Below are 144,179 nucleotides of genomic sequence, written 5' to 3'. Positions count from 1 at the left end.
CCGTGGGGGTAGAACTCAGGACACACAACACTCTAAATGTATTTGGGAAGCTCCCCATCTGTCTGCCGTCCTAATGGGTAACGGGAGCTCTGCTTTCCTGGCTCCCTCCCGGAGCCTGTTGCCTCCTGGGCTTGGAGGAGACCAAGATGAGGCTCCCTAAGTCCGAGCACCCAGCTGCCACAGCACTCAGCCGGCGAAGGCTCATGCCCCTAAGTGCGCCATTCTGTGTCTGGAGTGTCCCTGGAAACTCCCCTCACCCCTCTTCCTCGAGCAAAACAAACCAGTGTCTGAAATGGTAGGTGCCTTTCGATGCTCTAATTTCACTTGTGGATGACTTTTTCTTTTGGAATGAGCTTTTGTTTAGGCAGCTAACTTGAAAGGCTGATGAGGAGAGCCGTTTGTGCTTGACAAAGCACTTAAGGAAAGTAGGTAAGTTGGAGACGACAGCTGTGGCCCCACATCAGTCAGTCACCCAGTCGTTCCTGAGACCAGCAGCCTCAAAACTCCAAACTCCTAACCCTGTAACAAGCAGGCACACACACACACACACACACACACACACACACACACACACACACACACAGCTGGAGCTGCTGTGACAATTGTGCACGCCTGTTTGGCTCGTCACCTCTCCTCAGACCAGAACAAAGCTGACAACAGCAAAAGCTACCAGCTCGAGTGAGGCTGCAGCACTGCAGGGAGCCGAGCTCTGGCCCAGCTCTCCAACTTCCTCAGCTCTGATGAAGGAAGCTGGGGAGTCCTTCTGGGAGAAGAGTGATATGTAAAGGCTCACTGGGAGAATGGGTGGGGAGTGGAAGGGAAATGCTCTCTGGACGGGAGTGGAGAGAAACGGGGGCAGAGTCAGCCCCCAGCTGCAATGTGCAAGGGAATGGACTCAGAAGAATTTATCCTGGGAAGAGCTGTTCTGCTACCAGCTCTGGCTGATGGTCCAACTATTTCACTCAGAGGAACTCAGATCCCCACTTTTAACCTTTTGTTTAAGGCCTAGACTCAGTGCGAGGCTTTCTCTCTTAGACCTAAATAACAGGGCCAAGCTCTGGGTCAGGTGGCCAGGTCACGTAAGAGGGAAAAATTCTCTCTGGCCAAAGGGTGACCCCCCCCCCCCCCAAGCTGATGGGGTTCTGCTTCTTAAAGAACCCGAGGTGGGAGCTGGTCCTTGGATTGCTTCTCACAATGTGATGCACTAAGTGGCATGTTGCCTGGTCGCCCTCAGCCTTTCCCTGGACCAGATCAGGGAGTTTTCACTTCTACCCATCCCCAGCCTGCACCCACTGTGACCTCCTCTAAGCAGGAGCTGAGCTGCCCTTTAGCTTGATGCTGAGCCCTTGGCAACAGTCTCTCCCAGGCTGGCTCCTCCAGTCTCGTCCCTGCCGGGCTGTCAGGGAACCCACTCAAGGGCCACCACCCGTTTGTTTCCCAAGCACGGCAGCTCTGGCTCCTTTGTACATGACCCCTTCTGTCTGCGTGGCCTCCTGCCCCACCTCTGTGCACCTCCTTCACGTTGTTCCTCTCTCTGACCTACAGTGCCAGGCCTGTTTGTCTGTTCAGAGGAGGTGAGTGCAGGATTTGCAGCAAGTCTGGGGTTGGCCCCAGGGTATAGATGAAGAAATGCAATGAGAATGACTTAATAAAGGGGGCATTCAAACTTAACTGAAAACACAAATATAGATAGTTCAGAAGGTCAAAAATAAATATGGTAGCTGGACACTTAATGACTGCTTTAAAAACTGCTCCAGAGGGTTAACCTTATTATAGGACTCTTGCGATGTTATCTGGCACATATAAAAATGAAGGGCTCTATCCAGACACACTTCCAACTCTACCTTCTGGGTTAAGAGATAAGTGCTAACAAGGAATAAAACTGGGCGCCCTCCATCTTATTAATATGTAAAAAGAATAAAGTCACATCTGTGCAAGGATCTATTTTTAGTGGACCTTCCATACTAAAAACCTAGCCTTGATCACTTAAATGATCAAACTTACCATAAATGTTTGATGATGAGCAAGCCCATAAAAAGAAAATGCATAAAATGAAGAGAGAGGCAAGGCGTGCTCTGCCTTTTAATTACCGGTAGCTGCTACTTCTCTTCTGCTCCAGGCTTCACGTACAGAGAAAATAAGAGTCTGTGCAGGGGTGGGAGTGAGGTGGGGTAAGGTGCGTGTTGGAGCTGCAAACAAATGCATCTGACTCTCATTATTTCTGCCTGGGGAGGAAGGAGTAGAACGTGACAACAGAACGGGGGACCGAACTAGGAAAGCCAGATAAATGAAAGCATTCAGGACGCAGAAGAGGATGTAGAACAGTCTGGTTTTATTACTTTTAAGTAATAAAGAGCCTTTTCCTTGCCTTTTTCTTTTTCCCTTGTTTACAATGTACATTAAATCAGATGTTAGGGGGGTGTGGTTGGCAATGGAGGGAAAACTGGTGACATCACAATATTTTTACAACTTTACAACAAATATAAATCTGATTTTTTTGCATCTACCAGTGACTAGCAAGGGTGGAAAGCAAAGGCACACAGGTTTATGGACCCTCCCCCACATACAGTGGGGAAAAAAAGAGGGGACAATACTTAAATGCAGAAGACCAGCTCAATATATGTGGGCCACTTGGAGACTACACAGCAAAGGAAGGTTTGTGGGGTATAATAGGAGGGCAGTTTTGACACCATCTCCTTAGCACGGCAGAGCACTGAGGCCCCACGCATGGCAGGAGACAGGCACCGCACCAGCAACAAAGACTTGGGGCTCCAGCTTGGAGGGGGGAAGGTGGCAGTGGGGTAAAGAGGAAGTGATAAAATCCAGCACCATCCCGTGTGCTGTGTTCTATGAAGACAAAGCCAAGGGAAGAAAGAAAACAAACCAATGATCTCAGTTTCTAGAAAGAAACTCATGGTTTCAGGGTAGAGCTCACAGGATGTAAACATTGATTCCACCAACAAAACAAAAACCAAACAACACAACTACTCCAAACATCTACCCCAAATAGCAAAACTGCAAGGGATGTGAGGAACAGCAGGCATGAGTCCTGACCCTGCCACACATCTGGAGATCCTACGCTTTCTGGACACTTCCCCTCTTTTACTAGCCAACTTAAAATTGCCCTGAATTGTGTCTCTCTCTCTTTTTTTAAGTTTTCTTCTTAAAAGACAAAACGAAACCCAGATTAGACTGAAAATAAAAAGCTTCAGAGAGACACCAAATAACATGGATTAACTATATAAAAGAAGGGGGAGGGGGTCCCGGAGAGATAGCACAGCGGTAGGCCGACCAGGGATGGACCCGGGTTCAATTCCAGCCATCCCATATGGTCCCCCAGCCTGCCAGGAGCAATTTCTGAGTGCAGAGCCAGGAGTAACCCCTGAGTGCCACCGCCACCGCTGGCTGTGGCCCAAAAACAAAACAAAACAAAAAAAGGGGGGGAGGGGGAACAACCAAAGAACAAACACTGAAAATACTGACCTCAATGTTTACGGTTTACAGTATGTGACAATCCTTTTGTTCGTGACAGAATAAACAACAGTTTCTCTCGTGTGTTTGTGCTAATAAAAATCAAGGAGAATATGAGCACATGCCCCAACCCATCCCAACAAACAACATGCAAGAATTAAAAAATAACAAAACAGGGGCCGGAGAAATAGCACTGCGGTAGGGTGTTTGCCTCGCACGAAGCTCACTTGGGTCGGACCCAAGTTCAATTTCCAGCATCCCATATGGTCCCCCGAGACTTGCCAGGAGCGATTTCTGAGCAAAGAGCCAGGAGTAACACCTGAGCGTCGCCGGGTGTGACACCCAAACGAAAAAAAAAAAAAAGATAAAATAAAAGGGAGGGGTAGGATGCTAGACTTACATGCAGCTGACCTGGTTTGATCCCTGGTGTCACATACGGTCTCCTGAGCCTGAGAGTACTTTCTGAGTGTAGTCAGAAGTAACTGTGAGCACTGCTGGGTATGACCCCAAACCAAAAAATAAAACAACAATCGTTTGTTCCATTCAACATTTTTGCCACATCCATTGCAGATGTCTAACAATCAGAGCAATGGGACCTGCTGCCCAACTGTTTCCAGGTCACTTTTTGGTGCACTTGCGTGTGTACTGAGCACCTGGCATAGGGCATCATCTTGGGGACCCCACATACTTTCCAGCAAAAGGTCATAGCAGAAGAGGACTAGAACCTTTGTGCCTTTTTTGCTGGTTAGGCTATCACCATGCTGAAATGATCTGAAAATGTAAGGGAAGCAGGGAGGAAGAAAGAGGGATCTGCCGCTCTCAACACTGGCGTCTGTACCTCGCAGTACAGCCAGAGGGTGGATCGACTTGGCACAACCAGCAAACAGAGCGGAATGCCCAGTTTTCCCAGGCAGCTGCTTATGCCCATCACCCCGGCCTCTTCCTTCCATCTGCTGGACACTTGCCTTCTAGAGAGCTGAAGAGGGTCGGGGCTGGGGAAGAGGAGGATCAAATAAATTATCTGCATTTATTTTAAAAGGGAGGGGTTGAGCAAAACAACATTTTACAAGTGTACACGACTCAGGGCGTAAGGCACAAATTTACATGTGAAAAATAGGCTATTCACAGATGGGACCCCACAGGAAACCTGGGTGGGCAAACCTTTAATGTATGCGAGGGAGCAGCCAGCGTATGAATTAGTTCACACGGTAGGTATATGGCTCGTGTTTGCTGTCTCACATGCAAGGTGAGATGAGATGGCGCTTTCGAAGAAAATGGAGCCACTGACAAAGCCTGGTGGAAGGGGACAGGCAGGGCATGGAAGTGCTACCCCAAAGGTTCCGCTCTTCGGATCTGCATGGACTTTAAAAAACAAACTAAATGACTTTTTGCATGTTGTTCGATAGGCCGGTTTGCCGGGCAAATGAACAGGTAGATCCGAATAGATCCCCTCTTCGTCTTTCTCCTTTAGCTAGCGAGCAGACAGTCCAAACACAAAGCTCAAGATTCCAGCTCCAACTTATTTACTCAGTGAATTTATTGTAAAAATAAAGAAGCTCAATTATTCCAGTTAATGGATTTTACGTTAAATAGCTTAACTTTTCAGGGGGCGCTCTGAAGAGCCAGCCGGTCACAGGATGGCAAGTGGACGCGTGTTTTCCTTAGAGAGAACAGGGGTGAGCAATAAATAAAAGTTACTCGCGTTAACAAGGTCACGTTATTTCATTAAGAGGAGGAGCAGAAAGCTACGACATGGACATCGTGGCCCAACATGGCATCCGTGTGGTGTGCTAGAACAGAAAAGCTGTAACACTGGGCGGGCATTTCACAGTATCTGCGCCTGGTAAACTTCTGCCGTCGTTAAAATCGGAGTTAGCATGAGCAACGGGTCGTGTTTTTGTTCGCTTTCACGACTTGGAAAACGCGTCTGTGTTCCTGCGGCTTGGAGGGCGGGTGAGCCCGGTTGGGTGGGCAGCACCCTGGGGCCACGGGGGAAGAAACGTTCCAGCCGCTGTCCACCTGTGGGGTGTGTGCGCGCGTGTGTGTGTGAGAGAGAGACAGGTGTGTGCGCTCGCACGCACATGCTTTTGGCTCATGTGTGTGGTGATCCCGTGAAGTTTGTGTGTGAGAGTCCGGCCTAGTCTGGTGTCGGGGCGCGAAGGTGGACAGTGGAGGCGAGTCGTTGAAACCTTCATCACGCCCGACGCAGGTGGGATTTCGACTCGGGGGGACCCCGGCTCCCAGAGAGGAGGCCCCTGGCCAGTCCGGGCCTGGCGGTTCTGGCGTCCCCCGGGCCCCCGAGCCCGGCTCCGCTGGGTCCGACCGGCCTGGCGGCTCATGCACAGGCGTCGCCGGGCTTGAGGGGCGCGGCGAGGGGCGCGAAGGAGGGCTTGGGGGGCACGTCGGGCTTGAGCGAGGCGCTGCGCTTGAGCCCCGCGCGCGCCAGGGAGCTGTAGGCGTGCAGGCCGGGCTGCCGGGCCACGGCCAGGGTCACGGCCACGGCCGCCTGGATGGAGTCCACGCGCTGCGGCGCGGGCGGCGGCAGGTCCGCGGCCACCCGGCCGAAGCTGGGGTTGCGCGCCAGGGGCGACGAGTTGGACGAGTTGGCGTTGGCGCGCCGGTGCGCCCTGGACAGCGAGTTCGTGGGGAAGCCGCGCCGCAAGTCCAGCGCGTAGTGGCCGAGGCCGTTGTGCGGCAGGGAGGCCTCGCGCTGGCCCAGCCCGTTGTGCGGCAGGGAGGCCTCGCGCTGGCCCAGCCCGTTGTGCGGCAGGGAGGCCTCGCGCTGGCCCAGCCCGTTGTGCGGCAGGGAGGCCTCGCGCTGCGGCACCTTGGGCGGCGGCGCGTCGGGCCGGTCCGGGGCCGGGGCCTGCGGGAACTCGAGCGCGGCGGCCGGGTCGGCGGCGGCGGCGGCGGCGGGCAGCGCCAGGTCCTGGCCGCGCTCCCACTCGCGGCGCTTGGGCTGCAGCGTGGGCGTCGCCTCGGGCGTGGGCAGCGCCGCCAGCTCGGGCGCCTTCGCGGCCGGCTTGCCCAGGCCGGGCGGCATGAGCGGCGCCAGCACGGCCTCGGGCGGCGGCTCCTTGGCGGGCGCGTCGCCGAACAGGCCGCCCAGCTTGGCCACGCTGCCCGCCGAGCCGCGCCGCGCCGCCGCCAGCTCCTTGTCCTTGTCCTTGTCCCTGCGCGGCGCGGCCGGCCCGTCCTGCCGCCGGTGGTCGCACGCGCAGTACACGGCCAGGCCCGCGCACACGGCGCCCGCCACGAAGGCCAGGCTCACCGCCGCGGCCAGCAGCGCCACGGGCACCAGCCGCTCGCGGCCCTGCAGGTAGCTCTCGCGGATCACGCCTGCAAGACAGGACGGGGGGGGGGGTCAGCCAGGGCCGGGGCCGCGGATTCCGGTGCCGATGCGCCCACCCCGCCTGCCCACCGCACCCGGGCGCCCGTGCCGATGCGCCCACCCCGCCTGCCCACCGCACCCCAGGCGCCCAGCGGACCCGGGCGCCCGTGCCGATGCGCCCACCCCGCCTGCCCACCGCACCCCAGGCGCCCAGCGGACCCGGGCGCCCGTGCCGATGCGCCCACCCCGCCTGCCCACCGCACCCCAGGCGCCAAGCGGATCTGGGTGCCCGGTGCCAATTGACCCACCCCACCTGCCCACCGCACCCCAGGCACCAAGTGGATCTGGGTGCCCGGTGCCGATGCACCCACCCCGCCTGCCCACCGCACCCCAGGTGCCCAGCGGACCCGGGCGCCCGTGCCGACGCACCCATCCCGCCTGCCCACCGCACCCCAGGTGCCCAGCGGATCTGGGTGCCCGGTGCCAATGCGCCCACCCCGCCTGCCCACCGCACCCCAGGTGCCCAGCGGACCCGGGCGCCCGTGCCAATGCGCCCACTACTCCTGCCCACCGCACCCCAGGTGCCAAGCGGATCTGGGCGCCCGTGCCAATTGACCCACACCGCCTGCCCACTGCACCCCAGGCGCCCAGCGGATCCGGGCGCCCGTGCCTATTCGCCCACCCCGCCTGCCCACCGCACCCCAGGTGCCCAGCGGACCCGGGCGCCCGTGCCAATGCGCCCACTACTCCTGCCCACCGCACCCCAGGTGCCCAGCGGATCTGGTGCCCGTTGCCTTCCTTGTGCACAACACAACTGCTTTGCCCAAGCTCCCCAGTACAAGTCGCTCCTGCCTGGCTCAACCCACTCCACCCAACAAGGCCGATTGGAGCTTTCAAAAACGAGCCACCCCATCTTTCTGCTGTTTTGGTTTCTGGGTCACACCCGGCAGCGCTCAGGGTGGCTCCTGGCTCTCTGCTCAGAAATGACCCCTGGCAGGCACAGGGGACTGAACCACATCCTTCTGCACGAAAGGCAAATGCCTTACCTCCATGCTAGCTCTCCGGCCCCCCATCTTTACTTTTGTTCAGTTTGCCCCTCATAAACCTGGGGCCACTGAGTCCACTGAGGCAACGATTGAATGAACCCCGATGGTAGTGAAGAGAACAATGCACAGGGCTCTGGGGGGCTTCTCTGGGTGACTTTTGAGGCACCGTGGCCTCCGGCTGGAGAAAAGCTCTGATTACATGCCGGACAATTGGAGGAAAGACTCTGAGTTGCCTCAAATGGAAATAAAGGAAATGGCCAAGTTTCACAGACCACAAATACTCATACTGATTTTTTTTTTAAACCACCTCTCTACCACCTCCCCCCCCCCCAACAAAAGAACCAGCAACACAACCCCAAACCATAAGCATGCACTTTCAGTAAAGACACCAAATATCTGAATGGAGCCTTGCCATTCCTTGGACAAAAAGGCTATTTCGAATGAGTGTGTGTGTGTGTGTGTGTGTGTGTGTGTGTGTGTGTGTGTGTGTGTGTGTGTGTGTGTGTGTGTGACCATTTGGAGCTCTGTCGTGGGTTGAGAAGTGTCGGGTCTCCTGATTACAGCGCGGGCTTACTGCCATGACTCTTGAGCAGAGCTAATCTCTTTAATTTAATAAAAACTATGTGACTAGACGTGTCAATAATATTACACTACATTAACCAAGATGCTGTGTTTCTGGAGAGAGTGGCTTTTTCAGTTCCTGCTTAATCAGCCACCAAGCTGAGAGACTCTAATCAAATGCAAACACTGGAGCTTTTATTTTTTAATACCAAGGGAGAAGACACATCACCATTGTCAGATCTTAAGTGCTTGAAGTGGGAGCTACAAAACAAAATCTCAAATACCTCAATCCGTGCCTGCCTCTGGAGGGTGCAGGGATATGAATACATTAGAGGCGCCGCCTAAGCTCAGGAAATGTAAACATTGTTCTTGTTATGGAAATGGTAGTAAGACAGAAAGTGGAGCTTCTCTGGTCTCCAGAGACCATTTTTCTTCTACTAAGTCAACTCTTTCTGGAATATGGCTAATGTATTTTACTGGCAGATGTCAGTGGTATAGAATTAGAGTGAAAGGAAAAAAAAATTCCTTCCCCTTCCCAAACTTACAACATGCAACCCACCCACTTCTGCCAAGGCCCTGGTCAAGAGTTTCTGGGCTGTGTTTCCCTCACCATACTAAAATCCAGGGTTTGAAAACTCAGAGACCTTAGCTGGGAAAGAACATTCTCTTTTCTTTTTAAATTGTCTGTGTCTCTCGGTTGAGGTAGAAATAATTGTTCTGTGGCAGAGGAATTGTGATTTCCAATGGATGGGGAACTAATAGAAGCAGCAAAGAAAGATCTCATGAGAAACCAAGATTCTGCAATGATAGGTAAGCTGGCTGGGCAGTTGAATCCAGGGAGAAAAAAAGCATGTTAGATGACAGGACTTTGAGTAATTTCCAAATGCGACACTTTTGCATATTTCTAGATTTATCTTCATGAGTTTATAAGAATGGAGAAGCAAAAAACCAACAGAAGATGCAGCCATAACTCAGACCTTTGATGTTGCGTGTCTTGCATTCAAATATGTTTTAATACTCAGTCACTATGGGACTCTGTGGATAAAAGTTTTTTTCTTAAATCTGCATTTCCTTGTTGCAATGCTAAAGTTACTTTCCATTTTGGTTGTGTATGGAGTTCTATTGAATGATTTTTTTCTCTGGGTAGGGAGGTCTCTTGTTGTGGAGATGATACCCAGTGACGCTCAGGGTCTCAAGGGGGGCAGATTTATGATTCTGGATAATGAATCCAAAATCTCATCATTGAAAGTCTGGACTCTTTGGACTTGTCCAAAATCACACCCCTGATCACTAGCAAGTATCATGACTAACCACCTGCATCTACTGACATCAAAATACACACCTGTGAAAATAGGGCTTTATTTCCTTCATTGTTTTGAGACTTCCGTGCATATGTGTTTGTGTCTGTGTGCAGGCGTGAGAACACGCATGTGAGGGTCACACCCAGTGTGGTGCTAGGTGGTACTGAGGTAAGGGTCTTTCCTCCCATTCTCTCTGGCCCGGCGTGGCTATTTCATTGGTGTCCAATATAATCTAGACACCCTCACTGAGAAGTGGGCATTAGATTAAGTACTTTTGCATTAGTTATTTCATGAATTTCTTAGGAAACCATTATGGGGCTGAATCTCCCCCTGGGTGTACATTTATGGTTGATAGTTATTCACAGTTGACTTTGACATACTACAAGTTAAATTCCTTCTGTGCACCCTCCCTCTCCTCACTTGAAAGCTTAAGACTTTCTTGGAACAGTACGGCTAGAGCAATCTACCAGTCACGCTAATTAACTGGGAGAATTGCAAACACTTCGCATGTATCCATTTTTGATGTCTGAAAGCCCTTGACTGTCTAAGATTTGTGCAAACCACCGATTTTTCATTGAGAAATACTTGAATGAATGACATTTGTGTCCTCCCCCCAACTCGTGGTTAAATCAAATGGGGTCAGACTTTTGAGGAAAATGAAGTCTCAGTTTGTCACCTCCCCACTTTGCTTTGCAAATGGTACCCTTAAAACTGCTCAGAATTTGTTCAATAAAAGAAACTTTCTTTTGGGTTTTGGGCCACACCTAATGCCTGTCATGGATCAAACCCAGGTCAGCTGTATTTTAGGGCAAGTGACTAACCAGATACTGTCTCTCTGGTCCCAAGAAAAGCTATTTTAAAAATGAAAAAAAAATTCTTTGGAGATAATTTCAAGAGAGGATAAGGGTAAATGGGCTCTTTGTAACCCAAGGTATCTCTGAGCATTCAGGTGGCCAGGACACAGTCAAAGATGAGCTACGGGCATCCACTGAGACCCTGGGCTCAATGGGAAGTGAAGGTGTCTTTGCATGGCAGTAACTGGCTCTTCCTGGACTGTACGCCCACACTCCTCCTCACCCCAACGCACTGCAGAGGGAACAGAGTTGCCTTCTTTGCCCTGATATACTGACATTTCTCCTCTGCCCACCTCTGGACCGTCTACTCTCCCCACTTGAAACCAGGGCATTTGTGATGAAAACAGTATCTGAAAAATCCTTTGCATCGATTCATTAACCACCAGCTATTTCTCACCAGTCATGAGGTGCTAAATGGTTCTTTTTTCCACCTGCCTATTGCAGGAAGCAAGGCGCACAATGGCTAAGAGATTTCTCTGAAATCAAGCCTAAATTGGCAGGAGTGAGAAAGAATAGAACACCACTGCTGTTCACCCCCTCGCCTTGAAATGAGCCGTTTTTTCATTGCTGGAAGGTTGCTAGAGGGAGGTCTTCGAGGGGGTAGTTCGGAACTCTTTAAAAAGGGTAAAGCGATGAGAAAATGAAGAAAACACTGCTCTGTAGCTCTGAGATTTGTAATCCTTAAATATGAGCTATTATAAACTGTAATATTAGAAGAACTCCAGCACAGTTCTGATTTTTGTGATAATCTTATCAATGCATTATAAAATTCCAGACAACAGATTCTTTATTTAAAAAGATTATTTCCAGGGGCCAGAACGATAGTACAGGATGTAAGGGGCACTTGCCTTGCTTTGAATCCCCAGGACCACAGCACCCACCAGGGCTCCCAGCTCTCAGTTCAGGATCCCTAAGCACTGCCAGGGGTCATTTCTGAGCTCAGAGCCAGGAATAGCCCTAGAGCACTGCTAGGGTGTGTCCTTCAAACCCCATCAAACAAAAAGAAAACAAAAACAGCTTGGCTAGAGAGACAGTACAGAGGTTAAGGCACTTGCATTGAATGCAATCACCCCTGTTCAATCCCCTGTCACAAGCACTGCCAAGAATAACCCTGGGCTCTGAGTAGTCCCTGAGCTCCAGTGGGTGTGGCCCAAAACCCAAGGAGTGGGGGAAAGGATCTCTGATCTCCTGCCACATGGAGACTTATTTACCAGCACTGGAAGCTCAGCACCAGGTTATGGGACAGTTTGTCTCGGAAAGGATGGTTTTTGAACTCAGGGCTGAAAGAGGATTTTCTTGGTGTCCTTAGATTCATTTCTGTCTCTGCCTTCAGCAAGCCTTTACAGAGAGAGCTTAGGCAAGCACTACGCTGGGCTTGAGGTAGATAATTCTAAAGGAGGCACCAACCATGTGATCTAGTCGAAGGCAGACTCTGGTTCCACTTACTCATGAAAGCACCCAAAAAGTGGAGTCCCATGAAATCATGAAATCTATGACTGCTTCTCCAATAGGGACAAGACCTTGATGGCATTCGAGCTAAACCTGAGGGTGCCTAGGATTTCATCTGAGTGGAGAAAGCAACACAAACAAAGAGAAGGCAAGGGAAAACTGTTCAGGAATGAGCACTGTGCAGTCTTCCTTGGAGCCTCTTCAGCCAAAGGCAGGCACTCTTCTCCTCCCGACACCCCACTCACTGTGTTCTGTTGTCACAGACTTTGGGCTCTCCCAGTCTGTTCCCTCTGTCTGCACCATCCTATCTCTCCTCCTATTCTGCTGGGCCTATGTTCTAGGTCTAGCTGCAATGAGGAAGTCTTTGGCAACTCCCACTGTTGAATGTTTCTTTCTTTAACGCTGCTGGAGCACTGCATGGCGGTGTCCTAAAACCTTTGTTTGCTTTTCCACCTAGAATTCTAGAAGGGCTGGATCTGCTATGGATTCCCCAAGCATGAAAACATCCAGTATCTGTTAAATCAGTAGTAACGAACGCTCGCATGAGTGGGAATATTTGCAGAGGAAAAGAAAAGCAGCTGTTAAGAACCTTTTGGAAACTGAATGTGAAAAGCAGTCTTCAAGGATTAAAAAGGCACGTTCCTGAATAATTTTCCTATAATTTCAAGGGCCTTCTTGCTGGAGAAAGCTGACCTCAGATTCCTCTGCCCCAGGCTGAATCACTTTTTTTTTTTTACAGAAGAGTGACTAAGGAGTCAATACCTTTCCATCAAGAGCTGAATAAATGATTAGTTTTCAAAATTAAAATTAGTCTACAACTGTATTTATCCACATCGAATAGATATAGATGGGTGCTACTGGTGTAAACACACACACACACACACACACACACACACACAACACTAAAACAACATCAATAGCATAAGATCAATAATAGCACCCATTAAGCCAAGATGTTGAAGGGGCTCTACTCAACTGTCCTCTGGTCACTTCACCTAGTCGATGAGACCTCAGCAGTCCGTATCCCACCAGAGTTCAGTGCGCCCTTTCCCATCCCTCAGCCCAGCTCACTGGCCTGCCTGTTTTTTTCAGAGCCACTGTGATATGATGGATGTATCTGTCTCCATAGTGAAGTGATTAATGGGCATCTGTGTGGAGCGGACCCAGCGACCACAAAGACAACAGAGCCCCTCTGTATCCTTTGGAGAAATATGCAAAGGCAGAAAAGAGGATGGTCGTTTCTCCACTGCCTGCCCAGAGGACTCAGAAAGATGGCACCACACCAAGAAGTGCCCCAGAGTGGGGGTCCCCTAAAAATAGATGCCTGATTGGTCTTTATGGAAAGACAAGCCTGCAATTTCCTTGAAATCCTCATAAAACTTTGGGTGAATGGAATCGAACAAACCAATTTTTCTGGCTTGAAAATCTTAGTGCAACAAAATGCCAGGCTCTCAGTCCTGCAAGGCAGAATGTATGAATGAACTAATCACAAGCCAACCACTACGGCCGCGAACCACAGAGGGCCCGCTGTAATCCCTGTCAAGGAGAGAAGCAAACAAATTGAGGGGCAAAAAAACCCCCAAAAAACAAAAAACCCTTACTGGAGAAATTTATCCTCAAAGGCACGCCCCAGCCACCGGAGATGATCACAGTGAAATGCAATGGGAGTGCTTTGTGGTTATCTCTGCAGGAAGCAGGGCTCTTCTGGTCTTACCCTTTAAAGTGAACCAGATGGCGAAGGCATAAACTGCCAGCAACCACCTTGAAAGTGGGCTCAGGGTGTCTAACTCAAACCTTCCTTTTTAAAAAATCATATATACATATATATATATATATAAAACAAATTTTTTTTTTTACCTTGGCCAGGTTGCAGATTAGCTGCTGGAAAGGGTCATGGTTTTTTAAGACGTCCCTAGTCAATGACTGACCTTGTCAAGGTAGATAGAGGTGGCTTCTTGGCAATTTGAAAACCTCAATTCAGAAGCTATTTTAAAATTCATGCTTTGGAATAATGCTTTGTGGTTGTTGTCTGTGGACAGATCTGCGTACTTCCAGTGCTACCACTTTTGGAACGAATGCATTTGGGGGTGGGGTGGGAGCTGTGGTGTACCTGTGATGCCACTGCAGGAGGTAAAGGGAAAATGAATATGGCATTCATTCCATGTCACTTATTTTAGAGGAAGAACATATTAAAGGAGGCCAGTCGGGGTGCTCGGGTGGCCTTCTAAGGCAAAGCAGAATTTGCATGGTTTATTTTTCTTTGCTTTGAGGTTCTTATCCTGCTAAGACTGGAAATCCAACATCTAAGCAATTTCTGAAAGCAGACAAAGCATTTCTATTTTCCTGCTTCCTGGTCTCATCTTCTTCCTTTGTCCTGTGACAAGGCATCAAAGCTACAAAATAGGGAAGTGGGTCTCCTTATGAAACTGAGATCAGGTAGTCTCTGGATTATTTTCAATGCTTTGATTTTTCTTTATAAAGAATATGAGAAAAGAGGTCTGTTGATAACTTCTAAACTTGCTTGAAATGGAACTGAGATCTGGGTTGTTTGAATTTCTCAGGCACTCTGACCTGAGTTTAAGTTTTTAGTTCTATCACTAATTCAGTGACTTAGTTTCTCAGCCTCTCTCTCTCTCTCTCTCTCTCTCTCTCTCTCTCTCTCTCTCTCTCTCTCTCTCTCTCTCTCTCTCTCTCTCTCTCTCTCTCTCTCATTCTCAGTAGTGCTGATATGAGATGAGTGATGTTGGGAGAATTTACAAATGTACAGAAAGTAAAGCATTATGCAGGATACATGTTCATGCTGAGTGCTTTTAGAATTTTTGACAAAGTTACCTGCCCTACGCACCATCCAAGATAGGCTATTATAAGGCAATTCTCTTGTACGGTTCAATGAAGATGTAGCCAAGAGTGGAGAAAAGTAAGGTTGAAAGATACAATAAGGGGGCAGAGAGTACAGGAGTTAAGGGAGTTAAGATTCTTGTCTTCTCTGTGGCCAATCTCAGTTTGATATTCAGCACCACATACAGCTCCCTTGAATACTGATAGAGCAGGGGTCTCAAACTCAATTTACCTAGGGGCCACAGGAGGCAAAGTCGGGGTGAGGCAGGGCCGCATAAGGGATTTCACAAGAAAAAAGTCCTCAAATGTCATTATTAACAGTTTAAATTATTTCTTCTGAACAGGAATAGAACATTGAGTGAAGATCATGAACAGTTCTTCTGAACATGGCATCTATTCCTTGCTGCCAGAGACTTGACAGCGCTTCTTCTCACAAATCTGAACCACATTTGGTTTTAGAGAGGAAGCAGTTGAGACCCTTAATATGGCTTGAAGATGATCATCATTAAGTCTAGACCTGTACTTTGACTTATTAAAATTCAATTTGGAGAATAACTTTTCACACAAATATGTGCTCCCAGAAAGGCACATGGTGCGCTTGAACATTCGGGAAAGCTCAGGGAAGCTGGGGGGCAATTCTCTCAAAAATTGCCCATGCATATCTGCTTTTCCACTAATCTCCCTGAACTTGGCTTTGAGATCAGAGTTGCACTGCAGGTCAATGAGCTCCATTTGAAGCACAGGAGGGGCATCTTGCACATCAAAGGAAAAGGGGTCCACAAAAATTTGGTAAGTGGCTCTGTACTTTTTGAAGTCTGCAAATCTGTGATCCAATTCCTTCTCTATCTTAAAAATAGCATCAACATATTTCTCACCACTGAATGGTATGCCTGCATTCACAAGTTTCTTGCATGCTGGGAAATGGCAAAGGTTTGTCTGAGAGAGCTGGGATTTCCATAACACAAGTTTTGTGGAGAATGCTCTCACATTGCCATAGGCAGCACTAATAAGCTGCCCCGGGCCTTGTAACATCTTGTTTAGTACATTCAGCTTATGTGTGATGCCAACAAGAAAAGCTAAGTCCATGAACCATTTGTGATCACTCAACTCAGAAACAGCATTCCCATCCTTCTCCATGAAGGCTTTCACTTCCCTCAACTCAAAAAATCTTTTCAGGACATTTCCCTGCTGAGCCAATGTACCTCGGTGAAATAGAGCACATCTCCATATTCTGACTCCATTTCCTCTAAAAAAGCACGGAACCTCCTGTGCTTTAAGCCCCTGGATCTGATTTGGTTGATGCATTTCACAACAACAGACATCACATTGCCACATCGCAGGCATTTACTGCAAAGGGCCTGCTGATGGATAATGCAGTGAAGAGCAATGGCCTTCTCTACACCCTCCTCTTCAAGTTTGTTTTGAACAAGTGCCACCAGTCCATTTTTCCTCCCTGTCATCGATGGCACTCCATTGGTTATTATTCCAACAAACCTCTCCCATGGCAAACCTGCATTCTCAATGGCATCACACAGATGCTGAAATATCTCATTAGCGGTGGTCTGGCCATGCATTGGAATTATTGTGAGCAGCTACTCTGTCAATTCAAAATTGCAATCAACACCACGGACATAAATTGTGAGCTGCGCAGTGTCTGTTATATCTGTGCCCTCGTCAAGAGCAACTGAGTATACATCAAAACATTTGGCTTTCCACACAGTTGATGATAAATGTCACTTAACATGTCAGAAATGTGCTCTGCCAGTGTTGGCAGAAAGGCTGATTTTAATAAACTGACCTTTCTTTTCTGAACAGATAATACTTGCAGCCTGTAACATGCATTTTTTTTAAACAAACTCTCCTTCTGTGAATGGTTTCCCTGCCTTAGCAATCATCTCACTAACCATGGAACTAACTTCGACTGATGCAACATTCTCTTTGGTTGCTTTCTTGAAGAAATCTTTTTGCCTCATTAGACATGCTTTAAGACTGGCAACCCGCGTAGCTCTCTCATTTCCTTAATATTTTGCACATTCCTCAGCATGTTTAGTTGAATAATGGTGTTTCAAGTTGTATTCCTTGTGCACTGTAACTTCCTCTGAGCAAATAAGACATGTGGGGATGGCCCTGTGCTCAACAGAGAAATACTGCATCTCCCACTTTTCCTGAAACTGTCTGTGCTCGTCATCAATCCTTCTCTTCACTGCAGGCTTTGATGAAGTCATGATGAAGGTATGACAAAATCTAATTCTGTAATAAACTTCTCTCCCTTCTCTCCCTTAGGCCTCCGATAATGCAAGGGACAGTGGGCAGGAGCAGCAGAAATGACATCTGTGCTAGGTGCAAAGTATTCGTGATTATTCGCTTACCGAATATTCGCAATAAAAAATCGCATTAGTAAGAACAAAAATCGCAAAAAATCGCATTAAACTTTTGCATTCCCCGAATGGAACTGCTCGGGGTATGCAAAATGTTTAATGCGATTTTTATTGTGATTATTCAGTAAGCAAATAAGCGAATAATCGCAAATACTGTGATATTTGAAGGCCGGCCGCCTTGTACGTAGGGCCGCAAACGGCCCGCGGGCCGCGAGTTTGAGACCCCTGTGATAGAGCTTACTCCTGAACACAGAGCCAAGAGTAGCCCTTGAGCAGTGTTGGGGCCTCCCCTCATTTTCTGATTGGCCGTAAGTAAGGCAGTTCATTGCAACAGTGCCATGAGTTGGTGCTGTTGAGTTTCATTCCCCCTGGAACTTGCTCTTGTGACAAATCTTTAAGTTCTAGCCCCCCCCCTGAGAATTAGGGGAAAGGGGCCCAAGAGTTTGCATTTTTACAAGGCCTCCCAATGTTTCTTAGGTGCATGAAGGCATGAGAAGCTGTGCCCTAAATGGCATGAAAATATTCTACAAAATAACTGGGACACCTAGCTTTAAAGCCAGCCAAGTGCAAAGTTAGCAGAGTCAGAATGCTCTGTGAAATGAAGAGGAAATAAGCAGAGTCCTGCTGGGTGCCACAGTCTGAGCTGTGGCAGGATCAGGTATGACAGAATTTCTTTTCTACACTTGCAGTGATTTAACAAATACAGAGTATGATTTTATTGGAAAGACAAACCTCCCTTACAAACATTCCCTTGGTGCTTCACAGAAATCTGATACATGATCTTAAACACTGAATTTTAAACCACTGTATCAGAATCAACCCAGTTTGCCAGAACCAAAGGCTGCTGGGAAAAATGCCTCCAGTGTCTATTGGCTGCAGCACAAAGATAAAGAGTAAAATTACTGACAATCCCCATGACTGTCCGTGACTGTCGCCCTGGTAGTGCTGGTGCTATGGGAATTGAAGAAGTCTCAGGCCAGTGTAGGCAGGATGGGGTCTCTGGGGCAGAGAATACTCATGGCAGCTCACTGTTGGCTTGGCGAGTGACCCTCCTTTAAAGGCCTTCGTCTTTTGTCACCTCAGAATCTATGTCCCCATCAATCCCACTTGCAGCCAAGCCATATGTGCCAGTGACTCAGGAATCTTTCCCCCACACTCTCACCACTACCTGAATGAGAGCTGGTCTTCTTGGGTATTTTGTAAGCTGAAGAAAGAACCTGAGCTCATCTTTCATTCTACAAATTAAGGTCCTGCTTGATAATCATGAAACTGCAGAGCCCAACAGTGTATTCAACAGAGCCTGCTGCTCACAGATCTGCTGATCAAACCAGCACGTGCAAATCCATAGGATTATAGAAGACATTTTAAGTTACATTAAATTTCTGCTGTGTGTTTTTAAATCACAGTGCAGACCATCAGCACTTAGGGTATATTTATTACCTTAACCAATGTCAGGTAATCGGGGGCCAATGTTATCTATTATTTATGTATTACAAGAGGCTGTAAGACTAGAAATGACAAGGTTTAGTATGTTCAAAAGGTTAGACATAATGCAACGTGCAGCCCTATAAATTTCTTGACATCATTTTCCCTCCTAATAAAGTCTTGTAAGTGTTGTCCATCTCCAGTACCACACTTCTTCCCAATTTCTAATGACTGGCTTTCCTTATGCAAAGAAATGTAACTACAGATGCAGAGTTGAAAAAAAAGGGCATCGTTATTTTTTGCAAATAAAACTTAAAAATAATTGGTGTGGGAAACTCTTATTATCCTCATTAAAATCAACTCCCTTCACCAAAATAGTTCTCAGGCTGTAGACATGCAAGAATTTAAGAAATATTAATTAAAAATGACAAAGCTTTGCACTGCCTGTAATTAGCTTTCTTTCTTTGGGGGGGGGGGTTGGGGTGGGATTGGGCCACACCCAGTGACGCTCAGGGGATACTCCTGGCTCTGTGCTCAGAAATCACTCCTGGCTTTGGAATTCGAACCACCATCCGTTCTGGATCGGCTGTGCATAAGTCAAATCCCTACTGCTATGCTATTGCTCCGGACCCTCCCCCCCTTGTAATTAGCTTTCTGGCACAATTAAAGCCTGTCTGATAGGCACACACAGTACTTAAGTAAGCCCAAATGTATTTTGCTATTCATGCCAGGGTTTTTCTGTGATTAAAGTGGTGGGAGATTCAGTCCTATGTGGCAGCGATGGACCTCCTGTGTTCCAGCCCACATTAGACAAGACTCACTCATTCCACAGAGTTCTCCCTAGGACTGTGAATGAATAAAACTTTACTGTCATCTCTCTGTGGTTATGGCATGCATTGTGTATTCTGAGCAGCTTTGCAGCTTGGAGGCCAACATGATGCATAATGTCAAGAAAAGAGAAGCTGGGGCCAGAAAGATAGCACAGGAAGGAAGGGACTTGCCTAGCAGAGGCTATGGTGGCCGTGACCCTGGTTCAAATATTTAGCACCAATGTATGGTTCCCCGAGCACAGCCAAAGGTCATTCTTGGGCAAAGTATGACCTCACCTTCCTCATTTTTATCTCTTGCAAAGGGAAAAGGTAAAAAGAAACTGAATTCAGAGAATATTCTAATTTCCACTGTTTCTTGTGGTAGACTGCCTAAGGATCAGTGGCATTTGCAAAGTAAAATGTATAATAGTTATTTTTTAAAAAGGTAATGAAATGATCAGAAATTGGGTTTTGAGACAATGCTGTTATTTTTCCACTATTACATGTGATCCAACATGAAAATGGATGCTTCACAAATTTACTCTCAAGACAAAACAATTTTAGCTAAATGCAGTTGAGCTAATTAATGAGAAAATTTGTAACTACTCCAGATGTTCAGTTAATAAGATAATGCCTAACCTAGTCCCTATAGACCATGAAAGTTCCATTAAGCTAGCAGAAAACTTTGCGATTATGTATGCTTTTGTGTAAAAGATGGGAAGGGACAGAGAAAAAGGGAACTGAAAGAAGGTGGTGAGGTTAAGTGGATTATGTCAAGGATAGTTTGGATTAAAAAAACTATCTAGGGGCCTGAATGATAGCACAGTGGGTAGGGTGTCTGCCCAGTACGCAGCTGACCCTGGCTCAATCCACAGCATCCCATATGGTCCCGATCCTGCCAGAGTGATTTCTGAGTACCGAGCCAGGAGTGCCGAGCCTGAGTGCCACTGGGTTGTCCCCAAAACAAAACAAAACAAAACAAAAAAAAAAAACAAAGTAAATAAACTATCTATAATGGTAAGAATCACTTCCAGAGATGAATTGAGTTTTTAAATACCCTAAGGTTTAAGGTGCTGATTTAATTACTTAATTTATTGGCCATATCTTGCAATGCTCAGGGTTTACTCCTGGCTCTGTGCTCAGCGATCACAGCTGGGTTGACCATATGCAAGGCAAATACTCTGCCTGCTTTATGATCTCTGGACTGATTATAAAAGAAAAATACTCAAACCTCAATAATCATACATTTAACTCTGAGTTTTTTTTTTTAAGAAAATAAATGTTAGGTAGAGAAAAATGAAGCTTAGGTGTTGTCTCTAGAAAATTCAAATATTGGTGTGCAGATTCAGGGAGACAAAACAGCTTTCTACACGGTTGACATTTAACTTTTCCCTCCTTCTACCCTTTTCCACAATGATCTTGTCAAGACCTTAGATAAATTCAGCAAGTTGTCAAGAGAAAACAAAATTAATTAGATCAAATCTACATCTCTGCCCGCACAAGTGAAAAGACAATTGCAGCCTCCCACATGGGCTTGTGGGCTCATCTTCCTCCCTAGCACGTGCTCCCCAAATGTGCTCCAGCTCTGACATGGCTCACACCACCACCATCTTAGGTTCTTAAAAACAAAAAATCAAAACACCCCCCCCCCCAACTCACAGCCTAAATTGATTCCTTTCCTGGCAGATGACAAAGAAGTATTAATATGGAACAAATAAATGGTATCCCTGGAATATATTATCTTTTCTTTCTCAGTTGTCCCAGATTTCGAAATCTGTTACAGAAGAAAAGCCTGCCAGGTGTCATGCACCCCAGTGTTTTAACTAAAGTGACAGAGAAGCCCCAAGTGGAACTGACTTGGGGATTTACCCAGGACGAAGTTTTAGCTTCAGCAGGGCTCAACTACCAGGAAAACAGAAGTGAGTTTTCAAACAACTTAGATGCAAAACTGCAAAGCTATACTATGGAGCCCTAACCCCAGCCCATCACAGATGCAAAATCTCATTTCCCAGACTGAGTTTGTGTCTATATTACTAAGAACTACCTGATGCAATTGCAGATTCAGTATAATATACGCACATCTACCAATCTTTTGAGTCTTTCTTTCCTTCCTCCCCACCTACTATCTGCCTTCCTATCCCTCATTGTTCATCTCTAAAGTCAAACCCTCAGGGTCACATTTAAGGCTCCGGTGCCATTTCAATCTTCATTCCCTCTCCACCTTCTGGACACTATATTAATTTTGTGACAGCAAATGGCTTGCCTTTTTGTTACCCAGCCCTGTATTTGCATAACTCTGTCATGTCCTGCAACTTACTTAGCTTGAAATGTTCGTTTCCCTCTTCTTCAAAATTTTGAAGTCTTTCCCTAGCTCCCATCTAAGGATGGATGGTCTCCCTTAATGCCTTCAACTTTCTGCCTGCTCCTGCTCCTCCTCCTTTTCCTTTTCTTACTCTCAGAACTTCTTAGCCAACCATAGCCGCAGTTAATCTGTAAGCTCCTTGAGTTTGTGTGCAAATCAACTCAGTGTCTATGGAACGCTATCCTCAATGCAAAGCTAGCATAGAACACATGCCATGAAAATAAGAGATGTGTTTGGTGAGGGAGAAAAGAGCCATGATTAAAAAAGGGAAAAACACATATGGCTAATATTAACAGTTGATAAAAAGCTTTGGGTACAACAAAATGAAAGTGAACCAGTCATTTAAACCATGTCAGTTTGATATGAGTCTCCCTCCTGGAAAGTGACATTGGAAAGCCTGGTTTCTGTGAAAGCTTTTTAAATTGCCATATCACATTTCAGCAGATATTCAGCTTTTAAATGATCATCCTTTCTAATGAACTGTTATTTTTTCATAGTATAAATACTAAAAATATAGTTTTTGAAGGGAGGTTATACCCTGGAGAAGTTCTCAGGGGCTCTTCCTGGCAGTCCTTGGGGGACCATATAAAGTAGTACTGTCTGAACCAGGGTAGGCCTCATGCTCAAGTGCTTTAAACCCCTGTACTATCCTTTCAGCCTCCAATATTTTTCTAGCTTTAATTCCTCATATATGGTTTTCTTGTTATCACTGAACTTTTCTTCATTATAAAATTTCAGTTGTACTGCATTACAAACCAAAATGTATATATGCATACTGTATTATTTTAGATTTTCTAATGGTAAAAAGGCAATTATCTAAAGGCTAGATGTTATGTACCACAGAAAAAGGGATCAGCATTCTTTTTTAGTGAGGCTGCTAGGAAGAGAGAGAGAGAGAGAGAGAGAGAGAGAGAGAGAGAGAGAGAGAGAGAGAGAGAGAGAGAGAGAGAGAGAGAGAGAGAGAGAGAGAGAGAGTCTAATGTCTAGTTAAATCTCACCTTTAGGCTTTAGTTGAATTCTAGCTGTAAATGTGCCCATGGCATCATGTGGGGAAAGCACTAAAAATTGTTTGTGGTTTATTGAAAGTTAAGTTTAACTAAGCATCCTATATTTTATAGAGAAATCCAATTCTTTTGCATCCAAATAATGTACTTCTAATGAACCCCCAAATACTCCCTATACTAACTCTGAACTGTTGAAGATAAACAGAGAGTTAAGCAGAATAATATCAAAACATTATTGGGAGGAGGAAGATGAGAAAGAAAGAGGAGAGGGAGGAGGAAGAGGAGAAGAAAAAACAAAATATATTCCAAAAATAGAATTTTGGGGGGCTTGTTTTTATTTTGGGACTTATTGCTTGGTAGGGCTTGGGGTTCAAAACCAGGTCAGCTGTTTTCAAGGCACATACCTTCCCTGCTGTATGAAAGACCCTTTCCTTTAACATTCAAGTATCAAAGTAAATGAACAGTGGTCAGAATGGTTATTGCAAAGACAATCAGTCCAGGTCTGTTCCTGGCTTTGCAGGTTCCTACCTGGTCCAGTGACTTTCCAGTACATAGGCTGAAGATGGAGAGCCTGTCCTATGCAGTGGAAGACCACTCAGACTTTCTGTGAGTTCCTCCTAAGACAGTCCTAATCTCCCATCACATTTGAAAATGGCTGTGATGCCTGAGGTTTTACTATTGAAAGTCAAGCAAATTATCTTGGGCTTTGCTTTCCCTTTATCTCTTCTTCTTTTTTTCTTTTGCTTTGGACACAATCGCAATGCTCAGGGCTTACTTACTCCTGGCTCTGAACTCAGGGTTTTTTAGGTCTCAGACCCCTCCATCATTTTTTTTTTTACATAAAGTCAGACTATTTTAAAAACGTCAGAGTCAACTTGCATATTCATCAAAAAATTTAAAATATGAATCCTATGCCAGCATTCTCCCCATTCCTGTCATTGGAGGAAGTCATGTTAGTTATGATAATACTGGTGCTAAGGGGAAGAGCTAAAGAAGAGTGTCAGCATGATCTGTCCAAATATCTCTGGTTGTCTGTTTTTTGCTGAAATTCTTTTTTTTTTTTTTTTTTTTTTTTTTTTTTGGTTTTTGGGCCACACCCGTTTGACGCTCAGAGGTTACTCCTGGCTATGTGCTCAGAAATCGCCCCTGGCTTAGGGGGACCATATGGGACGCCGGGGGATCGAACCGCGGTCCGTTCCTTGGCTAGCGCTTGTAAGGCAGACACCTTAGCTCTAGCGCCACCTTCCCAGCCCCATGTTTTTTGCTGAAATTCTTAGGGTATGGGTTCACCTCATTCACAAACATAACAAAAATATAACACAAAAAAATAGCCCTGGTTACTTTCTGATGTAGTTTCATGCTTACATGTGCTTCATCTGTCTGGGTTTTGATATTTCTTGGACAGGAACTGTGTCTGTCTCTAGTATAACCCTCTAACTTCTTACTGGCATCCAAGACAGCACTATGGAACCAGTAATAAATTTTACTTAAGAGGCTGCACTAAACATTTGTTTTGGTAATATTATGGAAGAAACAGCAGAGGAAACTGGGCTCGAGTTTAGGAGTCAGGAAAAGCAGCTTGTTTTTATTTCTAGAGCAGTTTTTCAGTACAGACCTTGAGAGGGCACAAAGAGTCACTGTTCCAGTGGCAGAACCCTTTAAATCCCCCGAACCAGTAGATCTTTCTATTTTGTTTTGTTTTTTTTGTTTGTTTTGGGGCCACACCCGTTTGATGCTCAGGGGTTACTCCTGGCTAAGCGCTCAGAAATTGTCCCTGGTTTTGGGGGACCATATGGGCCACCAGGGGATCGAACCGCGGTCCTTCCTTGGCTGGCGCTTGCAAGGCAGACACCTTACCTCTAGCGCCACCTCACCGGACCCAAAGCAGTAGATCTTAAGCACAAGAGAGTGTTAGAAATGCATTAAGAGTTAATCACTTGGGGCCGGGCGGTGGCGCTGGAGGTAAGGTGCCTGCCTTACCTGCGCTAGCCTAGGAGACGGACCGCGGTTCGATCCCCCGGCGTCCCATATGGTCCCCCAAGCCAGGAGCGACTTCTGAGCGCATAGCCAGGAGTAACCCCTGAGCGTTACCGGGTGTGGCCCAAAAACCAAAAAAAAAAAAAAAAAAAAGAGTTAATCACTTAAGAAGAAATTTTCCGATTGTGTGTTGTAAGCCTACCTCAGGGAGGTTGGAGTTAGGTAAAATCTGAATGAGCAAAGAGGAAAGGGAGAGTCAATTGTAGGTCGCTGCCAGGCCAGGAGGACACACAGGAGTAAGTATTTACAGATATAGGATTCAAAGCACTGCAGGTATACTTTCCTAAGAGTATAATTTGGGTAATAAGTAACTTGAGTGCTCATGGTTTGTGTGCAGAGGAATCTTGCCAGGTGCTTAGTGAGCCTAGAAAGAGCCATTCTTTGCAGTAAAAATCCATTGTACTCTCAGTTCCTACATGGTCAGATTTCCCATCCCCAATCACAAAGCTCAAGCAGTTTGGAGAGATATCGGAAGAGCACTACATCATGCTTTAACGGCAGCGCTTGAGTGATAGATCAAATCACGTGGGTCCAAGACAACAGAAAGTCGGTGGTGATTAAGATCTTCCAAATGCCAAGAACAAAGTTTCCATGATAGATGAATTCTTACTAAACTCTTCATTGCTGTAGCATCACCCAAACTGTAGTCACTCAACTCTGAACTCAAGCTATCATTTTAGTGGCACTCTCGAGCTGCAGCAACCTGACTATTTATTTTACTTAGTAATTTCAGGTGGCCTAAATACCCTGAGTTGCACTTAATATTTTAATCACCTTTCCAATGTGTTCCACATGGAAACTGTATCATTTTCATAAGTGGAAAAGAGGGATCACTCTCAGAGAAAGAAGGTAACTATAAAGCACTAACTGAGCTGCAAGGAAGCATGCTAATCCTAGAGGCAGCAAAATTAGTAGTCTAGAGCCTGCTCTTTGCTGCCAAAGAGATAGTAGCCATCCGCCTGACCAAACACCAACTTGAGCTTTCTGTTGACATAACCAAGAACACTAAAGACACATGTGAAAGAGTGAGGCTTTCTACCAGGAGTAGAACTTTCAAATACCAGGACTGTCCTGAGTCATTTGATCATCCCAGGTTGATTATTATCTTGGAGGCAACGTGATGCATTTGAGTCAGAAAAGACATTCCAGAAGGTTAATAAACTGGATGTATAGGTTTCCTGTGAAATGTAAACAATATATACAGATCTTTCTTTATGGACCTTGTGAATACTAGTTCCCTGGCTAAAAATGATACAATCAGCTTATACTCAGACAAAAACCCTTCAACCTTTACATTTAAAAATTAGACACTTGCTCTGTAATTTAAATTCTTTTTTCAATCTTTTCCTCACCTGCCATGAGCTTATCATCGTAACTAAATGTAATAATGGAATGATATCTCACTTTAAAGCTTTCCCCAAGTACATAATGCATTACAAGGCTGCCACTTTCAACCGACTGAGAGCATCTTCTGCTGCCAGTGGTTTCATGTTTTCTGAGACCTCAGAATGCTACACTCTGAAGGAAGGGATTTACTTCTGATGTGGTCAATTCTTATGCCTACAAGGCAGTGGCCAGCACTTACATTTCTAATTTATACCACATAACTCTCTTAGCAGATCTGTGAATAGTGAATTTCCTCACATTTCTCAAAGTCTTCTTGGAAATCAGATTTAACAGTATTGTTACTTTTGGTTAGAGACAAAGAGACACAAGAGTGGCTATTAATTCTCAGTATTGCTTAACCTAAAAAAAACAAAACCTCATTTTTCTTTTCCTGTGGGAAGGGGATAAGGAGACAAGCCAGAAGCTAAAAATAAACTGGATTTTCTTTCTCATTCATCTGTAATTAGAACCCCTTTGTAACTACTCATTACCACCTCAATAGTTATAGGATGAATAAATAATCTATATTTTTTTCTACTGTGGCAAACCAAGAAAGAAGTAGATGGGCTGCATCTCATTTACCCAGTTGGTGATTAAAGGACAGGCTCTGGGGGCTCCCCACAACAAGGGACCCAGAGATAAAAACAGAACAGTTGGCTGTGTTTATAACTAATGAATCTTGGGCTTGGGAGTTATCAGGCAATTTGAAAAGAAAGCAGTAAGGACAAGAGAGGCAATAGAGCAATAGACAAGACCAGGAGGGTGATGAAGGGCAAGTCCAGTTTCTGAGAGAGAAAATTACTTCATTTCTGTGATAATGCTTCTGAGTTGCTCTGTGTATGCTGTATGTAAGACGTCTATTTTTACACACACGTACACACACACACACACACACACACACACACACACACACACACACACACAGCAGCAGCAGCAGCAGCAGAACGCTGCTCACCGTGGAGAAGGATAGCGCCTTGGAATGTTCCAGAGGAGGGGCAGAGGTCCTAGATCTATTGTTTTAAAAGGGGGAGGCAAAGAGCAATGGCAGCAGAAGGGGCTTAAATTGCAAGATGAGGGACTCCATTTTGACAAGATGGCAGGGACAGGGACGCACGGATTAAGTCCAGACAAAAGACATAGCAGGGAACGCAGAAAAGGCAAGCACATATATACTCTGGAAAGGTAGGGCTGTTGGGCAGAGGCAGTGGACAGGCGACGAGACCCGACCCAGAAGGGTCTGGAGCAGAGTGCTGGGCTCTGTGGCTCAATGAAGCCTTTCAATTGTATTTATTTATTTAAATTTGGGGGTTATTTTTTGAGGGGGGCATGCCTAGCTGTGCTCAGAGGTTACTCCTGACTCTGCATTCAGGATTTACTCCTGGCAGGCTCAGGAAATGCCAAGGATCGAACCAGGTCAGCTGTGTGCAAGGCAAATGCCCTCTTCACTCTTACTATTGCTCTGGTCTAACACATTTATTTATTTTTAAGTAGCCAGAATTAAAAGGGTATGAGACATTTGACTCTCCCTCGGCAAGCTGGTCCCCAGGCCCACTCTCTGCTCTATGGGGAAATGTGCCATATGTCAGTAACAATTCCAGAGTATATTTAGCTCAAGCTGGGGGCACGAACGTCACATTCCCATGAGGCAAGAACCCAAGGCAAAGTGCACTCAGAAGCCCCGCAAAACACCAGCCCCCAGGAAATGAGCAGGAATGAACAGGACAGCCACACCAGGGCATGGAAGGAAGAGAGGGATTCACAGATGGGGCCAAGTCTCGGGCATGCCGGCAGGAACCAGAAAAGATGAGACTTTTCCGATGAGATTGCGCCATCACCACATCATATACCACACAGCATTGGGCAAAACAAAATGGCAAAACAAAAAACCGTGTAGAACAAATCATGAAGGTCCAACAGAAAAATTAATAAACAAAACAGTTCAGAGCAAAATGGAAATCAAAATCATGATTAAAAAAGGAACATTCAGCTACATCCTTTTTTTTGTTTGTTTTTAATTTCTGCACAAAAACTCATTGGCATTGCCCCCATCAAAGCATGCTCCATTGTCCAAAAGCAAATAAACCAACCAACCAAAAACTGAAAGAGACAAAAACCAAAAAACCAAAACCAGAAAACTTGAATTTGATGGGGCAAGGCAAGGAGTTCATAGCACGAGAACAGTGGTCACGTTGAACACCCATGCATTCACCTCTGCCACCATTGTCTGACCATTGGTAGACTGCTTCCAGCTTCATCAATATTTCTAATAAGACCCCAGAGAATGATCTGCCAAAGTCTTCACTGGACTCCGATAACCTCCCTCCCTGGGGCGGGACTGGACTCTAAGCAGTTGACAGTTGGAGGTTTGGTTGACACTGATGTGCTAATGCAAAGGCTGTTTGGTTTTTCAATAGCCAGTGATGTCTGATTCATAGGCAAACACAAGTCATTTGACCATGTGTCTCTTCTCCAGAACTCAGCCAACATGAATACATTTGCAGGGGTCCTAGAGCCACACAAAACAGATAGCACCTCCAGAGCTGGGGGCCTGCAGGGAAAATTCGGATCCCTTCCTGCCCGTTGATTGGCCTTGGACTTTCTGGGAGCAGAGATCATCGTAGCCTAATGAGGTTGGGAATATTATTAAAAGGAAGCTGGATCAGGAAGGGAAGATGACCCCAAACTAGGCAGAAAGAGCCACGCCTTCACTTTCTTTTGGTTTTTGGGCCACACCAGCGGGGCTCAGGGTCACTCCTGGTGGGGTGTGGAGAAACATATTAAACCCGGGTTGGCAATGTACAAGGGAAGGACCTTATCCACCTGCTGTCCCCACTTTATTTTCTGATTTGGCTTTGTTCTTGTTTTGGGCCATACCTGGTGATGCTCAGGGCTTACTCCTGGCTCTGTGCTAGGGATCACTATTGGTGGGGCACCATACAGGGTGTTGGGGATCAAATTAAGGTTATCTGTGTGCAAGGCAAGCACCCTGCCTATTGTACTATCTCCCTGCTCCCCCCACCCCTCGGGACTTGGCTACCAAAGAAACTGCCTTCACGGGAAGTAAGATACAAAGAGAGGAAGCGAGTTCAGCTTGAGGGTCAACTTTAGAACCACAGTGAGAAGAAAGAGGGGTGCTGCAGCCAGACAATTCTCAGGGAGTCCACGAGAGCCTTCTCTTTACAGGGTTACTACTGTAGAGCTGACCCTGGAGAATGAACCCCTCCTCTCCTCTGCTTGCACGAAATCCTTGGAAACAGTTGTGATTGGGGTGGGGAATAATTCACAACGTAACTGGGCTTTTCAGCCACTGTTTTACAAGTCTCTGACTTTTGGACAAGTAAAAGGCCTCTTTTGGTTGCAGCTGTAAATAAAGTTGGATGTGTCACCAGAAGCCACGCATGGTGAAGAAAATTATGACACGATCCTGCCTCTAGCTGAGCAAAGAGAAGCAGCTGGGAAGGCAGGGCAGTTGACAGTGGAGCCCCTTTCACCGACTGCTGCTTCCTTTTCAGTTTAAACAGAGCAGTTCAGCTCGCTCAAATAAGCTCAAACATTTCCCCTCCTCCTTCAAGGGCGATGAGAAACCTCTACTTCAGGGTTCTGGCCCAATTCAAATCGGGAACCAGGGAAGGATGATGCCCTGTGCCTGCAAGGATCGTGCCCAGTTAACCCTGCACCAGCTGATTCAACAGGCCTTCATTCCAACGACCTTCCCTTGCTTGCCACAGCTGGGCTTGCCCTCCGTAGTGGTTGCAAATAAGGATCCCAATCACAAATTCGGCTCTGAGGGCTGGAAAGTGGGGGAGGGGGTCTCAGCAGCCAGCCTCTGCTTTGGGCCAAGCCGCACTCTGTTTGGGGTGCAGGAAGCTGAGGAGAGGATGTGCTATAGATTTTGTGTGGTTTCTCCTTGGCTAGCAAATCATGTCACATTGAGCTGCACATGGGGGATTGGGTTGCAAGCCTTTTGTATTTTTAATTTTTTTCAGAGAAGCTTCTGATTTCTTAGCTTGTGGGAGAGGTCCCTTGGAGGTGACTAGGTGTCAGCTGGAAGCAGTTACCCAAGTCCTCCCCACTTTCCCCCATCCCCCCCAAGGAAGAGGCATTTCCAAGGCCTTACCCTTCTTGTCTTGGTGATTATGGGAAGACACTGCCCCAAAAGAGTCTGTGCTGTCCGGTGAGAGGAGCAGATCCTTCCAGTCCATCATGCCTGCCCTAGACTCAAACCCTTCTCGAGCCGCCGAGTCTGACGTGGTGGTGCTCGGCAAGAGAGAACTGGAGTGCCCTGTTTTCATCACAAATAGAGTTAGGGAAGACATCAGTGGACAGACCCTTATCTCCTCTGACTCAGAAGCCAGGATGTAGGACCCTTCCCTCGCAAACCGTAAGACCAGAAGAAAGATGGCAGAGAAATAGCAAGACTAGTAGAGAGGGAGCTCAGCAAAAGGCCCCTGGAATACAGTGTGCTACAGCATCTCTCTGTACTCTAGAACCTCTTTGGACCTTGGTTACTCTTAGGGCTCAGTGTTGGATGAGGGTTCAGTGAGGGTGGGCAAGGTGAGAGAAGTGTCAAGGACGGACACGATCATGCCTGCTGGTTAGCAGGCATACAAAAGCAAGAGTGGCCCTTTTGGGAATTGTCAGAGCTGCACTAACCAGAAATTGTCAACACTGAAGATGGCGCTTGTGAGAGTGGCCAGGATGGTGGGGCTGGTTTGCTTTGTGTTGCTGTTGTTTGGGACCTGTTCCCATAAGCCCTGTTCCCCAGGGCTTGCTCCCATATGGCAGCGTCTTTGTGGTTTTAGTTCAACAGAGCAGGCTTCAAGAGCCTGTTTTGAGGGATGCCCTAATAAAGAAGGTACAAATGAGAAAGAGGGTGCTATTGGAGTTCTAGATTATCTGCCAGAAAAAGAGCTGTTGGAAAGTCTTCCCTCCCTCACTCCCAGGGTTAAAGGCAGATAGTATCAGGGACCCCAATCTAAATTGTCACGTGATTTAAGGAAACACAACTCCCTGTTCTCTGACAGAAATAAAATATAAGCCATCTGTGATTTATAAGCATAGTCTTTGGCTTTTTAAATCTTCTTCCCTAGAGTAGTCTCTTGAATACTTAGAAAGCAAAGGAATGAATACAGGGCCACAACTGTAAATGTGGCATAGGTGCTTTTGGTAGAAGATAGGACAGGTTTCCAAGTGGCTCCAGTTTCAGGCTGTGGTCATCATGTAAATGAGAGATAAAATACACCACAAGAAGAGATTATAACTGAATTCAGTCTTTAAAAATTATTATTGGAAGTTGGATCCACAGGAGACTTTTACATTGCAAAGTATAAATACCTATCTACCCATCCACGAAAGCTTTAATCTTAAATTTTTGCGTAGTCGGGAAAGGCATGCCAAAGCAAAGCATGCCAGCCCTGTGGGTTTATCTAAGCTAAAAAGGTTTCTATGGAACCACAACTCTTAACTGGTACCACAGAGTTTGGGGAACACTGAAGAGGCCTGGCTACAAAGATCCACTTTGTTGCAAAAAGTCTGGCTTGTATCCAACTTTTAAAAATACATTAATTTAAATCTCTGGCTTCTAAACGTTTTCACATTTCTCTGTGTCACATTTCGACTAGTACAGATAAAAGAACAGAGCTAGGAAAATTAGCTGAGAATGGGGAATGCAGAACTTCCTCTACTTTTTGCTTACATCCAGCTTTAAAATCAAGTCTCTATTTTCCACTGCTGAATTCAACTCTCACTGCCCTGGTGACTACTGTGCTCCATCTCAGAGAACTCAGTATCCAGCATAAGCAAATAATTAGAAATAGCTTTGTAAGGAGTTAGACAGGGGGCCAAGGTAGACAAGGAAAGAGAAAAACAACTACCTCCCGCCCCAGAAAACAACTCCCCTTCAATGAGGAAAAAGTTCTTTGACCTCAATTGATACACATTTTGAGTACTTTCAACTTAACTGTGTTTAAAGGGCAATTTTATGATAAAGCCACAAGTATGGTTTAGGGAGAACATTTCTTAACAGAGTAATCTAGGGGAAATATATGCCTAGGGGATACATTCACTATAGAAAGATTTCTGGGGCCATATGCTGCAAATACATGGAAAACTCATTGGTAATGGAAAACTACGGCTATGAGAGAAAAATTAATGTGGACCAGATGGTAGTTAGGTAGGAAAATGCTTTACACATATGTGAGCAAGCAGTTTCTTGCTAATGGCTGAAGTGTTAGTCTAATATGCGCCTTATCTCTACTTTCTAGGTGTAAATCTAGAGAAACTGTGCATTTGAGCTACTTGAATAAGAGAAAAAAACACCCAACAGAGTGAGGTCTTTAATCTTTTAAACTTCTGTGTGGTGCAAGGGAACACGTGTCTCTGATAAACTGATAGCAGAAAGCAACACCTCTTGTCAAGAAGTTTAGAAGCACTAGAAATAAGCACCACTGAACAGCAGTCATGAAGGTGAGTCAACAGTGTGCATCACTGGGGCATGTAACTGGGGTTGGAGTGATGGTTCAGTGGGCAGAGCACTTGCTCTGCAGGTAGCCGACCCGGAGCCAGGAGTGATTCCTGGTTACTCAGGATAACCCGAGTACTGCTGGGTGCGGTCTCAAAACAAACAAATAAAAAAAAACCCAATGTGCGTTATTACCTCACCAAGCTGAAACATCTTTACAGGAAATCACATATTTCTTCTTATAATCTGCTTTCACAAGTGGCATTATTTTTGTGTATTCTCCGAAGAGGGATTGTAAACCAAAATAGTGCTACAAAAATTAGCAATCACTTGCGAATATGATATAGTTTGTTAATAGATTTGAACCGTACAATTTGTCTTTTTTAATCCATTAAGAGTTGGCTTTTCGGGGCTGGCGAGGTGGCGCTAGCCAAGGAAGGACCGCAGTTCGATCCCCCGGCGTCCCATATGGTCCCCCCAAGCCAGGGACAATTTCTGAGCGCTTAGCCAGGAGGAACCCCTGAGCATCAAATGGGTGTGGTCCCAAAAACCAAAAAAAAAAAATTCTTTTCATCAATGCAAGGTAAAGCATTGTTTTATAAAATACAAATAAAACAAATTAGAAATGTAACTTAAATATGCATCATAGCGTTTCTCTATATCTACAAATTATGCTGTTTTCGTATGTTAGAGATTGTCAAACTATGCTTAATCTATTAAATGTTTGTAATCAATTAGACACAAAAGAGAAACACTACATTAACACAAGAAAGCTAGAGAGAAGGAAAACAGTCAGGGCCCAATCCACTAAAAAAGGGACTCTTGCATAGAAAATATTGTTGCCAAGCAGAGGGATTGAAGATTTATTGAAACATTTTCTTTTCCTGACTCGGGCAATTCTGCTTCTATGGTTCTCCCATATTTTCTGTTAAATAAGCTTGCACTCAGCTACTGAACTCCTATGTGAACATGTAAAGTTATAGCATAGTGTGGTACACTTTGGACTTTGAAGTTGGCTTCTAGTTAACATATCCACTTTCAAAAACAGCAATTTGTTCCTTCCTTGAATGTACAAATCAAGTGTCTAGTCCAACATCTGGCATATAGTAGGACTCAAGAAGTACTTGTTGAATTAATCAAAAGTTATTTTAGGCTTATTTACTCTGGACCAATAATTTCTTGCACTCTTTTATGAAAAAATAAGTCGTCTTTTTTTTTTTTTTTTGTTAAGAGCTGTCTAGACCAGCCCTCATTCTGATAGGCACTTAATCATCAAACTTCACACTGAATAGAATTAGCTTGAGAAGAATTCCTCACAGAAACCATTGTCAAGAACTGAGGGCGAATAAGTATTATCCTTTCAAGTGTCAATAGAGAAGAACTAAATTAGTTCCTTTCCTTTTGTAAAGGAAATAAAAGAGATATAGATTGGACAGTGATTTTGGCTCATAAAGAATACCCCACTGAGAATTAAAGTTGGTCTTAGTACGACTGATAAATGCTGGGAAAATCACTGACTTAAGGTCTGATTTTGTGATATCTTATTAAGATGATTTGATTATAGGAAATGACCCTATGTCTGATATGAGACGCAGAAGAGCAGAGAGACCATAAGTGGGTTTCTTTTTTTTTTTTTTTGGTTTGTTTTTGGTTTTTGGGTCATACTAAGCAGCTCTCAGATGTTATTCCTGGCTCACGCTCCAGGCAGGCGCAGGGGATGATATGGGATGCCGGATTCAAACCAATGACCTTCTGCATGTAAGGCAAACACTTTACCTCCATGCCATCTCTCCGGCCCCCATAAGTGGGTTTTCTTTTTAGCGGGTAATTTAAGTTAATTGACATTTTCCTCCTAAGAATTCTTTTCTTTCTTTTTCTTTGGTTTTTGGGCCACACCTGGCACTGCTCAGGGCTTACTCTTGGCTCTGTGCTCACAGATCACATTCCTCACAGTGCTCAAGGAATCATATGAAGTGTTGGGGATTAAACTCAAGATGGCCACATGAGGGGCCGGAGAGAGAGCATGGAGGTAAGGCATTTGCCTTGCATGCAGAAGGTCATTGGTTCAAATCCCAGCATCCCATATGGTCCCCTGAGCCTGCCAGGAGCGATTTCTGAGCATAGAGCCAGGAGTAACCCCTGAGCGCTGCCAGGTGTGACCCCAAAACAAACAAACAAACAAACAAAACAAAGACAAAAAAAAAGATGGCCATGTAAAAGGCAGATTTTCTTCTAGTTGTTGATGTTTAATGTTCTGGCTTGAATCATAAATTAGAAAATTCTAAAAGCACACTGCTAATTCTGTGGGTTCTTCTACTTCACACTGCCTCACATCCAATCAGGAATAAGAAACCAAGCTTTATTTTCTATCTCCACACAGTCCAGTTTATAAGGTCTTGCACAGGGATTTTATTTATGCTACTGAGACACAGAAGGAGGAAGTCTGTACACCAACAATTATCGAATACATTTGTGGCCATATTAAACTATTTCCTTGTATTCTAAATACACTTTGACTCCTTTCCTCTTTTTATTCCTCCCCCTTCCTTAATTTCACCCACTTCTAGATTGAACTATTATGTCATGTATCTTAAACACATCAATTATAAAATATCTGTATCAATGAAACTTATTTCAACTTTCGTAGAGAGGTTGGCATATTCTGTTGACGAACTTAATGATTTTGTGTCATGTAGTATCTGTGTAGTTTAAAGCGGAGTAATGGGATAAATCCTGCTTTGTGCATCTATCTCTATGGCATTACTCTTCCTTGCAGATATTCTGAAGACATGACCACTAGAAATTTGTTTAAAAACAAACTCACTGAAACCTTGAATTTCAGTGGCTAATTTCATGCTATGCCGGAAAGTTTTGCCTACTTGAACTTAGTACGTGCACTGCCAAGGGTGTAAAAGTCAGAGGAATCAGTGGGTACATTCTAACCTGCACAGAACGGTGGTCAGTGAGGTATAAGGACTGTTTTTTTTTTTTTATCTTCCATGTACTTCTCCTAGTACAAAAGCAACTTCCTTTCCCTTAATGACTCATTAAAAATAGCCACCCAATTTACTGAGGTGGGGAGATCTGTTGTTATATGGATTGAAAATGCAGGCCTTGGTCTCACATGCCAATATCCTCATAGGCAGAGTGACTTTGATCAAATTTTTTAGTGAATTGGGACCCTGAAGTTACAAAGAATCTGGTCCATAGGGTTTAGGGATAAAAACTATAAACTACTACAGGATGAGTGGCTTGAGGTGTTAAAAATAAGTAAAAAATAATAAAAGGAAAAAGAAGAAAAGAAATCCACAAACTGACCATATACTGTGTTGTAAGACACAAAATCTGGTAGAGGAGTTGAAATGTCTATAAGAAATAATTTAAATAAAAAAATTAATTGAAAGGTTTGAAAACACTCAAGGGAATTGAGGAAATAGGATTTCCCACATAGATTTTACCAATATTCAGTATGGGCAACATGTTCCTTACCATTCAGTGCCACGAAGGAATCTGCAAGACAAAAGAGAGGAGAGGAGATGGTGGGTGACTTGTTGCTTAACACTTGGCTCCACTTGACTAGTGCAAATGAGCAAACACAGAGCTCTGCCAGGGCAGATTCAACAAAATACAATTAAGTGCTTCTTATTTTTCATTATTCTATTTTATTTTTGGCTTTGGATCATTCTGGCTGTGCCCAGGGCTTACTCCTGACTCTGCACTCTGGGATCATTACTCTGGGATCTGGTGGGACTAAGGTGACCATATAGGGTACTAGGGATAAAACTGAGTTGGGCCATGTGCCAGGCAAGCACCCTTATCCACTATATTATTTCCCCAGCCCCAGTTAAGGCTTTTAAAAATCTGGTAATACAAGGCACCCGTTTCTCCCCATGACCCCTAAAACTTTGTTGCCAAAAGGCTGAGAAGAAGCAAGAGTTAACAGAAGGAAAGTTGACGGAGACAATATGTGCTCTGCACAAGGAAGGAGGCCCTGCACAGGTGGATAACGCAAGTGACAGTTGGGCTCACATACAAGGCACCGTTCCCTCGTTTCATCCTCAGAGTTCTATGGGGTGAAGCTGTCCTGCATCAACAGTGTGTTCTGAGATTAACAGGGGGTGGTTTTTATTAGAAAATAAAAAATGAAACCGTTGCACAAACAAAGCAACAGAACTTTCTGTGGCTGTGTTAGGTATGTGGGTAGAATAGTGGCTCCTGAGCCCCTGGTGCGGGTCTTTGGGCTTTCCTGGAAATCCCGAAAACATCTGCCCACTCTTGTGCTGACCTTCCATGGTCTGTTATCTAGGTCTGTCTTCTGAAGGTAGGTCTTGCGCTGTAGGGGTCTACAGCGGTCAGCATTACTGCCAGAGTACCTTAGTGGAAAGAGTAGGAGGGCCTTGAACCCCCTCCTAAACACACAGGGCTTAAGGGGAAAGCACTGGCTTGAGGATGCTTTGCATGGAAGAGACACAGACAGATCCTTCCCATTTCTCAGTTACTGTCTATTCAGTATGAATCGATAATCCCGGTGTTCCTTCAGTACCCATCCCACCAGATCACAAACTACTACAGAGCCAAATCACTGAAGTTCTCTCACATACACACAGCACACACCCAGGCTTGTGTGTACACTGAAATGGAGACCAAAGACACAAACACTATTAAGATCTCTTAGCAAATAGTAGTTTGTTTTCCTATACAAAGGCATCCCAGCTTTTGGGGCATGACCTCATGGTCTGTGCTATTGTTTAACTTGTAAACTGTATTAAAGACATAAGCAGATTCTGCCAGTATTTAATAATCTGCAAACCAAAAATAGAGATGGCAAAGAATCTGGAGAGGCAGCAGGCAGCCTTCTTGGCCTGTAACTCATTTCCCAAAGAGCTACGGTAGAAAGCTGAATGGCATCTTACAGTCTGATATTTCAATTCTTGGCTCATAGACATAAATTTATAATCCTCATTATAAAACTGAATGCCCAAAGCAGTTTCGTTCCCTTAGGAGCTATTTTTGGCATAATTTTGCTTGCAAGCTTCTTGAAATTTTTCACATGTAACATTTAAAATGCCACAGAACAACAATTTCGAGAAGCACAGCATTGCTATCTTTATTAGCATCTAAGAGAATATTTTTAGGAGAATAGGGTATTCATCAGATCACAAGATAACTGGTAGAATTCCCACCTCGGGTCAGGGATTGATCTCAGAGCCTCACATGCTCAAGACAAGTGTCTATCTACCACTAAGCCACACTTCCAGATCAGTGGGTAGACTTTGATTACCCTTAATATAAATTTCCAAAATGTTACCATTCAATTAATAACTTTTGAAATGATTTTAAAGCTTAGCATGGTGGGATAATTCCAACCAAAAAATAAAATATAAAGTTTGTTTTGAATCATTGTCAGTGGGCTCTCTCTGAATTTTTCCCTACTGACAATAGCAGTAGATGTAAATCTAATTAAAAAAGTGATTAACTTTCAACAGTTGTTACATTCTAAAAGAATAAGACAGTTCCACTCAATTAAAAACTAGAGTAGATGATCAATCTTTTATTTATTGGGCAGGCACTATGTTGTAATAATACATCTTAAGAAATGATAAAGCGGGGCCGGGCGGTGGCGCTGGAGGTAAGGTGCCTGCCTTGCCTGTGCTAGCCTAGGACGGACCGCGGTTCGATCCCCCGGCATCCCATATGGTCCCCCAAGAAGCCAGGAGCAACTTCTGAGCGCATAGCCAGGAGTAACCCCTGAGCGTCACAGGGTGTGGCCCAAAAACCAAAAAAAAAAAAAAAAAAAAAAAGAAATGATAAAGCGGGTCCGGAGAGATAGCACAGCGGCGTTTGCCTTGCAAGCAGTCGATCCAGGACCTACGGTGGTTGGTTCGAATCTTGGCCTCCCATATGGTTCCCCGTGCCTGCCAGGAGCTATTTCTGAGCAGACAGCCAGGAGTAGTAACCTCTGAGCACCGCCGAATGTGGCCCAAAAACCAAAAAAAAAACAAAAAAAAAAAAAAAACAAAAAAAGAAATGATAAATCTCTGTTTTCTTAATGGGTGTGCTGATATCTCTTACCAAAGTGGAGCTATAGTTAATAGCCTTTTTAGTGAGTTTGTTCCGCAGCTTTATAATAATGAAGTAGTTGCCAGTATTAAAGAAGCCCCTCTGGGAATTCTGACATTAAAGACATGCCTTCCTTTCTTTGATATCCAGAAGATAATTTCAGCTCTCTATGCATGATGCTAGTGGGCACTCAAGCTCTACATTCCTAGAAAAGCTTCCTGCCCAAAGCTGCACATGAATAAAAAGGTCTTACTTACTGTGGCAGTCTCCCAGACCATCTGTATTGCCTCTCTCAATGTCCTGTTCAAAGGCCAGTCTTTTGGGTCCAAGGGGTGGGGATGGGAGGGAGGACAGAGAAAGGAAAACATTTAGTCATTATTCTGGAACAAGTCCCAAATTTCACTCAAGAAAACACAGTTTGATAAATTGAGTAGCAGGTGCAGAAAAATGAACCAAATTTGAAACTGTAAAAGCGTTCCACATTTGAGAGCTTGGAAACCTACTTCTGACGTTACAAAAATGTGTCTTGTATAGATCTCCAATGAGAAGGCCTGAATTCCTATCTCACTCAGAGTTCATTTGTTTACAGATTACTCCGTTTACTCTCATTTCCTGAGCATTTCTTAAATATTTTTGAAGCATAAATGTTCAAATATACTCCTTATATGAGCAAGCTAGAAGTCCATTCATATAAAAAGATTTCTTTTACCCTGATGCCTGCCTTCTGAGCTTTGATTTATGTCTTTGCTTAGTGATAATTTGTACAACAGGTGTTCAAAGGTATAAATAGTCAGTGGGTGAGGGGGACCCTGAAGGAGCACAGCCAGACACTGCTTTTATCTGAAGCCACTGGTTCCATCTCTGCTCACATCCATTCTTCTACTTGACTAAGAACTCCCACACCTCTACATGCTCACTTTTTTTTGATCACAAGGTTCACTGGACTAGATAAGGTCTCAAACTTTTTAAACAGGGGGGCCAGTTCACTGTCCCTCAAACCACTGGTGGGCCGGACTATAATAAAAACGAAAACTATGAAGATATTCCTGTGCAAATTGCATATATTTTATTTTAAAGAGAAGAAACAAAATGGGAACAAATACAACATGTGGTTCATGGGTCGTAGTTTGAGGACCACTGGTCTATGAGGTCATTTCTCAACCAGGGCTCCATTTGGCCCTCCAGGAAATTCCAACGGGTGGGTGGGGACACAGGGAAAAAAAAAAAAAGAATGAATGAAGGACCACTATATAAGACAAGGGAGTCACAGGAAGAAAACAGTCTGGGGGCCGGGCGGTGGCGCTAAAGGTAAGGTGCCTGCCTTGCCTGCACTAGCCTTGGATGGACCGTGGTTCGATTCCCCCGGTGTTCCATATGGTCCCCCTCGCCAGGAGCGACTTCTGAGCGCATAGCCAGGAGTAACCCCTGAGCGTCACCGGGTGTGGCCCAAAAACCAAAAAAAAAAAAAAAAAAAAAAAAAGAAAACAAAGTCTGAAAAGGGCCATCATGGGGACCAGGTCAAGAAACTCTGATCTGTAATTATCAAATGCACCATTCACTCCTCTCCCCTCTTTTTTGCCACACCCAGTGGTACTCAGGGATTTATACCTGGCTCTGCAACTGAGGAATCACTCCTGGTGGACTGTGTGAGATGCCAGGGATTGAACTCAGGCTGGCTGGGTAAGGCAGACACCCCATCTGCAATACTATTTGCCCTGGCTCCTCACAAGCTCAGTGTCTGCTTTGACTTTTAAAAGAAGCACATTGCAGTGATCTCAGGAGGAGTGATCCTCCTGAAGGAAAATTCTGTGCTCTGTCACAAGATAATAGAAGTGTCCGTTCAAGAGCAAAATAGAAAAAACAACTTTGAAATCCTACCTTGATGAAATATTTAATCCATTGTCTGTTTTTTAATATATATAAATATATATATATATTTGCTATGTTAAAAATCAAATGTACCTTCAATGGCTAATGTATCTTCCTTCCTTCCTTCCTTCCTTCCTTCCTTCCTTCCTTCCTTCCTTCCTTCCTTCCTTCCTTCCTTCCTTCCTTCCTTCCTTCCTTCTTTCTTTTCTTTCTTTCTTTTCCTCCCTCCCTCCCTCCCTTCTTTCTTTCTTTCTTTTCCTCCCTCCCTCCCTCCTTTCTTTCTTTCTTTCTTTCTTTCTTTCTTTCTTTCTTTCTTTCTTTCTTTCTTTCTTTCTTTCTTTCTTTCTTTCTTTCTTTCTTTCTTTCCTTTCTTTCTTTCTTTCTTTCTTTCTTTCTTTCTTTCTTTCTTTCTTTCTTTCTTTCTTTCTTTCTTTCTTTCTTTCTTTCTTTCTTTCTCTCTCTCTCTCTCTCTCTCTCTTTCTTTCTTTCTTTCTTCCTTCCTCTCTTCCTCCCTCCCTCCCTCCCTCCCTCCCTCCCTCCCTCCCTCCCTCCCTCCCTCCCTCTCTCTTTCTTTCTTTCTTTCCTTTCTTTTTGGTTTTTGGGTCACACCCGGCAGCGCTCAGGGGTTACTCTGGTTCTACGCTCAGAAGTCACTCCTGGCAGGCTCGGGGGACCATATGGGATGCCAGGATTTGAACCACCGTCCTTTTGCATGCAAGGCAAATACCTAACCTCCATGCTATCTCTCAGGCCCTGGTTAATGATTCTTTAAAAAAAATTTATTTTCATGGTAACAAATGCCACTTTCCAAGGTAAGTGCCATTGAAATATGAATGTATCCCCTTGGCAGGAAAGAGGGTGGTATATGCTGGACTTCTTGGATTGTCTTGAAAATAAGGAAATGGTCTTAAAAATAATTGTCTTAAAAAATCTTTGGTCACATCTTGCATCTAAAGAGGAAAGAGGATATTTCATAGTTTGCTTCACTGTGCTTTGGATGTTTTCTTCTTCAATTCTGAGGTAAGTAAAAAAGATCGAAAGCTCTTGCACTGGGGCCAGAGAGATAGCATGGAGGTAAGGCATTTGCCTTTCATGCAAGAGGTCATCGGTTCGAATCCTAGCGTCCCATATGGTCCCCCATGCCTGACAGGAGCAATTTCTGAGCCTGGAGCCAGGAATAACCCCTGAGCACTGCCAGGTGTGACCCAAAAACCACAAAAGAAAAAAAAAAAAAAGAAAAGAAAAAAAGAAAGCTCTTGCACTGTAGTAGGTTAATGCCATGACTTACAAAACAGATCCAATACTCTCTACCCAGTCAAGCCTTTGTAGGCATCAATTTTCAGAGCAGACTTAACGCTATTGTGAACTACTATGGGAATACTTTCATATCCCCAAGAGCAAAATCCTAAAAGAAATCTTTTCTACCGATGCCACTTAAGCATTTAAAGGCAGGGTAATAATTTTAAGCACCAAAATGGTAGCAGGCATGGTTGCTGGACCCCATCTGGTTGGGCCAGATCTAGCTGATCTGCGAAAGAACTGTCAAGAATTGATTGAGTACCCAATGAGTAATAGGGTCATGAAAGCAACTGATTGAATGTACACATCATGCTGGCCACACAAGCACACACATAACAAATGCTCTGCAATCTCTTCTCAACCCTGCACCATCAATTAAAAGAACCAGTTCTGCTCTGGTTGGACAAACCACATCTAATCTAATTGGTACCCTATGGCTCCTTTGCTCAATTGTCTCACATGGTGATGATCGAGGCATGTGCCTGCTTGTCCCTCTCTCCAGGGAATACTGAGGCGACCACTGCATGTCCTTTCACTATTCTTAATCAGACTGTTCTTAATCGATTGGAACTCTGCCACATGTGGTGTTGGGGTTTTCTGGGAAAATGGCCAGCAGTCCCACGGGTGAGGTTTGGAACTGGAAGTGCTGAGTGGCAGTGGGGGGTGGACGGGACCTCTTCAGCCAGAGGCCACTTTACTCTCTCCAGGACTGGACTGGGGGGCTTCTTACCTGCTGCTGGGTGACAGATGGGCACAGGAACCTCCTTCTTTTACCCACCCACAGTAAGGGTCTCTGGAGGCAATACAGGTTCTGCAGGAAGAGACAGAACATGAGCTACCCAAGACTTCTTTTTGAGTCTGCACTTTCTTATTTGTGGGAGGTGGGCGAGGTGTGGCGGTGGGGGGGGGGTAGTGGTATTCTTCCAAACTGCTTAGGAAATTAGAGGGCTGTTCACCATGATACTTAGCCAACTGCACCAGACAGATTGGTAGTGCTGGGCGGGGTGATCCCAGAGATAGACCTCGGGAATTTAAAGACAGAGCATGTGCTTTCTAAGGCCAGAGAGAACCAATACATACTTTTTACACCTCCCGTGTCTTTCACAGCGGCTAAGGGGAACCTTGATCACGCAGGTGGAGAATGCAACATACAGAGCGCTGCTCACTCTGTCCAGCTGCATGCCCATAATTCTCTTGTCTTCTACTCCATCGTAGCTGCACCTTGTTTTAGAAGGCCGGGCATCATTTATAGGTTCTCTTCTCTTGCTACCACCCTCCTCACAAACCACTTCACAGCCCATGGGGTAATCAATCTCTCCATCTGATCAAACTTAAGGGCAGAGAGATGCTTGTGTGTGAGTATATACATATATTATATACAATAATCTATTATAGGGCCTGGAGAGATAGCACAGCGGCGTTTGCCTTGCAACAGCCGATCCAGGACCAAAGGTGGTTGGTTCGAATCCCGGTGTCCCATATGGTCCCCCGTGCCTGCCAGGAGCTATTTCTGAGCAGACAGCCAGGAGTAACCCCTGAGCACCACCGGGTGTGCCCCAAAAACCAAAAAAAAAAAATCTATTATATATATTTATATGTTTAAATATATATAAGCATACATGCAGTGAATGTCTCTGTAGACACATACAGTACTGGCAAAGAGAAGCTAATCTCTTCTATTTTATTAGAAGATGTTCAGTGTTATAAGACACCCAAGACACATAAAGCCTAAATTTGCCATGCTGTTCTCAGCATGAGAAGGGTCATAATACATCACCAATAATGACTAGGAAAGAGTCCAATGTTTTGCTCACTTTTCAGGGTTGTAAACACTCATCTCTTCCAGGAAAAGGCTGTCATTGAGAAAACCACTGCTTCCTATCCTGGCCAAGAACTTGAGGATGATTCCCTTCTCTGATCCCAGGAAAACCACAGTGTGATTCTGAAAGGGCCCAGCGGCCGTGTCCACTGCAATTTTGGTCAGGCGGTATCTGAAATGACAGGTCACATATTTTATCTCTTTGTGGCTCTGTCATTAAAGTGTCTCCTTTTCCACTTCAAACAATGGTGAAGAGCTTTCTAGTAATAACCCAAAGAAAAATATATGCATATAAATAATTTTCAAGCTGTTCAGTCCTTTATTTCCATATGCAGAGCATTAATCTGGCTCCAAGGGGAGCAAAGAGGTATTTGTGTATAGAGGCCATGTTCCATATTAAACAGAAAGGCTTAACCATCTGAAACTACTCAGCAATTACCCCATCCAGGAGCAGCAAGGAAAGGCTGCGAGGCCTATGAAGAGGGAAGGAAAAAAAATACAGCAATTCATCTATCACTAAATGAAAAGCGATGGCTGCCAAGTCCACCTTTTTTGAAACTTTGCGAAGACTTGTCAGTAAAACTTCAGGAAACCTTCAGGGCAATTGAAGTGGGTTCTGGAGATTTCTGAGAGAAAAAAATTGGGTGGCAGAATGCTGATGAATCAATGGACAAAGATGTACCAAAGGTTGCCCTTTTAGAACCAGGTGTTGGGTATAGTTCCTTTCATAGGTAGAAGACAAATACCATTTGTCATCCTCTGTACTGGCTGGACCACACTCACTCAGTGATGCTCAGGGCTTTTTCCTCACTTTGCTCTCAGGGATCACCTCTGGTTGGGCTGGTGATCATATAAGGTACTGGAGACCAAACATGGGTTAGATTTATGCAAGGCAAGTGCCTACCCATCATACTATTGCTCCAGCCCAGTACCTTCATTCTTTCGATCCCGCAAGTTGCCCTGTGCTCCGTGAGTACCTTCCTGTAGTAATAAGCACCATGATCAAAACCATGAATCTCTCTCTGTCTCTGTCTGTCTCTGTCTCTGTCTGTCTCTCTCTCTCTCTCTCACACACACACAGAACCAAGCCAAGGTACTTCCACACTTTTGGTTGTGAGGCTCATAAATACCCCAAATTACACAATTTTTTGTGGAGGAGTCCATACCAGGTAATGTTCAGGGGTTACTCCTGGCTCTGCACTCAGGAATTACTTCTGCTGGTGCCCGGGATCCTAGCAGCTATACTATCTATCATTCTGGTCCTAGATCACAGACTTTTGTTATGCTGTGAGGAATCCCAAGTAGCAGAGTCAGTGGGCTCAGTGCATGTGGTCAGGAAAGGCGCTTCAACTTCCAGCCTCAATTTTGCCAGGCAGGTGCTCTGCCCTGAATCCAGCTGCAGGCCCAGTGCATCCTGAGTTTCCAGGAAGCTGTAGTGTCAAAATGAAAGCGAAGTTTACACTTACGATGACGGCCATGACTGTACAGTACCTGTTGAACGTGTGTGGAAGGAAGCTCTAAATAAATGCTCAATAAAAGTGGGCAAACGAAAGATCACCCATCTCTAAGCGGTTGTTCCTGTTGGTTACCCCTTTACAAAACAACTGCTGAAGTATCCTATCAGGCTGGTGTGCTTGTGCAAATGTTCCATTCACCACTCCACTTTTGTGCCCAGTGTGCTCCAGCACTAACTTGGAAAATACCTTTATTTCCTCTCTCTTCTGGGCATGTAACCTCTCATCAATGTTTCTTTCTGGAAACCTCTCATCATTTTCCTTTCTAGAAATGTGGGAATGGGCTTTGGGTGGTATCTACCCAAGCCACCAGCATTTTATAGCTGAACAAATGGCGAAGAAAACAGAAGATGCATGTAGAATTTCAAAGTGAATGTTGGCCATCGGAAGGCAGTGGAAATGGGGAAGCTAGTGAGAACATCCTCTTTGGACATTGCCGGAGACTCACCTCACCATGGTCCTCAGGAACCATGGCTTGTTGACGATGGAAGGCACAGCCTCATCCATAAGCGGATGTGTCTTGATGAAGTTTAAGGTGTCATCCGGAAACTCATTGGAAGTCATGTATTTTTCTAAAGAGGATGAGCCCGCACAGCACCCTGGCCTGAGGAGAGAAGCAAAAGGCTGGCAGGGAGCGGGCATGCTTCCTGGCATATAGTCTCTTAATGAACTACTGCATAAGCATCTGGCACAGGCAGAGTGGCTAAGAGGAACTTCAACTGTGCAGAATACCACCAAATAAAACAAGCTTTGCTTTCTCTGGTCACCACTTCACTTCCCAGAGGAGCCACTGCCAGGGAAGTTCAACCTCACTTAGGGGAAAGCATGATGCTTCTCCGACATCCCATCAAGCCCCAGGAACCAATCAGGAGCCTTAAGCCAGGTGTAGGGCCTATAAGAAAGTATTTTACTTGTCCTATTCACTCCTCCACTCCAGGCCTTAGCTAGAAGTTCTTGAAATATTTGCTCCACAAAGGGAGAAAACTGAAGTTAGTCCAATCACAAATTTAAAAGATAAAGACATTCTAAAAGCCCACAGCCAATATTCTTGTCAGCGAGACACTTTAAAACCACCTTCCTGAGGGGTAAAGGAGGGAGATATGGGATGCATGCTGGGAACAAGGGTGGATGGAGGACAGCACTGCTGGTGCAAATGCCCCTCTTTCATTGTCACTATATACCTTAAATATTACTGTGAAAGATTTGTAATTCATTTTGACCACAATAAAAATTAAAACAAACAAACAAAACACACCTCCCTGAGCTGGAGGTCAGAAAACATTTGAGCTATGTTTTTCAGCTGTTGTTGGATTTGAGGTAGAGAGAAGAAACTAAGACTAGGCAGCTCCTGCAAGCTTCCTGAGGCCTCTGAGGGACCAGAGATGAGGCCAGCAGGTGCCAAAAGGAAAAGGAAAACAAACACAGGCCAGCAAGGAAAAAAAGCACTTAGAGTTCTGCCCTGGCAAAGGGGCATTTTACAAAAGTCCTTCTGAAACCTAAGTCTGGCTTCTCTCTCCTTCCTGCTAACGGGAGGAATCTAGCCAGCTACTACCCAACTTCTCTGCACCTCAGTTTCCTCAGCCTTCTAGCAGGAGTTGGCTGGACTAGAAAGGTCCTGTCACCCCAGTATTACAAAGGACAAAGCAGAGAAAGAGGTCAGTCAAAGAGATGGGACCGGAGCATGTGCTCTGTATGCAGGCAGCCCCGATCTGATCCACCAACATCATGTGGTCCTCCAGTATTACCAGGAGTGTGACTCCCAAATAGTGAGCTGGGAGTATCCTCTAAGCACTGTGGGTCTGACCACCAAAATAAAAAACCAAAACACAGATGGCAAGGTAAGGTAAGGTAAGGTAAAGGTAAAGGGTAAGAGTAAGGTAAGGTACCCGACTAGAGAGAAGGGATTTGGAAAACAAGTGCAGGTTAGGGGTTTGGAAGGCGGGTTGATGCCCTGCCAGATCTTTCCAGTGTCTGGCAGCTATAGCCATGGGGGCTGATTGGTAGGATGTGAGCAGTTCCCTGTCAGACACTGTGGCCCCATTTCTACAAGCAGAGAGTGGCCAGATAGCTGAGTGCATACCTGGGTTTAGGCACACGCTCGTCAGGAACCGGGGTCCAGGTAGAATCTGGAGACTTCTGTTCTTTGAACCTCCCGGTGAAAACACTGGCAATATCAAGCATGTCATAGGCACAGACGGCAGAGCCAGGGATGCTGCAACAGAACATTCCATGTGAGAGTCACCAGGCTTTACACCAAAGCATGCATTGCGGACACCCTCATGCCACGTAGCCTCCCTCTGCAGCCATCCTTTGTGCACTGTGCATGGGAGGGATCCTAATGCCAAGAGAATCTGATTCTGTCCCAATAGCCATGACCCTAGAGAAAAGGCAGTGAGCCCAGAGAGAATCAAACCTCGTTATTTCTTGTGCTGGACTCATGCTTTTTCAAGTCAAGCGGGTGACTTAGAATGATCAAGAAATTTCCAACCTCAGCCTTTGGTAACCTAGAGGTGAAGTATTTGAAAACCATTTTGTACCATAAATATTGTGGCCAACTTAAGGTAAAAAGGCCCCAAGGCACACATTCGATTCTTTAAATTTGGGTTTCTCCAGCCAAGAATTCCAGGAGTGAGCATGTGACTATTTCCTGATGGTCTCTGCACATTTCAATTTGAACTTCCTGCTCAGAGAAGTCTGTGAAGCACCAGTAAGTCCCAAATAAAAGGTAGTACTAAGTACTGAAGAGTAATGATGATGGCGAACTCTACTCAGACTTTCATGGCCTGGCCCTTCTGGAAGGACGTGGGGATTTCCTTCCCTAGCCTATCGGCCATGAGCAGGCAAAAACTAGGCATGCACGTGGGTACGTGGTTTGAACCCACGTTTGCTTTTGACTATGGCTGCCCCTTGATTTTGTAAAAATAAATGTCAGTCATCAGGGAGTTTTAACCAAGCTTTTACGGAGAAGACAGTGAAGGCAGGACATTCTACGGTGACATGAGGGATTCCCACTGGCATGAGCCATCACCCCGAGCAGAGACAACCAATGAATACTTGTTTCTTTTTTTTTTTTTTTTTTGTGGTTTTTGGGTCACACCCGGCAGTGCTCAGGGGTTACTCCTGGCTCCATGCTCAGAAATTGCTCCTGGCAGGCACGGGGGACCATATGGGACGCTGGGATTCGAACCGATGACCTCTTGCATGAAAGGCAAACGCCTTGGGGCCGGGAAGGTGGCGCTAGAGATAAGGTGTCTGCCTTGTAAGCGCTACCAAGGAACGGACCGCGGTTCGATCCCCCGGCGTCCCATATGGTCCCCCCAAGCCAGGGGCGATTTCTGAGCACATAGCCAGGAGTAACCCCTGAGCGTCAAACGGGTGTGGCCCAAAAACCAAAAAAAAAAAAAAAAAAAAAAAAAAAAGGCAAACGCCTTACCTCCATGCTATCTCTCCAGCCCCTGAATACTTGTTTCTACAATTATTGATGGGATTTTGGAGTACCTAAAAAGATGATTAGGTGAACCGATACTATTCTTAATGGCATAACGGTCACCCATGTTTATTCTCTAAGAAATAGAAGAGAATAAAATTTATTTTAAATGAGGTTGTAGGATTTATAAAATTTTAATGTTATATATTACAATATATGTATGTTTCATATATAGAGATCTATCATGCACAGAATCCAGCATATAAGAATGATTTCTATTTATTTTTAGAATTTAGTATCCATATTTCATACCTCCCTTTCTTGAAAGTAGATGTACGTATTTACTTTTATATTAAGAAAAATGTATAAGTATGGCTTAATGGACCTCGTGAAGCACTTCATAACTAAAGGCCTTCAAGGGTTTTTCAGTCTTCCCAAGGTTTTGATCTTATTATTCCTTCTTTCGCTCCTTTGCTGTTCCTTCAATTCCTTCTGTTCATATAGACTTAGGGAATCGCGAATCTCAAGCAATAAATATGCAGTAGAGTCCCATTCCCAGTTGCTTCAAGGATCAATGCAGTGGCAAGCAAAGCAACAGTGTTGTATGCCTCGAATTTGATGACAACTTTGATGTTAACGACTACTGCTGCTGCTATTGTACCACTAATGTAGGACAGACCAGCAAGAGCAGCTTTTAAGTATGTGCCCAAGGTGCCTTGGGAGGTGACACAAGCTGAGTCTTGGAGCAGTCCCTGGGTTCACTGGCATAGACAACGGCTGGAGGGGGAGACCTGGCAGAAGAGAGTGTGGCAAACAGGGAACATTCAAACTCAAGGAGGCAGAAGGTGATGGCTCCGATCATGAAGGGGTCTAATGAGGCAAGCCCAGGATTGTGACTTTTATCCCCATGAAAAGTCTGAAGATCTGAAACTGTTTGACATGATCAAGTCTGCATGTGAGAAGGATAGGATGGGGATCAAAATGGGGATAATTTTTTTTGGGGGGGGGGATAATTTTTTAATTACGATTTTCTGATTCTACTGAACAGATATGGCTTTGAGATGCAGAACCATGCAGTAAGTGGTTGTTTTAACACCCTTTGAAGAAAATACTCTCTACAGGAATCTACTCTTATCCTTTCAAAAACGAATAGTAAATGTGCTCAGAAATCCCGATAGCTGCTATTTTCTCAACTACCAAAACACTGATTGTTGTTTTCACTAGTCCAAAGCATAACTCCTATGTATTTTCTACTATTAAGTCTAAAACTCCCTAGAGCGGGCTCAAGCTTACTGAATCTAACCACTACTTGTTGCCTCAGTCTGAGCTCAGATTTTCATGTCTTCAATGGTTATTGACCTTTGCTCTTCAGAAACATCATTGTGTGTGTGTGTGTGTGTGTGTGTGTGTGTGTGTGTGTGTCTGTATGACAACCTGTGGTGCTCAGAGTTTATTCTTGGCTCTGTGCTGAGGGATCACTACTGGGAGTGTTCAGGGAACCAGACTGGGTACTAGGGACCGCATCCTGGTTGGTTATGTGCTAGACAAGTGTCCTACCTGCTGTACTATCTTTCCAGTCCTCGCTGCAGTTTGTTCTGTTCTGGATTCTCCCTAATTTGTATGCATTTCTCACAGAATGAAATGCCATCTACTAATCCTCCCCATGTATGAGACCACATGGCTCTGGGGATCTAACCTGGAGCAGTCTTAGGCACGCAAGGCTGCTCCTTAACCCAAGTACTATCTTTGTGACCCCATTTGCAGGTATTGGGCTGCTTAAGGAGTTGGTGCTCCCACCCACAATGATATACAACTGCCATGTGTTTCCTGAGCTCACGATCAGATCATGATGATTTCCTTACAACAGTGTTCAGACCTGGAAGGTCTGGGACACTGACATCCCAGGAAACCAAGTTCCTTTCTTCTGATCTTTTTCTTTTGGCAGTGCCAGGAACAGGACCTAGCATCTGACACCTACAAAGCAAGTGCTCTCCCGCTGAGCCACCTTCCTCACCCCACCCCTGCTCTTTAGCTTCACACACTTCTACTGCTCTAGGTGTGTAGCTGAGTGAGTTATTCCATTGCTCCATGTCTTAACTTAAATAAGCAAAAAACCAAAGCAACCCAAACCAAAACAAACCAACCAGGAGTAGCACACAGTATTTGCAGCTCTGATGACTTCTCTTCCCTAGAGACCTTGCTGGTCAGATTCTCTGGTCAGGAGCCAAGTTCCTTGATAACAGCAGAGTTCCTTAGGAGAAGTGACAAGACCAACCCACCTCAATCCTAAATTTCACTCTGTTGGTGTTAGAAAAAGCCTCCAGTGATTATGTTTCAGAAATGATCTTGTTGCAGAAATATTTAGAATCAGAAGGTTAGATGACATCACCTCAAAGGAGAGTGCCAGCATGGCCTGAATGCCAGTGTGGCCTCTGACAAGAACCTGAACATGACAGTGCAGTTGAGTTCAGTATAAAGAGAAGACAACAGGAATCCATTCCCAAGATGACTGGAGAGAATCAGAGGGAACACATGAAGAGCATCCATAGTACCAGGCTTATAACTAAAGATACTGTTAAAATCTGTCTAATTCCTCTGCCCCCAATTTTAATCTATCAATACCTCACAGATGACTGCTAATCTGTTGATGAGCACTCAGTATCAAGCACTTCTGCACTACCAACAGAGAGAGGCAATTTTTCCGGGACTGCTAATCTTGTGCAAGCAGCAGGTACCCCCTGGGAGAGGGAAGCCAGGAAGAGATGATGAGCCAACACTGCCAATGAGGTCAACCAACTAGGCCTTGGTTACCTGTTATAGGGTGTGGAAAAGGTTGCCAGGACGACATCACGACCGTGGATACGAATCACATCTGTGACTGCCTGAAGGATGTTGAAATAAAAATGAGAGTCTCCAGGCACAGAGCAGTTGAGCCGAGCCTTCAAGAAAGAGGTCCACTGTTTCTCTAGCACTCGCTGCGACCCTCCCATGTCATTCTTGCACACCTGAGCGACCCTTGGGAAAACTACCTGCAGGAGAAACACAAAAAAATGAGATGCACCTGTGCTTTCATGGTTTGGGACCATTAGAGTAGAATTTGACTTTCTTAGATAACAGAAAGAGAACAACAGGTACTTAATTTAATTGTGTGTTTCTAAAATCAGTAGAAGTTTAAAAAAAAATCACCCCCCAACTCAATCCGGCAACATCATGTTTTAAACGATAAGGCAGTGGCATTTAATTCCGAGCCATAAATCCTTCAAGGCACCAGCTCCCAGACCCAGAAAGTAATTTCCATACAGACTGCTTAGCTTTTTATTTCTTCAAACAAAAGCACATTTTATATGCACCAGCTCTGGCCATCCTTGTTGGCTCTCCCTGAGCCTGAAATCTCTTACTTGGGATCCCTCTAACTGGGCCAGCCACCCTGTCCTTGAATTACTGCCTTCCAACGTAGTGGTCTATTACTTCCTCTTTGATAAAAACAGTTGAAATAAACCTTTCCTAATTGTTCTAAAGCTTTTTGACAGAAACAAACCAACAAACAAAGATAATCCTGCCCCCCCACCCCGACTTTACTTGCTGAAGGATGTAGAACCCTTTGTTTCACTCGGAGGGGCAACTCAATTTGTTGAGTCTAGTTAGAAACTAGTATCTTAAGATACTAAAAACAAGACAAAACAAAACAAACACCTTGATGTAAAAAGAACCCCACATCTGTGAATTAAATTCCCAACAGAGCTATTTTAGGGGCTTCCTGAAGTAATCTATTAGTGCTTTGATAAAAGCATGCAAGAAAGGCCTGGAGGAAGTGCCATTTTCACTTCTACCAGTTTCTTGATAATTCGCCTAAGGATGGTCTTATCATTAGATTCAATGTTTTTCAAACTTCTCAACATTGGCCCCAAATGAGCCCTTACCTTTCCCATTGTGTTGTATTCCACAGCTATTTCCCTGAAGAAGAAGTAGATATAATCTCCATAATCCACTGCTTGGACAAAGTGTGGTTCTGTGGACAAATAGTCACTTTAGTTGGGTACAGACCACTCTGTTAAAAGAGCTTAAATGTCATCACGTGTTACTAATTAAAAGCATAGGGCCATGAGACATTTGGCTAACACTAACCATTCCTACTGACTTCACAACCAGCAAGCACTAGTGATTTGAGAAATTAGAAGCAGTAGCCATCAGCAAGGAAGAGTAAGTGAGTTTTGCATGTTTCTGTCATTTTATTTTCCACAATAGAATGCCTATATCAGAAAGGATCTATAATATATATATGTTATATATTATATTATATCTATATCATCTCCTAGTTAACTGTGGAAAGGGAACAGGTTTTATTTTGCTTTTCCAACCACCTGCACTCCCATTTTCCAGAAATTAACTATTTAATTTCTTCCTTGTAGGGCTCTGAAGCAGAGTGAGAGAGCGAGAGCGAGAGAGACAGACAAGAGAGATAAGCGGAGAGAGAGACAGAAACAAAGAAACACAGAGAGGCTATATCATTGATTTTCATGCTAATACTCAGGAAACTTGGGAGAAGTGCAAAGGGGCAGGAAAATCAGTGGAGACGAAAGAGGCATTTTCCATTTTCTTGGGTGTCAAACTCCACCACTAAAATGAAGCTACAATTGGGTCTGTCTAAATCTCCCTTAAGATCTGTGTACAACCCTCCCACCCCAAACACACAGCTTTTCCTCTTTCACTTGTTTACCTTTCAACCATTTTGAATCATGCTTGACGGTTCGTAGAGTTGGGCTGTCCCCAAGACTCCGATAAATGACTGCATCAATAGCAAGGAAATCAGTCACCGTGGCCGAGTAGAGTTTTCCATCTTAGAAAAGAAAGAACAGAGATGAACTGGTGAGAGCGAGAGAGCACGTATGGGACAGCGGAGTGACATCGCTCAGATTGCTTCCTGCCTTCAGGCAAATGAGATAGGACAACTGGGACACATCCAGGCGTTGCTGGGAAAATAGCTGGCCAGCGTTCCTCACCATTTAGAATTGGGATCATGAGAGATGAAACATATTTCATTTTTTAAATTGCATGGCAATTTCTAGGCTGCTGCTGAAGCAGAAGCAGCTCAGCAGCAGGGCAAATGAAAAACGCCTTGTGCTTCACTTGATTAGATGGACCTTCACGGGTGTCTCAAGGCCAAGACACCTTGTACACTGCTCCTGCCACCTCCCTTGGTAAACTGCAGCCAGTGTGAGCCAGGAAAGGATCAAAGCTGACTGGTGCACCAGAGCATGTGTGAGTGGGTCCTCAGCCACTCACCTCAGCCTGGTGGAAGAACTGAAGAAAGGGAGGACCCCTCAGTGAAAAATTGCTGATTAAATTATTCTGCCATCTGAGAGTCACAAGGATCTCCATGTCCTGCCAATCTATCATAAGTAAGAGATACTTGTTTTGGTATTTCCAAAGCTGCAAAAAATCATTCCCTGGAAGCATGCCAAAGTGAAGAAAGGGGGATGGAGGTGACCTGTGTTCGAATGGGCTTTCTTGAAGAATTTAAGCTTTTGGGGATCTATGCTGTAACACATAGGCAAGGCAAAAGAATGAAGACCAAAGATTTCATCTTTAACATTAAAGAACATAGGTTCTTTTACTGATCTTGCTAACATTCTTCATACAAAACAATGCTTATATTTAAATTTTTCCTTAGTTCATTTTTAATGATTAACTATCTTCACTAATTGTATGCCAAGGTACTCATCGAACTTTTTCACTTGTTGAATAAGTTTAAAAGTATCTTTTTTTTTTGTAAATCTTGGTTTTGTTACACATAGTTGGTACTTTGATTCAGCATATGGATTAAAATAAAGTTTCTGTATTCAAACATATCTATGAAATATTAATATAAAATATGTGAATATATACATTAACATATACTATACACACAATTATACATACAGTTATAATTATACAATTATACATACAGTTAAATCACATCCCTATTTCTTAGTTTTTGTTTGTTTTTGTTTTTTGTTTTTGGGTCACACCCAGCAGCGCTCAGGAGTTACTCCTGGCTTTGGGCTCAGAAATCACTCCTGGCAGGCTCAGGGGACCATATGGCAGGGGTCTCACACTCAATTTACCTGGGGGCCACAGGAGGCAAAGTCGGGGTGATCCTTGAGTGCAAAGTCAGTAGTAAGCCTTGAACATTAGTGGGTGTGACCCAAACAACTAAAACAAAACAAAACAAAAAAATGATTCCTCTAGGGCAGGACCACAAAATGTTGTACGGAGGGCCGCAAACGGCCCGCGGGCTGCGAGTTTGAGACCCCTGCGCATATGGGATGCCGGGATTCGAACCACCGACCTTCTGCATGCAAGGCAAATGCCTTACCTCCATGCTATTTCTCCGCCCCTACATCCCTATTTCTTACTAATGTCTCAATGTGACTTATTTGTCATAAAAGCATTTTTTAAAGTAAGTTTAGGCAAACATATCTAAGTAAAGTCCCTGATACATACTTTTCAGTTTCAAAGAATTAAAATTTACTGTTTCTAATTAGAGTTGTCTGGATATTAGATTAACAGCCTTATATCAAGTATGGATAATTTTGATTATATTTAAAGATGATAAAAACTCTACTAATTAACATCTAAAAAATGACAACTTTTCCTCTTAGAATCATAGTGTCAGGTGAGATAGATATTTTGGAAGTGTATGTGGGAAGTTTTGTGTGTGTGTGTGTGTGTTGTGTGTGTGTTTGTGTGTGTGTGTGTATACTTCTCCTATATACTTTAAATCTGACATTCAACATCAAGTATTTCACCAAAACTTCTATTTATAAAAAAGCATAGCCTCTTGCTAATAAGACAACCCCATTATAAGGATCTTCTACTAATAAGAAATGAGCATTAGTGAGAGTTTAAGCATCCTCTAGAAAATGACTCAGAACACCAGCTGGAGGGTAAATGGGGGAAGGCATAACATCTCAGCATTGTCTTACCTCTACTGCCTCACTCCAAGCTGATGTCCTTGCTCTATCGCTATAAGTCCTTTTTAACTTGACAATGTAATTTAAACTCTCTTCTGCAGACCACATCATCATGTTCCCAACTACAGTAGGTTCAAGGGTCAGAAAGTGCTGCCATGAAAGTTATGCACTTGAGAATGAACTCACTCAGGCTTGTTAGCTCATGCTAACAAACAGGTTTTCAAAACTTCTTGTTTCTTATGAGATTTCCCAGTGCTTACTGTGTTTTTGTTTCTGGAGAAGAATCAAGGATCTTTCTGGCTTAATGGGATTCACTCTTTTCTACAACCATTGGTTGCAAATTCAGGCTCAAAAGTCAGGGTGGGATTCAAGAAGCCCATCTTGTTTCATAATCAAAGCCCTAACTGTCTGCAATAGCTACAGAAGAACACACACCCCACCCCAGCTGTTATGATAAAAATTGTAGCTAGTTGCTTTATTGCATGGTGCAGCAATCATAATTATACAACCACTTTTCCTACACCCCCTGCATATATGCAGCTGGCAGTGAATTCCTAAATAAATTCCTAATTAAAGCCCACACTCACACATACTCTCATATTTAGAAATTTCAATGACCCAGACATCAGTATCTTCTCTTTGGAAAGGGAATTTCTGAGGCAATCATGAAGAAAAATTCAAATGGAAAATAATGACTTATTTGTTGCTCCATTAGAGTCATTGCAGTGGAAAGGTGTGAGTATGGAGGTCCTGTGTTTAACCAAATTAAACAATATTGTCTCCTTAGCCATTAAAGTCCCTCAGTCAGAAACAGGCATGACATGACACCTAATAAGGTCAACAGTATTGGAGGGTATGTAGCCTCACCTCTCAAGAGAGAAAACCTTCCAGAAGCTTCCTTTCTTTCTTCCTTCCTTCTGTATGTAGATAAATACATAGCCCTAATTGGGGTTGAGTCATTTTGTAAAAGAGAGTGCAGTGAGTCTCTCTAAAAGAATGAAATCAGAGGGGCTGACCCAGGATGGATGCAGATTTGATACCTGGCATTCCATATGGTCCCCCAAACCATGGAGCAATTTCTGAGCACAAAACCAGGAGTAACCCCTGAGCACTGTAGAGTGCCCCCGCAAACAATAACAAAAAAAGAATGAAATCAAAGAGAGACTGAAACAAGGGCAGTCATCCTGGGTGATATTATTGAGTTGTTTGATCAAATCAACCCCAAATCTGTCCTAGCTCAAATAATAAATAAATATCTGTGACTTGAGCTGGGATATTCTATTATTCAAGGCCAAACGTGCCTTCATGGATATGTCACAGGGTCAGTGCAAAGCTGTTAACTCATTCTGAAGGTGTCCAAGAATAAGGAAGTCTAAGGAAGTCTGGCACAGACTTCTTTTAAGAAGAAAAAGTACCATTTCCATACTAATTTCAAATGGAAAAGACATTCTTAATTACCATATTCACCAGAGAATCCACATACAACTGTGACTCTGCGAATTCTCCAGAGCAGATTCGCAAACAGGCTTAACATGCAAAAGCAAATGCAATGAAAAGAAATCAGGTCCCTTACCTGCAAAGAGTGCAACGTTGGCATGTTTGGCATCATAAGGGCATCTAGCCATTCCACTAAATTCATCCCCCAAAGGTTCCAAAGTATCCATCTAAATGAAATAGGGATCCATTAGAAACAACCACCACCAACAATAGTCGTAACACCCAATAGCAATAAGGCACTTCAGGCATTGAATAATTCATATGGTTGGAACAAATAATCCTCAAATATTGGGTGAAATGTATTTTTTTGTGTCAAATGAGAAAACTAAAGTTTATAGAGACTAAGTCACTTTGACAAAGGCTCTACAGTTTGGAGTGTCTAAAATTCAACTTCATCTGCTTGGCTCTTAAGCGTTACAATGAATAGATTTTTGTATCCTTCTGGAATGACCCAGACATCAGTATCTTCTTCTTGGAAAAGGAATTTCTGAGGCAATCATGTGGAAAATTTACTCCCCTTCCTCCTCCATTCCCTCCGGAATTATCTATTGAGTCATAAACTCTATAGATAATGACCTCAGTTTTTGGTTTTGTTTTGCCAGAGACCTGTCTTCGTGGGTTAAATCCCAATAGAAGACTCTGGAATTCATCCTCAGGTGAGCTTGCAGAACAGTGAGGGAGCAGCACAGGTACATGAATGCAAACAGGACTTAATCACTTGGGAAGCACATCTTTTTTTTTAATAATAATTTTTATTGTGACCAAAGAGTGAATAACAAATCTTTCACAGTAGTATTTAAGGTATATAGTGACAATGAATGGGGCCATTCTCACCACCAGGGTTGTCCTCCCTCCCTCCACCCCTTCTCCCAGCATGTGTCCTCTATCTCCCCTTTGTTTCCCAGAGTGCTAGTGAAATTGTTCCCCTTTGTGTATAGCTTGTTGTAGATAGATTCTGTTGTTGACTTTAGGTTTGATGTTTAAGTCAGATCATTTTTTTAATTCCACTCAATTTTCATAGGGTTGTTTGGTCCTGGTACCATTCATTTTTATTTTCCCTGCAATTCATGAGGTAGAACAAGATGATTCGCATTGTGTGGCTCTGCTGGAAGGGGACAAAGAAAAAAGAAGAAAAAAGCAGCTACCAAAAAAAAAATAAAGACCACCAAGCAGCAAAGTGTTACCAAATAATAACCACAAGAGTGAAAAAAGGAAAGAAAAGAAAGAAGAAAAAAATAGAGAAAAGAGAAGTAAAAAAGAAAAAGAAGAGAAAAAAATTGAAAAAAGGAGTGCTGATGTGGTATGGTTTTGTGCCCCTCCCTTTTTTTTTTTTGCATAGGATCAGTAAGTATTGGGGCAGTAAGAAAGGGAATTCCCTTGGCCTAAGAGATTCAGGGTTTCTCCGCCCTTGAAGCATTCTGTCATGGGAACAACCACTGGCTTCGTACCTGTTCATTGCCTCTCCCCAAGGTCTTTTTTGTGATGCCAGGAAACTTTCCACTCAGTTGTAGATGATTAAATGTCCTCTGTAGCTAGAGATCTTGGTATTTGCACAGGTCATAGGACAAGGTGTAGGATCGAGCCTTTATGGTTCTAGAAGTTCTGTTCCATCATTGTTGTTGTAATCCATCTTCTGTAATGGGTGGTCTTGGTTTTTGCTCAAATCCTAGGACGAAGCCCAAGATAGAGTCTTCCTTATGGCTCCAAAAGTTCTGTTCAGTATCCATTGTCAAAGTCTAGCCTCTGTGACTAAAGATCTTGATTTTTGTACAAGTCCTAGGCTCCAACCTAGGGTAAGGTTTTTCTTATTGGTCCCAGGATAAGTTCTGCCCAGTCATGGTTGTCAGTCTTCTGTAGTTAGCACTCTTGGTTCTTGCACAGACCAAAGGATGCCGTGTCTTCTGATTTTCTCTTACTGCTCTTAGATCACATTGTTGTTTCCATATTGTCGGGGTGTCACATCAGAACTGGCGCAAGTTGGTTGCCAGAGCTGTGTTAGAAATTTCCCAGCGGAGTTTGGTTCCTGGTGTTGTTGCAGGGAGCTGTATCCATTCTACATCTGGGATCTGGGGTTCAGGGTTGGGCTAGCACTGTCCAATCTCATGGAGACTGAGTTGTATCCACATGACACATGTTCAGGGTGGGAGGAGCCCCTGTATTATAAAAAGTATAAGTTCTTATCCCTAGAAGATAAGATCTTGTTTTTGTGTCTATGTTTCCCCTTTTTTACTGTGCCTATGCAAAAGTGAATGGTGTCGTAGTATATTGCTGGTGCTATTGTGGGTAACAATGACAGGTTACATAGTCTCTGTGCTCTGATTTTGACCTGAGCTTTTATCACAGGCAAGACTTTTTGTTCTTGGTTTTCATACCAAGCAGAACCAAAACTGGTGAGGATAAAGAAAATATGTATGTATATGTGTGTGTATACATATATATAAAAGTAGAACAAGTAAATAAAACTGAATTAAAAAAAAGTAATTGAAGAAAATAAGAGATGGAGGAGGCTACCTTTATATTTGGGAGGAAGCACATCTTAAATCTCGAAGAGCATAGATTGGAAGGAGGACTTGGGTCAAAGATAGTAGCTGCCATTTGGCCCACCCACCATTGAAAGCCCAACACAGGCCTGTCTGTCTGAGAGCTTGTCTGAGGTGACCCTGAGGCTGAGAGGAAGAGGGAGAGGGAGTGGGAGAGGGAGAGGGAGAGAGAGAGGAAGAAGAGAGGAGGGAGAGGTGGGAGAGGAGGGAGGGAGAGAAATTGGAGAGGGAGAAAGGAGGGAAAGGGAGAGAGAGAGGGAAACGAAAAAGGAAAAGAGGAATGAAGGCAAGAAATTAAACTCGATTTGAAAATATGGAGACAAGAGATTGCACATGTAATGTAAAGTCTTGCTTTTCTACAGGTGGCAAAGTCAGGTACTGTGAAGTATTAATTATATTAATAAAAGTTCTGGATCGTGGTGGATGATGGTGGATGGATGGTGAGGCCTTTCTCAGCCTGCCTGGGCACCTACAGCTTCTTTGGCCTGGCGGATCTGAGGGTCCAGGGGAGTGGCGGCGAGGAAATGATCCACAAGCAGTCAGAAGACATGAAGTTTTATTTCCCACTGTCCCTTTCACACAGGTATGATCATGTGATTGTGCTCTAGCCAATGGATTGAGAGTATAAAACTAGGTACCACCTCTGGGTCTAATTCCTGAAACCTTTCCAGGATCCTTCCAGGATTCTAGCTCTCTTTTCACATTCTCTGACAGACAAAAAATTCGGTGGCAAATTCCCTGACTCTGACATATCAGATGGCACAGATATGAGCAGGCACTGAATAACCTCAGAGAACAGAATTCTCACTCACAATGAACTGAGTAGAAAAGGAGCTATTGGTGAGCTATCGGTTGACCTACTTTGGTCAACATAAACCTCAAGTCCTCCAATAAATTGTTTGGTTTGATGTTGTTTCATTATAATACCAACGAGAAAAACAAAATCAAGCCAATGTTCAAAGAAATAGTATTATTCTAAGACCAGAGTTCTGAGTTGAGTGGCAGAAAGCAGCAGTTCTGAGAATATGTCATCAGTGTTAAGTGTGGACTAGGGGCTGGAGCAGTGGCACAAGAGGTAGGGCATCTGACTTGCATGCGCTAACCTAGGACAGACCACAATTCAATCCCCCGGCGTCCCATATGGTCTCCCAAGCCAGGAGCAATTTCGGAGTGCATAGCCTGAGTAACACCTGAGTGTCACTGAGTGTGGCCCAACACCCCCCCCCTCAAAAGAGATGTAAGTCTCTACCTTACATCTCGTCCATTTCCTATCATATAAAATCTCAGCATCTCTACATCCATTCACTAATCTCTACTTTATGCATCTTTTTGTAATCCTCTGTGGCCCAAACTTTACAGTTGTTGGGCATTTTGTTTATCACCGAGTATCTGCAAGGTTTGACTACAGATCTGAAAACTGCAAAACGAAGAACCAATTTGGGTACTTGCACAAAGAGGAAGGATCCGCAGAAAGGCCCTGGACACTGAGATTGAGTCAGCCGAAATCCAGTGTTGGGATTTGCTGCTGGGAGGAAAGTGGTTCTTATAGAGCCTGTTGTGCCCTAGTCAATCATGCCATTCACTCTAAGCCCCCAGAAACAGTTTCAGAGAAATGACATGCCTTTTCCGACTATAATTAATTCCAGGAAGTTTCTTTAAAGCCACCCTGTTTGCTTAAGAGTCTACCAGGGGTCCTCAAACTTTTTAAACAGGGGGCCAGTTCACTGTCCCTCAGACCACTGGAGGGTCTGACTATAGTAAAAACAAAACTTATGAACGAATTCTTATGCACACTGCATATATCTTATTTTGTAATGAAGAAACAAAACATACAAATGCAATATGTGGCCCGCGGGCCATAGTTTGAGGACCACTGCTTGAAAGGGGCCATAGATCACAGCATCTTAGGAGTCAGCTCTCACAGGGGTCCTCAAACTTTTTCAACAGGGGGCCAGTTCACTGTCCCTCAGACCACTGGAGGGTCTGACTATAGTAAAAACAAAACTTAGGAACGAATTCTTATGCACACTGCATAGATCTTATTTTGCAATGAAGAAACAAAACAGATACAAGTACAATATGTGGCCCGTGGGCCATAGTTTGAGGACTACTGGTAGACTGTTGTTTGAGAATTATGGAAAGCAACTGTGTTAGTGTGTGTGAGTGTGCGTGTAGTGTGTGGAGGGGCACACTGGCGGTGCTCAGGGTTCATTCTGGACATTCTAAGGGAATCATATGTAGTGTTGGGGATGGAAGTCAAGTCAGATGTGTGCAGGGTAAGCATCGTACCTCCACTGTACTATTTCTTCAGTCTTAAAAATAGACTTTTCAAGGGGCAGGAGATAGAACACTTGCCAGGACACATGTTAGTATGTGTGTGAGCTGGGTTCAGTTCTCAGCACCACATGGTCCCCTGGGTATATCTGGGTGCGAATGGAGGCCTCCTGAACACTGCTGAGTGGACCAGGTGTCCCTAGCACCACTGGCCCCAGCAACACTGCATCGCCAGTCTCCTAAATCAAAGTGCTGAGCCGGTTGGCTGAGTGTCAAATTGTATGAATCCCCCAGGCCTCCAGAGCACTTCTTGGAAGACTCTAAAAATAATTTTTTTTTGAGGCTAAAGATGTTCAAGTGAGGGGCCGGAGAGATAGCATGGAGGTAAGGCGTTTGCCTTTCATGCAGAAGGTCATCGGTTCGAATCCCGGCGTCCCATATGGACCCCCGTGCCTGCCAGGAGCAATTTCTGAGCATGGAGCCAGGAATAACCCCTGAGCACTGCCGGGTGTGACCCAAAAATCACAAAAAAAAAAAAAAAAAAAAAAAGATGTTCAAGTGAGAGATACTTTCAAGTCAATGTGAACTTCCTTTCAGCACTTTTTCTATGAAAAACTTTTCCTGATATTTTATCCCAGTAAGAAGTTTCCTGCTAACCCTCTAGGCTTCTTGGGTAGGAACAGAGGTGGAAAGCATTTAGAAATGCCACTGAAGATACAGTGAGGTGGTGAAAACAGACCTTTCCTCAAGGCACATGCTCCATAATCTTGCCAGTGGGAAAATCAGAAACACAAAGGATGCATCTTTCCCAAATGTTTCTTCTGGAAAATGAGGCCCCACTAATAGCAGTGAACATATGTGTGTGGGTTTGGAAAAGGTATGAGGATCAAGCAGTGCCAGGGTGAAATCTTGTTTTCACAAAGAAAGAATAATCCTTGAATTAATCTGAGACTTGACCACAGCCCTGGGGAAATTTAATCAGCACAGAGTACAGATAATTATGTTAAGAATCAGCCTGACTTTTGCTGGAGTCCAAGTGGGTTTTAAAAGCAGGAGGAAGAAGGCATGGGGTGTTATTTCAGATAGAGCAGGGAGCTACAAAATTTCTAACTCATTTAGTTTGCATGTGTTAGAAAAATGGTATCAAGCAAGAAGACATGGTGCAGAGCTAGAGTGAAAAGCTGCCGGCCAATCTAATCAGCTTGATGCCTCTTGTGCTCTGAAGAGATGAGATTTCAATGTAAGACAGGTCCTTATTTTCACTCTGAACCCTTGGTCCTGATCAGTTGATAAAAGGGCCCTGGAGAGAGTTGTCGATTGTCCCCGGAGGACGGAGACAATGTTATGTCCATGTTCTTAAACAACTATCTTTTCCCGACTCTCAAGAACACGTTTCTGAGCCATATAGGGGATTCTCACCACCACGTACAGGGCGAACAGTGTAAATAAGGGAACTGAAGGGAAACAGCTTGATTTCCAAGAGGCTGGCACATGGCTCAGCAGAACAGCCTGCACAAGCATGCAGTCAAGATATAGCAGTAGGTGAGGCACCTAGAGGCTGGAACATATATGGAAAAAGTGAGCTATTTGTGTATCGTGGCATCCAGAAAACCGGTCACTCGGGGTTTTTGTTTGCTTTTTGTTTGTTTTGTTTTTTGCAGCTGGGGGATTCCTTGTGAATTGTTAGAAGCATCAATCTTAACGAGTCCTCAAAGTGACAGGCAGGAAGGAATATCCAGTGGCAGAAGTAAAGGTTACTGACGTGAATCCTGAAGGGATGCCATGCCCATCACTTTATTCCCTTTCAGCATCCCATTTTAGTCCCGAGGGATCAGTTCCAACTAACAATGTCCTAGTGGATCTTTCTCTACGCTAACTGCAATCCTGGTTGTTTGCTGCAAGCCTCCTACCTCCTGGTCTGGTCCTCCTGGCCCTCATCTCCACTGTCTCTGGATATTACCAGAATACCTTTTATTTTGCTTATGCCCCAGAAGTGAATGAAATTATTCTGTGTCTCTCCCTCTGACTCATTTCACTTAGCATAATAAATCTCCATATTTTGGGTGTGATCAAAAATCCAAAAAATAAAAAATAAATAAATAAAACAAAACAACAAAAAAAGAATTTGCCTTTACTTTGCAAATTTTAAAAGACGCGGCCAGGTGGGTACACTGGTGGTGTTTGAATGATGTACTACAGGAAACCATAACTCATGGTACTAAGTCATAGCACCTCAGTCAATAAAAGAAGTTGCAATGCTATATAATAAAATAAATAAATAAAAGGCCCTTTGTCCTTTTTTCTGCATTGCCATGGAGAAGCTCACTTATTTTCTACCTGCTGAGAATGAAGGGTAGCAGGCAAATTAGACATTCACTCCAATCTCACATTGGAGGGGGCACTCCAAAGTCCAAACTTCAAGAATACTATGAATGTGGTTCATGCTTAGGGGTTACTGCTAGCTCTGCAGTCAGGAATCATTCCTGGCAGTGCCGGGGGGACCATACAGAATGATGGGGATCAAACCTGGGTTGGCCACATGCAAGAAGAGTGCCCTTCCCACCTTTACCTGCCAAGCTTCACTACATGCTAGTGAAACTCAAATCTCTCCCTTTATCTCCCTCTGAGAAGCCTTAATCCATATCTCCCAGGCATTGCCGTCCAGAGTCAGCCTTCCTCACCACACACCCACCCATGAGCTATCTTTTCAGACCTCACCTGACTCCTCTGCTTTCAGTTGTTCCCTTTTGAAAGGCCCCATCTCTCTGCTCCTCCACCTGCTAGCCAGGCAGTAATCTCATGTCCTCTTGTCTTATCTTCTAGGTGTCACTTAGCAATATGACTCTATCCCACTGTGTGGGGTTACTTGTGTATTTTCTGAACCTCTTCTCTTGCCCTTGCCCACTTCTCTAGTCTTTCATGATCACTCAATTACTGTATAGCCCAGCACTTTAGAATTGAATGGAGTTCCTTAGTCTCCTACTCTGTCTTTGTTTGTGCTGTTTCTGCTACCAGGAGCACTCTACTTGTCCCATTTGGCGAATTCAGCTTGGTTCGGCATCATGTTATCAATGCTGGACCCAGCAAAAATGAACCCAGCAGTGATTCGATCTTTTTCTCTTATTGAGAAAGCCTCTTCCAGGCAGAGGTGATTATTTAGTGAGTCCCGAGAGGTCACCTCCCTCTTTCTGGACACTTTCTCTGACTTTCTATTTCAGGCTGAGGACTTTTCTGTTATGCTTCCATAATGCTCTGCACTTGACCAGGTCTCTCTGGCAGCTACCACATGGGAAAAGGCCTCCCATAAGTCTTTAGAACCTCACAGCTTGGTCATAGGAGATATTCAGTACAAATCTGCTGAATGAAGAACTATGGAAGAAAGGACAAGGAACCCCAACAGGGGGAAAAACATCTCTGCTTCTGCATCTGGCAGGGGCCCACAAGCACTCCCCAGCACCCCAGCATCCGTCTTCCACAACAACCCTTCTATATTACCTTCCACATTAGCACTCTGTCCCCTGACTTCAAGGCGAAAGAAAGGAAGGCTATGGTCAAGTTAAACTGAGCATCATATGGAATTCAGTGCTGTTCTTAAAACCCTTCCCACATTGGAACCATTGACGTTTCCAGTGGCACACTTTTGAGAGGTGTTTTTGTGCTCGGAGAGGAAATGATGGGGGTGGGGTGTAGGAGGGAGAAAGGAAAGGAGCGGGCGGGCATCCACATGGTCTGAGTTACGCACGTTGGTGTGCTGACAATCAAGAATAGGGTCTTACAGAAGGAAATGAATGCTGCTAGGGAAAGCTCTTTAAAGATGAGTCAATCAATCCTGAACAAACAGGAAGCATGGAAGCCTGCTCAGGCTCACATGTGTGGCGTGATACATTAAGGTAAACAAGTGAGAGAAACCCCAGTGGTGTTGAATTACACCTAGGTTGACTGCAGGTACAGTCACAAGGAATTACAAAATATTTCCTGGTAGTATAGTCCCGGACATCAAAATAGCGTTTACCTTATAGTTTCTGCAGGAAGGGTTGAAGGCATTCGTTCCACAGACAAACAACGTCTCATCGTTTTTCTTTAGAAGAACTTTAATAAAATTGTGACATTCGTCCTGAAAGAGAATCGAACTTAAGTTGCCTGTCAATTCATCACAGTAGCCCAGTCTTTTCTCCACATACGTGCACCTGCTGGCAAGAAGATTATGGCTGTGGAGTCTCCCCATTAAAAATTACAAGTCCAGGGCCGGGGAGATAGCTCAGAGAAAGAGAGTGCAGAGGAGTTTTGAGCATGCTTTGAATGCCCGAGGTCTGGTTGGATCCAGTGTTGCACATTCCCCTGAGCACTGCCTGGAACACTGAGTCAGGAATAGCCCCAGAGCCCTCTGGTAAGGGTCTCCAACCAAAAAAGCAAAAAAGGCAAAAAAGAAAAAAAAAAAAGAAAAAAGTTATCAGCTCTTCCTGATGTTAACCAAAAGATTATATTGTCAAGAACAATTTTTTTTGGTAACAATAAATTAAAACATGGCCACAGGATGAAAGGACCATGTTGGTGATACCAAAGGAAGGCAAGCCTAGCAGTGCCAAGCCTCCAACTTATTGAAGCTATACCAGGTGCTCTGAGGGAAGTTCCTTGATGTAAAAAGCTCTCGGCAGAATCATGTCTTTAACCTTGTTCCACAAATGAAGGCACAGACCCTTTAATGGTGGCAGCTCTTCCCAGCTCTTTGGCAGATACCCTGAAGGCTCAGGACTGCCAGCCCAGGGACTGCATTCAGCCCCAGGGCAGCTTGCTTTGTGTCCATAATCCCCTGGGCCCCCAGGTAGTTCCCAGTGCCGCCTTGGCAGCTGTCGTAATGTTTCATCACATTAAAAGCAAACTATGTTGGGGCCAGAGAGATAGTACAGTAAGTAGGGTGCTTGCCTTGCACTCAGCATTCCATAAGGCCCCCTGATCTGTACCAGGAGTGATTCCTGAGCAAAGAGCCAGGAGAAACCTCTGGGCACCACTGGGTGTGGCCCAAAAATAAACAAAGCAAACTATTTTTTGGAAATTAAAGCCTTCAATAAGTTGATGGAAAAAGCAATTGCTGGGGGCGAGGGGATCTAGCATGCATCACTTTTCATAGCTGCAGATAATGGTCAAAAGCTTAACCCAACGTGGCAACTGCTGGAGAAATGAAAATTGCCTACCTTATGTTTTCCCTTCATTCTGCATGTGTCTACATCAGCCTGTCTAGATTTCCATGTCAGTTTCTGTGGGGATCAAGAAAGAAATCAATTAGAACCCAGAGGCCGTTGCATTTGATTGGAGAAGTAAGAATTCTCTTGGGGGAAACTGAAGGCAAACAGATAGATACTGAAGGCATTCCACACCCTTTCTCCATGATTAATTCACCACAAAACAAAAGCCCAGAGATAAAGAAATGTTCATTTAATTTTGAACTCCTATCTATTCATTAAACTAAAAACAATCTATTTCTCTTTAAGATCAAGATAAATGAGAAAGAAAAGAATAAACAAGTGTTGAAATTTCATATAAAATATCTAAATGTGTGGGTAAATTATGCTTATTTAGATCAAACACATGTCCTTGGCTTTTCCTTTTAGTTTAAAAATCAAATTTCATAAAGTAGGCCTTTTTCCTTAAAATATGGAAGTCATTTTCTTAAACATAAAGGGGACATTCATTTTAGGTAGACAAAGATTTAATTCAGGTTACACTCCATGTAAATTCATGGCCTGGAAGGCATTGTCTACTTCTATGGCAGATTTTATTAACTAAAATGCCTCCATGTGGATAATGAGGGAAGTTTAGGCTATATTTTATGTCTGTCTGAAACGGATAATGATCAAATTCTTAACCACAACAGTCAAATCAGATTTAAGACTCTAAAGTCATGGTCCTATGACATGGAAACATTTGTGAGACCAAGTTTTATATATGAAAATATATGGGTTTTTTTTTGCAAAACGCTGGCAATGTTTTTTTTCTACAGGAATTTAAGAATTACTCCAAACTCTAAACTGCATGTTATGACTAAAATAAAAGTATATATTGTTTCTGAGTATGATTACTAAGTCTCAGTGACCCTCAAATCAGAAGTCACAAAATGTTCCCAATTATTATCAGCTACAACACCTCAATCGATGCATTAAAACTATTCTTAAGGTTTCACATTTCAAAAAGATGATATAGAACTACTTACTTTGCTACAATAAATTTCTTCTGTGTGTGATGTGTCTATATCAACAGTATAAATATGGTCCCTGTAAACAAAAGATGAATACAAAGTCAAGCACAAGATTCAAGACCATTTTCTCCTGAAGAGAGAGGCAGTCACACTGGAGGAGGTAGATACATTTGACGTCCATGCCATTCAAACAGTGTCCACGTGCAGAAATATGGACGGCTTCTGCTTTCAGAGCCACTCTTGGTGCCATGCCGCCATGTTTAATACATTGGCTGTGCTGGGAGAATCAAATAAAACTTTCCTGTAAGCTCTCCCATTCTAGAACCTTAACATCTATATCTGTGCAGCTCAGGAGAGGGGATTCTATAGTTGTGTGGATGGATTTATCAGTTTTCCCAGAATCTTAAAATCCATGTCCCATATACTTTGTTACTCCATGTGACATCTATTGATGGGGTGGGTGAATGGTTCTGTCTAAAAGTGAATCGCGGCCCATCTCTATCGCTCCCCACAGCACACACTGGAGATTTTATGTGTAGCGTTCACTTTGGTGATCTGACTGACAAGATGGAAGATGATCAAGGTAAAATTATTTCCAGCAGTCACTGTTTGCCACATGCAATGATGGTCAGTGAAGTGTCTAAAAGGTTCTGGAGCTCAAGTTTACATTTCTTGCTTCTGTTCACCTTTCAGCTTTGCTGCAAAATTGGTTGGCTTTTACAATTGGCTGCCAATCTCCCCTTGGAAAGGGAGAAACAGAATCAGCAGCTCAGGTGTGGAGCTATATTTAAACATCCCTTTCTGTGTGAGCCGAGTACAAGGGCGTTTTTGTCTGGAATTCAGAAGAAAGAAAAGAATTACACTCAACTGGGGAGACAGGAGCTAGAAAGGGAAAGCAAAACAGCTCATTTTCCCTTGAAATAACACCGACTTTTTCTAAAATGCAGGAAGTCCCGGGGCTGGAAAATTACCCATAGCTTTAAACCAGGAATGCGAGGCTCCCATGTGGACTTCAACACCCCCACCCCATTACTTAAAAAGAAGGTGGATGGAGGGAGAAAGAAATCTGTAGAGAAAGAAAAGACTTGTTTGCTGCCAGGATTCATTCCATTTTCCCCCTCCGGTTCTTTATAAACCTGTATGCTGCTACTTTTAAAAATAAAAACAGGTTGTCTTATGTGAAAATGAAAGGAGAGGGCACGGCTTTTCGCTGACTTTTTGCCCAACTTTGGGGGGTGGAGAGAGAGAGAGCAGAAGAGGCAGTAGCGGATTTAGCGAGTTCTTCCAACGTCAGGAGGGCTCCAGACTTGCCCTGTCCTTTAATTTCAAGGCGGTTTTATTGCATTCTTTATTACCTGTTTGACTTTATTGGTGGTGCTGTGGGTCAGGCTCTGGCTCATTATTGGAATAGGACTGCCTATTATTTTGGTATTGGGTAGGACATGACTCCAAGGTTTTCTTTGCACTCGGCATCCTCTCAAAATAACAAGTAGGAGCTGGACTGTCTGTATTGTAAATTAAGAACTGATTAACATGCACTGGCAATTCCAGAGAATGCTCTGGGATTGCCCCGCCCTTCTGGCATGATCTATGTATGTTAATTAGCAGATTGGAGATTAAAGAGCAACATGAGAGGGAGAGGAAGAGGGAGAGGGAGGGAAGGAATGAGTGAGAGAGAGAGAGAGAGAGAGAGAGAGAGAGAGAGAGAGAGAGAGAGAGAGAGAGAGAGAGAGAGAGAGAGAGAGAGAGAGAGAGAGAGAGAGAGAGAGAGAGAGAGAGAGAGAGAGAGAGAGAGAGGAGAATCTATAAAATGGGCAATAAAGCTGAATTGAAAGGGATTCTAGCCTCCCTCAATCCTGGGGTACTGGAAGAGGCTTGGCTTCCGAAAGCTGACACTAATTATCTACAAGAACTGGAAAGCCTTTTGAAAATAAGTTCATGAATAAAAGCTTCTTTTGGACAAGGGCAATCTTTCTCAACAGCCAAAAGGTTGCATTGCCCAGCAAACAGAAACAGATCTTTATGCTAAACCACAGGCCTGGGTTGGGGTAATTCCCACCCACCCATTTGTGTACCCCAGGATTCATATGGTGCTCTTCATGAATTAAGATATTTGGACACAAACTGACCTAATCCCAAGACTTCCTCTCCCTATCTCCCACGAGCACCAATGAATTGTGTTGTCATGGCTTGTGCCTGGGGAAGGATTTTAACTTTAAATCCTGTTATTTGCTGCCAAGGAACTTGGATCTCTCAGGGCAATGTTGGGAAATGTGGAATCAAAAGGAGAGGAAAGACCTAGCTATGGTGTGGCCCCAGAATTCTTTTAGGAGTGTTTCCAAGAGTGTGATGGTAGTAGGAAGTAGCTAGTAGAGACTGAAAAACAGCCCCCTACTTGGGTGTTAGACTAGACCAGCACTGAACTTTGGGAGCTGAGAGATTACAAGAAATGAATGTGCGAATCTCTCGTTTCCTCCTTCTCCTCTTCCTTCAGTAAAGGACTTTAGTTTTAAAATCATCTTGCTTTAAAGACCTGGACTGACGGTCCTTTCTAAGCTTTCAGAGAACTTTGCTCCTAACTCCGGGGCTGCCCTCACCTGTAGCCCTGGCCCAGGCCATGCACATCTTGCTACCACCGAGATATCCTCCCAGGAGCTCTAGTACAAAGCGAGCAATTTTAAGAAGGTGCTTAGACCACCCTATTTCTCAATGAGATGGTGCTCAATCATTTGTTCTAATCACCCTTAGATTATCGAGTAATCTGATACAATCTTCTAGTCTCGCTACATTCAAAATAAATTCACGAATAAAATGAACTTAAAAATCTGGAGACAGGGGCCGGAGAGATAGCATGGAGGTAAGGCGTTTTGCCTTTCATGCATAAGGTCATCAGTTCGAATCCTGGTGTCCCATATGGTTCCCCGTGCCTGCCAGGAACAATTTCTGAGCGTGGAGCCAGGAAAACTCCTGAGTGCTGCCAGGTGAGACCCAAAAACCACACAAAATCTAGAGACAAAATGAAAAAGGAGCTGGTCTACCAGAGGGCTTTGAGTGAGAATCCTATTGAATGCTTCTGCTTTGTTTTGAAGTCACACTCAGTGATGCTCCTCCTGGCTTTCTCCTGGCTCTGTGCTCAGGGATTACTCGTGGCAGGGCTGGGGATGGCGGGTGTGGTTTCAGAGATAGAACCCAGCCTGCCCAGTGCATTGTATTATCTGTCCAGCCCCTATTGGGTGCCTTTTAGTGAGCAGCCACGCTAGCTGTGTTTCTGAGCACTACCTATAGAGGTGATTGATAACAAGGCAAACTATCCCACCTCTTGCTCTGGAGGCTGGAAAAGAGAGGAAATAAAGGCTTGGATTCTCAAGTAAAATCATTCTGGTTCACATCCTGCCTCTTTCGTGTTTACCTGGCATTTCATTTCTCCATACCAAGGTTTCTTCCTATAAAACACAGGATGGGAACTTCTATCTCAAAACCCTTTCTAATAATTTGCTTCCTTCTTGTATGGTTCTACTATTTCAGATTGGATAAATTGAAATTCATAAGGTACTGTAAGTCCACTTGCAATTTTGAGATTAGCACAACTAATATGTGCCATGAAGTATTAGTGAAGTAAAAATGCTGAAATGTTTCGATTGCTTCCTAAGATCAAACATGAAACTTGCAAGACTGGCTAGGCCAATGCTTTTGTTTCTGTTTGTTTTTTATTTTATGTTGTGTAGTCAGTCATTTCAATCCGTCGAAATGCTTTGATGAAATTTAGGACACAGTACTAGAACAAACACATGCCTTACATGTAGGAGGCTCTGGGTTCAATCCTTGGTACCATTAAGAGAAAAAAAAGAAAAGAATTCAAACACCTTTTATTGTCTTTGGGTCACACTGGGAGGCACTCAGGGGTTACTTTTCACTCAGAAATCACTCCTGGCTTGGAGAACCGTATTCCCATGCTGGGATAGAACCCAGATCTGTCCTGAGTCAGCCACATGCAAGGCAAATGCCCTACCACTGTGCTATGGCTCCTGCCCCTCAAACACCATTTTTTTTTTTTTGGTCTTTTCTTTACCTATGCTTGCAGGATTGAACCCAGAGCCTCCTACATGTAAGGCATGTGTTTGTTCTAGTGCTGTGTCCTAAATTTCATCAAAGCATTTCGACGGATTGAAATGACTGACTACACAACATAAAATAAAAAACAAACAGAAACAAAAGCATTGGCCTAGCCAGTCTTGCAAGTTTCATGTTTGATCTTAGGAAGCAATCGAAACATTTCAGCATCTTTACTTCACTAATACTTCATTTCTTCTCAGCATGATCTGGCCCAAGGTCATGAACTAGCCCAAGATCAGACCACAAAGGAACCCTGAAGAATAATGCCCCTTATAGGTGCTCATTTAGAATTATTCTGAATGCACTTGCACCCCTTGGTTGGGAGACCAATACTCTTAGAACCACCAATGACTTCATTAAGATATTCTAATTCAGTCTCTGATTTGACAGAAGCTATTCATGGCAAGTAAAATTGGGGTCCAGGGACATTAGGGCCAAATGAAAATGAGACCTGAAATCCTTGTAGTTCCTTTGTAGGCAGTATTCTTCCTATGCTATTTAGCCCAAAGACACAGCTTCCCTAAGTGACATTTTGCTATTGATGGAGAATTTTCTTACACCTCTGCAGACTGGGCAGATAGCTCAAAAGTGTAGAGAATATGCCGGGTATGCGGGAAGCACTGAGTTCAATTCCAAGCACTGGAGAGTCCAGTATTCTAAAAGCATGCTGGTCCAGTAGTACTCCATGTCTAGGCCCTCTACTGAGCCATCAGGCTGTTCCGAACAGAAAAGTCCTACAAGGAAGGAGTGAGCTCCACTGAGACTGCTATGGAGCCTCCCGAAATTGTCTTTAAGACAGATGCTTTTCTTCTCTATACATTCAGGCACCTTTCAGAAATGGTTAGCAAAGAGTGAAACACTCTCCTGGCTGTTCAGTAAATATTTACATCCATGTTCAAGAGAAACAAGCTTCTGTGAGCTTACACTTCAAATTATGTCATTATTTTGATCTCTATCCAGTCTAAATTAAAAACGCCGGAAAACTAGTGAAAGAATCATCACTTACCACACCAAAGCAAGCTTTAAAGGAAACCTACTTTGTCTGGGGCCATCTTTGCAAAGACCTTTGCCCACTAGGTGTGCGTGCGTGCGTGCATGCGTGTGAGCATGTGTGTGTCTTGGGACCTCCCTTCCCAGGGCAGCTGCAGGAAAAGGCCACTCACCTAGCAGCAACGTAGAGGGTTCTGTTCATGATCAGAATCATCTGGATGTCCAGTCGGTGCCTCTGTGTGGTGTTCCGTCCTGGCTTGTGGCCCACAAACACCGGATACTGTTTTGTATCTATGAAAAGCGGAGATGGGGCAACAGTGGGGGAAAGGAAGCCAAGAATTGACAGGGTAGGGAAAGGAGGGGTAGAAGCACAAAACAAAGCAAATTTAAGTCAGATCAACCATGCCACTGCATGCTGCAGGGGAATGAAATGACAAGCTTGTCATTTCACCAAATGCTAGGGTGGGAGGAACTCCTGCAGGACGACACAGTTATGACTACATTTCCAGAGAAGAATAAGTGGGTCTTAGTTTTCTGAGTGTCCCCCGTTCCGACTTTCCTTCAGGGGTTAAACTTGCAAGGGAACCCTTTCCATGAAGGTGCTCTTTTCTTCCACAGTTCTCTTTTCATCTTTGTCGAGTGCTAAGCCCAAGGGGCAGCCTGCCAAAGATCTTGTCTCGGGACAAAACTATTTCAAAGCAGCCTTTCCATCAATCTCCACAAAGGCAATGTGGTTTGCAGGCGAAGGCCCTCATCCTGGAGCCAGAAGAAAAATACAGTCTCCACAGGCGTCCAGTCGGAATAATCCACTATTGAAGGCAGCCCCGTGAGGGTGGTTGGCATTCTAGGAACTGTGGGAAGTTCACTGTTGAGTTGAACTATTGGCTAATCTTCCACAAGTGGGGGGAGTGACAGGACAGGGTCAAATGGAGTATAGCCAGTCAGTTGATCTGGAATTTTCCCTGACCTTGGGAGTCAATCAGCAGTCTCTCTCCTCTCCACAGTTCTGTTAGGCCGAGATGGGCAATTTGTAATAATATCTGACTATCTGACCTTTCAAGATACCTATATCTCAGGAAAAAAGTCTCTCTGCTTTCCAGCCTCTCCGTTCCAGAGTTCTGGCAATCTTCCAAAGAAGCCAAAGAAGAGAGAGAGAGAGAGAGATGAGTTCCTTAAAAAAAGGCAGTTGTTTTCCGGAGCGGGTGAAGAAGGACTTGAACAATCATTGACAGCTTTAGGCTCCTGGGGATCCCATGAGAACTCCAGTGTTTCACGGTCAGCTTTGGCATGGGCTCTTCCCTCCTCTGTTCTGACATTTCATCGGCCCATTCACCAGGAGTTCGCTAAAAAAATTTCACATCCCTCTGCTAGCAAAAGCTCAAGTGCCTCTTGAAGTATGGTTTTCAGCAGAACATTTGGACTGAATGCCCTTCTCTCCAGGGCACCAAACACAGAACTCCCATCTTCAGCAGAGCAGTCCATGTCCCTGGACATTCCAAGGCTCTTCAAGAAAAAGAGTGGTCCAGTTTGGTCCTTGACTTCCATTCTTTCATAGGTAAATATGTGTCACCTCACCTTCATGAAAAGTAAGATCATTTCCCTAGAACTTTCCCTAGAACTTCTGCTGGGCATTGATGGATTTCATCATTATGACAACAGAACATTAAAACACCTTTCGTATAGCTCAAGCAGTGCTCATTTGAGGACAATTTACTGGGAGAAATAGAGTTGGGACGGTGTGAGTGCTCTCACTATTATTGAAATAAAATATTTTCACTTTTAAAGGGAGTGGTTTTGGAGGAGTAGACATTGGTAGCTCCAGTTAACTTGGCCTGGACTTCACTCTTTTGAAGATTCAACTGATTTCTTAAATTTATTTATTCTTTTATTTCCCGTTTTTGGGTCACACTTAATGATGCTCAGGGATTATCCTTGGCTATGCACTCGGGAATCACTTAGGCAGACCATATGGGATGCCAGGGGTTGAGCCTGGGTTGCCGTGTCAAGGTAAGCACCCTGCCTACCAGTCCCTCAATTCTTAACCTTCTTGTTTTCTACTCCTGCTACTCTTGATGGTGAAGTCGAACACCAAAGAGAGTTAACAAACACAGTTAAGAGAGGAACACTGTGAATTCACAAACATGCTGTCATGCATAACAGTGATAGAATTTGTATGCCTAAATGTCTGTCTAAGCAGTACTTCAGAACAGACTTCTTATTTGACCTTTCTGTCTTGGAAACCTTTCAGATAATAATGGCAACAGGGGCACCATCCAAGGGAGAGTGGTAATGGCTCTGAGGTGAAATCAGACCTAATCATCTCAGAGCTAGATCACCGGGCACAAAGACTCCTGTCGGACCAGAGGCTTTAATGCAGGAATGGAGGGCTATTTCCAGTGCTCAGAACGTGTGTCCACCGGATCCTTTTGAATGAAATGACAGAACACTTCCCAACCATTTGACTGGCCTTGAATTATCCACCCATGACTTCTACACAAGTCAAAGGGACTTAACATTCCTGCTGTATTAACAGTGTAATGCTTTTGACATGCTGGCAAAGGTGGGCCGAAGGGCCACAGAGGGAGAACAGGAGCTGGAGCGTGCGTGTACTCACAGTTGCCATGCGAAATACTGATTGGCTCAGAATCTTCTGGGAAGCCAGCCCCAGCACAGTGTAGCAGTGTGAAATAGAGCAGCAAGGCTTCTGACCTCATAGTAGTTCAGCGGGGAGACTTTATTTCTCTACTTCACCCTGCCAAGCGCAAAGAAAGCTTATTATTATCATATCGTTGTTTTCTTGTTGATATTATTACTATTAGCATCATCATTAATTACTTTCTGCATGCCAACTTCAGTCAATGCTGTGAAATGACCTTGAAAGATAAAGGGACTCTGGGGTGGTGATCTTTTATCTATCTTTCCCAGGGTGGTGATCTCTTGTCCGTATTTCACATAAAGAACCTCTCACTATTTTCCCTGTGTGCTCTCACAGCACACCTGAGCTCCTTCTGCTGGCTGCTCTCAAACACAGACATGAAATCTCAACTCCATTGCTCAGATATCTCTTCAGGCCGCTTCACAATTAAGAAACTCAGTGTTGAGGGCTGGAGCGATAGCACAGCAGTAGGACGTTTGCCTTGTACGCAGCCAACACAAGACAAACGTCGTTTTGATTCCCGGCATCCCATATGGTCCCACGAGCCTGCCAGGAGCAATTTCTGAACGCAGAGCCAGGAGTAACCCGAGAGCAGCCTTTAAGGGAAATACATTTCTTCTAAGCAGATGTAGAGCATGTAGATCAGAGGTTTCCAAACTTATTTGACTTACTTCCCACTTCTCAAGAAAAAAAAAAAAAAAAAAAAACCAACAACAACACTTAGACCCTCTCCTGGAAATCTACCTTTTATAAGAAAAGAAACAAAAAGTTTGTATATCCCAACAGCTGTTATGTCCTCCCCACATTGTTACAACATCCCTCTGTGTCAGAGAGGGCTCGTATTGCACATTTGGGGAAAAGCTAATAGACACCATCCTGCACACCTGCTTGGCCAACCATGATGTATTTGCAATCCCAACATGCCCTCCTAGACCAATCCAGCATCTTTCAAATATCGGGCATAATTATCAACCCTGAAAAATTAGGAGGTCCTAACTTACTGTACTAAGTTTGCGTTTTGTTGTGTACACATACAAGTACGCATGCCCTCTATAAATAGTCTGATTTATGAAATTCCACTGTGCCCTTCATCTCAAACACAGACATACATGCCACATACATAGACAAACACACCCTATTCAGGCCCCATCCAGCTCACTAATTCTCATAATCGGTTTGATCTTGGTTGAGATTTCCCACCTAGCTTATGCATCTTAGACATAAAAAAAGACTGTAATTGAAATCAAAGAATCGAACCCTTTGCGACTTGAGGATCACAAGGGTGGGATGAGGTCCTGAAACCACACTCTGAGACAGGATTGTTGATTTAAATGGAATCACTTCTCAGTTTCGGTCTCAGAGACTATCTAATGGTGAAAACAAAGTGCATGAATAACACCAGATAGATGCTTCTGCCCAAGTGTATATATTTTCAAGATGCTGTTTACATTTAAAAAAAATTTCCCAAATCCTCTAAGTAGGAGCAACCATGTGTGACTACTGAATTCGATGAAAAAGGAATCATAGTATAGTAAATACGTGTAACTCTCAGAAACATTTTAAATGTGTTAATCTTTCAGAGAAATTAATGTGAAATGGGATATCTTTTATCTTTCCAGAGTATTAAGACCTTTGAAGTTGCCTGCCAAAGAGTATTTTTTAACAAAGCTATGTTACAGTAGTCCATCAATCATTTGAGATTTCTGCATAGAAGTCAAACTTAGTAACTTAGATGTCTTTGAAAGTTAATTTGGCAAACAGACTGCTAACTTACACTTTTCTGAATGCCACTTAATATTAGGTACCTAAGTCTCTCTTCTTCATGCCAAAAAAATAAAGCCTTCACAAGTCCCAAGTGTTGCATTGAAACTTATAATTTTGCAGACACAGCTGGGTCTTAATCATTTCTTCAATTGAAAAATGCTTATTAATTAATTTCCCAAACAGGGAAAAAGGCTAAGAGAAAGTCTAACCATTTCTTATCTCCATCTCAGATGTGTAGATTAAAATGAGACTTTCAGTGACTGCCCTTTCATAAGGGCAGATTACCAGATATGTAGACAGAGCACTTACATATAGGTTAAAAGCACAATCTTTTCATTCATTTCCTGAAAATTCTCTCTCTTCTATTTTTTTCTTTAGGAGTGGGGGTTCCTCCAAAATAGTGCAGTGGGAGGGGGGCCCCTGAAGTCACTCCCATTTGGGATACTGATACTCAGTTAAGGCCAAGTATGCTAGATGTTCAGCACTGGGGTCTGGTGATGGGATGCTTTGGGGGCCTGCTAGTGCTGGGAGCCACCCGGACACCCCACTCATGCTCAGAGTCCACCACTGAGCCCACGACAAACCTGGAGAACCAAAGGAGAAGAAGCTAAGGAAAGTCCTATTAGGAGGAGACCTACAGAAGAGGAGAAATCAATGAAAAAAAATGTGGAATGAAGCTTAAGGGAGACCATTTTGAGGGCTCTTGGGGAAGGGAAAAAGTATGGCAGCAGTCTGAAAACCTCAAGGTAGGGTTAGAGTGTCTATACAATGTATAGCCACAGAACTTTTACCTGTGCATCAATGGAGGTTGATTATTCTTCTGATAGGAGTCTTTGGGAATATGCACATATTTTGTAACGATGAGTTTTTCTTAACAAGACAACTGAAGCATTATCTTCCCACTTTATTTCTCTTTGTACAAATACCCTGTAAGCTCACACAACCAAATCCTGTCATTTTTATTCTACCTCCCAGTTTTATGATTTTCTATCTTAAGATTCCCCGGGTGAGAGGTAACATTCCTAAGCCCCAAAACTGGTAGGAATATCCTGAGAAGAAATCTATTACACAATTCAGTAATTTATATTAGTTCTTAGGCAGAGCCAAGAACGTGGCTGAAGTGGGTTATTTAAATGTATCCAGGTTTACAGTAGGGCTCCATGCCAGGAAAAATATTTATTTTGTGTCTTTCTACCATTGCATCATCACGATGTAAACGTGGACATCTCATAGGTGAAAGTATTCTGGTACTACAAATAAATCCTAGCCAGTCCACATTGAGCACTTTACTCTTTAGTTAAGTTTCTGATGAATTATTCCTTCCCACTTAATTTTGGGCTCTAAACCTCGAAAATCTATAGACAACACATTTTCTCACTAAAAAGCTGCCTGGGTAGAGAGATTCCAGTGCCTGCACATGGTCATTCTTTGTCCTGAAAAACCTGGGCCAGGAGTTTTGCAAAGACCTACCGCCAGCTTAGGACAAACAAATACCAAAAAACAAACAAACAAACAAAACGAAACACCTGTCCACTGAGCCTCACGATCTGAAGCTGTCTGGGCTACTGAACTTAAAGAGGTTATTTAGTAATTTTCAAATTTTAATGAGAGCTTCCCACATTGGGGTTGGGGAGATGACCCCATGGGGTAAAATACATGGTTTGCCTAAGAGGTCCCCTGGCTCATCATCGCTTGCCTTCTAAGTGACTTGGTAAGGAGCACTGGCCGGGCTGTGGACACTTGTCCAGTCCCCGCCAGCTGCTCTCCTCCAATGGCAGCAAGGCAGACACAGATGCCCGCCCTCCTCACACTTGGCTGGTTGGATGCTGAGACTAGTTCAGAGTCTGGTTATGAGACAAAGAACCCATCAGGGAAGAGGCCTACGCTGGGCTCTGCACAATTTGGTGGACCCTGGAATAAGAAGTGAAGAGAAGAGGGCAGTAGCCCCCATAATTCCACACACACAGCCCTCGGGAAAAAAACATTCACGACCTTGTTTCAAGAATCCTGAAAAGCAACACATTTTCTGAGGAGTCTGAAAAGTGCTTCAGAAAAGGAAGAAATGAGTGCTGCTATGTGTATGAGGACAGTTCCTGACTCCAGTTAAAAAAAAAGGAGCTCTGGATGGCCCACTCTAGGATTCTGAGGGTGCAGGTCTGGGCACCCCCATGCAGGGGAACAGTGGAGATGTGATGTCAGTGGGAGTCCTGAGCTAACCGCTGGTCGCTGGTCCATCTTCGGGAGATGTGGAGTGAAGAAGAAAGGAATGAGTTGAGACCACATGGGGTCCAGGCCCTTCACACCTTCCTCTGGGATAGAGACTCGGGGGAGATCTGGTTGAGCAACATGGCTGAGCTCTGGGGATGAACCAGGCACTTACTTAGGCGAGGTAGGAATAGCTCTAGGCCCCCAAGGAGCCCAGGGCTGTTCTCCCCAGGAGCCTGAAGCAGCCTGCTCTTTACCTTTTCCCTAGTCATCCTGCACCTGCATCAAGGTATTCATTCCACTGGCTGTGAGGGGGCAAAACCAGGTAATACCATCAATGTGCTGAGCTCTTTTGGGGGCTGGAAGAAGCTCAGTACATTAGACGGATCTTTTCCTCCTATGATTTGACCCCTGCCCATAAATCCTCCTAATCTGACCCAGAGAAGGCTGTCACTATCCCATGATCCTCTGTGGAGTTGTACTGGATGTTATGCAGAGGGAAAATAAGTGAAGACTGCACTCTAAAGTATAAAAGTAGAGACTAGAGAGATAGTAGACACTGGCCTTTCACACAACTCTTTGGGTTTGATCCCCAGCAACCCATAAGATTCCCGAGTACAGAGTGCAGAGCCAGGAGTAAACCCTGAGTTCTGCTGTGGGGTGTAGCCCCCAAATAAAAAAATAAACTAATAAAAATTAAAACAATTAAAGTCATCACTTTAATATGTATCTGGTTTTCTGGTCTTGTCCTTTGACTTTATAAAGTTACCATCTCAAAAATGGGGGAGGATCTGAAAAAAGGCTCAAATTGCTGCAACATGTTTTGTTTTGTTTTTGTGTCACTCTCGGCTGCGCTCAAGGGTTATCCTGGCTCTACACTCTGAAATCACTCCTGGCAGGCTCGGGGAACCATATGGGGTGCCGAAATTCGAACCACTGTCCTTCTGCATGCAAGGCAAATGCCCTACCTCCATGCTATCATTCCAGCTCCAAGCAACATGTTTTGTATGGAGGAGCCCTCAATTTGAGCAGAGCCATCAGGTGCCCTAAGTACTGCCATGAGCACCCCATGCCCCCAAGGAATTAACAAATAAAAATCTGAATTGAATTGGCTCTATATGAAGGCTGAACACAGGTTTATTAATTTATTTTTGATGAAAGTAATTTCTTTATTTAAGCAGCATGGTTACAAACTTACTCATAATTGGGTTTCAGCCATGAAATATCCACCCCTTCATTAGTACAACTTTCCCACCACTGATGTCCCCCATTTCCCTCCTTCCCTATCTCCTGCCTGACTTCAAGACAGACATTATGTATCCCTATCATGGTCATGGTTGTTGTAAGTGGAATTATTTCTCTAACTGTACTTACCACTCTTGTGGTAAGTTTCAAATCACTGACTGAACTTCAGGCCCTCAACTCTATTGTCTCTGGGTATTATTACTATACTGTCTTTTATTTTTCTTAAATCCCACAGATGAGTATTATTTCTCTCCCTCTGACTTATTTCACCCAACATAATAGTTTCCATATCCATCCACGTATAGGCAAATTATGTGACTTCACTTTTCCTAACAGCTGCAGAGTATTCCATTGTGTAGATGTATCACAGTTTCTTTAGCACTCATCTGTTGTCAGACATCTGGGTTGTTTCCAGATTTTGGCTATTGTAAATAGTGGTACTATGAGCACAGGAGTGCAGAGGGCATTATTGTATTGTGTTTTTTGTGATCCTGGATATATCCCTAGGAATGGCATCACTGGATCAATGGAAGCTCAATGTCCAGTTTTTTGTTTTTAAGGAATACCCATATTGTTTTCCAGAAAGGCTGAACTAGACAGCATTCCCACTAGCTGTGAATGAGAGAGTTCCTTTCTTCCCACATTCATGCCAGCAGTGGTTATTCTTATTCTTTATGTGTGCCAGTCTCTGTGGAGTGAAGTAATATCTTGTTATTTTGATTTGCATCTCCCTGATGTAGAGCAACTTTCATGTGCCTTTTGACCATCTGTATTTCTTCTTTGGGAAAACGTCTGTTCATTTCTTCTCCCCATTTTTTGATAGGGTTAAATGTTTTTTTCTTGTTAAGTTCTGTCAGTACCTTGTATAGCTTAGATATTAGCCCCTGGGGCCGAAGCATTAGCATAGCCGTAGGGTCTTTGCGACAGTGGTTCAAATCCTGGTATCCCATATGGTTCACAGAGCCTGCTGGAGCAATGTCTGAGCATAGAACCAGGAGTAGCCCCTGAGTGCTGCCAGGTGTGAACCAAAACACACACACACACACACACACACACACACACACACACACACACACGAAGAAAAAGAAAAGAAAAAGATAGTAGCCCCTTTTCTGATGGGTATTTGGGTATTGAGTGAATAGTTTCTCCCATTCTGTGGGTGACCTTTTTGCCCTAGTCACTATTTCTTTTGAAGTGCAGAAGCTTCTCAGTTTGATGTAATCCCATTTATTTATCTGTTTCCACTTGATTGGACAGTGGCATTTCCTCCTTGAAGGTGCCTTTACTTGCAATGTCATGACGTGTTTTGCCTATGTTTTCTTCTCCATACCCCTTATAGTTTCAGGTCTGATATCTAGGTCTTTGATCCATTTTGATTCGACCTCAAACAAGCACCACTTGTTTAAGCATCAAGTACAAGTGTGGCCCTCACACCTGGCCCTATGGATCGAATGGTGGAAGAAGAGGGTGAGGTTGCTCACAGGACTTTTCCCTACATAAAATCACAAGCAGCAGGGGCCCATAGATCTGGGGTAAAGGCTTTACATAATCTTGAGAAACCATAGTAGCCACCTGTGACTAATATTTGCATTAAGACCTAAGATTCAAATAAACAAATAAATAAATAAAATTAAAAAAAATAAAAATAAATTAAAAAAAAAAGACCAAAGATTTGAGCAAAACTGGAAAAGAGTTTTAGCCTCTTCTTAAAGCATCTGGTCCATTCTCCTCTTAGCCATGAACAGAGACATAAAAGCACCAATTCAGAGAGAAAGGAAACATCATGGATACATTTTGGCGAGGAATGATGGCATGCTGTGGAGTCTGATAATAAATATTGGCTGTGTATGACTGGCATTCCCTTTTAGAACTGAAGCCACCATCACAAAGGAGCAGAAAAAAAGTGGTGAGCCCAAAAGTCCTTTCAAGCATGGAAAAGCGAGAGAGAGAGAAAAGCTTTTTGGAAAAATGAAGGTTGGTGGCAAATCCATGATTCTGGAAGGTCAGGTGGGAGGTTGTGTTTCAAGTGATGATGAATTCTTTTTTTTTTTTTTTTTTGTGGTTTTTGGGTCACACCCGGCAGTGCTCAGGGGTTTTTCCTGGCTCCGTGCTCAGAAATTGCTCCTGGCATGCACGGGGGACCATATGGGACGCCGGGATTTGAACCGATGACCTTCTGCATGAAAGGTCATGCTATCCTCCATGCTATCTCTCCGGCCCCAATGATGAATTCTTGTTTTTGTCTTCTAAGTGGCATGCCACTCTTTGACATATATCTCACCCGCATGTCCTGTCAGATATCCCCCACGTGATTCACTCGGGTTCTGTAAGGAGATTCTTAGCAGGGCCTGAAAATATGGGGGAAGCTCTTGATTTCAAAAAGTTGCCACTGTCCTAGCAAGGGTAAACCTATATTATGCCCCAACTTTCTACTGTCCTTATGTCCTTTCAATCTTCAATAGCATTGCTGACCTCACATGTATAAAATATATAATGTATATGCATATATACATACATGCACACAAATATTCCTTTTTATTGTACTAGTCAGAAGACCCAAGCCCTGGAAAAGAAAGTCACTTGCCAGCGGTGGCAGAACTCAAAAGTGACAACATAAGCAGCAGCTTAGAAAGGAGTCAGGCTTTGTCTCTACCCGACCCCACCCCCACTGCCCAATGTGTATTATGTCTATCTTACCGATTCCCTGTGCTGAGCTGGGAGTCCAAATTGGTGGTCACTACTGATATGAACTGGCATGGAAAAAAACAAAAACAAAACCAACAACCCCAAGTCAAATAGGCTTCTATCCCTAGGTCTCAACAAAAACAATGGCTTTTAAAGAAGAAGTCAACATTCTCCCTGGAAGGATGCTGCCTGAATAGGAGGCATTGCAAAAGGGAGGTTTCGGGCCTCACCCTGGAGAAAGCAGAGAAAGTTGCGTAGAGGTGTGGAAGACTGGGGTGTTAAAATGGACTATTTACAGGGCCTGCGAGCCTGTGGCGCTAGAGGTAAGGTGTCTGCCTTTCAAGCGCTAGCCAAGGAAAGGACCGCGGTTCGATGCCCCGGCGTCCCATATGGTGTCCCCCCCCAAGCCAGGGGCAATTTCTGAGCGCTTAGCCAGGAGTAACCCTTGAGCATCAAACGGGTGTGGCCCGAAAAACAAAAAACAACAACAACAAAAAAGGATTATTTACATCGAGGAAGCTTTCTTTCTCTCACTCAAACTGGAACATCTGCATGCTTTGCTTAAGACATTTCAGATACCAAGTCTGAAACAAGTAATGGATCGTTGTTCACCCAGTTCATCCCATGATGAGCTATGGGTCTGGAAAATAAAAAGCACATCAGGGGGCCGGAGCAATGGCACAACGGTAGGGTGGTTACCTTGCACGTGGCTGACCCAGGACAGAGCTCAGTTTGATCCCCGGCATCCCATACAGTCCCCAGAGCCAGGAGTAATTTCTGAGCACAGAGCCAGGAGTAACCCCTGAGCATCACTGAGTGTGGCCCCCAAAGAAACAAAAATCACATCAGATGACTTTTCCCCTTTCAGAATATGATAAAGGAAGTGGGTGAAAATGGTGGAATGAGGAGGTGGAACGCTGAAGCTCTATCAGAATACTGGCTACTTGATCACAGGTCAGGCTGATGATGAGAGGCATATTTGTGACTTAGTTCAGTACGAAGCACAGGGGCAAAACAATAACGTATCTCAATGAAGGCCCTTTTTCCAGTCCTTAGAAAGGCATCTTGCAGAACAGAGTGAAAGAGGAAAAACTCGAGACGCCGGGACTTGAGATTTCCAGAAGCTGTTGTCCAGATCCTGGGCTGATGTGAGTTTAAGGGAGCTGCCCTGTGGCAGGCCGAGTGTCTGTGATGATTTCTTTTCCATTTGCTCTCAGCGTGCTTAGGAGAAAGCACCATCTCTGAGCCCCAGTTTCACCTCCAGCTCTTCCCTGGGCCCGGGCTCGCTCAAGCTCAGACAGCTGCAGGCATGTGCTCTGGCCTGGGAGCCAACTTTAGACTCGGCTCCAGGCATACCAGCAACTTGCAAGGCCTCTCTACAGCGCTCTCAGGCTCCGACTAACAGTCCTAGCTGATGGCATCACCCATCGCAGCATCACCCACCTACAAAATTTGTATGCTGTCTTATTTTCTGGTAAATAAGACAGTCTCAAGACAGATGGGGAAATATAATTCTTTGAACTTAATTTTGGGACACCAGGTTCTTGATTGTTCCCTGCCAGCTTGCCTTCACTGTGGTCCTGCCTTTTCCCATGCATCCAGAGGTGTTTTTAAAACCCCCAAAAGCCAAAAAGTCAAGCTGTCTTTGACTAGAAGCTCCTAATTACAGACACTTGATAGCATTTTAGGATATGCTCCAAGACTTGATATGAGATTGCTGACCAGTGAGTATCGTCAATGGAATCTCTGTATACACAGCAGATTAGCTGATGTCAGTAAAGTTGGTCTCTGGGCTAGAGCAGTAACGTAACAGTAGGGCGTTTGCCTTGCAGGCAGCTGACCCAGGACAGACCTCGGTTCGATCCTCCAGCATCCCCTATGGTCCCAAGACAGGAGCAATTTCTGAGCGCAGAGCCAGGAGTAACCCGAGTGTCACCAGATAAGGTCCAAAAACCAAACAAAAAGGCTAAAAGGGAAAGAGCAAGACAGATTCCACAAAGTGTACAAGGCTCAGATGAGTCTGTCTGTCTGTCTGTCTGTCTGTCTCTCTCTTACACCCACACCCACACCCACACTTTTACTCACTCACGCAAGAAAATCTTAGTAGAAGGACCATAAAGGTTTTACTAGACACCTACCTAATCCAATGCGATGAACACACAGACACAAACACACACCCCCACCCCCGCCTGGGTGAGCTTCAATTTTTCTCCTATCTGGACTGAACAGTCAACACTGGCATCTGCTCCCCTTCCTCCCACCATCGCTGCGGCCAGACCTCACAGGCTTTTTGCATGCGGCTGATGATGGTTTTTCCAAAGGCAGCTCCATTGTGTCTGCAGCCTGGAATCTTTCACTCCCCCATGGACAGGCCCTGGAAAAAGCTTTTTCCAGTTCCCGAGTTCATTGGGAATGGTTCGGCAGGCACATCTGCCCTCTGCATGGCACTCTGTATGCTCCTCTAATGGGCAGATATCCACAAGTGTCTTTTCAGAGTTCATTGTCACGAAGCCAAAGACTTAGCAGTAGGAAGAATTTGGGTTTCAAAGCAGTGGGGAAAGATGACAGTTGTCCTGTCCGACTCATGGGAGAAGGAGGAAGAAAATGTGGGTCTCCCCTTATTTTCCTTCTCACAAAATGGACAACGGATATTGAACCTAGTAGTAATCAACTCTAACCCTGAGATGAAAAATAGAAGCAAATGGTCAGTAGCCGATAGCCTGGACCTGAGGCTAACCACAGCAGCCCAAATTATCTGGAGGGAAAAATAGTGCATGGAATATCACAGATTAGCTCCTGCCTCTAAAATAAATAAATAAATGACTTACAGTCCTCTTAATTAATCAAAGAGCAGACCAGCCCTGTAATTAAAATTGCAGGGACAGAGACCACAATCAGGAAGAAAAGTGGAAATTATCCAATAAATGTTGATTGTGAAAGGCAGAGGACAAATCCAAATGCTGAAGAGTGGGAATGGAGGGAAGGAATGAAGAGGTAAGGAGGGAAAGAGGTAGAGGGAGGGAGGGAGAGAAAGAGAAAGAGGGTGAGAGAGAGAGAGAGGGAGAGGGAGAGGGAGAGAGAGAGAGAGGGAGAGAGAGACCATGTGCCTGGACAGAGCCAGACACCCTAAGACAGAAGAAACCTGCTTGCCTTTTTTTGGCAGCAAAAGGAGGCCCGGGCAATGGCTCTGAAAGCCACTCATCCTAGTTTACTGGAAAGCACCTGGGACTTGCTGGCTGTCAGTATTCAGGATCCTAAAAGTCTGCACAGTGGGACGGAATAAAATGCTGCTGGGGTACACAAGCCCTCGATACTTTCAAGGGAGATTCTCTATTTTCCTGCAAATAACTAACTGAAAGACTAAGGCAGAATAATTTTCTGCTCAGGGAGCAATCTTCTTCCCGTTCATGTAACAGTCTTAATACTCCCAAGAGTAAGAAAGCCAAGAGTAAGAAAAGTTACTCTGAAGTGGGATGCAGGCAGAGGCATCCTAGCCGATCTATGCACTAGTCAACCCCTGGCAGCGGTTCTGGGAGGGAACAGGAGGCTGGGTCACCTCCAGAAGCATCGCTGCAGAGGAAGCAAGGCGCTGTTGCACTGTTGCTGGGCGGGATCCTGAATGTCTAGGAGTCAGATGCCTCCTCCTCCCTCTCTCAAAGGCAATAAGTTCTGTTCCAAAGGAACTGCAATTTTGTACATCACGATGGCTTGGGATTTGGGGAGCTCCCAGTCAGAACAGGGGACGTGAAAAAAGTTTAAGTGTGTACATGGCCATCAAGATATTGTTTTCACTGCCCAACAAAATAAGAAATTGCAGACAGAGACAGATAGACACACACAGAGAGAGATTTAGAATTTTCTAAAGAGAAATCCTGGAAATCAGTTAAAAGGGAGAGAAGAATTCAGATCAGTGGCCAGGACAGAGGGAGGATGGGGCCGGGACTGGGGCATTTGCCTTGCACCCAGGTCAAGGCCCTGGCTTCAATCCCACCTTCCTAGTCCTAGGGGGTTGGAAAGAGGAAAGAAACAGCGGGCAGAAACTAGGAGATGATTTCTTCCTCTCAGTAAAGGGGAAGTTTCTAGTGATCCTTGTAACAGACACAGGCAGGTATACATACTATACTCAAGGGTGCAGGAGGCCAGATGAATGTCGGGGTGGATGAAGTGGTGCTCTGGGAATTCAGACACAGGATGGGGCTAGACTAGACAGTGAGGAAACCCTGCTTTCTATGGTTCTTGGGCTCACAGAAAGTCCTTCCTCTCACATAGAAGGAAGAACAAACATCTCAGATCAAGAAATCACACAGATGGTACAGCAAGATCCTACTGGATCCATCTACCTGATGTGGGGGAGAACACCCCCCCCCCCCAGTGAGCTAAAGAGATCTCCAGCCAGAGTGTTTATATATTCTGCTTCCCTTCTTGCTAGTTCGGGGCTGGCAAGGAGAGAGATGCACAGAACCTCACAGGCCTTTGGCAGTGGAAGCACGCACCACGGCTATCGCATCTCCTCCACTCAGCCTAGCCAGGCTTAGGCAAGGTCTTCGGCTCTGGTGTGTGGCCTTCCTGGGGGGACCCTGTCATCCGCTGGCTGGCTGCTAAGGCCCAATTGCCAATGACATCCAGACCCAAGAGATGATTTAACTGCACTCCGACCATAAATCCCTTCCCAGTGACTCATAACTTTTTCCTGACACCAGAACAGCTGGGGCAGCCAGCTGGAGAGATGACACACAGATGTCGTTAGAGCGGGAGAGGTTGTGGGGAGGGTGGGTGCAGGGGACCCTCATCCGAAGGCCTCTGTGCTACAGTCTGGCTGCTCCTCAACCCCTGCAGACAAGACATGGTGTCAGCTATGCCATGGACCTCCCCTCAGCTTTCAGCACACAATAAGCAGAAAGCTCCACAGTGCCTCTTTGCCTGCCAACCAGGAAAGTTTTTTCTCTTTGGGGAAGGAACTCGAGGTGCTGGAGCCATTCCATTTGGAGGAGATACGAGACAGAGAATGCTGTGGCCTGCATGGAGCACCCACCAGATGTTTGGTCTCAAGAGGGGCCTAGTTAAAAGTGGTTGAAGGATCTAGTAGGAGCTAAGAGAGAGGGAAATGGGACGGGTGCAGAAAAGAGAGGGACTGAGTCTGAGAAGAGAATTTCAAACAAAGCTATCACTTTAGATTCATAGTTTAAACACCAAGAAAAAGATCTGAGCTATCCAAATGTTAAATCCTCATCACAAATGACTCATGGGGGCTACATCCTTTCCACCAAAGATACCTCTCTGCAAAACATTCATTGATTTAGACTCAAGTCTCTTGACACCTTTTTCTTTTGTCTGTTTATTTTTAAGCCACAGCCAGTGGCACTCAGGAGTTACTCATGTCTCCTCACTCAGAGGTTACTCCTGGCAGGCTCGGGGGGACCATATGGTATGCAGGGAATCGAACCCTGGCTGACAGCATGCAAGGCAAATGCCCTATCTACTGTGCTATCGTTCCAGCCCTTGCACATTCTTTAAGTGTTGATTCCTAAGTGCAGAGCCGGGAGCATCACCTAGTGTGACCCCAAAACCAAAGTAAAAGTCAAAATCAAAAATTTGAAACATCAGTGTACTGAGTTAGAGATCTTTAAAAAAAATGTGGATGGAAAAATGTTACCTGATTGAACTTCCTTTTCAAGTGTGGTGAATATTTTACAATTGGTAACAGTGATTGTCTTTGAGACCATTGAGAGAGGAAGATGGAGTCAGATATGGGAAGAAAAAGGAAACTGTGTGTGTGTGTGTGTGTGTGTGTGTGTGTGTGTGTGCGCGCGCGCGCGCGCGCATCTGCACACATGCGGCACGTGTTCGATTTTTAAAGCAAAACAAAACTTTTATTTAAAAATCTGTTGCTTCCAGAGGCAAACATGGAACTTGCTATGCAGGTAACTGCCAATTCCCATCCTTTCCCTCAGGATCTCCACTTCTACCCTTCACCCTGCAGTCCACCAACAGTGTTGCTCTTGGACACAGGAAGGAGAAGGAAGTTTACTGGCATTGTAGTGGCAGAGACAGCCACTTTGTCATGAATGCGATGAAAAGCAAGCTCAGGATGGTAGTTGGCTAACAGAACCAGCAAGCCACCTGTTTCGGACTCGTCTTCAGTTAAAAAGTTCCAGACTCAGAAAGGCCGGAAAGACCACAATGGAGTCAATTCCAACCCACAGAGGTGCTCAGGCAAATACGCTTCGTAGTTTCGTTCTAGGCTTCCCCTCTTTCTTTCAAATCCCTTTATAACTCCTTCTCGATTGGGGCCAAACTTGGCAAAGCTCAGTGCTTACTCATGTCTATGTGATCAGGGATACTCCTGGCAGGGCTCAAAAGACCCAATGTGTAGATGGAACCAGCTTTGGCCATGTGCAAGGCAAGTACACTTTAATTTCTGTTCCAACTCTCTAGTCCTGAGAAGGTGCTTTTCTTTTTCTTTTTTGTTGTTTTGTTTCTGAGTCATACCCGGCAGCACTCAGGGGTTCCTCCTGGCTCTATGCTCAGGAATTGCTCCTGGCAGGTTCGGGAGATCATATGGGATGCCAGGATTCGAACCACCATCCTTCTGCATGCAAGGCAGATGCCCTATCTCCATGCTATCTCTCCAGCTTCAAAAGATGCTTTCAAGCTGGATGAATTCCATGATGCTTCTCTTCCAGTGACTTAAGGTCTCTGACAGGGTAAGACCTGGCAATTTCCAATTTCAATTTCAACTCCAATTTGAACACCAGAGGCAAGTCCCACACCCAGGAGACATGTGTATTCTCTTTCCTTCTCTTCTTCTCCTACAGAGCTATGCAAGTTCAGGTTACCGCATCTCACTTCCAGAGGTGGCCAACTGGGCATGAGTGTGTGATCAAGGCTCTGGACATTTTAGTGAATGCCAGGTGATCCAAGAGAACACACTTTGGGAACTGCTGATATAAACACAAATGGTATCCAAATGACTTCAGTTCCTTCTACTTCAGTGCCTTTGGTGACAGCCAGGACTAATTAATCATAATTCAAAAACTTGTGCTCATGCCAGCAATGTGGACTGGCTTTTAAAATATCTAAGTGTATTTTGTGTCCACCTACCCTCCTGCCAAACCACTAACAAAATATAATTTAAAAAATTGTAGGGATGGGGCTGGAGCAGTGGCGCAAGAGGTAAGGTGTCTGCCTTGCCTAAGCTAGACTAGGACAGACTGTGCTTCGATCCCCCGGTGTCCCCAATGGTCCCCCAAGCTAGGAGTGATTTGAGTGCATAGCCAGGAGTAATCCCTGATCGTCACTGGGTGTGCCCACCCCCCCCACCAAAAAATTGTAAGGAGACAGGCAGAAACCTCTTTTCCAGCATGGGGCTCACAAATTGCTAATGTAAACACAGACAATAGGTGCACATTCTCTTCTGAAGGACTGAAATAAAGCAGACCCAATTAACCTCCCCAGATGTGAAGGCGCACAGACCATGTGACAGAGCCTCACAACTCCTATCTCGGAGCTTGATCAAAAGGGCCTTTCTCTGCCACAGTGCCCTGGTAACCTGGGAAATATAAATTTTGATTACTAATTGCTGCATTGTTAGTGACTGACTATATATCATCAGCAGCCGGTCACCAGTGTCAGCTTAATTATCTCAGTCGAAGAGAAGGTGGCCCCATGCAAGAACTGTTTTCCAATTAAAGCAACACAGAATACAAAATGGTTTTCTCTCTGGCCATGGCCAGTTCATACTCCTTTTCATGTTATTTTATTTGTATTGTCTTCTTTTCCTCATTACCAGCTTTGAGGAATCATGGGCTCCCTAGCCAGAAATACATAAATATCAAGAGGGCAGCTGACAGACCTTACAAAGTCATGAATAGTCACCACCAAAAACACAGCAGTAATTACAGCGTTTCCACTAGTAAATGCTACAAAGGAGGTTAAAAATGTCTTTCAACATAACCATTTATTTTTACAGGTTCCTCACCACCAACATGAAGTGTGTGATTATATTTACCTATATAATCTCATAATCTCTCTCTCTCTCCCCCTCCCTCCTTCCCTCCACCCCTGAACCCCTACTTCTTCATTTTTAGCAAACATTCTTTGGGATCAGATGTCTGCATCTTTGCTATTATGTCAACGACAAGGAAAACACTCCTGTTCATACAGGAAACAATATTTTGGGTCATAGTTAACCAAGGTAACATTAACTGTCTACCCTCGGTGGCGAATCTGTGGCATGTGTGCCAGCGGTGGCACGCAAAGGCCTTGCAGCTGACACTCGGGAAGGGGTCCGCAATTAAGATATGCGGCACAGTGGGAGGCGACTGTGCCGGTATCTGCTTAGCAGCTCACCTGGCAACAGGGCCAACTGGCCATTGGGAGGACCGGGCATTGTGCAGTGGTTTGGGTACTCGGGCTCAAAAAGGTTAGCCATCACTGGAACTCTTCAGGCTTCTTATCTTGCTTATCTTATACTGTTGTTAGTTTGCTAGCAATTCGAACTGAATGCCAGTGCTCTGGCCAGTTGGAACCACAATCTCAAGAACGATTACAGAAGTTTTATCTTTTCTGGAGTTTAACTGACCACGTCGTAAGGGGGGCTTTGAAGTCTGGGTTGCTTCAGAAAATAATGTTGTGATTTCTGTGGTGGACCATGTCTGTCCTAGGCTCTGAGGATTTCTCAAAAGAAGTCTCAGTTCAGTTTTCACAGTGTTTATATTCCACCAATTGTCCCATACCTCTTCTTCCTTGAAGGCCAAGTGGCCTTGGGTTAGAGATTGAGCCTCTGTAAAGCAGTGCAAAGAAGCTTTCTCTCAATACTGTTTTAAGTAGCATGGAAGCCCAGGAAGGAGTGTTCTGAGCATTGGCCTCTTGTTACCCTCTCACTGTTCTTGGAGCTTGGGGATGGCAATTCAAAGCTTCAAGTTTCAGCATTTATAACTTTAGTCAAAAGTCAATTTGTACATCACTTGTTCCCTTGAAGGAACTTGCTAATTGGGGTGACAAGGGTCTCCATTTCCACCACTCTTCTTGTCTCTTAGCTTTTGTGTCCTGCGTGAGTTTTCCACTTTCATTGTACTTATACAGAGGTGCCATTCTAGAAGATGGAAGTTTGCTGCCCACCCAAGGATTTGTGGACATATAAGTTACTTTTGGGGGGAGAAAAGGGCACACAGAGGGTGATGCATTTACTAAGGTGTCAGAAATATACTCCTTCCCTTTTCAAACATCACTTCCACTGCCTCTCTACTTCCTTTCACACAACAGGGCTCTCTTCCAGCCATCAAATCGATGTGATCTGTGGACTCATCAGCATGCACAATTAGACAGTGGACCTGGCAAGTACTAATAAATGTTGGATAGGTAAATAAAAGGATCAATACTGAATAATCCAATACACAGTCTCTCTCCTCAGATAATTCACAATTTACGGGGAAACAGGTATGTCAATAACCATTTGAAAAATAAAGTACAAATGCAAATGTACTTGGAGAAAGACGCAAGAGTGGACACTGAAATTTTTTCAGAAAGGCTCAGATACAGTTATTTAGCTCATCTCACAATGGATTATAGCTCTTGTAACAGCTTTGAAGCAACTGTTAAAGATTTTTTTACCAGTAGACTTTCTTTCCCCTTCTCCACCCACACTCAAACAAGTCTTCATGCTGCCTAGTGTTAGAAACACTACATGTGTACTCTGCTGTGGGACTATCCACCAGACAGGCAATCTTTGCCCATCTCTTTGCAGATACAAGTTCTTAAAATATACGTAAAGCATAAGATGCTGGGCCCGGAGAGACAGCACAGTGGCATTTGTCTTGCAAGCAGCCGATCCAGGACCAAAGGTGGTTGGTTCGAATCCCAGTGTCCCATATGGTCCCCTGTGCCTGCCAGGAACTATTTCTGAGCAGAGAGCCAGGAGTAACCCCTGAGCAAGGCCAGGTGTGACCCAAAAACAAACAAACAAAAAAAGAGCATAAGATGCTGCTATCCTTACAGTAATGCAGCACCCCTGGCATCTATGACATCCTACGGCTGAAAGCTCCAGCCTCAGTGTCTAGAACGTGGAAGAAAAGGCTATCTTGAGAAAAGTAAATTTTGCGTCCCCAACTTCTGGCTTACTAGATCTGTAACCTTAATATTGAATTAGAGGAGATATTTTACTCAATTATATGGACAATGAAATAAGAACTGAGAAAGATGGAGCTGGCTCAGAATCCCCTGGGTGTGAAGAGATGATGGTATTTATTTAATCTCCTCCTGACAATGAAGTTTAAATTGTTCCTTACAGCTCCTCCCAGCAAAAGAGCAATTCAAACAGAGTCCAGTTCTCACAGTTGAACTTAGTATTAAACATTGTGTCACCCGAATGAAGCAGAGTTGAACATTTCTACCCCCAAAGAATGGGTGAAGTTGGCTCCCCCACAATGCTGGCTAAGGAAAATCAAGCATGGCCAGAAAATGATCATTGCTAAATTAAACAAATGGAGAATCGGTGCTTGTTAAATAAAATAACTTATTGCTAATGCTTCCAAACAGGAAACTATATGGGTCTTTGTGTAGCCACATGCACCAGCCCCAACCACACCCTTATATAGGGAAGTTCGTTTCACTACAGTACTTTCAGTAAGTGATTTTTAATCTCCAATAGGCCAAGAAAAGGTGAAAGTATAAATGAGGTTGGAGAATAAATTCTTACCTATAATGCCTCCACCAGGCGATGTTTTAGCTAGCTGCTATGAAAAAAAGGTAGAGAGCACAATGTTTAGATTCTCTTTGTCAAGCCAATGATTCTAAAATACCGAATTATTTGACTCAGACAGTCAGTCAACAGCAGGAAAATCAGGAACAACTCTGAGTTAAAAGTCAACCCCGGACCACAAAACATTAGATAAGATTAAAGTTTAACATCCAGACAGCTCTTAACTAATCTAACAGGCCCAAAGTCTATCCAAGTGTTATTATACTTAATGATACTTCAGACTAAATGCCATAAAGAAAAAAAAAAACTTTATTAAAGAAAGATGAGAGGGGCCAGCGCGGTGGCGCTAGAGGTAAGGTGCCTGCCTTGCCAGCACTAGTCTAGGACGGACCATGGTTCGATTACCTGGCGTCCCATATGGTCCCCCAAGCGAGGAGTAACCCCTGAGCGTCACCCGGTGTGGCCCAAAAACCAAAAGAAAAAGAAAGATAGATGAGAAATGCTAGAGGGGGGGGGAGGGAAGAAGGGAGGAAGGAAGGAAAAGAGGAAGAAGAGGAGGAAGGAAGGAAGGAAGGAAACACACCCAATCCACAACTGTACCTGTTGTTCTTTCTACCACTTCCTTTCCCTTCCCCATTTCATTGCTTAACAACTGGATCCTAGTCTTAAACACAGGATCACTTTCTCATTTTCCAGCTTTAAAGCTCTGAAGCCCTTAGTGGCTAACAAGCTTAGCCACTTCCCGCAGATTTCTCCCAGAAGATTGTGGACTTCTGAAAAGGCCCCAGGAAAAGAGCAGGCCACATCTTCCAGGCTTAGGTGCCCCTCAGAGGCAGCTCTGGCTCAGGACCCATTTGTCTTTACAGGGGCAGCAACCACAGAAGCAGCAGACTATCAGGAAAGCCAGCTCAGGTGAAGGAGCCTCATGTGACAGACGCTTCTGTGTGTCAGTGTATCTCGGCACTGATTAGGCTCCAATATCCACTCAGCTAATGAGCTGGTGCTAGGGCCCTGGCAGGACTGCTGGCATTCTGTCTGAAAACACAAGGCAGAAGCGTATCAAGCATCTCAGATGCAAAGAGCAGCAACTGCCTCTCTTAAATTGCAATGGTTGATACGCAAAAAAAATTGGAGGCTCATTTGCAGAGGTTCCAGCAGCCCACAAAGGAAGGAGGAAAGGTTCCTGCTGTGCAGGTAACCAGGGGAGGAGCCTTGGGAGGCACTGCTGGGACTCATTAATTACATTTGGGCTGACAGCGGTCCTTTCTGCCTCTGAGGGGCTGCCACCACGTGGCTTTAATTTTGCCAGCCCCTGCTCCTCCAGATAAGGCCTGACCCTGTGTCACTCTTAACTGCGGAACACACTGAGGAAGACAAACGACTTCGCCCACTCTGTTATATTAACTAATGATTGTAGTTGTGAAACGAGCATAATGATAAGCCAAGGTTCTGAGCGGCTCTGCAGACTGTCTCGAAGGACACTATTAATTGCAGGCCTTATAATAAGACAGCAGAAAAACGCAAAAAGAAATCTGGCAGGGTGAATAAAGCGTCTAGGTAATGTGAAGCCTGGTGAAGTAGATCCATGATAGTCCTTTGACTATCATGAGGGGTGAGGGTGAAGTGAGGGCCTGGTGCTCAGGGATCACTCCTGGTAGGGCTTGGCAAACCAACTGTGGTGCTGGGGAATGAACCCCAAAGCTGGCAATATTTAAGCGAGTCCCTTCTAAAGGAGGACCCCTTTCTCTGAGGGCTGCACTTGGTTTTCTTAATTGAAAGTTGGCTAACAGTCAGTGGGGCTGTTTGAAACAAATGCTCTATATGTCTTAAGCACCTTAGAATGAGAATCACCACTCTTTACGTTCCATAGAAATGATACTATTGCTCCTGAAAATCGTCAAGAACATCATTAGGATTGGTCCAGAAGGGGGCTGGCGCAGATTCCAAAGTCATAGACAGAGTGACCTTCGCCCGTTACACTTGGTCTTAATGTGAAATCGATCTAGTCCTTGTAGTTCACAGAAATATTATGGGTTTTATGTTCACACCGCTGGAAAGATAAAAATGTCCTTCCCATGTTCACATCACAAGCCTGTGTTTTCTGGGAGGTTTTAAAATTATAACTCAGCTGTTCCACAATGTAGCAACACTGAAATTTGGCATCTCACTTGTGAGGTTGTTTCCAAAAAGAAGCAGAATCTGGTAAGCTATTTTCCTTTTCTCCTCTCCCCCTCTTTTTTTAAAGAAAGGAAGCAACATTTCAGAAGCTCAATTAAAAATACTCATGCTGTTTAAAAAAATGTGTGCAATTTCATTTACAACCATTTGTACTCTTAAGGGGTAGAAACTTGTATTTCTTAACACTTTTGCCTGTAAAATCGGGCTCTTGAGGGCCAAAGAGCATTCCAGAGGCTGACATAAGCTCTTTATGCAAGAGACCTGGGTTCCATCCTCAGCACCACATGACAGCCCCAATCTCTGCTAGAAGCAACCGCTGAGAAGAGACAGAGCAGCCACCAAGCACCATTCAGTGTGGCCCAGATGGAAGCAGGCTACTTAAACTTCTTTTTGAGTTCTACCCAGACACTGCTTGCCTCTATTTGACAAGGGGTGTCTTTGGAAAAGCTCCTGATGCCCCAGAGGAATTAGGTATTTTTCTAAACAATAATCAAGGGGCCGGCGTGATAGCACAATGATAGTGTTTGCCTTGCGCACGGCTGACCGGGATGGACCTGCATCCCCGAGCCTGCCAGGAGCGATTTCTGAGTGCAGAGCTAGGAGTAACCCGAGCGCCTCAGGATGTGGCCCCAAAACAAACAAACAAAAAACCCCCAAAACAATAATTAAATTTTTATGGCATGTTTATTATTTTCGCTACCTCTTCATATGTAATGATTCATTTGGTCTCCATGACACTTGACAGATGTGCTGTTATTATCCCTATTTTATAGAGAGTCTCCCCTAAGGCATCACATCACACCAGTGTGCTGGAAATGGATTAGAACCCTGGACCAGTTGGTTCCAAAGTCCCCCAATTTTTTAATAGAAATTATGTTTATTTTGTACAAAGTATATTTTTAATTCTTTTTATGTGTGATCTCATTTTTTCCATAGTTAAAAGGTTGTTCATGACTGAATTCCTTTCACTCGTGTGTATTTTTCACCAAAGTCCCCAGTTTACCTCCTACCCTCTTCCCTACCTGCCTCTGTGGCATTTTTTTCTCTCTCACCATCTCTCTCTCTTTCCTTTAGACACTGTGGTTTGCAATATTGTTACTGACAGTACCATATATATCACTTTATCTCCTTTTAGTACCCAGTTCTTCTCCAGAGTCATCATTTCCAACTTTCTTGTCTCTGCCCTAACTGCACTTCCTGCTCTTTGTGGTAAGCTTCCTGGCCCTCCAGGAAGCCAATATCTCTGGATATTATAATATATGGAATATAATTATAATCATAATATATAATAGAATATAATCTCTGGATATTATAACCATACCATCTTTTTTTATCTCACAAATGAGAGTGACCATTCTATGCTTGTCTCTCTCCCCCTGACTCATTCGCTGAGCATAATCCTCTCCATGTCCAGCAAATTTCATTACTTCATTTTTCCTAATGGTTGTGTAGTTCTCCATTATGTAGATTCATCAGTTTCTTTATCCACTCAGCGGATCTTGGACACTAGGGTTGTTTCCAGATCCTGGCTATTGTGAATAGTGCTGCAGGTCATCTGGAGTGCAAAGGGTTTTTCTGCATTGTGTTTTTGGGCCCCAAGGTATATTCCTAAGAGTGTTATTGCTGGATCATATAGGTCAATTTCTAGTTTTTTGAGGAATATCGATATTGTTCTCCAAAAGGGCTGGATCAGTCTCTTCTCTTCTCTTCTCTTCTCTTCTCTTCTCTTCTCTCATGTGCAGATATCTTACTGCTGTTCTGATTTGCATTTCCCTGATGATTAATGAGGTGGAACATTTTTTTATTTCATGTGCCTTTGGCCATCTGTTTTTCTTCTTTGAGGAAATGTCTGTTCATCTCTTCTTCCCAGTTTTGAATTGGGCTAGATTTTTTTCTGGTTTAGCTCTACCAGTGCCTTACATATCTTAGAGATTAACCCTTTATCAGATGAGTATTGGGTGAATAGTTTCTCCCATTCTGCCAAAGCCCACATTATTAATTACAACGTAGACTGCCCGCTAATCATAGTGATTTCCTGAATCTCAGATTTACAAGCACTGAGTAAGTGTCTATGAGTCAGCATATGGACCTGGTACTAGACATTGGGGAGGCGAGGGTCTGTGAGAGAAAGCGAGATCCACAGAATTGTGACCAGAAGGCCATGGTGCTGAAGCTCAAAATAATGCCACCTGCAATCTCTTCCAACTGGGGGGATGAAGACCAGAGGCAAGTGGTCTTAAAGGCCATTGGAGATCATGAAAACATGCATGAGACCCATGTGTGCAAAGGCACTTCGTTACATGGAAGATGGATCCCCTTTCTCACACTCACTGGCTTGCTCAGGCTGCTGGGTTATTCCGTCTCCAACTCCAGCACACGCCAGTGGCAACACCTCCAGAGTCAGTGGCTCTGAGCACACTCACACACACAAGCCAATTGTTAGCATGTCATTAGCGGAGACCCAGACAGCGATGACAAGTGTAAACAGTTTGTAATTTACAAAGCACAGGATCAGGTTTCCTCATGGCCTCTGCCAACAGCTCCTGCGCATACCTTGTCTTGGAACTGTGCGTTCACATTCTTAGGAGGCAATTTCTTTCTTTTCTTTTTCTTTTTTTCCTGTTTTAAAGTCTCCCAAGCAGTGTTCAGGGGGCCTGGGTGCCCTCCTGGAGATTCTTAACCCACCAGGTGGGAAGTGAAGTGTTCAAAGAGGTGCTGCCTCTTTGTTGGCCCTTGCCATGCCAGCTTTACCTGGGCTATCGTGAAGGCACTGCGGGGCATCTTGGGCTATACCAAGCAACGCTTGGGGAACCATGGGGTGATGAACTGTGCATTGAGCTGGAATCATCCTGTAAGACGTGGACCTTAGTCCTATATTATCTCTCTGTGCCTATTGTCAGTGTTTTGACCACTGGTGTTCCTTTCATTGTTTATTCAAACTGCAGCACTAGTACTTTATGTTTAACTGGGACTTGCTGAACTGCACAACTGAAGATATGTGTATCTGGAACTCCCTGGCTCCCCCTAAAACCACCACCAAATCCTCACGTTCCACTCCATTCCACCAATGCCTGGGGCTCCTCTCCCTTCGAGCTTTACACAGGTGGTTCTGCACACCTGCATTTGCTTTGAAGAGCTCCAGCTGTCACCTTTCTGGGCTTGGATGTGGAACGGGGTCTTTGGGGCCTTCTCCAGGCCTGACTCCTCAGCTGCCTTCTGCTCTTTTCACCCTGACATGTTTCAGTGCTACACGGACTAACTGAAGGACTGTGGGGACGGGATTCTGGCTAAATGATTTCCTGGTTAAAGTGAAAGTTCTTTAGAAAGCCCTTGTTATTGAAAATCTTTCCAATTTTCAGCACGCAGGGTCTCCTGAGGGAGCCAAACGGAGCCCTGTGGAAGCGTTCAAGGAGCACTGAGCAAAGCTGCTAATGGCTTTCTTCGGTCTTTATGTTTGCTCTGCTAGCAATCACTCTCACTCTCTCTTCTTCCCCACCTTTTCCCTTCCTCCGCTACTGTGCGATTGTGGCCTTCACAAATTCTCTCTTCTAGGCAGACCTCAACTCCTATAAGGAGAATAAGATGGGCACAGAACACCACCAGCCCGAACCTCTCCTTCCTCACACCTCCTGTCCTGTCTGCTGCACTTGTGTCCTAAGTGGGCACCGCTTCTCCTATGGCCTGGCTTCTCTCTCACCTCCTCAGACTTATTAAATCTGGGCTCATTATTACCACCCTAGCCACATGCCTGTCTTCCAAAGACTATCTCTCACCAGCTCACCGGCCCCTGCAGGCAGAGCCCCTTCCATACTGCCACATACCATGCCAATGCTGGATCATGGGCTTGCTGGCCGTTGTCCACTTTGCAGCTCAAGGTCCCTCTTCCAGCCACTCCCCGAGCAATTCCTGGATCTGTCAGACTGTGCAGATTCCTCCCATCTGAGCCTGGAAATCCTCCCTTTCTGTCCTTCTCTGCTGCCACAGTCATGGTGTTGAGCTTCACCTGCCTGCGCTCTCCTTGTACACTGAACAAATGTGCTCTGTACCCCTTTATGGAGCAGCCAAGTTCCTCAGATCTTCATATATTCTCAAGTACTCCTTACTGTCCCTCCCCAGAGCAGCACTCTTCTGCCTTTGCAGATTGGAACCTGTCCTGCATATGGGCCCTGGGACCAACAGAGTTAGCTCAGGAGAGAGACCAGTTGTTTCCAATCTTCAGCCACTTGAGCAACCCTGGGTGGTGACTGAAGATCTCTGATCCGGAGGGCCTTTCCTCCTTTCCTAGCTACCCTGGCTGCCTCCTCTTGCTGCTACTGCTCTTAGGTCACACCTCAGCACTTTTTCTTCAACAAGACCCACCCCTCCCGAGAAAGCAAACCACGTCCAATATCCGACCTCACTTCAAGGCTCTCCTGCAATGCACCCTCCATGTAGGTGACTGTAAGCTGTGCCAGGGATGTGCCCCTGTGCTTTCTGACTGAAACTCTGTCTGATTTGTCAGACCCATGCCTTATAGTGCTACACGTTCTTTTCATTCCCTACTAGAAACCCTAGTGTAGTGTCCCACTCCAGCACATGGCCACAGGATATAAGTCCAAACAGATCTCACCATAGTGAGTCTTTGTAGAAGGCCCATCCAAAGCTGACCTGACTTCCTTCATGAAGCGAAACAGAAAACATTTACGGCTGTCCCTATCTCACATTTGAAGCGCCCGAGTCATCCTCCTGGCGTCACTTGGCCTGGAGGAGAAATGCTTTTACTACAGTGCATCCCAGTCTAAGACGAGGTGGAAACGAAAAGCACAGAAGTTGTGTGATGTCAGTGAGGTGCAGAAGCAGCGGGGTGGCACAGAAACTTGGTCAGCTTTGCCAACGTGGTGGTTGAGCACAGGGCAGGAGGACCCTGTGTACAAAAGAGAGAGCAAGGACCAAGAGGCACTTGGGTACTTTGGATAAGGAGCGTTCATATGCCATGGTCAAGGTCAGTAACATGGATCTTCAGACCTGGTCATCAGAAAATCAGGGTAACTTAAGTCACAAGATTCCAGTCTTCCACGGAATACAGTCTGCAAGTAAGAAGGCTGCTAGCCCTGAAATACAGAATAAAATGAAGCGGGTACTGCTCAGCTTCCCCTGTTTAGACCTGGTTTCCTGCACCCTGGTTAAGCAGGTGGGCACCGAGTGAGAAGTTGGAAGATGATTCTGACAGATGATCAGCTTTGAAATAGGCCAGTTTATTCCAGGAGCTGACGGCACTCCCGTGAGAATGGAGTTTGTAGAACACACTCCACCCACTCCCTGGATTGTTCATCAATCCAGATTTTCCTGCCTTGAGGCCACATAAAGCCAGGGTCTTCTATTTTCCAAAGTATCCAAAAATAAGGGGACCCAAATCAATCATGTGGCAGTCTTTTTGCTATTAGGCATTTAACATATATATATATATATATATATATATATATATATATATATATATATATATATATATATATATATAACTTCACAAATTAAACAGCCCCTCAATAATTCACTGAACTGTCCTATTTATGTAAAAGAAAATGATGGCAGAAAAAGCACACCTGGCTTTAGATTTCCCAATTCAGACTGCAAAGGGCAGCTTCTTCTTTGCCTAGGCACGTGCTCTGGAACATTCTGGAATCATCACCGAGTGGGGAGCAGCAGGTAGCACCAGCGAGTGCCCTTCAAACCCCGCCCCTTGCTCCTTTGCAATTAGATCAGTTCTTTGGTATTATTTTAAGAGTGATTGGAATTTAATTTTCGTGAGGAAGAGCTGAGCCCATTGTTTACTTACAAACCAACAAAAAAATCCTCTCCCCAGCCCTAGGATTCTTGCTTGGCTGGTTTTAAATAGATCAGCTGACCAGATATTTGCCATGGGTTTGGGGAAGAAAGAGACATTGTCCGAGAAAGCCGAAGTCCTGGGAACTCAGTCTACAGTCAGTGTACAGTAATGCCAGTGATGCAGGGCTCCCGAGAGGGAGGACTGTGGCCAATCCGAACCTCACCGGGCAGTTGCAGTAGGTGAGAGCAAAGGGGAGACCATGATCTTACAGGCGAGTCTGGGAAGGTGACATCCCTGAATCACCACTGGAATAAGACAAAGATGAACGAGCAACTGCAACAGGGCAAGGTCAAAGAAATAGGTTCGAGAATACTGGAACAGTTTCCATGGGCTGCACCACTGAGTGGCCCCATGCCTGCCTACTCCAGGTACTGCCTGGTCAGCAGCAGCTGCACAATGCGGAAGTCGCCTGGAAAACATCCAAGAGCTCTTTATTCAGGCCTTGGGTGGTTAAAAAGAGAAGCGCAAAACGGGTGGTATTCTACAAAGGCCTCGCTTTTCTGGTTCCAAGTTCAAGACTTGGAGATTTAAAGATTAGAAGAGGTGGGATGGACCACGGATTAAAATAAATGGGAAGAAGAAAAGAGGTGTTCCTTAAAATCCAGTGAATCCAGGAGCAGCAGAGAACACAGAACATGTTTGCGTCAGAACAGCAATCAGAACAGTCAGAGAAGTCTTTTGGGGTGTGTGTGTGTGTGTGTGTGTGTGTGTGTGTGTGTGTGTGTGTGTGTGTGTGTGTGTGTTTTGGTGAAAATCTTCTGGCAGCAATCACACACGCATACACAGGCTCTCCTGCAGGGCATATCAGTAGGAAAAGACAAGTGCACCCATCATTGGTACGTTTTCTAATATTTTTTTAAACACCAAAGTTACAAAGTTGACTGAATTTCAGTCGTACAATGTCCACCCTTCTTACAATGTACCACCCTTCACTCATAAACATTTCCTACACTAATGTTCTCAAGTTTTCCATCCTTCCCTTTGCCTGCCTCTCCACAGGCATTTATTTTACTCCTCCCTCACTTTTAGACATTGTGATTTGCACTTATAAATACATTTCTAGACACTTTTTTGCACAAATAATTACAATTTTTGAACATTTAAAAGCCTATGCCAAGGACTGGGAAAGAGCTCCAAGAATTGGAACACATGTATTGCACATGAGAGACCTGGATTTGATTCCAGTACTTCTGGAGTAACCCCTGAACACTGCTCTAAGAGGAGCCCCACAGCACAGAGGAGTGTGGCCCAGCTGTCCTTCCCCCAGTACTCCAAGAACTGACAAAAACCCTCAGACCAGGTGATTTGTAAAGACAAAACCTGTAACTTCATTAAACTCTTATCCATGAGAATGGCCTGATACTTTGGCTTTGTTTTTTGTTTTTTTTTTCCCCTAGGGTTAATCATAAGAGGCCTTTATGGGTTCTTTTAATCACAGTACTTTGCTGCTAGGCATGCACATCATTTTTTTCTGATGACCACAGGGTGTGTGGAATTGCTCATGTGGACGGTCAGGGTGAGGTGGCCCTGAGAGGGCCTGGCACACTCAGACCATCCAGGGTGTGGTTCTCAGCGAAGGGCACAAGTTTCAAAGTTCTCCTAGCAATACCATTCCACCAGTGCTCCTTTTAGAGTGCTCATCACATCAACGGGAATGCAATGGGATTCCTAGACGTGCTGTGTTTTGTTGATTTTGTTTTCAATAACAATTCTGGAGTGTCTGGCACCTAACTTAACCTGTTAAGTATGTTATGCTAAACCTAAATGTTGACTTGATGTGGGGCTGGAGCAATAGCACAGCGAGTAGGGCATTTGCCTTGCATGTGGCTGACCCAGGTTTGATCTCCGGCATCCAATATGGTCTCCTGAGCCTGCCAGGAGCAATTTCTGAGTACAGAGCTAGGAGTGACCCCTGAGCACTGCCAGGTATAGCCCCCAAACAAAAACAAAACAAAACAACAACAACCATGGTAGATTCCATGTCACACTCCACTCTATCCAGCAGGACAGGCACCTGGTTAACCAGTGGGCTTCCTATAAAATTTCTAGAATTTTCTATTTCTTTTCTGCCTTTGTATGTTTATGTAACCAATGTCTTCTTGGGTGGTAGACTTGTTCTTTATGTGTATGTGCATGAAGCCATTCATTGAGATAAAGTTATCATTTGTAACTGCGTGTTATTCTTCATTACTTAGAATGTACAATTTATTGTCCTTTTTTCTTCTTTTGTTTTTAGGCCATACCTAGCAGTGCTGTGGACTTTACGCTCTGTGTTGAGGGGTACATTGCCAGTGGAGCAATGAATGAATAAGAGGTGGCCACGTGCTAGACCTTAGCTCACAATACTATCAGGCCCCGGGTCAGACAATTTAAAGCATTGATAGCTAATCCTTATGGCTCGCATCCACTCACTACTGGAAACTAGAACAAGTAGCATTTATTTCACCCCACCAGGCTCCTTGTGGCAGTGGGGTTTCACTGTGGTGATGATGGGCAAAACAAGGCATAATACGCTTCCTACAGCTGAAGGTGATACTAGGCTGCTTGGCTACGTTTTGTTTACTTTGACACAACTCTTGGGAGTTATTTTTCTCAGAGGATCTAATGGCTTATTCCTGATTTTAAAGGCATGTGTTGTTGACACGGGACTGAGAACAAGGTTAAATCCTCGAAGGTCCCAGCTTGTAGGAGCCCCCAGCCCCCTGCAGCTGTGAGGGCAGTTGCACTGCTAACCTGTTTCAGAGAAACTGTATTTAAAGATGACAACCTTGGGCGCGGAGAGATAGCACAGCGGCGTTTGCCTTGCAAGCAGCCGATCCAGGACCAAAGGTGGCTGGTTCGAATCCCGGTGTCCCATAGGGTCCCCCGTGCCTGCCAGGAGCGATTTCTGAGCAGACAGCCAGGAGTAGCCCCTGAGCAACGCAGGGTGTGGCCCAAAAACAAAAAAAAATAAAGATGACAACCTTGTATGTTTTAGTACAGTACATTTCGATAATTTGCCTAACAGGGCTAGGCCTGGCCTGTCTTTCATTTGTTCTAGATGAATCACTTTCAAGTATCACACACACTGCATGCAGCACATGCCACGCACACACACCCCTAGAAAACAATGACATTTCTTCAGGAGATTGATTTCCAGCCTTCCAGAATTGTTCACACATCACTGGCCAGAGTTCAGTCAGTGATTTGCAGGACCTGTGAAATCTAGATACTCCGTATTTGTTTTTCTTAGCCCCTTTTCCATAAGCTTTTAATTATTTAGATCACCACTCACTTCGATTGTTTTCTGCAATGTAGCTTAAACTACACTAGATACAGAGCATGTCACCGTGTGTTTGTCAGGTGAGTTTTGAGTTTGTCAAGAAAATGTTCTTGAGACTTTTCTCATCTTGTTCCATTAACCTCCCTTCCTTTCTCCAACAAGTTCTGTTCATTTTATTCATTTTCTTGTGATGACTTCGGTAATTTTCTTTTCTTTTCTGCAGTGTAAGGGATCAAACTCGGGCCTCACACATGCATGAAATATACTGTATCACTGAGCCACGTCAGAGGTCCTCCGGGCTTACTCTTGGCTCTGTGCTCAAAGATCATTTCCAGCAGGGCTCAGGAGACCATATGGGATATAGGAGATCAAATCCAAGTTAGCTATGTGCAAGGAAAGCACCTAACCCACTGTACTATCTTTCCTGTTTGTACGTTATAAACTTATATAGCTTGGTGAAAGGTCAATCTTTTTAAAGATAGGATCAATTTTATTTTTATTTTGTCTTGTTTAGGGCCATATCTAGCAGTGCTCAGAGATTACTCTTGGCTCTGATGTCAAGGATCACTCCTGATGCGCTGGGGGACATTATGTGGTGCCAAATCTTAACTGGTTCAGCTAGACAAGCACCCTACCTTCTGTACTAGTGTAGAGTAGCCCCCAATCTGATATTTTCTTTAGGTGAGATATTGTTTTCAGGGAGTATAGTTATTAAGTCACAGATATGTGTTTATTATGTGTGCATGGATATATGTACACACAGATATGATAGGCATATGGAGAGTATCTATTGATACCATATTTGCCGGCGTATAAGACGACCCTTCAACCCATAAAAAACTTGCTAAAAGTCTTAAAAGTAAGTTACTTCTTAAAAGTAAGAGGGGTGCAGATCACTCGTCCCTGAAGCTGGAACAAGTTTCAGCATGCCGTATACCAGCATATAATATGACTCCCAACTTTTAGGAAGTTTTTCATGGGTTGAAGGGTTGTCTTATACGCTGGCAAATACGGTAAGTATCTGATTTACAATAACTTTAAATTTGCTTTAAAAATAGATGAGTAAGGGCCCAGAGAGATAGCACAGCGGCATTTGCCCTGCAAGCAGCCGATCCAGGACCAAAGGTGGTTGGTTCGAATCCCGGTGTCCCATATGGTCCCCGGTGCCTGCCACGAGCTATTTCTGAGCAGACAGCCAGGAGTAACCCCTGAGCGTCACCGGGTGTAACCCAAAAACCAAAAAAAAAAAAAAAAAAAATCACCTAATTGCAGGGTAAATGCACGTCACCAAACAGCCTCATTACAACCTTTGCTGTACTTTGCTTGTGTGTTATCTCTACAAAGCTGAGTGTGAAACTCTGAAAGAACTCTTGCTTCAGGTGTCCACCAAGTACTCTGACTTCTGGCTATTGCTTCTTTTTTTTTTGGGGGGGGGCACACCCGGTGACGCTCAGGGGTTACTCCTGGCTATGCGCTCAGAAGTCGCTCCTGGCTTGAGGGACCATATGGGACGCCGGGGGATCGAACCGCAGTCCGTCCTAGGCTAGAGCAGGCAAGGCAGGCATCTTACCTCTAGCGCCACCGCCCGACCCCTGGCTATTGCTTCTATTTCAAGTCTCTGTGCTGCTCAGGCCTCGCCCTTTGTCATGATCTTAAATACAAAATAAATGGGTGCTCCATCATGTCTACTTTGACTTTGATCTTTTACTCTCAGACCACAATTTAATAGAAACCTAAGTATGAAGGTCTAGCCTCCAATTCCTTGTTTACTTTGCCATCAGTTATTGCCATATCCCATACACACAGATTCGTGTATGCATGTGTATATACATGTGAGACACACTTAAAACATTGATAGCCAATTTCAGAAGCTTGCATGAAAGGAAAGAATACTTGGCTCAAAAGATCACTTTCTACTTGAATCTTCCTGGCAGTTACTTGCCATCTGATTGGCAGCAGTACCTGCCAACAATTTCTATTTCAGATCAGCATCTTTAGGCACTTAAATGATGGTCTACTTCTGCAGACATATCTGAACACAGACAAGAGAAAGTCTCCTGCAAATAATATTTCCATTAGCAACAGAAACTGATGTCAAAGCTCTCAATCCATCCCATGACAATGAAAATCAGAATCATGATATTAAGATGACAATGTAAGTGACAGACAGTGGAGATTTTCCTGCCCCACTGCATACTAACTGGGGCAAAATAAAGCAGTCTGGATTGTGTTTCTCAGGCTGCAAAGCTGACACATAACATTTATGTGCCTCAGTAGTCATGGTTCTGGGGAACTCAAGATAGGGAGATTACATGGTGGTTTGGCTATAAGAAATCACTAGGCTTGGTGCATCCAGCCTAAACACGTAAGAACCAAAACTCAAATTCACAACACTGGTTTTTGATTCCACTCAGTTGTTTCTGTTCTTGAAATTTCCCCTTTTTGTCTATTATGACAGTGGCAGAGGGTGTAGAGGTGTGATACAGTCTCTGAAACTATCATACGGACTCTTCACTTACTCCTGCCACCAATACTCTGGGATTTCTAGATCACAGGTTCTTGGGACTTCGGGCATTTAGCAAAGGTCCAGAAGGATAATATATACAGAATCCAGGAGAGAAACGTATAAAAATGAGGTTGTCCAATGATGCTTCGTTCAGCGTTGGAGAAAATTAATTTTATCATATCAACATGTTAATGAAATAGCATTGAACAAAACATGACTTGACTACCTGCGTCTGTGGTCGTTATAGTTTTTAGATGAAACCTGACATTCCTGGCACCTGAATGCAGTCCTTTTAGAGGGCAACCAACCAGACTAACACGATGACATAAAGGGTTAATTACTGTGCATGCTCCTGCACCTCGTGAGGCCTCCCACACAAGTTCATGCTGTCAGTCGCACTCTTATGACTGTCATTAGGAGTTCAAACGCTAATGAATAGTTAGTGTGAATGTGGTAACATGTTACACATGAATGAGTATCTGGGGCAGACCCAAACTTTAAAGTTCTCTAAGACGCTTTATTTATGCCACTGTGCAGAAACCCATGCCCTGTCTTGGTAGTGTATGGGTGGCTGCGCATTCGTTTCCTTTTCCTTCTATCTGCAGGATTCTGTCCCTCTGTTGGGAGGGGAGACTGGAGCACACTCAATTTTTAAGAGCATCTTTACCTCCCCTCTTCATTGCAATGTAAGGAATTGGTGTGTGGAATTTTCTTCAAAAGACCTTGGATACAGAGAATGAGATCAACATTTCTTATTTTCTCTACAGTTATTATTTGTCAACTAAAATTCATGTAAGAGTCTAGAACTGGATACTGGAACCTACTACTAATATTATGGTGTTTAGAAGTTGGAAATCTGGACAGTCCTCAATGTTGCTGAATTGGTGCCTGAAGGAGACTTGTAGCTTAGAATTATTTACAGGTTCTCTCTCCTGACTTTTCCATCAACCCTCTAAACTTGGGGCAGCTCTTCAAATACAGCTGGAGGGTGCCTAGACTAGGAGACATTCTCTGCTCTGTTTCTCATGCGGGTTAAACATATCCTGGGTAGAGATAGGAAGATAGTGACCCAACTGGTGTTTTCAAAATAAAATAAAATAACCAGAAAACTGGGATAGCTGGAATAGATTTAAGTCTTCAAGGAACCTCATAGCCATGCTTTCTGATTTATGACCACTAAAGGCTTCCTTCTGATGGCTGTTATGACTGGGTGGCCCTTTCTTCTGAGAGCTGGTGGATTACTGAAGAGGCACCTTCTTGATCTTCATTGCCAGGTCTGGGACAGGAAGAATATGACCTGGGTGCCATTAGCAGCATTTTTATGTGCTTCTAGCAGTCAAACCCAAGATTCCAATAACTTTAATCTGCCACATAGGCCTAAGATCATCAGGGCCAAAGGTTACAGGACATAAGCAGGTTAATAATTCCTACAATATCACCACTTCCTGTCAATATTTCTCCAGAATGGTATTTATTGTGACAATAAATGGTGACGTAGCAAAGGATTTATCTAGCACTTTGTAAGATGCACATTTACTTAATACTTAATGAACTTGGCTCAGAAATAGGGCAGCTCAGATTGAGGGGGAAAAAAAAGACTATTGCTCACTTGGTGTCTCTATGGAGTCCCTGAGATGTTTCTTGGATGTGGTGACAACCTACTCAAAATATTTATCTTTTGGGGCTGGAGAGATAGCACAGTGGTAAGGCGTTTGCCTTGCACGCAGACAATCCAGGACAGATAGGGGTTCGATTTCCGGTATTCCATATGGTCCCTCAAGCCTGTTAGGAGCAATTTCTGAGCGCAGAGCCAGGAGTGGCCCCTGAGTACCACCAGATGTGACCCCACAAAATAAATTCTTTTTTTTTTTTTTGTAAACACACCATCTTTTTTTTTTTTTTTACTTCCCCTCTACCTTTTCCCCATCTGGTTCCCTTAGCTCTGTTGCCACGTTGTTCATTTCACGTCTTCATTTTGTCTATTCATCAAATCTTGTTAAGAGGAGGAAAAGTTTACAGTCAGCCTGGTAGTGCTCAGGGGATATCCCTGGCTCTCTGCTCAGTAGTAATCCTTAATGGTGCTCTGATCATGTCTAGTGCCAAGAACTTGAACCAGGGTTAGCAAGATGCAAGGCAAGCACCTTAACCACTGCTCGCTTGCTCTGTCTAGTCCCTGCTCATTAATGATATGTCCTTAGCTGGCACACATGGATGAAATTATTCAATACTTATCCTTCTCCTCCTGACGTAATTCACTTTACCAGATTCCCTGGAATCCTTTCCATCTTATTCCCAATGGCAAAATCTCCTCTTTTAAAAATAATTTTCTATTGTACATACATGGACATCATCTCTACCAAGAATCTAACAAAGAGTACTTGGATGGACTCCACATTGAAAATTAAAATCATAGGCAATAAAAATTGGGGTGAACATAATTTGTTCTGATAATAATCATACAATATTGAGACAGAGAAGTTCCAGCATTCATCAAACTTCTGGGGCAAAGGCAAAATTCGTCAGGCACACAGGATTTAAGCATTCACAAAGCAGAAGCTTTAATACAATGACAAAACATTTGATTATTTAAGTAGGTGCTGGAAACCCAAGGTGGAGTCTGAGGTTCCTGGAGTCAAATGATTCATCCCTAGGACATCCACAGTTCTACCAACTATTGGGATCAGAGGTGAGCTGTCATCATCCCCTGCCTTTCTTACTACAGCTCATCTTCTCAGTGGTCCGGGGGTTCAGTAACAGGTACTGGAGATCTTGAGACTCCAAAGGCGCAAGTCAAGTTGCAAGGGGCAGTCACTACATGGGTAGTTTGCTTTGCAGCATTCACAAATGCTGTCCTATTCTCACGTTCGAGCTAGTGCTCCCCCCTCCTGCCTTCCCATAACATCACCAGATTTTGCACCCCACTCTCTACACATGCTTTCCTCTCTCTTGCCTGGGTGACCTTTCAAGTAGTGATTAGCAAACATGAATGTGCACAGAAACTCCCTTGTTAAAATGCAGGCACACACAGAGGACCTGGCATGAGCTGCAGGCATCTGCATTTCTAATACACTCTCAGGTGCTGTTGAGGCAGGGCTGCACTAGGGGGTGGGGGGTGGCATTGGGCAGGCGAGGCACTTGCTTTCCATCACCTGTCCACTGAGCCTTGGGGCTGTAATTAGGTAATTCCCGGCAGCTCTTCCCGGAGCCAGCCGCCTTTCCAGCCAGATTGCCTGGAAGCCCCCATCCTCATTACACAGATCCTTATCTTAAACCTCCTCCAATTAATGTAACAGCACCCAGGGGAGTCACAATCTTTCAAAACTCAGAGACCCAAAGCTACTACTGGAGCCTACCCATTTTCCCTGATTTCATCTCTCTCCACTTTACCCATTCCCACCTCTTTTTATTGCTCATTATCGGTCTGTCGGAGCAAACATGAGTTTTGAGCCTGATAAGCAATCAACTGACTTTTCCATATAAATATAGATTCTCATGAAAAACAAAAAGAAAAAAGGGAACAGAATGGAAAGGTGTTGCATCGTCAATTTATTTTCGGTTCTAAACCTATTTTTTCCCTTAGACTCATTGCCTGATTTCCATGAAGTAATCCTTTTTGCTCCATTTTTTTCTGCTATTCTACAAAGACTTGAACAGGATTTAAAATAATCTATTAATTTTAAAAATAAATATATCCCTTTTACTCTAGGGACATTAAACAAGTGGCAATAAATAGTACCTGTGCATGAATATTACGTGCCCTCATTTTAATTTTTATGGAAATATTTTACGTCACCTCCTTCTAGGGCTGCGATGGTGAACCTATGGCACGCGTGTCAGCTGTGGCATGTGAAGGCCTTGCAGCTGGCACGTGGGAAGGTCCGCAATTGATAAATTTATAAACTTTATAAAAAGTTTTTAGATACTAAAATCTTGCTATTAAGGTTCGATTGATGTGCTGGCACTTTGAGGAAATTCTTTAGTTTTGTGCGGAGTTTGAGCACTCGGGCGCAAAAAGGTTCGCCATCACTGTCCTAGGGCATTCTACGTCAACTCCAGCCAAGTTATGTGCAAAACTCCCCTCCCCCATGTACTTAGACTCCACTTCTTGTTTCTTTTTCAAAATCCAGACTCTTTTTTTGTCCCTAAGAGTCTGTTGACATGCCAGCAAACTTGGGGTATATGTTCTCAAAAATTAGGTTTGAGATATTCTTAAAAAGAGCAAGGCTATTTTCAAAGCATTGATCATTTTTCTCCTGACTTCACTATGTGATTAATATTCTCTTAAGTAACACCCCGATGAAGAAAAGGTCTTTGTTTAATCTGTTAAGGAAGCTTCTGTAACAGATGCTTTTATTTCCTAACAGCATTACTGAGAAGCAAGCATTAAGGCTGGTTAATAAAATCTTTGGATCTAAACCAGAGGCAAAAAAAGCCAATGATGTAAACTGCTATACATCTGATACTTAATAAAAGAAGCCGAATGATCCCTTGAGTCAACACATCTGAGAACATAAAGCATTTGCAAATAAGGAGGGCGCACGCTGAGCACTACTAATTAAGGTATATTTACATCCGGAACCTTGCAGCGAAGAAAAGGGCTGAAAGAAGCAAATGTTCTCAGAGGGGCTGAAAACTAACACCATCCCCAGGTGCTGAAGGGCCTCATCCCTGGACACACTCTCGTGCAAGATGCTGGCCCCAGACATGGCAAAACACTCTCCCTCTCACTAGCCAGTCTTCACTCCTGCAGGCCGGGATGTCTGGCAACCCTGAGACCTAATTGTCCAGTTTGGGGTCAATCAGGCTTGACAGGCATCTGAAGTTCTAGGGCAGGAAAACAGCCAAAGTGACTGCAAAGTGACTTCGGCCTATGACAGTGCCTTTAGCCTTTTCCTTCCTTCTCCAAACTGCAATTTGATTGATAGGCCAGGATTCTTGCTTTCAGGAGGGCTGACACAAGCCCAAAACTTGGGACAGGTCAGCACCACAACAGTGATGTCACAGTGTTTATCAGTGATGCCACATGGGATCAGGCTTCGTGGGGAGTGTGCAGGGGCGTTTCACACTCCTGCTGTGGAGGACAGAAGCTCTGTGTATTGATCCATACAGACAACTTGGAAAATAGGCCTGGAGGGTCACTACAAGTGGTTCAGGGTTTAGGATGATCAGAAATGTTGAAATAGCACCCTAATCCCAGCACTTGCATTACAATCCAGATGATTTTCCCTTTTGGTCTATAAATATAATGGAGTCTACTGGCATGCACATAGGTACAAAGCTGCTTCTTCAATTAAAACTAAGTTAGATCAAAAGTCAGACTGATCGCACAACAGGTGGGGCATCTGCTTTATATGCAGCCAACCGAGTTTGATCCTCGGCATTCCATGGTCCTCAGAGCCTGCTAGGAGTACCGTATTTTCCGGCGTGTAAGACGACTCTTGAAACAAAGAAAAGGTCAATCGAAAACCGGGGTCGTCTTATACGCCGAGTATATCCCGAAAAATGTTTCAATATGCCGCTAAACGCAAATTGTCTGAATATTGCCATAAAACGGATTTTCCAACTCGATCCTGCACCAATCACTGCCAGGCTGCTCAGACGGCCTTTCTTTTTTTTTTGGTTTTTGGGCCACACCCGGTAACGCTCAGGGGTTACTCCTGGCTATGTGCTCAGAAGTCGCTCCTGGCTTGGGGGACCCTATGGGACACCGGGGGATCGAACCGCGGTCCGTCCAAGGCTAGCGCAGGCAAGGCAGGCACCTTACCTCTAGCGCCACCGACCCAGCCCTCAGACGGCCTTTCTAACTCAGCCAATCCAAGCAGGCTCTTGATGCATGCAAATTAGACGATGATCTGCACCAATCACTGCCAGGCTGCGTGGACCACCTCTCTGACTCAGCCAATCCAAGCGGCTTTTGATGCATGCAAATTAGACAATGTCCTGTGCCCGAATCTACACTGTAAAAACCCTGCTCAGATTGGCCAGAGTCAGAGAGGAAGTCTATGACAACATAACCTTTGAACCTTTGCTTGTTGTGATTGGCTCACTGTGGTACATGAGCACAGGAACACATGCAGCACATGCAGCACAGGAACGTTCTGTGTGATACAGCGAATAGAGGCCTAAACCTATGTTTTAACTGCAAAATTAGGGGGTCGTCTTATACGCCCAGTGGTCTTATATGCCGGAAAATACGGTAATTTCTGGCACAGAGCCAGGAGTAACCCCTCAGTGCAGCTGGGTGTGCTCCAACCCCCTCACACTCTCCTCCTCCATACATACACACACACACAAAGAAAACATGTAGATCAATGCCTTAAATGCCCTTTTCAGTGAGAAACCAAAGTAAGGCGACCAAGGGGTTTACCCACTAATGTATCAGTCAACAGAAGATCTAAGACAATCTAGTTTCTTTTGCCCATGTGACTTCAGATCCCCTTAAAACACACTTCTGTTCCTGTAAGCCATAATGGATAACCAAAAGGATGTCATTGTTCTCAAAATTCATTTTTAGCTCTATTCTTAGAAGAATATGGCCTGGGAAAGTGAAGGAATACTGAAATAAGCCTTCTTGAAAAATATTTTCTTATTGCAGGAAAGACAACAACACTGTTTCTAAGTAACAAATTTCAAGATGTGATGGGAAATCCCAATCAGTCTTTTTCATGAATTAACAAAAAATATTTGTAAAACATGGTAAGCAGTGGCTGGAGAAATAGCACAGTGGTACGGTGCAGAAGATCGGTGGTTCGAATCCCGGCATCCCATATGGTCCCCTGAGCCTGCCGAAGGCGATTTCTGAGTGTAGAGCCAAGAGTAGCCCCTGAGCACTGCCGGGTGTGACCCAAAAATAAAAAAATAAAAATAAATAAAAAATAAATAAAATAAAAAAAAAAACCATGGTAAGCAAACCACAAAGTTTACTTGGTAAATCATCTCTTAAACTAAAGGGGACAATCATATGCTGTAAATTCCCTTAATATATTCCCTATTTGATGGGTCTTTCTAAATGTCTTCTGCTATGAACTAAATGAAGAACAGTTTCTCCAGAACTTGAGACAATCTCCAGATGGCGATAAAGTTTTGTTCAGGGCCATACCACAGCACATGGTCTCTGACACTAGAATACAGTGCAGGCAGAGCAGCTAAGCAGCAGTACCTTGATGATTAGTACTTTGATATTTAGTACCTTGATCTTGTGATATACTGTTATCTACATACAATCGCTACAAAAGCGTAGGGAAAAAAAAGGGTGCAGGTGGGGGGCCAGGAGGGGTGCGACCTAGTGGGACCCAGAGAGTCCCTCCTCCCTCTGGGATCAAAGAGCTACAAGTTCTTTTCCGTCTCCCCCCTCTGGAAAGTGGGAGACATGAATTAGAAATGATTTCTGTGACCACAGGGGAGAATGACAGTCTCCTCTTACTCTTCGTTATTTTTTGACCACACCCAGTGGGGCTGAGGGATTACTCGGACTCAAGGATCACTCCTGGAGATACTCAGGGGATGGCAGGGATCGAACCTGGGTTGGCATTCTCCTCTTCGAATGAGTCAACCTTCCCATGACTGGCAACAGAATGTACCACGAGTGCCCCCACAGGGCACTTACCTATGCACCATTGATACAGAATTTGCTCTAGACCCCACTCCCTCCCCAATTTCACTGATGTGGAAGTAAGCACTCTCAGAGCATTTCCTAATAGGCAGGCAATCATCAGAACAACAGCTCACACACACCAACCCTGCTGGGTCAAAGGTTCCCCCTGGGGCTTGAACCAGTCCATCCCATTTCCCTGTCTGAGCTGCTTCCATGCTCCTCAGTCTCTAAACTGGAATCCTTTTCCTTTTTGTTGTTTTTTTGGACCACAAACAGCTGTGCTTAGAGCTTACTCCTGGCAGACTCGAGGACCCATATGTGGTGCCAAGGATAGAAACTGGATTGACCTGTGCAAGATAAGCACCGTGCCTGCTGTACTACTGCTCCAGTGATCAGCAGGTATCTCACGGCCTTGCTGAAGTCATGTGCCATGTGCCACCATTTGAAGAGAACCTGGTAGAAAATTTAAACTGTGTCCCTCTAAGATTAGTAGGGAAAGTGCTTCAGGAGCTTTTGCTTCTAGAGATATTTTGTGGGGGAAGGCTCCATTCCTGTGCCTGGAGGCCTTGGGGTCTTTTCCAGCCATGTCAGTCTACGAGTTTCTATGCTCAGGCCCAGGTGCTAGACTGCCCCAGCCAAGCAACATTTGGGACTACCAGAGCCTCAGGCATGCCAGGCATGCTCTCCAGTCTTCTGTTCTCTCTCCTGGGCCAGAGAGGGGGTTTATCACTAGCATTATCATTTCAAAATATACAAGCTCTGACTCAGTATCTCAATAATTTCAATTCATTTGTTTCCATAAGATTTCCCTTTATATGTTATGCCTTTTTTTTTTTAAAGCAAAATAAATGTATGTCCTGGAAGTCTTGCAATTTTCCCACTGTCAGCAATGTCTGGGTTATTTTAAGAGAGGGCAGGTTAACCTCTTAGAGGGGATCTGATACCATTCCTCTGCCTTTTAGTTTTTGAACTTGAAACCCAATCTGTGAAATAATACTTGGAAAGTGCTCCTGTTGACAATATCCTCTGATACCAAGAACCTAGGCAAGCCTGCCAGGCTAGAATCACAGTGAAAGGTAGGCTGAGGGGAAGATTTCTCCTGTGATCGGTTTCAAAACTGGCTGCAGAGCCTGGTGACATGCCTGTGGGCCCTCGGACCTTCTCAAGCCCCAAGCCTCAGAATCTCCCAATTGTGCCCAAGCATCACCTGGAGCACAGTCAAGTCATCGATATTTGGTTCACACCAAAACCAGGGAGAAAAATGCTAGAACAATTAATTAAACCAGAGGTGACTAAGACAGACTGGTCCTCTCAGTCGCCTGCAGCACAGCTCACAGATAGCACCTCCAGACTTCCTTCAACCACCTCCAGACTTCCTTCAACCGCAGAGTCTTCCTAAGGAGGCAGGTCTTGAGCAATGCAAACTGCCACCTGCAAGCAGGAATCTAATGCTGCAGGAGAGGAGATGCTACGCGCAGGAGAGCTGAATCTTTGAGGTTCACGAAAATGCCTTCAATTGGGCCACAGTGGTCCTACAGGTAGGAGTTACGATGCATGCCTAGCAGTTGGTTGAGTCGATTTTATTTCTGGCATTGTTCCCTGAACATCGCCTGGAGAGCCCTGAGTGACACTGGTGACCCGTGAGATCCTCAGGACCACATCCTCAGATTCTCACATGAACCGTCAGTAAGGTTGCTTGAGAATTGCCAGGAGAAGCCCCTGGAACTCCTGAGTAGTGTTGGGGAGACCCCTCCCCCAAATAAAAGGAAAATGAAATGCATTAGGATAAATGGCCATTCAACAAGTAAGATTCAATGGTTATGGGATAGTCTGTTCCTGGGGACCTTGAGGCAGTGGTTTGATGGGAATCATTGATCCTCACTTAGTGGAGACACAGACATGTCTAAGGAGAGTATGAAGAATTAGTGACGGGTGGCAGAGGGAAGCCTCGATGACAGCATATATGTAGCAGTGGTCCTGTATGGCAGGACGCATTACACATATGTGCAAACACACATGCATACATGCCGCACCATCCTTTCGCAGCCAATGCCTCAGTGCCTAAGCTTTCGGAAATGGATTTGGAGAGAGTGACGCTAGAAAACTCTTATCTAATGTTGGTATGTTACAGACCCTTTTAACAATCCATACCTTTCACCCTGACTAGACACTGCTACCAAACCCATTTGCAGGAGGACAGCAAGAAAGAAGGAGGTGATGCCACCACTGAGACCCCTGGATGCATGTACACTTCACCTGGATCTCAGTCCAGGCTCTGGTATCTACGCAGATGACCCAGAAATGCCGCTTCTTTTCTGGACTCGCCGATGGTCCAGTGGTCCTCAAACTATGGCCCGCGGGCCACATTTTGTATTTGTATCTGTTTTGTTTCTTCATTGCAAAATAAGATCTATGCAGTGTGCATAAGAATTCATTCATAAGTTTTGTTTTACTATAGGCAGACCCTCCAATGGTCTGAGGGACAGTGAACTGGCCCCCTGTTTAAAAAGTTTGAGGACCCCTGGTTAGCCTTTCTATGCTCTCCAGTCCTCAGCTTGATTCTCACCTGCTGGTGGACTTTAAATGTAATTGTGTCTCAGAGGATGCCCCTAATCTCTATCTGCAATAAGAGGCAGACCTGAGAACACCACTCAGCAGAGGCAGGGGCTGGGAGCCATCAGCTTTCCCCTCAGTGAGAGGAGAACCTTAAAATAAAAACACCTTCTGACCTTTGCCCCTAGACTCTCCAGAGCTGCCATATGACAGTTTATGGCTCAGACCCAGTTGTCCATGCTAACCTGAAGAAATGGTGACAATAAGACACCATCCGTGGCCCACCAAAAGTCGCTGTCCCCATTCAGGGAATTCCTGATTGGCCTACTGACAGCAAGAGCCAACAGCAGCTCTTGTTCTGAATGTCCCACAAAGGTAGAACTCAGAAGCTGTGAACTTGCCTTGTATGCCTGAAGCCCTACATTTGGCTTTCAGAAGAAATCATGAAAGTCTCACAAAGTTCCGGGAGAGTGCAGAGGCTGCAGCACAAACCCTGCATGTGTAGGGACCCTAAGTCTCATCTACAGGACATGTTGAGTGTAGTCCTCATGGCTCCTGGCACCACCCAGGCCAGAATATCACTTAGAATGGCACCTGGATCTCCACACTGCAGGGAAGTCCCTATAAAGTCCATCTTAAAGATTGTTCCAGAATGTTGGGCCCGGAGAGATAGCACAGCGGCGTTTGCCTTGCAAGCAGCCGATCCAGGACCAAAGGTGGTTGGTTCGAATCCCGGTGTCCCATATGGTCCCCCGTGCCTGCCAGGAGCTATTTCTGAACAGACAGCCAGGAGTAACCCCTGAGCACCGCCTGGTGTGGCCCAAAAAAAAAGATTGTTCCAGAATGTGCTAAAGAATTGCATCTGTGACTCAAACCTCCCTCTGTTTTTCACAGTTCTTTTTAACAAGGATCATGTCACCAAACTAGCCTTTCAACGCATTTCATGTCACCATGCTGAAAATCACAAAGTGCAATTGTCGAGCAACATGAGAAGAGCTCACCACTTTCCAGAAGACTGTGTTTCTTGTCTTTCTGCACCAAAACACAGACAGATGCGGCTCATGGCTCCCATGAGAATGAATGGAAAAGATGCACACGTAAATAATCCCCACCTGTTTCTGAGCTAATGACCTGGTGGACCAGGGAAGATTTGTGCTGAAGAGACTCTACCAGGGTTGCCTGCCCTTTAGGAGATGCCTCTCTCCACCCCCGTGGACCCCCATCTCTGAGTCACTGGCAAAGCCAGAAACACATGAGGTCATAGCCAGGGAGACTACAAGTGGGACAGACAGATGGCAGCTGGCTCTGTCCTCTCTACCAGAAGGAGCCTCAAGTCTCCAGCTTGCAAGTGTGAAGGGGCTTCTGTTTCCTTACTTATATATCCCTGTCTCTTTCCTGTACTGTCAGTGAGGCCTAGTGCTGGAGTAGAGAGTGCGCACCCTTGTGCTGATCCCACACCTTCTGGCCATAGTGCTCCCATGCAACCCCAATGGTGCTCCCCTACAGACGCCACAGGAGCTGCTCTCCTAGCTGCAGTGCTGAACATCTTAGCTGTTGTGCAAGTGAGGGCCACGGCCCAGACAGAGTTCAAACACACTAGGTGGAGGGGTACCTGGAAATCAATGGCAGTGCTGGGACCCGCAGAAAGGAGAGCTTCCGGGGTTGTTTCTGGTAGATGCTCTGGCACCGAGGGTTGAAATCATGGCTTGAGGCCTCAGAGCTGTCATCTTCCAGCCCCCAGGGCTGGTCTTCCTATCTAGGAGTGACATTTCCTTACCTGTGCACTGCTGCCAGTAGGGCCAGTAGGAAAGTATTGTGGTTTTGTTGGTTTGTTTGGTTTTTGGGCCGCACCGGCAATGCTCAGGGGTTACTCTTGGCTCTGGGCTCAGAAATTGTTCCTGGCAGGCTTGGGGGACCATATGGGGTGCCAGGGATCAAACCCAGGTCTGTCCCAGGTCATGCCTTAATGCTATCTTATCACTCCAGCCGCAGGAAAGTATTTTACCCCATACAGAAGAAGCTAACATTCATCCAACTAGAGACATTTAGTGGATTTTTATGTCAGTGGGTGAGAGAAGCATGAACTGCAGTGGAGATCAGGAGAAATCCGTGTGTGTGTGTGAAACTTGGCAACAGTCACAGGTTGCTTAACAGACAAAAAACAGAGACTAATTCAAAATCAGCTGGGGGATTCTGCATTTTGAGTCTTGAGTGAAAAAAGTTTTAGCAGTCCTTGTTAACAGAACATTTATTCATTCCCAAATCTCCATGGATCACCAAAGGACATATCCCATTTGGGAAAACAAAAACTGTATCTTTAGTTTAGAAACTGCTCTGAAATTATAGAGCGAAAATAAAAGCAATGTCCCAATTTGACTAAGTTGTTTTTTTGTTTTGTTTTGTTTTGTTTTTTGAGGTAACTGTTCAGAAAAAAATTTTTGGGGGGGCTATATATACTCAATGGTGCTCTGGCCTTTACTCCTGGCTCTGTGTTTAGAGATCAATAGTGGGGGAGCTGGAGAACCCGGGTGGGCTCCTCTGTACTATCCCCCTCCAGCCCAAGAAACTTTGAACAGAATCTTGTATTTCACATTGAACATCAAGTTATCATTTGAGTTGAATTTCTCTGAGTTCAGTAGAATCGCCACAGGAAGACGCCTTCTGAACTTCATGTTCAGTTCCTCCAAGATCCATCCATCCTCTTAAACACGCTAAGGCTCAAGGCCCATTGCGCTGGTGTCATTAGCATCTGATTAAAGCAGCAGCAAACTGGCGAGCGAGGGCCATGGAGAGAAGGAAATCCAAATTGCCTGCTGCAGGACTCTGTGGTGCTTCTGGTGACAGTGGCAAATGAGGGGGAAGGAGGAGCAGCAAGCAGATCAGGGTTGTTGTGCTGCTTAAGAGGCAGTCCTGAACTGTGGGTGCTAAAAAATGAGCTATAGGTCTGGGTCACACACTGGGCTCCACCCCAGGGCCCACGGAAGGCTGTCAGCAGTGTTGCCCCCCTTCAGACCAGCTGCCTTTCATCAAGGGCATGTGGGCGTCATACTAAAGAATGGAAAAGAGGGGGACCGGAGAGATAGCATGGAGGTAAGGCATTTGCCTTTCATGCAGAAGGACGGTGGTTCAAATCCCCATATCCCATATGGTCCCCTGTGCCTGCCAGGGGCTATTTCTGAGCATAGAGCCAGGAGTAACCCCTAAGAGGTGCTGAGTGTGACCCAAAAAGTAAACAAACAAACAAACAAAAAAAAACCCAAAAGAATAGAGAAGAGGGGTATGTTCATGGTCCAGAGAACTCCTGAGAGTGAGATGTGGGGAGGGGAAGACAAGTGGATGAATACCAAGTTCTATTCTTCCACTTAACAGGATAGAATTCAGTCTTTTTTCTTCTTTTGACATCACTGATTCTAGGAGTGTTTTTCCAACCAGGGCCCTTTCCACCCAGGCTCCTGCCCTATGCTTTCCACCCTCTACCAACCTGTAGACTACCCACATTTTCACTGATTTTCAGTCTCAGAATATGCCAGGAGCCCCTAGTGGCTAACTCACTCACATTGAGACACGCTGAGCTCTAGAAATGATCAAATATGTCCACTCTTTAGCAGTTTTAGAAAATCTGGGTGAGAGATGCATCTTTCCTTCTCTTTGGAAAGTGGTAAAGGCTATAATGAGTATGGGGGATTGAGGGGACAGCCAAAAGTCTGTAGATATAGGGTAGAGGGTCTATTTTATGTCCTAATTAGTGTATGATCCGCTATCATGGGGAAAACTCAACAAGGAACAATAACATCAGTTAAAGTGTTTTATGTTTATTATACAACAGCACCCCGCCTTAGGAAAAAAATTATTGTTTTCCAGTTCTTTTGATGGGTAACAGATTCTATTTGTAGTAAGCCAGGAGTGAAGAGTTTGTTTCCAACTTGAAAAAAAGAGGAAAGAAGAAAGAGAAGAAAAGAGGGAAGAACTCCTAGCTCAGAAATGCCCCGGGCACTTAACCGACCCTTTAACTGTAGAAATCAAAGACTGTTAATTGTAGCCTGTACAAGTAAGAGCAAGTCCACCTCGTTATTAATGGGGCCATTGTCTAACTGGTTGGCCCCTGAAACATTCACTTAAACTAACTTAGGTTTTTCAAAAACCCATTTTTACCAAAGTAATTGAATAAAAGGACACCATTACTATTCCTAATCAAATTAGCAGCAAAGGTCTGCAGCAGGCAGTTTGTTGGAAGGGCCACATGAAGGTCATGTGTGAAAATCCTTATAAAGCATTTGTTCAAAAATACCGCATGAAAATCAAATTTGCAGAACACTTTACACTTGCAATGGGAAATGGGCGGTGAAGTCCAAGTGATCCGTCATTTGTAAATGTCCCGAACATTCCAGTACTTAAAGGCACAAGCATCCACTTTGACACAACCAAGTATCCCTCTGGGAGAGTTGGTGTGTGTGAGAGTGTGTGTATGAGTAAAAATAATTGTATGCAAATAAATTCACTTAGAGAAGTAATGTGAGGGGCAAGAAAGAGGGAGACAGATACAAAGTGAGAATAAGGACTTCTGAGTTGAAAAATCCTGGTTTTATTTGGGTCACCCTTCTGAACTGATTACTCAAGGACCATGTGGTGCTGAGAATCAAATCCAGGCCTCCTGTATGCTAAGTTTATGTTCCAGCCTTTGAGCTAACTCCTTGATTCCTTTTTAAGAGGTTTTATGTCTGGTTTTAAGCCCAGGAACCAGTAAGTATTGTCTATGGAAGAAGCTGAATTGTCCTCTGGCATGGAGATGGGCATCAGCAGTGAATGGGTGGCCCTTTCCTGCTTATTTGTCTAGATCTGCAGGAAGGTGCCAACTAGCACCTATTCTGATGAGGGAGTTTCTGTTGTGAACATCTGTACACCAGCATCTGGCCAAGGTCCAGGTCCATTTCACAAGAAACACCAAACAGCTGTCACACAGTTCTGAATTTGAGTAAACACCCAATGAACACATTTTTTCTTGCTACTAGGGTCCAGGGACATACCTCCCCTTCTTATCATCCATTTCTAGAGCTGGGTCCCCAGCTCTTGTGAACATATCCCTGACTCCATATCAGCAATTTAAACCCCCCCCCACACACACACCTTTTTTTGAACTTGGCTTTGTCCAGTGGAGTAAATACATGAGTAAGATAAGGCCAGAATTGACTTGTGTTTGCTCAAGAGCTAATGATCAATTCGGTACTTGCTTTTCAATCAACCACCTTTTTGAGGTCTTTCAGACAGAGGCCTTCAGGAAGAAGAAGGCGAAAACTGGATCAAAACAGGAACTTAAAATTAGGTACTGACATTACAGTAATATTGCCCAGAGATAATAGAGTTAAGGGCTGGAAGGGCCGGAAGGACCGGCTCACAATTTGAACTTCACCACAAAGAGTGCTGAACGCAGTCAGGGAAATACCTACACTAACAACTAGCATGACAATGTTAAAGTATGAGAGAAGTAGAATGCCTGCCGCAAATACAGGCAGGGGTAGGGGAGGAGGGGGACATTGGTGGTGGGAATGTTGCACTAGTAAGGGGGGGGGGTATTCTGTTTATGACTGAAACCCAACCGTAGGAACTTGCTTGTAATCATGGTGCTTAAAGATTTATATATTTAAAAAAAATTAGATACTGAACTTTTTCATTTATCCAATTTGCTGTTTAGGGAGTTACATATTAGATTTTGTTGGGAGAAAAGGGTACAAATTTAGTGAATCAACCTAACATTTTCAGTTAAGTGACACAATTAGTTCATGCCACATACAATGAAGCTTTATGGTGTAAACTAGACTTTTTTTATAAATACATTGGTTTTTGATCAGACATCAAATTAACATCAAATTGGCCCCTACTGTTAGTGAAAATTCCTGAGACTTATGATTCAAAATGTAACATTAACTACAGTCAAAACTGATTTCTCAGTTTTTGTGTCTTCTACTCTCAGAGATGACAGGTGTGGCCTTAGCCTACAAACATGGCATATCATTAAACACAAGATCCAATGAATGAAAATAGAAGCAAAACACAATCCTCTCATCTGACCCCCATGTAGTATTTTGGAATGACTATAGAGTCTAAGATAGTTCAATGTGGAGAATAGAAATGTCCTAAGTAATTCATCATAAAAATTCAAAAGTAAGTGATTATCCCTAGTTATTTTATCATGCTTGACACACCAACACAGATAAAGGCAGAGGTAGACAGAAAGTCTCATCTGGATATGATCATCTTGTCATCATTTTGTCTCTTCAATTTTAACCTACATGCCAAGAACCATATCCTGCTGGTGATTTAAAACACTGAACCTGGCCAATTCTATTAAGAGGACTTGGTGTCAAGTTATAATAACTGATTTTAATTGTGCCTTACTCTATAACTGCCATCATTCTGGTACAAAATGACTCATAGAGTCACTACAATTGCTGTATGGGGTCCCAGAGACACTCGCCTTGCATGCGACCATCCCGGTTTGAATCCCGGTTCCACATATAGATCCTGAACCCATCCAGGGTTATCCTTGAATAGAGAGCCAGAAGTGGTAACTAAGGACAGCAAGGTGTGGCCCCCCAAAATAAAATAAAATAAAATAAAGAACTCCTTTGTGAAATAATATATTCTCATCATACTCTTTACTATTATCATTTATACTCCCATTTTCCAGGTGAGGAAATATGATACTGAGGTCTTAAGATCTCACAGCCAAACACAAAGGAAATTCCAGAACTCATACTTTTAACTACTCTGTTTGTCACCCCACTGTAAGAAAGTAAGTTGACTTTCAAGTGTTATTTCCACTCTCGGCTTCCTTCTGTGTGTCTTGCACTAATGCAGTCTTGTTACTGTTAATTTATTCTCGAAAGTTTAAGAAGTTATTGTCATCATCATCATCACCACCAGCGTCACACTATCACCAGCATCAAAAGCAGCCGTAACTATTTTTATCCAGTAGTTGTTTCAGCCATATGGACTGAATATATCTGGATATAACATTACCTTATCTTCCTAACCCACTGCAAAGGCCAACGGCCTATACATGCAAAAAATAGCTATTGAGTTTCCACTTACTGCAGACTCTAGAGTGTAATCTTCATCCACGAAAAAGCAAAGCTGGCAGTACGGTCAGAAAAGTACTTAAGGGGCCTGAGCGACAGCACAGCGGTAAGGCATTTGTTTTGCATGCAGCCAACACAGGACTGACCCTGGTTTGAATCCCGCCATCCCATATGGTTCCCTGAGCCTGCCAGGAGCGACTTCTGAGTGTCACCGTGTGTGACTCAAAAAAAACAAAAACAATCAAAATGAAAGTACTTAAAGCCATAGTTAGGCTGTACCATGTGCATCTCTTTTCAATATTTCAGAGAATAAAGTAGAAAGTGCTGAAATTTACTCTTCAAAAATTTGGAAGAAGATAATACTAAGATTTCAGAATTCTTCCCTGAGTGTTAGTTATACCTTCAATTTTAAGACAAACTGATAAAAATCTTCTACCCAAGTGTGGTTCAGTTTTTTTGATGCTTATAATTTGCTTATTGCTTGGCTTTTAGACCATATCACACAATGCTGAGCATTACAGTTGTGCTCCTGGCTGTGCTTTAGGGACCATGCAGTGCCAGGGATAGACCAAGGCCTTTTTCCTGCAAAGCATACGTTCAGCCCATCTCTCTAGCTCCAACACTTTTAACTTGGAATCAACGTATCAAAAAAGGTCATTTTAGACTTGTGTGAACAGAGCTTATTTTATCCTATGTACATTTGTGATAAATTATACACTGTGCATACCCAAAAGAATATAGACATAAATTAATTGGATACTGCAGTCCTAAAACTTTTTGTTCAGGTATTCTTTTTGAGGCCATTCAGTCAATGTTGTGGTTGTGTGCATGTGTTTTCCTGTGGCACAGAGGTGTGGGGGATGAAAGCATACTCAAATTTGCTCACTCTAGGTTCGAGAGACAGGTGGGGATTGTTATAAGTGATTGCTCAGTATATGATAAACCTCAGTTTGATTCCTGGCACCATATATGGTCTCCAAGCAACATCAAGAATGACTCCTGAGCACAGCTAGGCATGAAAATCCACCCCCCCAACAAAAATAGATCAGTTTTTCACAGACTTTCAAAGTAAGTATCATAAATTTATTTCTTTACATTGTGTTTAGAAATAGTATCTAGCTGAGCTGGGCAAGGGTGCTGGGAGAGATTGAGATTCTCAGAATATTTTTCTACCTTCCATGGGACCTCAGCAGAAAAGATTGTGTTGAGATGAAGGAACACTAGAGGGCAGCCTGCAAGTTAGAAACAAGGGAAATGGACCAACTTTGACCAGTCACAACAAAAAATAATCCAAAGTGGTCTTTCCAAATTAAACTACAGGGTTCTCAGCATTAAAGAAAATCAATTACTCCTTAAGGTTCCATTTGAATGGTACCTTAAAGTGAGGCACCAAAATATAACTTGATAAAAGTTTTCCCTTCTGGAAACTACTTATTAAAACTGCAAAACAAAACTTTATCTTGTTCATAAATAAAATCTTCTCTTATGCCTTTTATTTAGAAACCTGTGAAAGAAAAAATGTAGTTAAGGAAGGAAAAACATAGAATATATCTATCTTTTGAGGACTCTTTTCATAAAATGTTCATTAACTTTAAGCCCAAGGCAGAGGGGATGTTTTTGGGAACAGCTGGACAGTATCAACAGTATTATAAAATCATAAAATGCAACCTGTGACACCTTTATTGGCAGTGGCTAATATTCATTTTTTAAAGTGAAATCTTATTAAAAACATTCTCTCCCCCACCACCTATAAGCAGTGTTCAATTTTAGCACAAGACAGCAAAGAAAGCCTGGCTGCCTCCTTAAGTTTGTCTTATTAGATAAACAACACAATTTAGGTGTTATTTGTATTTTGTGAATTACGTCAGCTGGAACATTTCAGTTACACAGGCAACTTAGATAAACACTCATATAAATATGCCCAGCAGCTCTGGGAAGGGTGGGGAGGGATGAGCACATGCAATTCTAATTTCAGAATACAGAAACTTTCCTAAAGTCAAAGAGTTAAGACTCAAGATGCACAGAGAACTCTCAGCCCCTCACTTGATAGATGGTGAGCATGAGCTAGCTCTCTGTGCCCTTTGGTTCAGGTTTTAGGGCTGCATCCATAGTGCCTCCTCAGCTGCCTATAATCCACTGTTCGTGTCCTCAATGTATAATCTGCCACCTGCCTCCTCTCAAACCTCATCAGGCCCAGGCCCAGGCCCAGGCCACAGTGGGTCAAGATTAATGACAAGTTCACTTGTGAATTTGGAATGGAGTCCTCCCTCCAGTGCCAACGATCTCTAGAATTTTTCCTTACCCAGAGTTGCTGCTAGCAACATCTCTGCTGAGATGAAAAGGAACTCTCAAAAGCCAGGACCAGATGAGAAAAGAACACGTTTGCAGGAGATCCCACTGCAGTTGTGCTTGTCTCTAGTCTGTCTTTTTCTTTGTTTATTTGTTTGGTTTGGTTTTGATATTGGGGCCATACGCAGCAGTGCCCAGGACTAAATCCTGGCTCTGCAAATAGGGATTAGTCCTGGTGAATTTTGGGGTCAATATAGGGTTCCGGGGGGCCGGAGAGATAGCATGGAGGTAAGGCGTTTGCCTTTCATGCAGGAGGTCATCGGTTCGAATGCCGGCGTCCCATATGGTCCCCCGTGCCTGCCAGGAACAATTTCTGAGCCTGGAGCCAGGAATAATCCCTGAGCACTGCCGGGTGTGACCCAAAAACCACACAAAAAAAATATATATATAGGGTTCCGGTGATCAAACAGGTTGACCATGTGCAAAGCAAGCAACTCTACCTGCTGTACTATCTCTCCAGCCCTTAAACTGAAGAGTCTGGTTTTTGTCATTGCTGTTTAGGTCGGAGAGGAGAGTCATGTTTAGTGGTACTCAGGGTTTACTCCACAATCTGTGTTTCGGAGATCACTCCTGGAGGGTTGGCGGGGGGACTATATGTGACACTTGGGATCAAACCTGTGTCAGTTATGTGTAAGGTAAGCACCTTCCCCACTGTGTCCTCTCTCTGGCCCAAGTCTGTTTATTTCTATATCTACTACTAAAATGGGACTAGACTCCTAAATTAAAACAACTTAATAAAATAAAATAAAACACCTTCCTCAGCTTCTAACTTTCAGATGAGCTCCTTTTAGATGACAGAATCCAGAGCCTCCAAACACATCATACTAAAATGCTTTCCACAAGCAACCAGGATTTAGGCCTGAGACCTTGCAAAGGTGCTGTGAGGAAGAGTCCTGTTTAGCATCTGAGAGGCAGAGCTGTGACCCTTTACCATTGCTCAGTTCTGCAGTTTAGCAACACAGGTCCCCAAAGGAGGCTCACACTTGAGGTGAGAAGGTTGGGGTGAGTCTCAAGCCCACCTCTTACCAGAGGGGTGTGTGCTCTCTGGCAAATGATGTGATCTCTTTGAACCCCAGTTATCGCACCTTTAAATTGTGCCTAATAATACCTGCCCTGCCTAAGCCAAAGGATTGTGATGCGGATGAAATGAGGCAACTTTTATAAACATGTTTTTAAGACTCTCAGCACCATCTAAATGAGGTCTTTATTACTAATAACATTGTTAAACATGGGAGGAGGGGTTTGACCATTGTAAGGAAGCCTGGTGTCTAAATTCCAGGTGGAACCCCAGCCAGGTAACACCCCAGGAAGGAGGGACAACAAGGAGCACTGCCAATATGTTCTGGTTACTTCCCTAAAACAGGCCTGCCAGGAAGACTTGGTATGGTTAACGATTAGCAAGGAATTGTCCTAACCTAGGTTTACACCCCTTTCAGGTCGTGCTCAGAAAAATGCGCATCCCAAGAGCAATGTAATCATGTTGTGTGACAAACCCGGGTTCAGAGCTCTCTCTGGCACACCTGGTGTGTGGTCCGGATGCGCTGGGGATTTGGATGTGGCTGTTTTCTAACAGCAGAAGGCAATTGTGTTGTCCTTTTCATTGTTGGGAACGGATGTGTCTGGGCTCTTGAACAGGTCATGTGTTCTGGGTGTGACAACATATGAAAATGAAAGCTCCACCCTCCAGGGTCTCCCCAGGGGGATTAATTAATCAGCATATTCAGCATATTGAACTTCTCTCCCCTCACTGCCAAGAAAAGGAAACACCTTGCAGATAAAAGTTAGCTTTTTTAATTTTTTGTTTTTTGAGTCACAACCAGGAATCACTCCTAGGTGCTCAGGGGACCACATAGGAAGCCAGGGATTAAATCCGGGCCATCGTGTGCTAGGCACATGCCTACAGGCTATACAATCTCTCCAGCCCCCAAAGCTAGTGTGTCTTTTTCTCTATTCCTGAACAGCCCTTTAAAAGAGAAAATATGTAGTCCCCTTTTGCTGGAACACCAGTACAGTTAATACTTTTCTTTTGGGGCCGGAGGGATTTCTGGGCGAATAGCCAGGAGTAACCCCTGAGCATCACTTGATGTGGCCCAAAAACCAAAACAAAGTAACAAACAAACAAACAAAAAACCACAAAAATCACTTTCTATTGTCAGGGAAAATGGGGATATTAACACTATAATGATTTCATTTCATTTCAAAGTCAAACATAATGGGCTGTAGGAAATTGCCCTCCTGAGAATAATTGGAGGAGGCCACATTCTAGAATATAGGGCAGCAACTAATAGAAATCTACTTCATTTAAAAAACATCTTGCTATGATGCTTAGTTGTTAATTAGAAATAAAAGTGGGTCTGAGAGTACAGTGGTTAAGGAATTGGCCTTGTAGTCGGCAAACTTGGGTCCAATACCCAGCACCAAACTTCTCCAGGCACTGCACTCCAAGCAAGTAAGGCCAGGAATGATCCATGAGCCAACAATCATACACTGCTAAGCACAATTTAGACTAAACTAGATGGGTAAGAGGCCATCAAAGTTGCATATAAGTGACAAAATGCGTATTTACACATACATTCAGTAATTAAATTCATGAGGTGGCAGTGTCTTGGAAGTTGAATTAGAGACTTGTGTTAAAAGTTGTGAAGTGTGGGGCTGAAGCCATGGCATAAGCGGTAGAGAGTTTGCCTTGCAAGCGGTTAGTAACCTAGGACTGATCCCGGTTCAATCCCCCGGACAAGATCCCCCGGTCTCCCAAGCCAAGAGCAATTTCTGAGCGCATAGCCAGGAGTAATCCAAGTGTCACGAGGTGTGCCCCCCCAAAAAATAAATAAAATAAAATATTACAGGCTAGGGAGATGATGTTGTGCGTTTTTACCTCACAAATGGCTGAGCCAGACTCAATCCCTAGCATACCATCTGGCTCCCTAAGCATCCCAGGAGTAATTCCTGAGTGCAGAGCCAGGATTAACTCCTGAGGACCAATGGGTGTGGCCCCCAAGCCAATACAAATTAAGTTCACACATGGGTGATTTGCATGGTCAGATCCTGAAAATGTTTCCTGCCACATATGCCATGCAAGGTTGGTGCCACCAACGTGCAACAGAACATCTGTAATCAGAAACCAATTGTGAAGGTGCCTTCTTCTCATCCACACTGTGGTCAACAGACCATTATAGAAAAATACTGGCAGCTTTCTTTTTTTCCTTTGGTTTTTGGGTCACACCCAGCAGCGCTCAGGGGTTACTCCTGGCTCTACGCTTAGAAGTCGCACCTGGCAGGCTCGGGAGACCATGTGGGATGCCGGGATTCGAACCACCGTCCTGCATGCAAGGCAAATGCCTTACTACATGCTATCTCTCCATTGGCAGCTTTCTTAAGGCTCCCCATGAAGGATGAGGTCTCACCCCAAGAACATGGCCCGTTGTGTGATGTCTGACCACCACTCCCATTCCCAGGAGTCTTAAGCAACGTGGTTACTGTGGAGGACAGGACAGTACCCTGAATTTAAAACTAGCGATTTTTTGCAAAGACAAAGGCATTTTTTAAAAATAGCAGTCCCATTGAGCTCCCCAACGCCCTGGCTAGGACAACAACCAAAGCAACTCAAACAAGCGGCGCCTATTTTCATAGGCAGCCAAATAATCGGGGGAGGGGGCCTTAATACTGAATTTACAAATGCATGTTTTCTTTCTTTCCTGGAGGTAATGGAGGGGGAGGCGAGAAAGGACTGGGGATAATTACCGCCTATGGGGAAGCCCGACCACATGATCAGAAACTGCTGTGACTCTGAAGAGTCTTTCTCCACAAGGAATTCCGGTGCCCAGAAGCCAGGGGAAGCCAGTAGCAATTAAGGCCATGTTATCCTTTTAATTTACTTCAAATTATTGGCCTCTAAAATCAATCCTTGCGTGTAGTGGGATGAGGGAGGGGCCTGGAGAATGGGCGCGTGCTTTAGAGATTCTTGTTGATCTCGCACACCCCATGTGGCCGGCTGGATCTGGAAAAATTTAACGTGGTGGTTTTGAAGCTCCTGGTAAAATGCACACTGGTCCTTTCTAAATTTTTTTAAGTGACTAATTTTCTAGATTGGCCCCACCGGTAAGAAAGTCTAGGAAGCAAAGCCTAGAGGGGTGGACAGGGATTGGCTCCTGGAGACCAAATCCACCTAACAAAGGGGAGCTTGTGTTCCAAGTCATGCACAAAGCACTGAAGGCACCTCGTGCTGGGGTCTCTGCCTCCTGCCACAATCCACTCCTCCTGAGCTACTGAGCTGCTACGGACTAGGTTACACGGACAGACGCAGTTGGGGAGCTGTTCCTCCTCAAGCCCCAAGTCAACAGCCCCGAAGAGCAAAAGCAAAATGCTGCCACTGACGAGAAGGCGCCGACAGAGCAGTGGGCCACAGGCCCCGCTGCCGCAACACTGTAGTCCAAATGCTCCTCCACTCAATTTCTGTGTAATGTATGTCAAAGAGGAAGAGAGCGAAGAAAAGGTAAGTCTGGAGCGAAGCATGCTACAAGAAAGCAGTCTAAACAAAAAACACACAACCTACAACTGTCCTGAAGTCATTGTGTTTGTTTAGCCCTCTGCAGAGCCAAGTCAAATCACAACACTAAAATTTGGAACAGAGGCCTGAAGGCCCTCCACATTTATAAATAGCCTGATGAAGAGTTCACACCCTCCTGCTTTCTTCTGGAAAGATAAAAGTGACATCAGCTCCTGGACTTCTTGCCTTTAAAAAAGAGGCAAGACAGAGCAAGAGACAAATCCTGGAGTAAATATCAGCTGGATGCACACATAACAAGGTCCAGAGAGACATGCTCAGAAGTTGCCTCTTTTAATCCAACACTGAGTGATAGAAGAAGCCGTTTTCAGCTCTCTCCCAGCACACAACTGCCAAAATACCTGCAAGGCTTGCAAACTCTAGTCTAGCTCCAACCTTTCCCAAGACACCCCAACACTATCTGTGGCACTGAAACTATGGCAACCGAATAAGAAAGCAGCCTCCATGATTAATAGATGAAGATCCCAGCGACAGTGTCTAGCAAGGGCCATCACTCACAATGGGAGCAGAATTAGCACGAATTCATTTTTAAAAACCGTTAGAAAGGATTGTTCATATAAAAACCCAACCAACTGTCATTCTGCACCATAGACCCTGGTTTAGAATGCTGTTGACAATTTGGTTTTGTGCTTACCACCTGCTAGGCAGGGGCTCAGAGACTCATGTCTTTTCAAATAATGAAAGGCTTACTTAATAGAGCAGTTTGCCACCTGGGTATTGGAGGCCTAAGAACAAATACATTCAAACACCAAAGATACGAATCTGGCTATCTGAACTAAGAAAGTAGAGAGGCATTTGTGGGATTGTTGGTGGTTTTGGTTTTGGTTTTGGAGCCACACCCGGTGGTGCTCAGGGGTTACTCCTGGCTGTCTGCTCAGAAATAGCTCCTGGCAGGCATGGGGGACCATATGGGACACCGGGATTCAAACCAACCACCTTTGGTCCTGGATCGGCTGCTATCTCTCCGGGCCCGGAATGCCATTTTTCATAGGGCATAAAAGGAGCATTTTCTGTTCACCAACCCAATCAGTATTTCCTTCTTCTCTTCCTCCCTTCCTTCCTAGACAGTAGAAGTAGGGACATAGGGATTTGCTGGGTGCTGGAGTTACTCATATTTATGAATAATCAGAATACTCTCCTTAAGGAAAGATTCAAGAGTAGGCAATAGCAAAGAAGAATTGGGTCCATTCTTCTATAAAATTCTGAGGCAACATCCAACCTCATTAACATAGTCTTTATTTCTCCCCTGCAAAATGTTTATTTTTCAATGGCACGTTTTCATTGTGTTTCATGCCAGATCCCATTCTGTTTACAAATGCTTCGAATCAAATCATGGCCAAAGGTTTGGCTTACAAACCACATGGGAAGGCAGAAGGTATAAGAGAGCGGGTGTACGGCATTGATTTTTGAGATTGTTCTACTAACATTTTTTTTAAACTGGCATGGATTGTCTGAATTAAATTTTCTGCAGATGGCAATTATAGGTTAGTTGGAAACCACTAGAAAGCACTGAGTCATATTAAATGAGAGCCTTGGATTGAAAGGCTGAATGTGGAAATACCCATCACTTAGAAAAGCTACATTCAAGGCCCCTCCCTGCCCCTGAACCTGTCCCTTCAGCCTTTGGAACAAGCTAATTACTAATTATTCCCTACTCTCCATAGCCTCTTTCCACAAATAGAATTTAAGAGAAGATGTTTTCCTAAAAGAAATAAGTGTGATTCTGCACTCAGGGATCACTCCTGGCAGTGATCCCTTCTGGGGGACCAGAAGAGGAAGTGACTCCCAGGCTGCCATGTGCAAGGCAAGCACACTACACCTTGGGCCGGCCATGTGCAAGGCCAGTAACCTACTCATATGCTATGTTACGTCTCTGAAAATAAATATGATTCAAAGTATAATCCTAAATATGATTCTAAAATAAAATTCTGAAAATGTAAATATGATTCTAAGTACTGGAAACAGGAGGAACTCTTCAGGAAAATGTAAGTGATCCTATCAATTTATTGTCCCCTCCTTTGCTGGAGGTCTTCTTGCCAATAAGAACTTACACAGGGTATCATGTGACTCAAACTCTAGGTTTTTGAGCAAGTCACCTTCTATGGGTAAAATAAGTAGTAAGCAGCAGTGCTGAATGCGGCCTGTGAACAAGAAGGCATCATGCAAAGCACAGGGCTGCCATGGATCCCAGCATCCTCCGTAGCCACACTTTTTTTCTGATAAGAGCATACCTCTTAGCCATATGCCCAGGAGCTCACCCTGAATGGTGGGCAGCTTGTGATGGTGCTAACTGGGGGCTCAGATTTTTAGTGAGTGCAGATGCTTCTTTCATTGTTAAGATGTCACTAAGTGAAGGCTTTATAGTGGTTACTCCCCAATGAGGCCTTCTTTGCTGCAAGGCCTTCTCATCCCTCGTCTGTAACTCTTTCACAAGCTTCTTACCGTCATAACCCTGACTTCTGTGGCAAGATCCAGAGTGCATGTTCACATCCAGCCCAAAGGTGATTGGTTTCTTTTGCATCATCTCTTCGTGCATTGCACATGGGGTCATCTCCTTTTGTCCCAACTCCACTCTGGGGCCCATGACTACCGATGCCCAAAGGAAAATATCCAGTTGTATTTTCTGAGTGTCAGAGAGTGTGCCAGACATGGTTGCTACAGGTTCTGCCGCTCCCACTGACCTTCCTCAGCAATCATCGTTCTAGCATTCAACAAGTGAAAATGGAGGGGGAGAGGTTAAGTCACTAGATAGCTTATACGTGGCAAAAAGAGTGGAATGCCAAGTCGAGCATGTGTGTCCGCATTGGTAAGACCTCTGCACCCCTTCCATCTGATAGTCTCTCTGCACTTATGAACTTATGCCACAAAAATCAAACAGTTCATATTTGTTGCAATAGAGGTAAAAATCCTGCTCCTCTGTTAACCCTGCATGATCAGTTCTACATTCGTGCTTACATCAACATGAACTATTGCACCACTTCCCTGAACAAAGACAATGCCCTGACCTGGAAAACAATACCTGGCAGAGTGCCGCTCCCACGACCCTACATGGTTCGACAGTCCCACTGAGAGTCACTTGCACCCCGGGTTGTGCACTAGGTTGGCAAGATTTGCTCTTCATTTTTTTATACAAATTGTGCACTTTCAGGGTATGAACTGCAGATGTGCAATCAGCATTTTCCATGAGTCCGAGGATATTGTTTAATCTCACCAAGAAATGTATCCTAAAACAATGGCTACAGAATATAATCTTTCTAGTATGACAGGATATGACTGAGTTGGGTCTCTGCTGTATCTATGAGGAGGAAATTAGCCTGAAATTTACCAAATTATAAAGAATTATAAAATTCTTTTATATTTTATCCAGCGCTTTCATGATCCCTTTGGTTCTCCCAGCAAGCCTGCAAACTGGGAATCATCCATTTACTACTCAAAATAGCAATGATGTCCTGTTCATTATTTAAAATACTGTAGCTTCAGAGAGGTGGATGTGTCTTAAGGAAGTAACGATTCAAATTGAAAGCCTTTGGATTCTGATTTACCCTTGGTTTTGAGGGTTAAGTTTTAAAAACTATCAGCAAAAAAAATTTTTTTTTGGTTTCTGGGCCACACCCGGTGGCGGTCAGGGGTTACTCCTGGCTCTGTGCTCAGAAATTGGCCCTGGCAGGCTAGGGGGGCCATTAGGGATGCTGGGAATAGAAACCGGGTTTGTCCCAGGTTGGCCACATGCAAGGCAAACGCCGTACCGCCGCTGTTCTATCACTCCAGCCCCCAAAATTTTTAAGAAGGAAAGAAAAAGCAAGAAGGTTCTTTGGGCAGTGCTTAGAATGCCAAAGAAACGAGGCCAAGGTCAAAAGTTCAGTTTTTGGGCAAGCTGATTTTGCCAAACTCAGGTAGATTCCCTTTGGCTTCTGCCAGGTATCTCCCAGATGTGTGCTCTTTGCCACCTAAGGGGACAGGTGAGAATGTGGGTCGGAGTAGGCTCTAATCCCGCAGCAGGCATAGGAGAATGCAACAGGAGAGCAGGACCTCCAAGGATCTATCTAGGGCCCCACCTAAACCACACATGCTGCCCGGAGGAGGGAGAAAAACCCAAAAGGACAAGAGATACAATCAAAACTAGCTGCAAAAAGTTTCTCTCTTTATTCCTTTATTCCATTCATGCATTCAATGAGTGAAGGTTCAGGTGCTGAAGATACAGCAGTGGATCAAACATAAAATGTCCCTTCTAGTGGCCATAGCAATACTAGAGAGGGTAGAGCGAGCACTTGGCCTGCACGCACATGGCCCACCAACGTTCAGTCTGCAGCAACTGTAAGTTCCCTGAGAAGCCAAGTGTGGCCCCAAAACAAAACCAAACAAAAGAAGTCCTTTCTTCGTGACACTATGTTCTAGCAGATGATGAAAGGAAAACCAACAAACAAACACCCCCCAACACCCAGGGCAACTCTAGCACTTAGTGTACAGAAGTTCCAGAAATAAACAGACTAACCTAGATGTCAAGGCAGGTGGTGGGGTTGAAACTGTTGAAGGGAAAGAAAGGGTGATCAGAACCGGCCCCACTGGCTCAGTCACCAAAAGGAAGGGCAGCAGCTCTGGAGCGGAAAGTACTCCAAGCTTTGGAGAGCAGGTGCCCCCAAGACCCTCAGAGCAAGGCTGATAGTAATCTCTAGCCAGAGTTCAGTTAGAGATGTGGTGTCTTAAGGGGCCAGGAAGAAGGCCACAGGAGAAGCTGAGGCTTTGACTAGAATAAGGTAAAAAGCCTCGAAGCAGCACTTATGGCTCAGTGGCTACAAAATCTCTCTGAGGCCCTGGATGTAGTTCAAGAGGAGGCACTTGTCTACCCAGTATGAGGCCAGGGGTCAGAACTTCCTACAAGACTACAAGGGGGAGAACAATCATTTAAAGTGCTGTATTAGGAAAACACTGCAGGAGTGGGGAGGAGCAATAGCAACAGCTTAAGGAAGTAAGACTTCCTTGCATTTACCTTGCATGTAGTGGTGGTCCACCCCTGGCATCCCATATGGTTCCCGAAGCCCTGCAAGGAGTCATTTTTGAGTGCAGAGCCAGGAGTCACCCTTGAGCGCCACCAAGTGTGCCTAAAAACCAAAATCCAAAGTAAACCAAACAAAAAATTGTAGGTGCCAAGAACAAAGGAGGGATGACGACAGGGAGAGGAGGAGGCTGGCTCATTAACCCAGCAGGAGATGCAGTAGCTTGGCCAGCATGAGGGATACAGAGAGTTGGAGCAAATCTTCAGGCAAGCCTGCTAAGGTGGACCGACCAAGTACCATTCCCACCTCCTTGCCCAAAGGAAGTTAGAGTGAGAAAGACAAAGTCCGAGGGCAGAACTGCCACTGACCAAGACTGGGAAGATAACGACAAAAGTATAATGAAGGGAGAAAGATCCAGAGTTGAGTGTGATTTTGGTTTTTGGGTCACACGCACCAGCGCTTAAGGCAGACTCCTGGATCAGTGCTCAGGGATCACTCTTGGAGAGGCTCAGAAGACCATAGCAGTGGCCGGGATCAAACCTGCTTCAGCTTTGTTGTAAGCCAGTGCCTCGCCCTGTTTACTATCTATCTCTCACCATGCCTGGAAAAGAGCTAATGAATCTTAACAGGGGCTCTGGCTCTCTCCCCCTGGGCAATGAAGATAGAAGGGGTTGAGAAGAAAGGTTGTTTGGGTGTTGACAGTTTTCCTGGAAGCTCTCCCTGAGTGCAACTCGAATTATTCACATAAACAAAGTTTTGCAAGAAGAACTCATCCTCCTCACCAAGGGAGATCTCCCCGTGTCTGTGCTCGACTGTCACAGTCCCGTGCAGAGAGCTTCCAGGACTCCCCGCTCCCCTCCCCTTGAGGTTTGTGCGGTATGACATCTTACTCGCCCATTTCAGAGGGATTAAATGCCTCCCTCCCGGCCCTACCTTACCAGATCCCCCAGGGGCACCCGTGTGGTTGCCAGCAAAGGAAAGCTCAGCTGCTCTGGTAGCTCCTTGCACGGCAGCGAAGGGAAGCCAAAGCCTTCACGCCGACACAGAAGCGCTATTCCAGGCAGGGGCTGGAGGGAGGGCGACCCCAAGAGTGGGAGCACTGACCTGGGAGGGGACAATAGGATGCTCGCGGCTGCCCCTGGCCCTGGACGTGGGCCCGCCCAGGGAACGCCCACCCGGGAGCTGGACAATGCCCCTCCTCGCCGAGGCAAGAAGCAGGCCAGCTCTCTGGGCTGCGAGCTACTGCAGCAGCGGCAGATGCCTGATTAAAGCGCTTGCAATTAGTTGGGCTCCTTCCCTGATTCCTTTCTGTAAACAAGTAAGATGGGAGACTCTCTTGGCCCTGGGAGGCCTCCTTCTAAAAAAACTTTTTCGGCCATCACCCTGCTTTTGTCCTGATGGGAGGGGGTGGGAGTGCCGAGCCACTATGCCCACAGTGTGTAATATCTGACTTACCTCCTTATTCGAAACAGTATTTATCCTCCCTTTCATATGGGAGTGCCATTACTCATGGACTTTTAAAGCAAGAGATTCGTTTTGAATTTCAGACTGGCTCTTAATTTGGTGTCTGTATTTTTATTCAACGAGGACAGCAGCTTGCTTAATTCCTGCTGTCCTTATTTCACTCACACAGTCGATTAGCGAGAGCACGGTTATAGGCCCACTCCAAATGCAGATACCATATTCTTTCGATGAGAAAGGGCCTGAGGGGTGTGTGGTTGTGTGTGTCTGTGTGTGCGCGTGTGTAAACAGAGTCATACGTATCACTTTTGAATAACCGCTTATTTGAAGCCATAGGCTTTTCTTTTCTCCACTGGGGGAAAAAATAAGCAGGTTCATTTTAAGGGAAGAAATGTGAAACATGTAGTGGAGAAACGTAACTTGGATTTCTATGTTGGCTCTGATGCATTTGTAACCTACCGACACTTAGATCATTTGGCTACTTATGTAGAATTCTGTAGGTGGCTCCCCAAGATAATGATTTTGGGTGTCTAAAGCACATGGACATGCGGGTGATATGCATTATTGAGAATGTGGCACCTCTGAAAGGGGGAGAGCTGCAAAACCTACAAGGAAGGACCCTCACCACACCACTAGCACTGTGGAAACATGAAGCGGAAGACTCCTTCCTAGGAAGTTGAGGAGAGCACAGAAAGGTTTTCCATCTGCTCCCCACGCTTTCTTGATTCTAGATTGTCCAATAGACGCTACATTTAAGAACGTCTCCCCAGCCAATAATCATGGGGGGGATGTCACAAAGAATTTAAGTAAATGTGCAACAGCAAGCAGGACCAAATTCAAATTGTGCAATTATTTTTTAATAGACAGCTTAAGTTAGTAGGTACAACAGACAACTGTGCTTAAGGTTAGCTTAATCATTAACTGCGGTGCCTGGCGTGGTTTAATCAAAGGGTACTATACGTCCTAAAACTGCTCCACAAAGACTAAGCAGGCCAATAAAAGAAAAACAACAACAACAACAACAACACAGAACCCTTGCGAGCGTGAACCCCGACATCCATCTGCAGAAGGTGCAGAAGAGTAAATAAATGCAGGCATGTCTGGGGGTGGAGCGGAACCCCCTAAAAGGATCCGTCCTCAGCTTCCTGAGCATCTGGAACCACCCATTTGGCCCAGCTCTCGGAGCCGCGGAGGACCGTGCCCCCGGGAAAGACAGCCTGACAGGACAATGGCCGGGCTGGAGCGAACCCCGGGGGGTCTTTCTGGCCCGGACTTTGGCAGCGGGCAGGGGGCTCGGGAACCGCACTGCTGGGCCAGGGACGAACGGGGCAGCCTCCCGTCCGACGCTGTGTGTGCAGATTCGAGGAGAGGAAAAGTTGCACTTGCAAGTGTGTGTGTCAGCCTGTGTGTGTTGTGTGTCAATCTATGTATGTGTGTGTGTGTGTCTGTCTGTCTGCATCCTCGCGCACAGCGTTTCAAGCATGCACGGGTCGCATTCGCTAGCAACATGCGGGAGTGAATCCCGTCTTGAACAGTGAAGCAGAGCCAGCCCGCGGGTCACGGCGGCATCGGCATCCCTCGTTCGGGTTCCACGCCCCGGCTCGGCCCCGCCGCTCCAGCCCCGCGGGCAGGCGGCTCCCTCCTTCCCGCACCCGGGCGGCTCGACCCGATCCGGTCCGAGCGCGCGGAGCCCGGGCAGCGGAGCGCAGCGCTCCAGCCCGCGCCCACCCAAGGGCCCGGCCCCGGGCACCGGTCCCAGCCCCGCGCGCGGCCAGAGCCGGCACCGAGCCGGCGACCCCCGCCCGGCCCTCCGTCCCCGCTCCCCAAGGAAACTTTGCCGGCCCGGAGAGCTCGAGGGGCGAAGGGGCGGCGGCGCCGGCCGGTCCCGAGGCTCGGAGAGGGCGGACACACAGACGAGCAGGGGCGGAGGCACCTGCGGGGCTCGGCGGACCCCGGGCTGCGCGCACCCGCCTCGGGACCGTCCCCTCCGGCCAGGGTCTGGTCAGGGCCAGGGCCGGGGGCGACGCGCCGTGCCCGGAGGAGCAGGAGCCTCCGCTCCCGAGCGCGGGCGGACAAAGCCCGGAGCCTGCGGGAGCCGCCGGGATGCTCCCCAGCCGCGCAGCGCGGGGCCCGGCGGCCAAGTTCCCGCAGTCCGGGGCGCGACAACAAAAGGCGCCTCCGCCCGCGGAGCCCGGCCACCCGGGGAGCGAGGACCGCCCGCCCGCAACGGGACACGGGGCTCGCGTGCGCGCTGCCCAGCCGGCCGCTCGGCCTCCGGGGCGGCCCCGCACTCGCAGGCGCACACGCCCCGCCGCGGCCCGGGCGCAGCGCGGGGAGGAGGAAGGCGCGGGGACGGAGGAAGGCGCGGGGGGAAGAAGGCGCGGGGACGGAGGAAGGCGCGGGGGGAAGAAGGCGCGGGGACGGAGGAAGGCGCGGGGGGAAGAAGGCGCGGGGAGGCGAGAGCGGAGCGGGGAGGCGGAGGCGCTCGGGCTCGCAGCCGGGGCCCCGCGCGGGCCGTACCTTGGCGGCGCACCGACGGGCGCGCGGGTCCCGGAGTTCAGCAGTCCATCGCGGCCTTTGTGCGTCCGTCAGTCCTCCGTGCGCGCTCGCGGGCGCTGCCGGGCGCCGGCGGCTACTCACTCGGGGGGCCGCGGGCGAGCCGCGCGCATCCCGGGCGGACGGGGTCGAGGATCGGGGACCGGGGGTCGCGTCCCGGGAACTCCGCGCGGGCGGCTCCGAGGGCGCTCGGGCCGCGCCCGCCGGGGCCCCCCGGGGTCGGGCCGGGGCGCGGGGCGAGGCCGGGCGGCGGGCTTGGGGCGCGGGGCGGGCGGGCGAGGCTGGCCGCGGCCGCTCGCTCCTAGGCGGGCATCGCGATGGGCGGGCGGGCGGCGGGCGTTCGGCCGGGCCCGCGGACGAGCGGCGCTGCTGCGTCCCGCGCGCCGGCGGCCCCTCGAGTGCGCCCGCGCCCCGTTGGCCGCCGCCTCGCCCGCGCCGCCTCCGGGCGGAGCCAAGGCCGGGCCGGGGCCTCCGCCCGCCCGCGCCGCCGCCCGCACCCTCGCGCCTCGGCCCCGCCTCCCGGGCGGCGCGGCGCGGCGCGGCCCGGCAGGGGCGGGGAGCCGCGGGGCCGCCGAGTGGGTCCCGGAGCCGCGCCCGGCCGCCCCGACCGACCGCGTGCCCGCCGCAGCCCCGAAGGCCCGGGGCGCCGGGGAGCGCTTTGGGGGCTCCGCGGCTCAGGGCTCGCTCGCTGCGGGCGGGGAGGCGGAGCCGGGGCGCCCGAGCCCCCGTCCCCGCCGACTGCCCGCGCCCAGGAGCGGCCTTGGGCGCGTCGAGCGCGCGAGGGGAAGGACAGGGCGGCCGGTCCCGAAAGCCCGGGGAGGGAGGCGTCGGCCGAGAGGCTCCGCCGGGAACCCCGCAGCCCCGGCACAGGCGTCGAGGCTCCCCGAGGCCCGAGCTCGCGGGCCAGGCCGGGGGACCTCGACCGCCGAGCCAGCCAGCCGCGAAAGCCGCAAGCGCACAGGCGGGGGTCCCGGCCGGAGCCCGCGGGAGTCCAGCCCGCCGGAACCGACGGGGGGCTCGGGAAGCTGGAGCGCGCGCCCCGGCACCCCTCCGCGGCCACCGGGCTCTCGCCGGCCAGCAGGGGCCGCCAGCGCGCCTGTCCGGGCCGAGCCGCACCGACCCGGGCGAGGGACGGCGGGCCCGGCTGCGCTCCCGAGGAGGCTCCGCTGGGCGCCGTCCCCCAGCATTCTCCCAGGGCCGCCCAGAGCCCCGAAAGGGCCCGTGGAGGGCCGCGCGCCTGCTGGGCGAAGGCGTCCCCTCGCCGGGATCCCCGAGGCCCCGTCCCGCTGTCCAGCTGGCTCTCAGGCCGTGTCTGGGGCAAAACAGAAAAGTTCTCTCATGAGTGGCAGCATCAGGCAGAGCCAAGGGATCGTCTCCTCGACTGCGCCGAGGTAGTTTCGGGTTCTGTCCCCACCTCCCGGGAGAAAGAATTAGTTTGTCTCGTCTGCTTTGTGGGGATATCATGGGCACTGAGTGCCCCATGTCGAGCTTCATCGTTTGCTTGAAGCAGAGACGATGTTTCAGTCAAAAATACTAGCATGTTTTGGGGCCCGACAGATAGCATGGACGTAAGGCGTTTGCCTTTCATGCAGAAGGTCATCGGTTCGAATCCCGGCGTCCCATATGGTCCCCCGAGCCTGCCAGGAGCGATTTCTGAGCTTGGAGCCAGGAGTAACCCCAGAGCACTGCCGGGTGTGACCCAAAAACCACACACATACACACACACACACACACACACACAAACACACAATACTTGGCATGTTTCACCAGGAGTAACCCCTGAGCACTGCTGGGTGTGACCCAAAAACCACACACACACACACACACACACACACACACACACAACAACACTTGCATGTTTCACCAGGAGTAACCCCTGAGCACTGCCGGGTGTGACCCAAAACACACACACACACACACACACACACAACAACACTTGCATGTTTCACCAGGAGTAACCCCTGAGCACTGCCGGGTGTGACCCAAAAACCACACACACACACACACACACACACACACACACACACACACACACACACACATACTTGCCTTGACGCAGGCCAAGAATCGAGAGACGACGACGGGGTGCTATTTTGAAGTCACCCAGTCACTTTGATCTTCTGGGCGCCCCAGACTTCCTCGCAGGAACTACCTGAAGTACTGAGCACATTGAGTGCGGCCTCTTAGGACCTGTGAAGTCTCTCCTGGACTCGCTTTCCCAGAGAAAGAAGCCGAGGGGCGTCTGACAAGTGCAGACTGTTGCATCTGGAAGCGGAGGCAGCAAGGTGGTTTGCACTTAAATGGCATGAAGGTTCCCCGGAAATGCCAAACATTATGGCCAGCGGCCTTAGGCCAGAGGAGCTCCCTGGAGTCCCAGGACAAGTCCCTGCGACATGGTCTTCAAAGACTTCATCCCCCAGGGACTGTCCATGGTCCAAGAGCTGCTGCTGCTGCTGCTGCAGCCTGAGTTTAGCCAGGCCAGGCCAGGCCCCGCTGCCAGTGCAGGTGAGGGAGCCATCGCCTGTGACTACACACAGTCTTAACGGACACAGTACAAGACTTAGAGGCTTTGAAAAGCAAAGGGGGGACTTCTTCAATGTCAAAAACTGGATCACCCAACTCCTCTTTAGTAAATGATGTGATGGTTTACTCAAAAGTATAAAAGAAAGGGCCAGAGATAGAGCGCTGGAGGTAGGGAACTTGCCTTGC

The 144,179-nt window shown here is 45.2% G+C and overlaps 2 protein-coding genes across 2 annotated transcripts; both read right to left on the bottom strand.

The window, feature by feature from the left end:
- Positions 1–42,666: 42,666 nt before the first annotated feature.
- Positions 42,667–141,491, bottom strand: SEMA6A (semaphorin 6A). Its single transcript, XM_049771453.1, has 15 exons — positions 141,435–141,491; positions 75,875–76,012; positions 73,434–73,551; positions 68,173–68,233; positions 67,157–67,219; positions 65,977–66,078; positions 57,227–57,317; positions 53,418–53,537; positions 52,621–52,709; positions 51,512–51,729; positions 47,354–47,485; positions 45,722–45,877; positions 43,755–43,931; positions 43,021–43,161; positions 42,667–42,751 (listed from the first exon to the last, which is right to left on the bottom strand). The coding sequence occupies exons 2-15, from the start codon at positions 75,972–75,974 to the stop codon at positions 42,667–42,669; spliced, it is 1,653 nt and encodes a 550-aa protein (XP_049627410.1). The 5' UTR covers positions 75,975–76,012; positions 141,435–141,491.
- Positions 140,472–142,952, bottom strand: LOC126007302 (collagen alpha-1(I) chain-like). Its single transcript, XM_049772736.1, has one exon. It carries the CDS (start codon positions 142,950–142,952, stop codon positions 140,472–140,474), a length of 2,481 nt encoding a protein of 826 aa, XP_049628693.1.
- Positions 142,953–144,179: the final 1,227 nt, after the last annotated feature.

The sequence above is a fragment of the Suncus etruscus genome, chromosome 4, assembly GCF_024139225.1.
Source record: "Suncus etruscus isolate mSunEtr1 chromosome 4, mSunEtr1.pri.cur, whole genome shotgun sequence".
NCBI classification, from domain to species: Eukaryota; Metazoa; Chordata; class Mammalia; order Eulipotyphla; family Soricidae; genus Suncus; species Suncus etruscus.
This window is presented reverse-complemented; position numbering and strand designations above follow the sequence as displayed.

What these genes read in the sequence shown, in the direction of transcription:
- LOC126007302 (XM_049772736.1), bottom strand. Translation starts at nt 142,952, where the DNA reads ATGGGGCACTCAGTGCCCATGATATCCCCACAAAGCAGACGAGACAAA.
- SEMA6A (XM_049771453.1), bottom strand. Translation starts at nt 75,974, where the DNA reads ATGAGGTCAGAAGCCTTGCTGCTCTATTTCACACTGCTACACTGTGCT. An exon ending in ACCCTCTACGTTGCTGCTAG is followed by an intron (nt 68,234 to 73,433) that starts GTGAGTGGCCTT and finishes TTTTGTTTACAG; the next exon opens with GGACCATATTTATACTGTTG. An exon ending in TTTTCCACACCCTATAACAG is followed by an intron (nt 47,486 to 51,511) that starts GTAACCAAGGCC and finishes GTTCTGTTGCAG; the next exon opens with CATCCCTGGCTCTGCCGTCT.